The 144,179-nt window shown below is 37.7% G+C and overlaps 1 protein-coding gene across 4 annotated transcripts; it reads right to left on the minus strand.

Moving 5' to 3' along the window:
* Positions 1-12,251: 12,251 nt before the first annotated feature.
* Positions 12,252-113,650, minus strand: LOC126817645 (gonadotropin-releasing hormone receptor). 4 transcript variants are annotated; one of them, XM_050544745.2, is made up of 7 exons: positions 113,549-113,650; positions 112,452-113,109; positions 101,187-101,391; positions 79,953-80,057; positions 73,066-73,137; positions 65,079-65,367; positions 12,252-17,234 (listed from the first exon to the last, which is right to left on the minus strand). In XM_050544745.2, exons 2-7 carry the CDS (start codon positions 113,061-113,063, stop codon positions 16,946-16,948), a joined length of 1,572 nt encoding a protein of 523 aa, XP_050400702.1. In that variant the 5' UTR covers positions 113,064-113,109; positions 113,549-113,650; the 3' UTR covers positions 12,252-16,945. The 4 variants fall into 4 exon arrangements, with proteins under 4 accessions (XP_050400702.1, XP_050400701.1, XP_050400704.1 ...); XM_050544744.2 differs by lacking the exon at positions 113,549-113,650 and having other exon boundaries at positions 112,452-113,276; XM_050544748.2 differs by lacking the exon at positions 113,549-113,650 and having other exon boundaries at positions 17,004-17,234; positions 65,093-65,367; positions 112,452-113,276.
* Positions 113,651-144,179: the final 30,529 nt, after the last annotated feature.

Here is a 144,179-nt window from a genome sequence, read left to right on the forward strand (position 1 = left end):
ATTAAAAAATTAAACTTGTTAACATGTCAGCACGTTTAAAAAGTTCAGTTTTAAAAGATTCTTTTTAAAACAGCAACATTAGTAGTAGGCAATTCATTTCCCAAGTTAGCAGACAGGCGTAAACGAAAGTCCGGTCCTAGGTTATTCATTCCACACGTTAGTAGATAGGCGTAAACAAAGTTTTAGTGTTTTACTGTAGGAACAGCTAGTAACAGTAGTAGTAGGTAATTCATTCCACACGTTAGTAGATAGGCGTAAACAAAGTTTTAGTGTTTTACTGTAGGAACAGCTAGTAACATTAGTAGGTAATTCATTCCACACGTTAGTAGATAGGCGTAAACAAAGTTTTAGTGTTTTACTGTAGGAACAGCTAGTAACATTAGTAGGTAATTCATTCCACACGTTAGTAGATAGGCGTAAACAAAGTTTTAGTGTTTTACTATAGGAACAGCTAGTAACATTAGTAGTAGGTAATTCATTCCACACGTTAGTAGATAGGCGTAAACAAAGTTTTAGTGTTTTACTGTAGGAACAGCTAGTAACATTAGTTGTAGGTAATTCATTCCACACGTTAGTAGATAGGCGTAAACAAAGTTTTAGTGTTTTACTGTAGGAACAGCTAGTAACATTAGTAGGTAATTCATTCCACACGTTAGTAGATAGGCGTAAACAAAGTTTTAGTGTTTTACTGTTGGAACAACTAGTAACATTAGTAGTAGGTAATTCATTCCACACGTTAGTAGATAGGCGTAAACAAAGTTTTAGTGTTTTACTATAGGAACAGCTAGTAACATTAGTAGTAGGTAATTCATTCCACACGTTAGTAGATAGGCGTAAACAAAGTTTTAGTGTTTTACTGTAGGAACAGCTAGTAACATTAGTAGTAGGTAATTCATTCCACACGTTAGTAGATAGGCGTAAACAAAGTTTTAGTGTTTTACTGTAGGAACAGCTAGTAACATTAGTAGTAGGTAATTCATTCCACACGTTAGTAGATAGGCGTAAACAAAGTTTTAGTGTTTTACTGTAGGAACAGCTAGTAACATTAGTAGTAGGTAATTTATTCCACACGTTAGTAGATAGGCGTAAACAAAGTTTTAGTGTTTTACTGTAGGAACAGCTAGTAACATTAGTAGTAGGTAATTCATTCCACACGTTAGCAGATAGGCGTTAACAAAAGTCAGTTCACCAGTTTTAGTTTTTACTGTAGGAACATGAAGTAAGTTTTTATCAGTAGGGTGCAGTGTCTTGTATGGTTTCATGTTGTTCATGAAGATATTGTGGGGAGCAGCTATTATTTAAACAATTAAAAGTTAAAACGCCAATCTTAATATTAATTCGTTGATATAATGGTTGATTGCTTAATTAGAGACGATGTAATTTCAATTCGTCAAGCTCTAGCCCATACGGAAAATTAAACGAATGTCAACTAGATTATTTATGTTTTAAATTTTGCCATGTCTACAAAATTAGCTATGTATGTATGTTGGACGACGTGAAAAGTACAGGGCATTGATATGACGTGCAGAAGAGAATGATACGCATTATCACCTTCTTCCTATACCTCAACGCCCCAGCCGCAGACTAGCTTCCCAATGGCACGAGGGCAGATCTTACATACCTTGAGGTGGTAGCACAGAATGTGTCAGTGTGAACTGAAAGGGTGTGTGTTTCACTTTAGACACAGGCACGTATGGAGGAATGGCTCTAGGTTAATCTGCTAATGTGACATCCCTCTGTCCTGCCTCTGTTGGCACAAAGGTTTGTTGATAATGAGGGCCGGCCTAGTTGGAACCATCATTTGACTGAAGAACCGAAAACCGCAACTCATGTATGGACCAAATGATGAAAGAGTGACGGCGGGTATGTGGTTAAACATCTCCTGAATACAAATGAAAAGATTGTGAAACTGGTAAATCTTTAATAATTAGGGCAAGACTGTTCCCCAACCCCATTCAGATGTCCTGAATATAAAATATTGTTTAACAAAAAAATATTTAATGCAATATTCATCTATAATATTTTGGTCTGTGATTGCCGAACTCCTATAATACTCCACGGAACTTAAAGGAACATTAACACTCTTGCTGGTTTGACAGCCCCAGAAAATAAAAAATAGCCTTATTCTAAGTACTAGATGTGTTAGTGTCCTACCTGTTGTGTGAATTATCCATTAAATCCTATTTTACTTGTCCAGAGGGTTCAAAAATATTTTTAAATCCAAGTCACATTTGAAAAGCTTTACATCAGGCTTTTCAAAACATTTAGTTGAATTTTCCAATTTTTAAAATTAGGTGTGTTAAGATGAAATTTGTATCATCAATTAATTGGAATATTGTAAATAGTACAATTTGTTGACCAGAATAAAGATTGGGACATATTATTCAGTTACAACAAGAGTGGTATTCAGCCTTTAAATTAACCGTTTTATAATTGACGTTTGTAATTTAACTTTAAACTGACAGCGTGATTTATTGTTATTGAGCCCGGAAGACAACAATCTGTCAATGATGTATGGAAGTAGAGACAGTGGTATTATGTGTAATAGCTGATATCAATTCTACGACACGCTCTTCTACAAATCAGTTTTGATCATCGACGAAAGTACGGTTTGGCATTTCGCTTACACACTGCTGTGTAGCTTCATTCAACAAGGCTCGTTCAAATCGCACTCGGGTCCATCGAGTAGACGTCGGTGTGGACTGGTTTTAGAATTGTTCACTCACTGTGTCTTAAATATATAGTGAACATCAGGAGCCTTATGCACCCTTTAAATAACAAATAATGCAATGTTACAATCTTTGAGTATCGACTGTAGTTTACAGATGTAATAACCATATACAAATGATAAAATGATATTGAGACAAATGAGTATAAATACGAGATATAACGGTATTGATCAGAATCAATGTTCACGATTACTAACAGTATTCAGTCCAATTTTACCAGTATTCGGTTGAAGACGTCTTTGCTCTCGGTGCTTTGAAGTAGTAGTTTGTAGACAGTCCTTTACGGGTGTCTTCTGGGCGATGTCATAGTAATTCCCAAGCTGACAGAATTACACAGGGTCTTGATGATCCAAAATGAAGTTTTACTTGCTCTCGGTGCTTCTACTGCCTTGAAGTAGTAGTTTGTAGACAGTCCTTTACGGGTGTCTTCTGGGCGTTGTCATGGTAATTCCCAAGCTGACAGAATTACACAGGATCTTGATAATCCAAAACTGACAGGATGAATAATTCTTGAATCGGTATAATCCGACGTGTTAATAATCCACAAGTTAATAAACTTGGATTACAACAGAGAGATCATTTCTTTCAAAACAGTACAAAGAGTGCAACGGCTTAAACTGACAATCAATCGAGCACACAGACCATGTGCGTCAAATAAAAGCTCAGTGGCGTGCTGGAGCCTCCGAAGTAGGGTAGGCAGACCAAACTTAGAGAAATTAGTGGTGGTGGTGGTGGGACGCCATGACTTACCATACATTAACACCTGGGCCCTGTTTCACAAAAACTTAAACTAAAATCACTAAATCAAAATGAAATTTTAAATTTTATGCGTTTCACGAAGATCGATTGTAACTTAAAATGTAATTTTAACAATACCAATGAGGAGAGTATCATACGTTGTAACAATGTCTGCACATGGTTAGACAGTCGTAGAGAGATGAAATAAATAAGTGTATTGCTTATTATTCGTTTTGAAATATATTATTCGTTTTGAAATGTATCAGTCGCTTTCGTGACCTTGGCATTTGATTTACTCGCAGGCTTCAATGAAAATAATGCGTATCGATAAACTAAATCGCTTAAATTTCGTAGTTTTATGGCATTTTGGATAACAGATACTATTGACAATTGTCACAAATATGTGATATTTCTGACTCAAACGATTAATCTAGACTAAAGTATTGTCGAATTTTAAAAGTATTTAACAACTTTTAAACCAATACACGAAATAACCAATGTTCCGATGTCTAGATTTGAAATGTCAGTCCCATGGACACTTTTAATAATACTTTGAAAATGCCAAAGTGCCATACTCCTTATTGGATGATGCCTATCTATCTTACTAAATTAAAATGATTTTTTCCCCAATATAAAATACTCGTGGCTCCTATATAAATCATCATAACCCCAAAACCATAAATACTTTGCATATGGCGTGTCTAGTATGGCGGGGTTTCGATTCAACAGCTGTACGTGACAAGGAGTAGGTCACCCGTCCAACCTCGTGGGTTTTCTCCGGTTTCCTTCCACTACTAAAGACCTCTACGCGCAAGCGAATTATTCAAATAAATGACCTAGTTTGGGTCTAGTGGACGTTAAACCCCATCTCTCTCTCTCTCTCTCTCTCTCTCTCTCATTTTAAACAATCGTAGGCCTACAAAAATACTTTTTACAGACATTAGATATGAAATGAGTTTAGATTTTTTCTAAGGTTTTTTTTTGTCCTATTAAATTATTTGAAAATAGTATAATTTATACTTGAATCATATGGTTATATATAAAATAGTAACAAAGAGTTGTTAACTGGGGGTTTGAGGTGTTTTTTTTTTGTTCTTGGGGTTTTAATTTGGGGCGTCATCTCATTTCTTATTGCCTTACAATAAAATAAACGGGTGGGCCGCAGCTATATTTCCCATGCAATGAAAAGAAATTGGACGAAAATTCTTTTTGTAAATGATAGTATGTTTAAATTATATAACCCGGGCTATTGGCAATATTATCACTATTACAAATATATCTGTCGCAATCATTATAATATATAGCTCTAATCAATGTTTGTTAATGTAGTGCTTTTAAGTTAGGAGAGGGTGACGGCTGCCCTAAGTTAAAATTAATTTTAGTTAAAATTGTTCTGTGAAACGCCACTATTTTAAGTTAAGCTACAATTTTAACTTACAATATTATTTTAGTGGATTTTATCTAAAAGGCTTAAAATGGTTTTGTGAAACGCGTCTATCTTAAGTTAGAATGGAATTTTAGTTCAAGGCGATTTTAAGGAGATTTAAGTTTCTGTGAAAGGGGCCCGACGGGACTCTCATGTCCCATCATATAGTGAATACAATGTTGCAATGCATATGTGTATTATGGTCAGTATTTCATTATAAGTCAGTTTTAGGTAGGTCTAAGGTCGGGTTAAAGTAGTGCAGTCTTAGTTCAAATCTTTGTGCATGTTTGAAGACACAGAGAAAGTTGTAAGTAAGTAAAATGGTTGTGAATTTTTTTCATGACACTTTATCCAAATCAAAACCCTTTCATAAAGTTTATATAAAAAATAGGCAATATTTGCAATTACTGTCATATATTTTTCAGTGGTGCGTATCAGTCCCGTCGGGCAGATTGTACACCCATATTGGTCCTGGGACTCCGAAGAACCAATTTGTTTTTTTCCAAATTTATGTGACTTTTCCTTTGCGAATTGATTAATATGTCTGAATTTATCCTTTACAACATGACAAAGAGATTTTAAATTAAAACTGGTCTGTGAAATGATATATGTTTTCAGAAAATCTTGGTCGATGTGAGGTTTGTTCTAAGAAAAACATCCAATCTCGCCCTTAGAGTAAATGTGTTAAGTGTTATGTATTCTTATGTTGTAATAAATCAAGAATAATTTAAACTTTTTCGTCTTTTTTGTACTGAAAATAAATTACCCTTTTGCCGCCCGTCGGGACATTCAAGTCCCACCCCCACCCGCTTCAGCAAAATTTATAAACTTAAAAATATGTTTTTGGATACCCTAACCAAACCCAAATCATCTATAAAATATCATAAAACAAGAAATTATTATAAAATTTAACCACTTGGGCCCGAAAGGGTTAAGGGAATTTAAGTAGATTTGAACATGAACAAGACAATTAAGAATTAAACGACACAACCTCCAAAACGACAAGATGGTCAAGATTTGGACACCGTGGTACGGGTGTAAAAAGTTTACTTTAATTCTGGCCAAGGAAATTACTGCAGTGACAGAATAAATATCAATTGGGTCGTGGTATACGGTTAGCGCATTGGTCTTGAGTAAGCTAACAGCTAAAAACTTCCCCGTCGCCCGTGTTGCAATTTCCGATTTTCATTTTATTAAATTCATTTACCGAATTACATACAACCCAGACAGATTAATTGATTCTGACTATTACGGAACTATTAATCCAGCTGTGAAATCTATTCTAGAAGCCACAAGGGGAAATCACGGTCGGGTTAAGCTAGCCTGGTGCCCTTGGCTTAAAATGTTACAGGGACCTTTATTGCATCAACGTTAAAGGGGCATGGGTTAAGAGTTTAATAAAGAGTTGGTCATTCTTGCTATAATAATTCGAAAATAGATAATGTAAAGGGAATATGCTGAAAATTTCTTTCAAATTACTTCATTTTGAGCCAAATCATCACTGTTTGTAGTTTTGACAAGATGTGTACATAGTGGTAACCAGGGCACTGTTATATTCGAGAATTAGTCTCGCTTTCCCATTTTTAAATTAAATTTATAAATGGCAACCGTTCTAATCTAGTTAAAATCTCAAGTATATGATGTCATCGAAAGTTGATTATGGTCTTGTTGTGTTAATTAATGTCTAATTAATAATTGAGATAACATTTCAGGCCCAAAGAACTGCAATAGGCAGATTTAGTTCTTGCATAATGTATGTTTAATACAAATTCATTATCCGTCTCACACAAATACACTTTGTATGACAATATGGTTGATTGATTTATTTGTATGACAATATGGTTGATTGATTTATTTGTATGACAATATGGTTGATTGATTTATTTGGCACAACATAATAAATCAAATTATAAATTAATATTTCAAAAGTAATTTAGGTATCTTTTAAAACTGGGTTCCTGTCTGTAGCCTGGTCAGCATCCGGGCTGAGTTGAAATGGATTGGTTGTTGAGTTCCCGAAATACAATTTTCTCAAAATATTTTCCGCGTTGTTTTCTGCAGATATTTGCGCCAAACTCCCACAAATATAGGTTCAGGGCAAGCTGTTTCCAGGGGCGGATCATCAGAGCCAGCAAGCAAGGAGGATTAATCGATGATGCATGAACGTACATTGAGCGCGATTTGTTGTTAGTATCGCTGGATCTGTTTGGAACAAGGGAAGGACAGCAAGAAAAGGGGGCCACAATGTTGTCATTGGGAATATGACACTGACACGTGCATTCCATGCGCATATGGCCCATAGCCACACATACGCCTATACTCTGGAAGAGAATCTCGTTGGATTCGAAGGTTATCAGCTATTTCCGTTTTCTGCAGCAGGGTTGGCGGTTGTCTTATACGTCCAGCACGCCTCTTGAGAAACTTACGGCAAACTTTGCGTTTCCCAACTGTTTCAAGAACCCTCCAGAACCGTCCACTTATTTCACAGATTTCTAGAAGATTCTAAATGACGATTCTAAGCAGCTCGAGCGCCTTAAATGGTAATAAACTATAGATTTGGATAGATTACCATGACCAAAGCACAGCAAATGAAAAAAAAAGTGGTTTTATGGCACGTCAGCTCCAACCAGGCTATATTGCGCCAAACACAAAGAGTGGTGTGACTACGGATCATAGACAAGTTATTGTTCTCAACAAAAAAAACATGCTTCCCAATTGATCCCAACCAGTCATTTTACAGAGAGGCACAAGAACCATGTGGTACACGAGTCGTGTACTGATTATAAAATGTTAATTGTGTCTTAAATATTGGATATTAGGATTCTATAGTTCCACTGCAAGATAACAACATCAATATTGATTGAAATTGATCAATGTTGAATTCTAATTCGTGTTTTTCAAATATTATGAAAAATATTGTGTGAGAGACTTAGCTCCTTTAAATCAATGAATGTTCAAAAATAATGAAATGAAGATGAAATGAAATGGGGTTTAACGTCCTACTATTCTTCTCCGACTGGGCTAATGAAGACGGGCATACACCATACAGTGTGCTATGGGTGGACTTTTGCCCGGACAGCGACGCTAAGGCCTACTCTTGCAATAGATCTTTACGTTTTTCGCCCCATTCGAACCCCTAGACAGCTGTCATTGTCTGGCCCAGTTCAAAAATAAACAACCATAACAATGGAAATATTAATTTGAAAGATTGATAGTTATAACATCTAAAACTGCACCCAAAACGGCCAACGAAATTTTGAATCGAATATTCGAATACCTTAAAATATTCGAACAGTACAATCAGCATTCGATTTTAGCAATACTAAATAGTTACTTGGGTGACCGGATGTTTAACGCGTGTGCGTTGGGTCATAAGGTCAGTCATTGAGTCACGTGACGTGATTTCGATTCCTTGTTTGTACGTGACCAGGAATAGGATCGCCTGTCAAATTTCCTCCACTGCTAAAGACCCCTACGCATAAGCGAATTATTGAAATAACATTGAACCATGGACGTTAATCACGCCCCCCCTCCCTCCCCGACTGTTACGTAACACGAGCGATGAAAGAAACAATATATTATCACAAATGCACGGACCACTTCATCAAGATACATGTCCTCACAAGTAAATTAATTACGTTAATACAACTTTGAACCTGACTTACATATTCCAGACCCGGACTTATTCTCATTTGTGTGGTATTCATTGAAGGGGAAGTACTTGATCAAGACCAGGATTCGGCCCATTGCAATTTTAAAAAATCGAATTCACGCCAGACAGGAATTGTCAGAGTAATCCAACCTAGACAGTGGCTGTCAATTACTCTACGTAGTGTGGTCGACCCTTGACGCATCAAATTCAACAAACAGCTATAACTTAACCTCCATACATAGAAGCCGTCGTGGCTCAGTGTATAAGGCGTCAGTTCGCTAATCAGATCTCGAAAAATTCCGACGAGGTCCCACCTTGTTACAGATGAGGGCAAGTCACGACAGTGCTGAGGGACCCTGTGCAGACGTTGGAATGCACGTTAAAGATCCCTAGATTGTTGGAATTAAATAGAACACTGTCTAGCATAATATGCCCGTCTTTTGAGAGAGAGAGAAAGAGAGAGAGAGAGCTGGTGTTTAACGGCGACTCGACACAGACCAGGTAATTTCGGGACTAATACATGGTTCAATTTTATTTCAATAGTTCGCTTGTGCGTAGGGGTCTTTAGCAGTGGGAGGAAACCGGAGGACCCGGAGAAAACCCACGAGGTTGGACAGGCGACCCTACTCCTTGTCACGTACAACCGGGGATTCAGAGAAGCAAGACGTTGAACTCCATTTCATTGATTGACAGAAATGTAAGGTTCATAACTATATTTTCATTTCAACATTTTGTTTTAAATTGTGTTTATGTGGATTACATAAATTAGTTGACTGTTTTATTTGTTGACAGTCAGACAAAAAACGCCAAACTTGACATTCCAACCAATTAAAATCTAGGAAACCAGAATACAAGATGTATTGTATACTTCTTAGTCATTATAACCGATTTTTCTCGGTCGTTAGACATGATTCATTATTGTTTTGTTTTGGTATTGCAAATCACCATCCCCATTTTTCCTCCTGGGTTTTACATATTTATATTAAATAACAATACCGAGTTATTAGAAAGAAATTAATCATAAACACACCGATAATGTATCATTCAACGCTAAAACAACAAATTTGTCCATTTCCCTTAAACAGGCATTATGCAAGAGCTAAATCTGTCTATTGTAGGTCTTTCTTTAGGCTTGAAATGTTATCTAAATTATTAATTAGACATTGATTAACTTATCCAGACCACAATTAACCCTCGATGGCATCGCTAGTCTGTGATGTTTATTGGATTAGGTTGCGATTTGCTGTTCGACTTTCATTCATAATTTAATTACTAAATGGATAATCGAGACTATGTTTTATATACCGACTTTAGTAATGATGATCGAGACCAGGCCGAAAATTAAAATCTCGGTTCATAGTGGATCAATTTGACTGAAATTTTCAGCAAATTCCCTTTATAGTATCTAGTTTTTAAGTATTATAGTGGGAACTGCCAGCTCTTTATCTAATCCCCCATAATGTATCTTTAATTAAAGTTGCCATTTGAACGGAATATTCTGAAAATCTTGGATATATGGCATTTCTATTTAGCTATTAATACATAAAAGTACACGGAATTAGACGCTCACGGCTGGACCCCGGATGCATTCACTTCATCTGATATTTGTTGTTTTTGTCTTGTAATGTCTATATACTTTGTCTTATCCGCAGGGTGTCTGGTCGGTTTTGTTTAGCGTTTTGTTCTCTTGTATTTACTAATAATTATATATTGTGAACACAAGTCAGTCTCCATGTCCCTGTGACTATTGTTGTGAAATGAAATGGGGTTTAACGTCCTAGTGTTCGGCTCTGACTGGGCTAATGAAGACGGGAGAACGCCATACAGTGTGCTATGAGGGAAAATTTGCCTGGACAGCGGCACTACGGCCTACTCTTATATCGGATTCCAACTGTCAAGGGATCTTTTACGTAATTTCTGGGGCGTCAAAGTATCATGTATGTAATGCTCTGTATTAAATTCTATTAACACCAGTGGGCTGTTAATGGAAGGTCATCATGTTTATGGGCATTTAGAACCGCAAGCAATGCACCCACGTTCGTCCACAAAACCAACTCATCTTTCAGAGAACGTTCTTCCTTATCAATGCCAGTGAAAGAATCATTGTCGATATCCACCTCAAAATCTATACCAAGGCCACATGCCTCATGATCACTGTTTGGTGGCTGTTCTGATCAATCAGGTGTGAGTTTGTCTTGCTCTTCGTTATTTTCCATCATTACGCTGACGCATTAGAGGCTTCATCCCACTTCCTATTAAACTGGCCTTCTGAGGCTGATAGTAGTTTGGAAGCAGATTTCCAACGTCTGTTGTAACTTTGTCCCTTTTTCATGGATTCCGTTATTTTTAAGGAACTGTAAGTAGGGATATAACCTTTAGCAGTGTCTATAAATTTAGAGTCAATCGGATTATAACTTTAGCCTCTAGAGCATTCACAAAATTGTCAAAGTGATCAAGGGCCATAACTCTGGTAGTAATTATTGAAAATCAATAGGATTCTTCTACTCATGACCTTAAACACTGGGCAAATTGAAAGTCAATCACCTCTTAACTTTAATTTCCATGTGGTTGTATAAGAGTATTGCAGTCAAATTAGGGGTGTCTTGGGGGGGGGGGGTGAACTGAAAGCGGGGATCACGTGTCTAAGTGGGTAAGACTCTGGCTCGCTAGCCTTGAGGTCGGGTGTTCGATCCCTGTATTGGCCGAGAAAGTTCATTCAGATTTTCCGGCGTGGTTCCCCCTTTCAGTAATGCAGGACGGAGGGCCTGACAAGGACAGCTGTCTAGTCCTTCGGATGAGACGAAAAAACGAGGTCCCGTGTATATATTGGAATGCACGTAAAAGATCCCCTGGCAGTTGGAATTCGATATAAGAGTAGGCGATAGTGCCGCTGCCCGGGCAAAATTTCCCTCAGCACACTGTATGACGTATGCCCGTCTTCATTAGCCCAGTATAGGAGCAGAACAGTAGGACGTTAAACCCCATTTCATTTCATTTCATTACATGTGGGTGCATAAGAGTATTGCAGCCAAATTAGGGGGGGGGGCTGAACTGTAAGCGCTAGCCGCATAATACGGTGTTTCTTTCCGCAGTATTTTAATTTTCATATATACATAATCATATATAGGTTTATCTACTGCCATGTTACACCTGGAGGCCTCCACGGTAGATATATCCCTTTCTCTATATCTGATACAGCTTATCAATCAGCGACCTTGACTTTACATACAATTCATAAGAAATCAGATATCGTTAGCAGATGTCATTAAAGAAATTGTATTAATATACGGAAAGGAGGATTAACAGTGAGCGAAGGGGGAAAATTTGCTCAAACAGCAACACTACGGTCTACTCTTATATCGAACTCCAACTGTCAAGGGGTCTTTTACGTGCACGCCAATGTGTAAACGGGACTTCGGTTTTATGTCCCATACGATGACTAGACAGCATCGCGGACAACGGGGAACCACGCCGGAAAATCTGGATGAACTTTCTCGGCCAATGCTGGGATCGAAGTCTTACCCAGTTAGCCACCGCGACCCCCTTACTTGCAGAAGTATATCGGTTAATCAGAAAGCACACTGTCCATTAGCTGGTCTATTTTTAAACTGCTAAATGGAACAGCTAATTATTAGAGACAACGCGGCATCTATCTCGCGCCATTCAGTTATTTTGACAATATAACACCACTAACAAAAAGCATGAACAGTTTCCAGAACAATTTAATTAAGAAGCGTCCAATGATGCAATAATATACACAATGATTGAATTATATTAACATTACAAAACATAACGCATGAAACATGATACAGTAATAATAACATTTATCTATATAAAAAACGAGCGAAATTATTTAAATAAGTTATTTGTTCAAGAAACTAATCTAACCGCTGTAAAGTCCATACAGCGATTTTTCAAGTTGCTTGAAACCCCAAACCGGTCAATTTGTCAAACAATATTTACAGTAGCAAAATATAGGTAAGAGACTTTGAAGAATACCTGTATTTTATTGTATTTTAAGGCTTGTTTTATATGAAAATATATAATACCAATGCACGGGTATATGGCACCAGAAATGTAATTATCATTTCAAATTCTGTGTATTGTAAAGCAGGATTTGATTTGCTTTCTTGACAATGCTAATAAAGAGCGATTGGACCGAAGCCCAATCTGATTAAAATACACATCTATATTTCGTTTCGTTTTTTATACTTTCGATGGCTAACACTACATGAAAATCTGACCGGCTGTAGTGGAAGGTAGTGTCAGAGGTCATACAAGCGGTCTTATGACGTCAGACATTTGGTTAACGCCATAACCTAGCAGTTACAGACCGTTAATTCATTGGTTAATTCCTCACATCATCCAGAACGCGGGTTATAAAATAATTCTTCCAGATCCTAGTGTAGTACAGAAGTCATACGAAATTTTGAACTATAAAAAACGAAACGAAATAGGATCTGTGTTGTAATCAGATTGACAGAAGTCACGCATGTGTCATGCCGCTCTGATATAGAAGTTCTATCTCGTCATAATCATATGCCTGGTTCCACCACTGAATATCGGTTAGATATTTTGATTCTATTTTATGCGCACAGCTCTATTCCAGTCTAATTCTTATCACGCGTAGACATAAGATACATCAGCTGTAATTGCATGTCCGGATATTAGGTAAAGTGGACAATTAGGTAGCCAATATATTATGGACAACGGATATAGCCTAATCACTTCACCCATTCACAGTATCTTCATAGCGCAAACAAATTCTTGCTTTACGATACGTATGTGCGTATGAATACAATAACTACCGTATAATACAATAAATACAAATGGATCATGGAATTAAATATTTTTCAAGGCAGATGGCTGGATTTGTTTTTATGGTCAGATTTAACTTGAATTAGATAGGAAGGATGGTCGTACAATAAATGTAGAACGTTAAAATTTGAGCATTATTGATTTTAATAATATTATATTTTTCACAAAAAAATAAGCATAGGGGTTTACCCGTTGGCAATTAAGTTTGTAAAATTAGATAGTCAGCCCATTCGTTATCCGGCAATATCACAAGTTTCGTCCTCGACACAATATTAAATACAGGCCGTTTTGTAATTTAAAAAAAACCAATAGTCTAGAAGGTAGTATTAAAGGACATATTTTTGCTTATTAAATATTTAACGTATATAATTATTTATATATTTACGCATTCCGTTTTTTTTTTTTGTTTTTTTGTTATGCGTTCGTTTTTGGTTTTAATTTTCTTCTTTTTTTCAATTGCTCTGTTTTAAAGTCCCTACATCATCAAGCCATAAATAAATTATTTATATTTATACTATGAAGAACATGGAATAATATGTATAATAGATGCCACTGAAAGGCGTCGTTTGTCTAAATTTACGACATTATAATTCAAATATTTATACACCGATATCACTTTAAATTATCCAGTTTAACAAAAACAACAACTAGTCTTCTATCATAACAGCTTTATGCAAATTAGAAAAAAATATGAATTTCGTGTATTTACATTTTATATTAAATTATATTCAAGACTATAATTTATATATTTATACCCGAACCATTATTCAATGCATTCAGTTGAGCTGAAATTCAGTTCTAGAAATCAATACTAAAAAGTTTATTATAATACTAATTGAATCATAACAATAAAATTCTAAATAGTATATCATTATTTATTCTCTGTTGCGAGTTAATAAATGGGGTCGCTTACGACCACAAGCGCCTGTAACGCGGAAAATATTTCAAAAATAAAATCGAGCTATGACTAAGTGTAATATCTTAGGCCTGTTATGTCCATGTTCGTAAGCGAGATTATCAAATAACTGGTCTGATTCCGATTTCTAACTCAGGGGAAAATAACTCGGCTGAAACCGATTCTCTTTAAGTAGATATAATATAGAGAGGTGAGAAACGTGTTGGAATAATTGGGATCAAAGTTCCCTACTTTAGATTTCGTCAACCAGTTGCAATATCCACTAATTTTCGCTAGGTAGACAATCGAGTCTACGATGACGTATTAAAATTATCCACGTGACTTTCTCTGTTGACAAGTATGTGGGTAGCAACTAATGGATTTATTTTCTGATGCCCGATTTCTCGAAAACGACAATTATTGTCCTTCCAATAAATTGTATACAGCACAAAATATCGCGTAGTTATTTTTGAAAATATTTGAACTTTACAATGTGAATGGTACTTATTTAACCATATTTCTGATGGCAGAAAGTATTTAGATTACAAGTTAGCGTAAAATCAAAACAATTAAACTACAATGAAATTGTAATTTAATTCTAATTAGAGTTCATATCTGCCAAAACAGGTGCGAGTTCAAAACCCATAGCAATTCCATTTATTTACTGTTTACATTTTCTCGCCCTGTACTTACTATATACATTTAGTTCCAATTAGAGTTCATATCTGCGAAAACAGATGCGTGTCCCTCACATTTTCTCGCCCTGTTTGTACTCTATATATTATTATTAATGATCTGGTGATGAATATTAGGTTTGGAGTTGGCCATTGTTGATTACTTGAGTGGAGGTAGAATGTATGAGTGAATGATTCATATTTTATTTATTATTGAGATAATAATAATTTGAGCAGCTTTTGTAGGTGTTTTTATAACTCACCTTGCACAATTTGAGCAGCTTTTGTAGGTGTTTTTATAGCACACCTTGCACATTTTATAGACCAATTACAAATAACCCTGACCTATCTACTGATTAAAATTATTCTTTGTTAGCAGTAATCAGCTATCACCAGTACAATACAGATTTTATAGGAAGATTTTAAAAGCAAGGGATTCAAAGAAGAGTGGACCCGATGTTCAGCTAATGTTATCTACATTTCACTCACAGAACACAGTTTTTATTGGATACGAGGTTTTGACAAGTATCCTATTATTGTCATCAAGTACAATGACATGGTTTCACTATGAATTTCATATATATTGACCCCAAGTTTACTAAATGGCATTGTGCTTGATAACGATAAGAGGATACTTGTCGAAACGTCGTGCTTTTAGAATAAACCAGTGATTGTATCCCATAAAAACTGTGTTCTGTTAATGTGTTTCCCGGACGCTAAATGGCACTCAAAGATTACATGACATTCGCTTTCTAATTTGACACATCGAAATTGATAAGATAATGTATATTTAATGTTGAATTTAATAGGTTATTGCCCAGAACAGAGCCTAGTGTCATGAGAATAAAACAGAAGCCAATAAGTAGATGCAGCACGAATGAAGTTCCGTTTTCAGCAACTAACACAAATTACAACTGTCAACGCGACTCTCTTGTAGTCTACTGTCTTATAGAAATGACAATTTTGAAATACCTACTTGGAGGTTATTCATCGTGTACGTGTTGTTCTAGCCATGAGCACGGAATCCAGCCGAGCTTTCCAGACAGAATAATTGTCAGTTTTACATATACAGAACAACTTAGAGGAGTTTTCGATTTAACAACCAAATGAATGAAATATCTGCTAACCCCTTGTGGATCAATGCGGAGCAAAACACGTACCATTCATTACGTTCTGATCACATGCTGGTTGATGTCGTCTGTTATGAATGGCCTGATGTATTGAGGTTAAGTTATCAATTTATTGAGAAATAAACTAAACGTCCTTAACATGTGAAAACATGGCCAAACATTTCAAACGTTTTCTGACATGTTTGACCAAGTAACAGAGGGAATGGTGTGTTTGTAAATCTTGTAATATACAAGTGAAAGTACAATAATTCACACCACGATCGGCAGTGGTTCTAATTGCACTTTTAACATAGAACCTAATACCGTCAGTTCAAATGATCGAATATATAATATATATAACAATTAATATGAGTTATGCACATATTTACATATTGAGCAGTTTTAGTGTCTTATCATTAAGATCTGTGTCACACAGAACATGGTTAACACTCTCCAACATCTTGTCCGTTCATCCTGAAGACCAAGGGAAGTGCCGTAAGTCTGAACACATTTATTGAAGATCTGTTTAGCGATTGACTTGTCTAGATGTAGTTTGCTTGACACGAACGACATGCTTTTAGTTTTAGAACACTCCATAACACCTCGCATAACTAATAAAGTACGTTTTCTGTATAGATAAGTCTAGCAAGTTTTGATAAACGTTATATGCAAAGTAATGTACACTTTATGCACGAGTAAAAAGCAGCACGTGATTGAAAAATCAGGACCTCCGTTCTTCATTGTTGGAATAAAAACACAGTTTAAAGCTGGAACCTCTTCTGTAAATGAACACATTTAAAGTTTCTCGAACAGATGGGGCCTAGGTTATTCTTGTTGAAATGCACATTTATACTCATAACGTATACAGAAGCTTCTACCCAAGTATATAGTGTTCCTCGCGGTTCTAATAACTGTTAAACAGGCAGCAAGAACGGAGGTCACCATGTTTTCGTCTTCTCGGAGTCACGTGACAAATGCCGTTGACGCAAGTCTTATTTTGGTGCTGTCGGTTCAGCGAGGAGCGTCCGTAAACGCACAAATCACAATGACATGAACCGATGAGTCTTTTCTTAGAACTGTGAGCCTGTAAGGAACTAGCAGGTATGTCTTTGCTGCAGTTCGAATCTCTCCCGTGGAAGTCGTGCTCCGGGAGGTTTATTGAGGATTTTGGCGACCCGCTTCTTCTCCAAAGCCTGGAAATACATAGAATACATGTATTAGCATAAAAATCAACAAAGATTTAAAATGAACATGCAACAAATATACATGCGAGTCCAAAACATCAGAGCAAGTGGTAATTGCAACAAAGAATGTAAGTGAACATAAATTATAAAAGAATAACATTTGCATTATTAGCATTCAGAATACGTACCCCCTTCCGTATTTGCTGCGGTTTGTTTAACTAATACCCAAAGAGAAAGACCACTTGAATGGCGATATCAGGTTGGGAGGGATATACCTAATATAACCACTCCATGGGCGGTGCTCGTTTGTCAGTCCGGAACGTCCCGAAGTCATCCACAAAATTATAATCACAGTCTGAACAATGGCTAATTAAACACCTAAATGTAATCCACGCTGTCCCATTGATTGTCACCGAGTTAAACACCTTCTTTACCTGCGAGTGGTTCAGGTATTTTGGTCAGGTATTCCCACCCACTATGATTAGTACGAGTTTAACGTGTAGATGTTTTATCTGTGTTACAGGTAACGAATGTATCACTGCCGAGTGGGTCAGACATTGTGGTCAGGTATACCGGCCCACTTCACTCAAGAAATCGATGAATAATTCAAATATCTGATGTAGATGTATATTTTTGGAGGATTTTTGTATGTTTTAGGAAAGCTGTGTCGCAACCAAATGGTTTAGGCTTACATGTATGATCTTAGCGCTTTTTTCACGTTTAACAACGTCATTAACTGATAGGCCCATCTGAGAAGTAGGTACATAATCAACTTAAAAATATTCTTTATTAAATAGGGTATTTACGTCCGCTTCGAACTACAGTGGTGATATAGCAGACCATAACTGTTAACTCATCAGGTCCAGTCATTCCTATAATGAACCACAATAGAGGGAGAAATGGGGTTTAACCTCCACTTAAAATAAACTAAGTCGTTTTTGGACTAACATATGATTCAATTTGATCTCAATTTGTCTCTTGCGCGTAGTGGAAGAATACCAGCGGACCCGGAAATCACCTACAAGCCGAAATCACCCTACTTAACCCAATGGCAGACGTTTAGATATATTTCAAGTTTGGTCAACGGTCACGAGATGTAAACGGGGCTAGCGCTAATCCCAACCCTAACCCTAACCTAATCTACAATCGCGCCAACAATCACGTGCCCTAACCTTATTTACATCTCCGCGACCTTGACAAAAATTGAGTTGGCCTTAACATACAGTGTGCTATGAGGGAAATTCTGCCCGGGCAGCGGCACTATCGCCTACTCTTATATCGAATTCCATCTGCCAAGGGATCTTTTACGTGCATTCCAATGTATACACGGGACCTCGGTTTTTCGTCTCATCCGAATGACTAGACAGCTGTCCTTGTCAGGTCCTCCGTTCTGCACCACTGACAAGGGGAAACCACGTCGCAAAATCCAGATGAACTTTCTCGGCCAATGCAGGGATGGAACACCCGACCTCCAGGCTAGCGAGCGAGCGTCTTAACCACCTAGCCACCGTGGCTCCACGTCGTTATCAAAGAAATATGTCAGTATTACAACATGCAAAATAAAAGAATACGCAATTAAGAAACTAAAATAGCACCTGTGGCTGTTGGATTTCTGGTTCTCAGACATGCTTTTTCTCGAAAATATATGCCATTGCAAAACATAGAATTTACTTTCTTGAAAATATTGCAATCTGTTTTATATTCAAGTTGAATGGAGATTGCTTTAAATTGAACTAAGTGATGGAATCAGTTGTAAGCTGAAGCCGGAGAAGATGGCTTAAAATTTTATAGTTTACAATGCGTATCGCTGTTCATATCGATAATAATCCAGACCAGAAATCGAGCAACATAATCCTGAAATTCGGTTTATGACATCCATAAAACTGATTTCTACTTGAGTTATATGAGGAGTAACACGATAAATTTATGAGTGGCAAGATAATTCAACAGAGAGACGTAATGAGAGGCTATCTCTTTAACAATCTGTGTCTGCTGAATATAAAGTTCTATTGTATCCACTGATTGTGGCAATGGACCACTACATCTATACAATTACAATAAATACTAGCCCATGTTTATAAAATGGCTCAACGTCTCTGCCATTTGCATTTTTCGGACAATATCAAATGTATCCACGACTTAATCACCTCTAAAATACATGCACTCAAATTGTCTATTTAAACGTACATTATGCAAGAGCTTAGTCTCGATTATTCACTGTTTTCTTTTAATTATCAATGGCCGTTAAGCGGCATATAGGAATCTAATCCAGCCAACATCGGAGGCTAGCCTTGAAATCGAGAGTTTATTATTGTCTGGATAAGTTAATAAATGACTAATTGATAATTTAGATAACATTTCAGGTCTAAAGAAAGACTTGTAATAAGCAGATTTTGCTCTTGCATAATGCATGTTTAATTAGACATTAATTAACTTATCTAGACCATAAACACCTGGGGATTGGATGGCCGAATGGTTAGCACGTGCGCCCTGTATCATAAGGCCTGTCATTGAGTCAACTGGCGTGGTTTCGAATCCCCGGTTGTACGTGACAAGGAGTAGGGTCGCCTGTTCAACCTCGTGGGTTTTCTCCGGGTCCTCCGGTTTCCTCCCACTGCTAAAGCCCCCTTCGCACAAGCGAATTATTGAAATAAAATTAATACCATATGTTAGTCCCGAAATGACCTAGTCTGTATCGAGTGGACGTTAAACCCCATCTCTCTCTCTCTCTCTCTCTCTCTCTCTCTCTCTCTCCATAATCAACTCTCGATGCCATCGTTAGCCTGCGATATTTAGTGGATTTGAATACATTTTTGATGGATAATTTAACTTAAAAATGGATAATTCAGACTTTGTTTATTATCGTACCAAAGTTCGTAATGACAATCGAGGCTAGACTAAAGCTGAATCGCCAATATCTCTGTTCAGATATTAACCGAAATCTTCAACATGTTCTCTTTTCATTATCTATTTGTTAACTATTGTATCGAGAACTGTCAGCTATTTATCTAATCTGACTTAATAAGCCTTTAATTAGACGTTAAGCTACTTGTCTAATTCCCCATTAATATGCACCCAACGACACTAAAATACCATTTTTTACAGCGCATACCTAATTTTAAATCGTGGGCTTGTCCACCAAAATATCTTTTTTTAGAATAATGTAGTGGTCATCAAAATAGAGCCTGGTACATCATGTATTGAAAATATCCTTGAGTAGAATAACGAGTGAATTAATCAAATTCTGTGTGGCTATAAAATTACTTCTGTGGTAATAATGCAATGGGCATTAACTTACTTAGTCTTAATAACATAACGCTCAGGCAGATTGGAATTAACCTTCCAGAATCTAAGGTACACTGCCATCGACTATATATTAATCTTCAGCTATAAATATAGCTAACATAGGAAGCGAATTTATCGAGTCATAGGAAGCGAATTATTTAAATCATCGGAAGCTATAAAAGCACTTTTGTCGCAATAACAGCAGGCCAATAAAGTTTCTTAATTAAACACAATACAGACTTCTCGGGGACACCGTATCAATGTTTTTGTAAATACAGAACGGCTATTACTTTGCCAGACATCTTGTAAGTTTGAAATGAATCTCAAACATCGCCACTGTGATACGGTTAGTAATGTTAGATGTGAACGGAAAGCGAGCGTCCATTACGGTAGTTGTCGCTACCTTCATCCGCATGGCGTTCAATAGCAGAATGATCATCAATGGTCTAGGCAGGGTGATTTGTTATACATAACTAAATCGGTAGTCGTGCACTATTAATCGCTAGTTTCGATATTAAAGACTTTCAGATCTACTGAATATTAAAGATACATTAGTTTTATAACGAGCTGGCCATTCTTGCTATAATAATTCAAAAATAGATGATAAAAATAGAAAATGTTGAAAATTTCAGTCCAATTACTCTTGTTCTAAACGGAATTGTCACTGTTGGAAGTTTGGACTAGAAATAGGCATCAATTGTGTCTGCACCTTCTATGAGAATTGGAGATCGTTTGATTGACATACGATAACTCCACCCACATATTCTCGATTATCAAGGTAACATTCTCAATGGCTATGGTAGCCTCGCTTCGCAGGCCTTTCATTATCAGTTTCCGGTAGTGACATCAGCGACTTATTTAATTAATTTTAAATGGACGAGTGTTTAAATCCAAACTGTATCCAAGCCATTCGTGGGTTTACAGAGTTGATTTTTACGTAAATAAAGATCTAATTTATAATTTCTATAACACCTGAAGCCTAAAGGTAGATTTAGCTCTTGCATAATGTATGTTTAACAATAATCTAAATAATATCTCCAGTGTTCTCGGGTGATCTCAGATGTTTTGTGCTGTATTATGTAGCTAACATGAACGACGGTTTGGGTCTGAATTTTGGAAGCCAAATTCCTGTATGTTTAAGATAACCTTGGGTTCAAAATCCATTCGAGGAATCACCAGCAAGAAATAAGATATACAATCGGAACTGCAACGGGTGGCTTACGGATTTCATCTTAATATAAAAGTATAAATCTACTTAAATCAGAAGAATAACTCGACCGTACACTTACACGGTCTTAATATAACACAATAGACAGCTGGTGATTAGATACAGACAGATCATTGATACATTTGACGATTCAAAAGACTCGAATGAAGCTCGAACTGTCAACGTTTGGAATTGAGTTATACATCCCTTTCGATTGATGGCTAAATATTTTACCTATTCTAAATTATAAGGTTGTGGGGTTATTAACAGGGTCGTGGCGGGGAGAGAGAGAGAGAGAGAGAGAGAGAGAGAGAGAGAGAGAGTGAGAGAGAGAGAGTGAGAGAGAGACAAGGTCATTTCGGGACTAACATATGGTTCAATTTTATTTCAATAATTCGCTTGAGCGTATGGACCGGAGAAAACCCACGAGATTGGACAGATGACCCTACTCCTTGTCACGTACATACGGGGAATCGAAACCACGCCAGTTGACTCAATAACAGACTTTATGATACAGCGTGCACGTGCTAACCCTTCGGTTATGAACCCCCCGGAGGGTGTTCGACTGAAGGGAAAACACACAGAGTTCATAGCCAATGAATAGCTTTTGTGTATAAAGTTTTCCCGTCCTGCTTGAAAAGGCTGTTTTATTTTGGACAAATATCGTTACTCATGTTGTTCATATTGTTGGGGGCGACCCGACTCGAAACAAATGAAATGAAATGAAATGGGGTTTAACGTCCTACTGTTCTGCTCCTAACCTGGGCTACTGAAGATGGGCATACGCCATACAGTGTGCTATGAGGAAAATTTTGCCCGGGCAGCGGCACTACGGTCTACTCTTATATCGAATTCCAACTGCCAAGGGATCTTTTACGTGCACGCCAATATGTACACGGCACCTCGGTTTTCCGTCCCATCCGAACGACTTGACAGCTGTCTTTGTCAGGCCCTCCATCCTGCATCACTGACAAGGGGGGACCACGCCGGAAAATCTGGCAGAACTTTCTCGGCAAATGCAGGGATCGAACACCCGACCTCCAGGCTAGCGAGCCAGCGTCTTACCCACTTAGCCACGTGATCCCCCGCCTCGAAACAAGCACAGAGCTCCGCCAATTCAATCCCTTGGACAAATCCCGCATCGATTGACATCCTTTAATATTTGATATGATGTCATAATTCGGTCCTCAAACACTTCATCACTGCGCTTTTGGTTCAACATTATCAATTCTTAATATAATATAGCACGGACCTTCATACGTGAATGAATTAAATTTCTTTATATCTTATCGCTGTAAACTCAATAATGTCCAATGATGAATGAACGACGTTGCAATTACTAAGCGATCTTAACTTTCTTCTCGGTCCATTACCCTCGCGAGATCTATAAGTTCAGTAGGCCGATCAAAGTAGATTTCGGAATCAATAAAATAAAAAGTTAATCTAGAGTTCGATTGATAAATTTGTGCACGGAGCAATGTCTAAATTATCAAAATTTAAATGGATATTCATATGCGCACAGAAAAAAGGGGGAGAGAGAAATGGGGTTTAATGTCCACTAGACACAAACTAGATCATTTCGGGACTAACATACGGTTCTGTTTTATTTCAATAATTCGCTTGCGGGTAGGGGTCTTTAGCAGTGGGAGGAAACTGGAGGTTGGACATGCGACCCAACTCATAGAGTCAGCTGGCGTGGTTTCGTTTCTCCGGTTGTACGTGACAAGGAGTAGGGGCGCCTGGCCAACCTCGTGGGTTTTCTCCGGGTAATCCGCTTTCCTCCCACTGCTAAAGACCCCTACGCACAAGCGAATTGTTGAAATAAAATTAAACCATGTGTTGGTGCCAAATGACCTAGTTTTTTGTCGAGTGGACGTTAAAAGTCGCCTCTCTCTCTCTCTCTCTACTTATAAGTTTAAATTGACATGTTTTTTTAAAAATAAAACAAATATTCCCTTCATTTAATTCATCTGCTGTTTGTTTTTACTTCACGTGTGTTTATGGACGTGGTTATCGGCTTGACAGCTCAGCTTAGCTTAGCCAATGAAAATCTTGGTTAAATCTATTTTCGTGCGTCAACTTTGTGTCTTTACACAATAGAACCACATGTCGGTCAGATTCCTTAGTATTTGATTGGATGTAGAAAGATTCGTTGTATTACTAACCGTGTCATTCGATTAAATGCTGAGCAGGAAGATATCAGATTAATATAAAAATGCTGACATTACATTTTAATCTCAACCTTTTATTAATACGACACACACACACAGTTTTATACAGATGCACTATGTAATAATTAAATAAAGAGCTGTCCTTTCTTGCTATAATAGTCCGAAAATAGATAATGAAAAAATTAATATATTGAACATTTCTGTCAAATTACTTTATTCTGAGCGAAGTTGAGAGAGAGAGAGAGAGAGAGAGAGAGAATCTCGGCCAATGCAGGGGATGTTTATCACAAAAGACGATTTAATCTCATAAGGAGTAAAGAGGTCCACCACTAATACAAAACAGACATTATCACTAGCTGAGTATATCACTTTCGGAAAGGAAATAAAGATTATTAATTTTTAACGATATTGCATATTTATGTACAGTAATGATAGAAATCCCAAGGACTGGGCTGTTGGGATTACCTCAAGCTAAACGTGCGTTCCTTATCTTCTTCAAAACCATTAAAATCGGTGTGCGACTCATAAATTGGACGCTAAAAGATTTAAATCGCAGCAAGGGATTGACAGATATGTGTCAGAGCTTGCATACTATCTAAATTACACACCCACAACCTGACAGTATCTAAATTACACACCTACGGTCTGACTGTATAGTCACAGCACGTCAAATTGAATATTCATTGTTTTTATCACCAAGGCGCTACTGCCCTTTTGTAGAGTCAGTACAGGTGAATATTGAAATACTTGACAATATTGTTTATTAATGACCGTTGGTAATTGGCAACTAAGTAATGACTACCTATGTATTGTGAGCCAGTGGGGAGGCGAGTCAAGGTTCGAGAAAGGTCCTCGTGATTGTCTAGGTTTGTCAGTGGTGCGGGACGGAGTAGCGCCCTCTTGTCAGTGGTGCGGTACGGCGTGGTGTCCCCCTGTTTTTGGTGCAGGACGAAGTGGTGTTCCCTTGCCAGTGGTGCAGGACGGAGTGGTATCCCCTTGTCCGCGGTGGGGGACGTAACAGATTTCTTAGTAATTGGAATTGGATGAATAGTGGGGCTGATATGCCACATAGAAAACTGTATGGTAGATATCCGTCTTTTTTAGCCTAGTTGGTGCTGACCACGGGAATATGTCCCTCATAGAACACTGGATGGCGGTTGTCCGTCTTCATTAGCTCAGTTGGTGCTGACCAGGAGATGCCCCTCATAGAACACTGGATGGCGGTTGCCCGTCTTCATTAGGCCAGTTGGTGCTGACCAAGGGAATATGTACTTCATAGAACACTGGATGGTGGTTGCCCGTCTTCATTAGCCCAGTTGATGCTGACCAGAGGAATATGTCCCTCATAGAACACTGGATGGTGGTTGCCCGTCTTCATTAGCTCAGTTGGTGCTGACCAGGAGATGCCCCTCATAGAACACTGGATGGTGGTTGCCCGTCTTCATTAGCCTAGCCAGTGCAAAGGACGTAAACACCAGTTTTATTCCATGTCAACAAATAAGTATATATAGCAAATCCTCATACAACCTCCTACAACTTTATTTCCTTGTATCAAACATTCTATTCAAAAATAATCGATGCGAAAACAATCGCCTCAAAATACAAATCCAATAAAAGCCATAAGTGTCCAAATGTATAAAAACATGCTATATTTGGTCATTATAAAATATAACCAAATAGTTCAACAATAACTATAGACAATTCATCGTTCGCCTACACACTATCAAGTATATATACCACATCATTCGGCTTCAAGCAATACCAAAATAACACTTTTTAACAAATTTTGAGATATCAAGTTCGTCTGATTAAAACATTGATTTATATTAAATTCGACCCCAGGCTTATAAAATTCTTATCAAACATGTCAAATCAAATATCAGTTTGTATGCTTCAACATCCATTAAGAATATTTTGAAGTGAAACCAAAGAAACCCTAGCTTTAAATATCAACTTAAAAGATAACATTAGTAATATTTATATGTTGAACTAAAAATTGGTCAGAGATATTTAGCTTCAGCGCCCTTGTCGTCAATCAATAAGAGAGAGAGAGAGAGAGATGTGGCTTAACGTCAACCCGACACAAACGAGGTCATTTCGGGACTAATATATGGTTTAATTTTATTTCAAAAATTCGCTTGCACGTGGTGGTCTTTAGCGAAGGGGGGGGGGGACCATATTTAACGAAATGATCTAATATGTGGCAAGTGGGCGCTGAACCTTATTCCCCCCCCCCTCTATCTCTCTCTAATGCTGGGTTCCCTCTGTCATGCGATGTGTTACGATAGAATTGTCCCTATTGAGTCAAAGATCTGGTACGTGAAGATAAGTTTCGATACGATCAACACGATTGACACGGCTGACCTCAATATATGATAAGACCTGATAGGATCACCACGATTACTCTACGATTAAAACCATGATTTCAATCATAGCGAGAATCATGATAGAGGTAACCTAGCATTAATACTGTAATATAAAATCTTTCAGGATGAACATTAATTGGTTCATGTAACTACTGAATGTAACCTAATATCACCAAGTATTATGGAATAATAAGACTAGTCGATTTATAGTCCTACTTCTCTGTTCAACACATTGGTCCGATAATAAACTTCTTAGACCACAGAAGTCTTCTGAATAGCTACACTATCTCGTGATCTCGATAGCCAAACCAAATCGCCGATCACGAAATTAGATCAATCTTTTTTCTTAATTGTATTTTTTCTCAGCAACTAGCCGGAAGAATTCTTTGTGTTCCGAATTACAAAAGACGAGACTGCTTAGCTTAAATGTCAATGTCTTATAGCTTGGTCAGGAATATCTAATGATTTTTTTTTCTTGGACTTATGAATTACTTAATAGCCTGTAATTATACTCCTAACACTTATATTCGATATTATTAAGATTAAATGCCTAAAGGGGAAGTAACACACACAGAGATCGTGGCTCTGTGATTTATTACAATTCACCAAATTAGTCACGTTTCGTTATGAAATGTGGTTTAAGGTCCAATAATTCTGCACCAATCGGCCCAGTGAAGACGTGCATACACTATGTCATGTATGCAAGAAGGGTCTGGTTTTTTTTTCTAACGCTAGGATTCGCAATGTCGCCCAATCTGATTAAAACACGAAATGAAATGATGAAATGAAATGGGGTTTAACGTCCTACTGTTCTGCTCCTATACTGGGCTAATGAAGACGGGCATACGCCATACGGTGTGCTATGAGGGATCTTTACGTGCATTCCAATATATACACGAGACCTCGGTTTTTCGTCTCATCCGAAGGACTAGACAGCTGTCCTTGTCAGACCCTCCGTCCTGCGTCACCGACAAGGGGAAACCACGCCGGAAAATCTGGATGAACTTTCTCGGCCAATGCAGGGATCGAACACCCGACCTCCAGGCTAGCTGATTAAAACACAGATCTATATTTCTTTTGTTTTTTATACTTTCAGTGGCCTTCACTACATGAAGATCTGACCGGTTATAGGGGAAGATCGCTTCCGGGGTCATACGACCCTATGACGTCAGACATTTGATTAACCAATCAGCTTCCTTATCATAACTATTAACCTGGAGCTTCAGTACATGCTTGGATATAGTGGTCGTGATTAAAAAGCACGAATACATCCATTTCAGTCATAACATGTACAATTGATTTCCGACGAGATAACGATCGGCGAACACCTATAAAGGCAACATGATTTATCTTCTCTATTTTATGCATTTTATTACGTAATTTGTTGACATTCATTTAGGGGTGAGATTGTGGATGGCGCCCTAGATTTGGAACCACCCCCACTATTTACAGCTTCTAGAACCTCTACTGCAGACTACAAACATAATCTAGCCATTTTAATAAAGCCAAGAACATAATCTAGCTATGTTAATAAAGCCACCAACATGATTCATTAATTTCTTCTGTTGCCCAGGGTGTAACCAATCTGGTTAAAATACAGATCTATATTTCGTTTCCCCTTTATATATACTTTCGATGGCCTACACTATATGAAAATCTGACCAGTTCTAGAGGGAGGTCGCGTCAGGGGGTCATATGAACGGCTTTTGACCCTATGGCGTCGGATATGTCTACCGGAATACCCATACTTCCGTGCATTTTACGCCAAGAACTCGCCGTAACAGGCCGTTTCATTGGCTAATCCCTCACATCAATCAGAACACGGGTTATATAACAACTCTTCTAGATCCTAGTGTATAGTAAAGACAAGTAAAACGAAATTTTGAACTTTAAAAAGCGAAACGAAATAGGATGTGTTTTAATCACATTGCCATGTTCTCCGCCATGCACCCCTGGGAAACCACGCTCCAGGAAACTTTCTCGACCAAGACCGGGATTGAACCTAGGGTTTTCCGTAGTGAGTCAGCGTCTTACTCACTGAGACACCGTGGCTCCCAAGTCTACGAACTTGTATTTGTATTTCGTCAATAATTCTACATCAATATTTTGTTAGCAGGTGTGTTTGAAATTAATGTAAAAATGACAAATGAGCATCGACAGACATGGGAAGAGCTTGTGAATATTGGAACAATTATTTTAAATAAGCGTTTTACCTCTATTAGGGATGGGTTAATTGATTTGTGGTCTGTATGAGGCAATTCAGAAGAGAGAGAGAGAGAGAAAGAGAGAGAGAGAGAGAGAGAGAGATTTTAACGTCCACTCGACACAAACCAGGTCATTTCGGGACTAACATATGGTTCAGTTTTATTTCAATAATTCGCTAGCGCTTAGGGATCTTTATGATACAACGCGCACGCGCTAACCATTTGGCCATCCAATCCTGAACAATTATCAGGGAAGACCAGTTGGCATCATTTATTGGCAGGTCATCTACATGGGTCATACAATCTAACATTCCTTTCTCTAATAAATTCAATTTCTTGTATAGCGAATTCATTTATTCAGTTACGGCTTTATTACAATGTGTCGAGAATAATCTTGTTTATAATCCATTGTATCCGTGTTATGTTACTAAACTTTTTTTGTAATCTGTCAATCTCATTGTTTAAATCTATTTATTTCAGTAAAGTACTTAAAACATTTCAGAACACAATTTATGCTCTAAGAGGAGTTGAGTGTCTCAACGAAATGGCATAAAATTGGGTTGGGTTAGCGCCATTCTTTTCTGCACCGGCCGGAATAATGAAGAAGGGAGTGTCTGAACACCTGCCGTTAAGGTCTGTCACTGTCATGGAGTTAAGTATCATGGGTTCTGGCCCAGGCTTGTGTGCGGCAAGGAGTAGGATTGCAGCTCCGGGTTCTTTGGGTTTCGCCCTTTGCAATGGACCCAATAACAATACACGTTAGTCCCGAAATAACCAAGTATGTACTGAGTGACTACGACATATACCTAGTTTTAATTTTAGCAGGTTTTTATGGGTTATCCGCAAGAGGCTGATCATTCATGACATCATTACTTTTTCTCATCTTATTATCATGTAACTTTATATTATCACCTCTATTGTCATGTTTGAAAAATAAATAAATACTACACTACCGCACATTTCCACGACGATATCCCCCTTTTTCGACTTCTAAGGTAAGTCTACGCATCTATTCTGTTATTTAATTTAAACATGCATTATGCAAGAGCTAAATCTGCATATTGCAGGTCTTTCTTTAGGCCTTAAATGTTATCTAAATTATTAATTAGGCATTTATAAACAAAACAAGATCAAAATCAACTCTCGATGCCTTCGGATACTCCAGATTTTAACCAGATTAGCACGGTTCACCATTTAAAAATTTAATTTAATAATGGGAAAGCGAAGCTAAGTCTCGAATATACCAGTCCCCTGGTTAGCACACTGCACACATATTGTCAAAACTGCAAATGGTGATAACTTGGCTCAGAATAAAGTAATGTGAATGAAAGTTTTAATATTTTCATTTTGCATTATCTATTTTCGAACTATTATAGCAAGAATGGTAAGCTCTTTATCTAAATCTTACATAATGTATCTTTAAGTAATATTCCATAATATTGTACTATTGCTTCTTAGAACTGTGAGTGATTGTCCAATTAGGAAAGATTTTTGGCATATTTACACATTGTTCAAACTTTAAAACATGGGTAAGGTAACTCGGTAGACTACAGAACGAAATATAATGGCCACTAAGATAAACAAATCGAACAGGTAGCCAAAACAAACCTAAATGTTGTGTCGGCAGAACATGACAGACAAAACGTGTACGTGTCTATTAAATGTCTTGATATCCCGTAAAGAACTGAACGGGCTTGGTAGAAACGTTGCAATAAATTATACAAAAAAAAAAAACAAAAAAAACCTCAGTTCAGTTTAATTACTCTTAAAGTTAAAATTATTTTGTTCAATTATATTTTCAGAATATGAAGCTATGTAATATCAGAGAAAATCTTCCTCATAATATGCCCGTCTTCGTTAAGCCTAGCACACAACCCACCCTACGTTCGCCTGTTCAACCTCGTGGGTTTTCTCCGGGTCCTCCGGTTTCCTCCAACTGCTAAAGACCCCTACGCGCGAGAGAATTATTGAAATAAAATTAAACCATATTTTAATCCCGAATTGACCTGGATTGTGTCGAGTGGACGTTAAACCTCATTTCTCTCTCTCTCCACCGTACGTGCCAACACAGACAATCTACGCGTGGACACTTTAGTAAATCCGTGCGTGAGTGATACGCGTCACTTGCATGTGTTCTGCACCGTAGAAGATCTCAGACTGATCGTACAGATGTTTGGTCCTGCACATAAAATATTCACCCTGTTACTTGCGGATGGTCTGCGACCTACCAACCGCTACGGCGTGTCAAAACACGTACAGCGTGTTGTGAGATAGGTTTTAGCTTCGGTAGTACAGAAACGTAAGACGTTACCACCAATAGATTTGTTATAGAACAATATTATACATCTGCATAACCGCCTGCCCCTTACAAATTACAAAACCCTGGGATGTTCTCTCCAGTCTCTAGAAACTGCCATGGTGTTTACAGACTAGATTTGTTAAAATAAATATACAATTGATACATATGCGCTCTCAATGGATGTCCAAACCCATGCCATTCATCCAGGCAGGCGTTCTCAGTACAGCTCAACTTTCATCACAGCCGACACTAAGACGAGGACTCAAACATCTGAAGTGTGATAAACAAAGTCCAACATAATCCAATACTTTAATTTATTTTCTAAACAGAATACTAACTCTATCACTTCACATTAATAGCATCGTAATGGAAATTGAATGATAGACAATCGTCCATCAATCCATATCAAGCTGTTTATTAAGTTTCTGTACTGAGATTATTATCAGAGCACTGATAGCGTGTGGCATAAAACCACAAAAAAATCTCATCAAAGTCGACCAAATGATTACAACAGACCATGGAATCAATATGCTCAAATTATATAAAATAAAAAATAACACGGTTGTCAGACAGGATTCCTGGAAAAAAACCTAGAAACTTGGTCATGGAAGAGCTAATTAACCAAAGTCCAGACAACTTACTCGATTCGGTTAGACTGAAGTGCGCCCACACTCATTGTAACTTCAAGCAACACGAATTAAAGGCGTCCGATCAGAATATTTTCAAAGTCTCCAATAATGATTAGGCATGTGTTATTTAATGACCTTTCAGACGCCATATCAAATTAGGTTATGTCGGATGAAATACAGCCTGAACAGAACACCCACATGTGAAACATAAAGAAGGCAGACCAAATTAACAGGTAAAATCATTTATAGCAATAAGCGCAATAATTTCAAAATTTAATTATTGGAAACCAAAACTCTACTCCTGATCCGTGTTACCAGTGGTCTAGAGAGAGAAATGGGGTTTAACGTCCACTCGACACAAACTAGGTCACTTCGGGACTAACACATGCTTCAATTTTATTTCAAAAATTCGCTTGCGCGTAGGGGTCTTTAACAGTGGGAGGAAACCGGAGGAAAACCACGAGGTTGTCACGTACAACCGGGGATTCAAAACCACGCCAGTTGACTCAATGCCAGACCTTATGATACAGCGCGCACGTGGTAACCATTCGACCCCCCCCCCATCATTTATAGGAATAAGCGGAGTAATTTCAAAACTTGATTATTGGACCCAAAACTCCATCCCTAATCCGTGTTAACAGTTGTCTGTTGTATACGTCATGTAGATGTCGGATATATTCTCGTGTAGACCAGCTAATCTTTATTTGCATTTGTCGAATAATATCTCATTCATTTCGCGTTTTAATCCACGCTAAGGTGCACTCAAATGGATTATTAAACATATCCTTTGAATGGCATTTAGTAATTAGAACATAATCCAATAACACACTTTTATGGAATAACAATTACTATGGTTTATTTCACTGCGACGTTTCAACAAGATTTCACAAGTTGTTATCAATCATATTATGATGTAATTCATTTTGACTATCACGCGAATAGTTCCATCATGATGTAATTCATTGTGACTATCACGCGAATAGTTCCATCATGATGTAATTCATCGTGACCATCACGTGAATAGTTCCATCATGATGTAATTCATTGTGACTATCACGCGAATAGTTCCATCATGATGTAATTCATCGTGACCATCACGTGAATAGTTCCAACACGATGTAATTCATTGTGACTTTCATGCGAATAGTTCCAACACGATGTAATTCAATGTGACTTTCATGCGAATAGTTCGAACACGATGTAATTCAATGTGACTTTCATGCGAATAGTTCGAACACGATGTAATTCATTGTGACTTTCATGCGAATAGTTCCAACATGATGTAATTCATTGTGACTATGACGTGAATAGTTCCAACACGATGTAATTCATTGTGACTTTCATGCGAATAGTTCTAATGTAATTGATCGTGTATTAGTGATTGTAATTGCGTAGTTATAACCCATCGCCTAGTCATTTAAAAGCCTTTAAATAAATATCAAGGTTCATAAATAAGGGGCCATTGAGTTACCCCATTTTGTAACATTACCAAATCTATCATAGCAGATTATTTTTTGGGGTGTTTTTTTGTGAATCCTAAATGTTCGCGATTGGAGATTATTTTGTAATTACCACAGCCAAGTCATAATAGCACTGTGGGTTATGGGAACTTTCATCTAAACTAAGCATGGCATACTTGCAGTTAACTGGAATTTGGGTAAAATAAATTCCGTGTTTAAGTTAATGCAGCTGTTATATCTGTTAGGCATGGCGTAAAAGGTAAGTTAACTCCGGGTCCATTCTTGTTGAATTTTAAGCTGAAAGCAAAACTCAGACCAACAACAAAAATAACCTTAAAAACATATAGTTTATAACGGTAAATACACACAACAGTCTACGTGTGAGTCTAAATGGTTAAATTGAGGAATACCTCAGCCCTGGTCTTCTTACCAAATGAATAAATTATGTCTTAAAATGGGTTACGTTTGGCCCTACGCGAGATCAACTCCTTAATCACTTTTGATTTATCCATTCATGTCTAAATAATTTAATACAAGGGTTATCCCACCTTTTGAAGAACGATGGTTTGTCCTGATAATCAAATGAGTTTATCATCCAGCAAGAGTTCATTAAGGATACAATCGAGATCATATCTTCGTGTCTTAATTTTTCTGGGTGGTCAGAATTAGGTATAAAATATATTCTGTGAGTCCAAATTCTAATCATTTTCAACGGAACATATATTTAATCAGCGAGTTCATAGCATTTTTTTCGTGTTACCCAATATCAGATATTGTTGTTTTTTAAATCAATGAATGCTTTATCCTATCAATAAAACGTAAGGTCGTACGATTGTATATAAACAGTCCATATATGATAATTAAGGGGATGTCCTATCAAAGACAAAAAATCCATTTTGATTCACACGGAGACTTAATAGCTTAAAATATGAATATGTGAGCATATAAAATACAATAAAATAGACAAATGCACAACAGAAAAGCTGAACAAAAAGAAAACATAAAAAGAAGTAAATAATTATATAAAAATGAAATGGATCATTTTTATTTGAAAGTCACTTAATGCATTTCGAAACACCGTGTTAAAATGGAGAAAATAACATTTGATTTAATTTAAAAAACAAAAAAACACATTGCATACGTTATCTTGTTAGTAAGAGATAAAATAAAAGGCACATTGAATTTTAATTCGTGTATGTAACGTCGTGACATGTTTTTACAAACTTAAATTGTTATTATGGCGTCTTGACATGTTTTTACAAACTTAAATTGTTATTATGGCGTCTTGACATGTTTTTACAAACTTAAATTGTTATTATGAACTTGGATTGACTCAATGTTTTATCATAAATTTGAGTTGAGTCAGTGTGTTGTTATTACAATCTGAGTTGAGTCAATGTATTATTATCAATCTGAGTTGATTCAATGTGTTATTATAAATTTAAGTCAAAAATATGAGTTTATTCAATGTGTTATTATCAATCTGAGTTGATTCGATGTGTTATTATAAATTTGAGTTGATTCAATGTGTTATTATTGAGTTGATTCAATGTGTTATTATTGAGTTCATTTAATGTGTTATTGTAAATCGTTTTAATTCAATTCATAATCCAATTCATGTAATTCATTGTTCTATTGTTCAATGATGTCATTTGTGTTATTTTCAGATAGTATTATTTTAAAGAAGTGTTAATAATTTCAAATCTATGTGGATAAACTTGTTTTGTCAAGAAACTCGCGTACATTTTTAAAAAAACAATGTATTTCAGTGAAAAAATCACTTGCACGCACTCCACATAGTTATAATAGAATATGCCCCAAGCCCGTGTTTCTTTTTTATTGAATTATTAATTAAAATTATCATCAACCATGCCATTAATTTTATTGAATTATTAATTAAAATTACACTCCACCATGCCAGTAAGACTTACAACCCCGTAATATAAATCCCTTATGGTATATTGCACGATATTCAAACAATTTAACGATTAATTAACATTCTAGAGCTTCGTTTAAATATCTATACAAACATAAATATCACCCATTCAATTCAATTTGATTTATTTTTGACACGGAAGCCATATGATCAAGACGATCCTGAGTGCGAGACAGTTACCAGTAATTATATCCTCAAGCGTCATTTTATCGCCAGCATCGTCTCTTAGTGATCAATGTTAAACAACGTATATTTGAAACCCGTCTACATTCGAAGCAATTTAATCAAACCGAACTCAAGTGAGGGTCGTTAATACTGACTCTAGTGTCGGCGGGTATTCGTCGGTAATGCTAGGTTCGCAATATCACGATTCGTGCTACGATTGAAATCGTGGTTTTATTCGTGGTGATCCTATCAGGTCTTATCATATATTGAGGCCAGTCATAGTAATCGTGTTGAAAATTGTCCAAGCGTATCTGCACGTATCAGATCGTGGATCCAATAGGGACAAACCTATCGTAATCGTGGTTATGTTATCAGGTCTTATCATATATTGAGGTCAGCTGTAGCAATCGTGTTGAATGTATCGAAACGTATCTGCACGTAACAGATCGCGGACTCCATAGGACCAATCCAATCGTAACGCATCGCACGACAGTGGGAAACCTAGCATAATCTATACCAACATTCACCCGTTTAAAACAAACAATACCAAGTAATCCAACAAGTACCATGTCGTTTGAATGGCAGTTAGAAATTGACAAACATAAATAAAGTCAAATCACTCTATGGAATAATGACTTAGCTTCTGTTTCAACCAAGCTTCATTAATCTTTATGGGGCATTGTCCACTAGAGAAATCTAGTTGAACGTCGCCGTAATAAAACTTGAGTAATTGTTATTTCATAGGGTTATTTTTATTTATTTACACCAAGTATTGTTATTTAAACCTGTCTCAAACTGATGTCATTTAACCAAGCTTGAAGAGGTGCGCGCTAACCTCTCGAGTACCATTAGCACTATTAATCGAAGGCGACCGGACATAGAATTATACAAACAAATAACAATATTGCCATGGCTTGATTCACATGCTCTACAATAACTAGCACTATTAACCGAAAGCGATCGGACATAAGATTATAAATACAAACAATATTCTCATTCTAACCCCCTCCTCCTTCTTTCAAAATACGGGGTTTACCCCCTTCACCGCAGATAACCAAACACACAAATGTGAGATATCGGGGACACTACCGAACAGCTAGTAATCGAAAGCAATCGGACATAAGATTGTCAATACAAACAGATAACAATATTGCCTTGGCTTGATTCACATGCCCTACAATAACTACCGTTCGATTAAACGTGATGGGAGATGAAACGGGTCTTAACGTTGTACATTTCTGCATCAATACAAACAAATAACAACATTGCCCTTGATTGACATGCCCTATAATAACAATCGTCTGTAGAGATATATACAGGTTACAAAGCACTCTTAATTACATGTCACCGGAAAAGCTTCATAAATGATAACACTCTTAAGCAATGTCCGCCTTAACCATTCTACGCCAACAGGGTTAATAAGAGAGGGAGAGAGAGAGATGGTTTAACGTCCACTTGACACCAACCATGTCATTTCGTGACTAACATATGGTAAGTTTTATTTCAATAATTCAATACGGGGTCTGTAGCAGTGTGGGGAAACCAGAGTACCCGGAGAAAACCCACGAGGTTGGAAGCGACCCTACTCCTTTTCACGTACAACCGGGAAATCGAAACCACGCCAGTTGACTCAATAAAAACCTTATGTTGCAGCGCGCATGCGCTAACCATTCGGCCATCCAACCCACCAACATGGCTAATAAAGATGGGTATACGCTGTGCAGACTGTTACGAGGGTTCTGTTACGTGCACATATATATAAGTATACAGGGGACCTCGTTTTTAGGTCCACTCAAACTATCCTACACAGCTGAGACGGGAAAACCAGATTGTAAAACTCCTTGGAAAGTTTCTCGACCAATACCCAGATCGTTCCATGGACCGACAGGTTATAATGATAGATCATCGTACTCACTAATACAACATCGTACTCACTAATACAACATCGTACTCGCAGATACAACATCGTACTCACTGACCCATCGCGGAAATTGTTTTGATAAAGGTAATCAAGTAAATTAAACCTGTATTAAATTATAATAATACCTTTTTTGTGTGCATTTACAGCTTCCGTGTAATTTGAAATATTGAAAATGATGGAGGCATTTAGATGCCATGCGGTATTTAAAGTAGCTAAGTCTCTAACTCAATATCATCCAAAATCTTCAACATTGAAAACACGATTTATTTGTCAAATTAAATCAACATTCATGTTGTGATCTTACCCGGAAAAGATGGGCTTTTGATATCCAATATTTAAGACAAAATAAACATTTAACCATTGGTACACGAATCGTGTACCATAATGCGCTTCAGCCCCAGTTGTATCAAGAGACTCGAGGGACGAGTCTAAACACAGTGCACCAAATCAAACGGCGTATGTAGTCTGGAATATCCAGACGCTAGACATGTGCACTCCCTTGAGACTGCTGGCTTATTTCGCCGAACATAACTGATTTGAAATTGGAGTAAAAACGGAAACAATTGAATGTAAATCAGTTTATATACATTCATATTACAGTATTATATGCGTTGCGACCCACTTTTGTCAACTTCTAGGTCCCAAATGTTAGCGATTTAGCTCCTTTAATATCCTAATCAAATACTTAATATTTTAATCCCGGTGAGTGACAAGACACTGACTAGAAGGGATAAACGTCCGCTTCGGCAGATGTTAATATCGCAGAGAAAAATTATCCCCCTTTCCTACTCCTAAAGGCATTGTGTAACTTCTGTTTCGTGGTGTTTACGCTAGGCCAGTTATCATTATTCCACCAATGGCAACTTCACAATGTTTGGATGTTGCTTTTTAATTCTGAAAATCTCCTCGTGTACCCATCCACGTTTGGAAGCGGGATGAAACTGTCCACAACAACATTACATATTATTATCCTTAAATGAAATTTAAAAGTTCGAGCTGGCAGCCCCATTAATACCAGACCAGCTTAACTAGTGGCCGACGTATTTTAATCTGATTTGCTTTGGCACTTGCAACCGGGGAGTCGAAACAACGCCGCCATTTGACACAATGACAGACCATAGCCAATACAAGAAAACCTAACCTAATAAATAGCGGACTTAATGTCATCTAGTTTTCTTTAATTCACATCTTGGAAATAAGAGAACAAGGAAATTGCCGATGAAACAGACTGGGATCACTGTCAGTCAACATCATCACTAACAACACACTCCTCTACAGCCATTACTTCTACTTTCAATTCTCGGAACTTTTCTTAGATTTGGTCAACACGTGTCGTTTAAAAATAAGTTTTGAAGAATAAACCATATTTCAGAAGTGGCATACTTCATATTATAAAACGAATCTTTATAATGGTTTTATTTTTATATAAATTTTTTTCATTTGAATAATTAAACCTATTTCGGACGTGTCATACTTTATATCATAAAACGCTTTATATCTTAAAAGGTTTTATACTTATAAATATTATTTTTGGATTTGCCTACCACCCACATGATTTTACATTTTAAAACGCGACCGACGATTGTGATGAAAATACACTAATCGCCTTTGATTCCGTTTGCGAAAATAGTATCAACCCACTAACACAGTTCCGTTTTCTTCAGTTTGACTCTTGAGTTAATGGAAGTCTTTTACAGTGTATATACACATGATAATGGTGTTACTACTTACAGCTTGGGAATATTTAACCATTCACCTTGGAGCGGTGTTTCTGTTAAGATCTGAACTTGTTGATCGAAAGTGGAGGCATTGGGTAGACGGTTGTTCAAATGATAATTCATTAACGATAAAGGTTCAAAAATACATTTCGCAGTTCTCAAAATAAAATGGGGTTTCTAAACCAACCGGAACATTAAAAACGGGCGTATATCATTCTCAAGGTCGCCAACATCCTGTGAATATTGCAAATATGGAGTGTTCTCCCCTGGACATTCTGGCTTGCCGGTCACGTCTGTCAATAATTGTCAATTACATTATTAAATATTGCACCGAATACAAAATAAATATACAACATCCAGTTCTGCGAGAACACACGCTGGTTGTTATGAAGTTCCTTCTCGTGTTCTTTACATGTATATAGATAGAGAAACTAGCAATTCTGGGGCATGCATTCGTAGCATCACGTGCTTGTTCCGACAGCCAGCAAGAAGACCCTGTCCTTTATATGACTTCCAGTCTCAATTGATTAGATTAAAGATTGTCGCTTTTGTCCGGGTAAAGTATGTTCTGACAATATCCCAGACAAAGACCTGTCTATATAAAACCCAGACGTTATAAGGTAAAGTACTATGGCAGGTGCAGTTACACCTCTCCTCATTGCAAAAGGATTCGGTGAATCATTTCCCGCTGTCCTAAACACATAAGTCAACTACGATACATTAACGTTCGAGTCTATTTGTTGTTATGACGATGTTGTTACCTGCAGCATCGATGCACGATTTCTTAATTCAAATGTGGATAAACTATATCGAATTTGTTGCAAAATTCTTTTGACACCCATCAAGGTAAAGAAAAGTCAAGATTCGTTGATCGCCAAAGTCTGGTTGACCTTGTCACAAAACGGGCTGTATATTAGTCTATTTCAGCAATGTGGTATATCTCAGTGGTGTGTCAGTGGCTAATTTTGTACCAGGCAGAAAGTCCGTTGGTGCATACAAACCCAATATTTATATCGTTAGGTGTCTCCGGGTGTGTTTGTGTCCAGATGACCTGAACTCCATAACACATGACACAATTACACGAAATGCGAATTACTAAAAACTTTATTTCTGGAGACGTTTCGACGAGGATCTGTATCAAGCAAAGAATGACCGCTTAAACAATTTATTCTGAACACCTCGGGTCAATGACAGATCAATCCATGGGTAAAAAGGACCGTTAACCAGCAATTTGACATCAATAGATGGGCGACTATCTTTACCATGAAAATCCAATAACCAAACATTTATAGGCTTCACGATTAAATGTATATACTCAACGACCTTTTAAAATGCTGTATACGTATTCCTAAATGGATGAAACGAGGTTTATTATGTTTTTATTTCAAAGGATCAGTTATAAGGCTGTCTGAAGAGGTTGTCAGACGTTTGACAAGCTCTCCTGGATCTCACAATTTCCGTTTTTTATAAACTATATCTATTTAAAGTCTTCAGATCAAGTGATTGTTCTTTTGTTATAATTGACTTCAATCTATTTAACCTCAATAATCGGGGCAATGTCATTACTATAACCAGACGCGGTTCCATAACCAGAACTATTTTGACTTTTATATATAAACAATAGCTGGTGATTCATGCGCCGGATTCCAAAAGAGTTAATTGCCCCTAACGTCTGGAAGCTATTGACAATGCTAAGCCATCGATGTTTACTCGATTTTTAAAATATTTGCTAGATGAAAACAAATAAGGGAAAACATGTTATTGAAATTCTTCAAACATGAGTTTTCCAACCCGAAAAAAAGTTAGGTCTAAGATTTATTCATTGTTATTTAATGATAAACACACTGTGACGTATGTTGTATTTTTTTCGTCTGGTTTTAATCAATAATTGTTTCATAGAGAGTTAAGACACGGAGTGGATTTAGAACGTTAAACAGGAAAGATAAGAAAGGAATGAATAAGTAATGTTATAATATTGTAATTAGTGTTTGAATTTAAACATATCGATCGATCATTGATTGAATAATGTTGTAATCAATGAGGAGTCAATGAACTTGTCGAAGATTATATTTTATAGTTGTAAATTTATATAAGTAAAATCATTAAGAGGCATTTAGAGATTGGGAAACACGTTGACATAACACATTTTTTATTGGAAATAATCACTGGGAAACAAGCACTGGTTTTAATTTAAAGGCACACCGTTTCGATAAGCTCCCTCTTAACGTTATCAAGCACAATGACACAGTCAGTGACCTTGAGATCTGTACGATATTCATATTAAAAATCTATGTAACTGATCGTTTCTCTTAAAGAGAGCCAAGGTGGCTAAGTGAGTAAGACGCTGGCTAGCTAGCCTGGAGGTCGCGGGTTCGCTCCCGGTGTTGACCGAGAAAGTTCATCGGAATTTTCCGGCGTGTTTTCCCCTTGTCAGTGGTGCAGGATGAGACGAAAAATCTGAGGTCCCGTGTATACATTGGCGTGTATACGAAATTAAGAAGTGGGGTTACTGTCATGTGATACCAACTTTTAGTTTGCGATAAGAGGTGGTCATTGTTTCCTGAAGAATAGGCCTTGTTTTGCGATAAGATGGGAGGTTATTTCGCAAAACAAAACGTGTTCTTACTTTCTTCTGATTTCAGCGTTTCATTTTGCGATAAGGCCTGAGGTTATTTTTTCTGAAGTCGAAGCCTCATTTACCGATGAGTTTTTTCTTCTTCTTATAACAATAAGATTGGAGGTTATTTTCTTCTGAAATCCAAATTTCATTTATCGATAATTAAGGCGTGAGTTTAAATATAAGCAAACAAGTTGGTTGGTTCTGGCATTCAGTTTTCGGCCATCTTGAATATGATATAAAACACAAATGTATATGGAAAACAATCACTGGGTTTATTTCACACTACGTTTCAACAAGTTCCTCTTGTCGGTCTGAAGTAAGTAATGACAGTATAATAAAGGGAAGGCAACTGCCTTAATGGATACCACCGAATATCAAGACACATTCACCAGGGTGCTATCGGACACGAAGACGTACAGGAAACTGAGAAAGAACCCTACAGCCACACTGGAAAAGAAACTGCATGAACACCTCCAAGAATTAAATCAGCTTAATCAAATTTCTTCTCAACAGTTGTACCAATTACGTCTAATTCACTCACATCCTCCCTACTCTAGAGCTACGACGAAGACCCACAAAACGTCAATGAAAGCCCGTTTGTTCAGGAGACTTCGTCTTCTACAATTTAGCCCAGTTTCTCATCAAACTGTTATCACCGTTAGGGAAATCAGCTAGCTCGTTTGTCAGCAACTCAAAAGAATTTCGCGACAAAATCAGAAATATTCAAAATCCGGGCCAATTAGTTTCTTATGATGTAGTTGATCTTTTCTCGAATGTTTCAAGAGATGAGATGCTTACCATTCTAAGAGAGAAAATCAATCATTCATCCACCAAACTAGATACCAACCTTACAGCTAAGAGTATGTCATTAGTTAAGCACTGGTGTAGAGTCAACCTACTTCACATGGGGTGATGATGTATACGAACAGGTTCATGGTCTCCCAATGGGCTCCCAACTGTCTCCATGTTTAACAGAAATTTACGTGACATCGTTTGAAGTTAATGCCCTTAAAACATCACCAATCCAACCCGCATGCTGGTACAGAAAAGTCGACGACACGTTTGTAATGATTAATGCATCGGATGATCCAAATTCTTTACTTGAACAAGCAACACCCAAGAATTAAGTTCACGATGGAAAAGGGAGTAAACTCAACCATATCCTTCCTGGATGTTCTGGTGAAGAGAGAAGATGGAATCATTAAAACCAGTGTCTATAGGAAACCCACACAAACGGACCAGTACCTAAATTTTCATTCTAACCACCCCCTCGAAACAAAAAAGGGGATCATCGCCACCCTCACCCACCAGGCCCTCGACATTTGCAGTGATGACCACCTAGAAGAGGAGTTAAACCATATTAATAATGTTTTTATTAATCTAAATCAGTACCCCCCAGAGAGCTCGTTGAGAAACCCATCACGTCAACCATTAGCAACAGAAATAATGCCCGACCCCATAAAGAAGATCTCCCGATAGCCATTTCAGTACCATTTCAAGAAAATATCGCTTACAAGATAAGAAGGATCTTCAAAGAAGCCGGTATCAAAGCCTACTTCAAAACTGGTAAAACCATAAAAGATATTCTTGGTGCCAATGGAAAGACGGAATCCTCAACAGGTAAACAACCCAAGGGCTGTGTGTACCAAATCACGTGTTCCTGTTCGAAGAAATACATCGGTGAAACAAAATGCCCACTAGTTAAGAGGTTGAAACGACATCTATCGAGAAGCACATACATCAAATCCGCGGTATATGAACACCTGAAACTGAACAAACGCCACCAAGTCAACTATTCTGAAGTTCAAGTATTAAAAAAACATCTTCATAATAAGAAATCCAGAAAACTACAAGAAGCAATCCAAATCAAGAGATTTAAACCTGAACTGAATAGAGACGAGGGATTATTTCTCCCAAGGAGTTATGATATCTTAATTAATCCTTAGTTAATAACTTTCATGTCCATTTTGTAATGTTATTATTGATCTGCTTATTAGCCCTTAGATGGATTCATATCTTAATTAATCCCTAATATATCTTTTATGTTCATTCTGTAATGTTATTATTGTTCTTTTTATTAGCCATTTGATGGTTTCATATTAGTTATTGTTTTTGTTACCTTGTTGTATATAATTTGATTTCTTGCTATTATACTGTCATTACTTACTTGAGAACGACAAGAGGAACTTGTTGATACGTAGTGTGAAATAAACCCAGTGATTGTTTTCCATATAAATTTGTGTTTTATATCATATGTTCAATTATTAAATGCTGTATAAGGATTCCATCTTGAACATGTCATACGGATGCTTAATACACCCAGTTTAACCCTTCTTGGCTTGGGAAGGTATCTTTATTATTGAGTTCTTGGCCTAAATTGTACAGTTTCGGGTGTTCAACAAATACATACATGCAACACAAAATGCCTACAATTTAAAGTACATGCCCATGCCACGCGTGTAATAAACATTGAAAATATGATACACAAAATAACATGGTCTAAAATATACACAATAACTGATTCTAAAATATACGCTTAATAATACAGGTCTGGTTGTATATGGCACGGGGGTTGGGTGGCCGATTGGGTTAACGTGTGCGCGTTAGATCAGAAGGTATGTTATGGAGTCGTGGCGTAGTTTAGATTCCTCGCTTGTACGTGACAAGGAGTAGTTTCGCCTGTCCAACCTCGATGGTTTTCTCCGGGATCTCCGGTTTTCTCCCACTGCTGTAGACCCCTTCGCACATTACAATTATTTAATTAAAATTGAACCATTTGTCAAGTAGACGTTAAACCCCATTCCCCTTATTAAAGGGAATATATTGAACATTTATGTCCCATTTCTTCCTTATGAGCGAAGTTATGAATGTTTATAGAATAGAATAGTCTCGATTCTCATTGTTACGAAAACAAAACAATTCTCGAATATTCAAATCATTAAATGGCGGACGCGTTTCACAAACATCCGATGCTCTAGAGAGTTGATTTTGGGCTTGCCATTAATAAGACATTTAATTATTAACATGGCCATGTTAAAAATTTCTTATTAATAATTTATGTAACATTTGAAGTCAACATTAGACGTGAAATAGGCTGATTCAGCACCTACAATTAATTTTAATTATGACTTGGAGAATTATTAAAGATGTAATTTATGGAAATATTCTGTTATGTTTGCCGTCGATTGTCTAAATGCACGATGTGTCATTTCGGGGATTATCTAATGAACACAACATATGTATTTTATATTTTTAACTCAGAATATATATTTTATATTTAAACTTAAATTAGGTTGATGTACTTGAATGCATGCTCAATAGTACATTGTTTATGTTTGAAATTCGGACATCCGCGACACAACCACGAAACGCAATGTAATGAGGTTTTACACACTTTTCTAACTACTGTTTCTACTCTAAACGGATATTTCTTTAGCACGGTGTATTGTGGATTATAGGCCTTAAATACGGAATAAAGTTATTATTATTACTATTATTATTATATTACTACTACTGCTACCACTACTACTACCTCTACTACTACTACTACCGTTGCTGCTTCTACTACTACTGCTTCCACTTAACTATTACTACTACTACTACTACTACCACTACTACTACTACCTACTACTACTAATACTACTACTACTCTCACTACTACTACTACTTCGACTGCTGCTGCTACTACTACTACTTCGACTGCTGCTGCTACTACTACTGCTTCCACTTAACTACTACTACTACTGCTAGTTATCACTGCTGCTACTACAACTACTACTACTACTACGACTGCTACTACTACTACTGCTGCCACTTAACTACTACTACTGCTAGTTATCACTGCTACTACTACTACATCACTGCTATGTTATTCCCGAAATGACCTAGATTGTGTCGAGTGGAAGTTACCCCCCTATCTCCCTCTTTCTCTTTAAATTTCAACGATCATTAAGATCAGAAGGGAAACTATTATTGGATGTACCTGCCAATAATTTGAAATCATTTGGATCCAGAACTTTCGATACAGCGCATCAATTGTTTGGAATACACTTTCAGAAAATATCCGACAATGTGAATCTGTGTCAGTTTTTAAATCCAAAGTGAAAACTTTGTTATTTAGTCACTATCATTAACACTCCAAAGTGAGAACATTTTCTAGTGCATTCCCTAGTGGATTGAATAGTTGCGCGATACAAATATCATTATTATTATTATAAATATCCGACTTGCAAATAATTGATTTGCAACCGACTCTGACTAAATGAGGGAATTCGGTTAAAACTGAAATCTATGAATAAATATAAATTATATATTCATAGATCTTCAAAATGAATATATGACAAATGTAGCTGATGGATTTAAAATACTAATCTACAACAAGAAATAAAAACTATCTTTTGATGATAACTAAAATACATAAAGCAAAACTTCATAGCAACAGCCAATTTTATGCTTTTATGATAAGTGACCACTCTGGGCTCTCGGGGAAAACCAAAATTGTGGAAATGAAATGAAATGGGGTTTAACGTCCTACTGTTCTGTCCTACTGAGCTAATGAAGACGGGGAAAGATGGTAAAAACCTGCTGTATTACTTACATGAAAAGTCTTTTGTCAGTTAGACATAGGTGATGAGGCTTGTCGGCAGCTATCCATGCATTGGTCGAGAAAGTTCATAGGGATTTTCCGGCGTGGTTTCCCCTTGTCAGTGGTGCAAAACGGAACGCCAGACAAGAACAGTTGGTTGTCTAGTCGTTCGGATGGGACGAAAAACCGAGGACCCGTTAATATATTGGCGTTGCACATAAAAGTGGTGCAAAACGGAGAGCCAGACAAGGACAGCTGTCTAGTCTTTCGGATGCGACGTGGAGTTGCACGTAAAAGATCTCTTGTAGGGCATAGTTCCGCTGCCCGCACAACATTTACCTCATATGCCCGTCTTCATTAGCCCGGTCGGAGCAGAACAGTAGGACGTTAACCTCATTTCATTTCATTATATTTTTGTCGACAGCTTTTCGTGAACACTTATGACGAGTTACCGCTTTAGGCTATTGCGGAAACCAAGATGGCGTAGATTATTCATGTCTTCCTTACAATAAGAGGTTAAGAACACGTTGTTTGTCAGTTAGCTACGGCTAGGTCTATTTGTTAAGGCCAGCTCAATTTTTGTCAAGATCGCTAAAATGTAAATAAGGTTTTGGAATGTGAATTTTGGCGAGAACTGCGGGTTAAGTTTAGGGTAAGCATTGGGGCCAGGTCCCCGGTTAGGTTTAGTGTTGGGATTAGCGCTAGCCTCGTTTACATCTCGTGATATATATACGACATATTGAGCTGGCCTTTAAATTTAGCACTAACTAGTTAGCTACAGGTGGTCACGTGTGTCGGCAGCTTTCCGATGAAACTCTAAAATGTCTCGACCAGTATCAAACCAGGATGTCAGCTTAATAACTATATCACCCAGATTGGTCTTGAAATAATCTTTTAATCTTATATGATTAGTCTTAAAATATTCCTTGTAGGTTTTCAAGATCAGTTGGGGTTTTATCTCAATTCGCTACTTCGTATTCCAGATGAATATATAGAATAATCCAGGATTACGGATTACACCTACTCCATTTTTTTATCACACATATGCCTCCAGATCATAGACAAAACCAGTGTCAAATTCATCAGATATTTTTTATACGTAAAGAAACATATTATCAAATCTATATATTTTTTATGTTTTTACACTACAGTTTTAGAATTAATCAATTAATCGAAAAACAATTTGCCAAACGCAGAGACGTACAGGACTGACGGTAAACAAAACTTCGTCCACATGGTGTATCTATTGTGCATAATACGAAAAATTTCTAACAAATTGTTAATATTCCAAAATAAATGGGAACTGGTATCAGATTTTCTTGAAAGGATGTGCACATAGTACCTGATAATATCAACGTGACTTTAACATAGCAAAATAATTGAACGGTGCCTACATATTCACCTTTAAACTCATGTGAGTACATTCGTGCGGGAAGCAAAGTCTATTGAACTGGTATAGTTATTAGGATTTAAGACTCTTCAAGTGATAATGCAAGATGTGTTATTAATTCCCGCCACTGCATTTCTATGTATTCGAAGAAATGGGTATTTTTATTGGACTCTTTACGGGAAATATCGCGAAATCAGATATTTATGATAAAAGGATCGATATCATTGCGTTCACGTCGATTGATTTACAGAAAATGCTATTATGAGAGAGAGGGAGAGAGAGAGAGGGGGGGGGTTAAAGTCCACTCGACACAAAATAGGTCATTTCGGAACTAACATATGGCAATTGTATTTTAACATTTCCTTGCGCGTAGGGATCTTTAGCAATGAGAGGAAACCGGAGGTTGGATGAAACGAACAGACATCAGGCAGTTGAAAGTATTTCTCCATCGACTTTTAATTTAAAGTCCCGATGCGCCATTTTAGGGCTTTAGGAATCCCATGCAAACTATATTTTTATGAAAGTTGAATCTCTAATAGGAATACCAGTCCAAAATGGTTCAATTCTACCGTTCAGTATTTATAAAGTTATGCCCCCTTTCTGAAAATCTTTTGTATACAAGTATATCAAATGTGGTTTATGACGAATACGTTTCTGTACTAAGTAGACAGTTACTTTATGTACTTAAAGGAAAGTTAGCTTTGGTGCACTATCCATCTAAATGACAAGTATCGTTTTTTCTTAACGAGAGAGTTCTGTCATAAATCGTCATTTGCTATGATCATATGTTCGTAGCCAAGTTAATGTTCGCCTGGTAGCTGTGGTGATTCCATGATTACAGTGCTGGTTCATTAACCAGGTCGTCCCGCTGGTGGACGAAAAGGTTCCTCTGGGTTTTCCAGCCAGATTTCAAGTGTACAGGACGGAACAGAAATGCGTATTTCCGTTCGAATGAGACGAAAAATCGATGTCCAACCCATGTACACATTAGTTCCAGTTTGGTGCAGCAAAGTAGGGTCTGACATCTAGCCGTTCGGATGGGAGAGGAAATCGTGGTCCGCCTGTGACAAATGGAATTGGTTAAAGATGGGTTCCCGCGTACAAACTGGGTGATTTAATGGTATATATATGGACTAAAAACATATTCAAACTAATTAATTTGTCATAATTATGCTTCAAATCCTTCTCAAACATTGTAATTGCGAAGGAATACCCTGCTATAAAAATTCGATCAAACCAGGTCATGTTTACTTCACGTCTTGGAAATCAGAGGAGAATTCATTGCATACATAAGACGATGTTGTCTTTAATCGCTTACTATTTATTACAAATATCGAATCCTAATTAAATTCTCGGATTATCCACTACCCGCGCCTTTTCCGCCATTTTTATCCCAGAAAGTGTTGTACGTCTAACTCTTCATAAAGTTTTTCAACTTGTACATAAAGCGCTCAATGTTCGTGTGTGACCTTTGTCGTCACGCGTGCAGAAATGCTTAATCGTCGGGCTGTTGATTAGGGGAACCCTTACATTTTTGTCCTGTATACGCTCCATGAGTGTTTTTCGGGGAATCCAGTATTTTTCTAGTAAGATTAGATATCTCTACTTTCCATATATACCAAAATTGCCATACTTTTATTGGAAATAGCCACCCGATAAATACTTTTCTGGGAACCCATCTTTAAAGGGTAGACGAAATTGCCATCACTCATAGCACACGAGTCTTTATGAGCCCGATTAGTGTGTGGAAATAAACCAATTACTAGTGTAATTTATCTATAGTATCTAATACAATAAGACATTTTGCAAAACAAAGGAATGGGGCAAAGCTTAACATCGTGTCATCAACATTTTGAGAGTAAAATAAAACCGTTTATCGATCGAATCATCAACATTTTGAGGGTAACATAAAACCGTTTATTGATAACTTTTGACGGACATATAGATGAAATAAACACTATTCACTAGGCACTAAGGAGTTCTTCAAAGCATCTGTAAGAACCACGCGAGTGAGTATCGCATTAATATCCATATCCATAACAACATGTCCGATTATATTATACATTAATCTAGTGGTCTTGTTGTTGGACAACTCATAAGAAACACACAATGATCTTCTCCAATCATATAACAGAACCTTTGATCACAAATCATTCCTTTTTTTCCTAAACTCACCTTCCCATGGCGATGATTAATTTTTACAGTATGTATGATGTTTGGGGGCTAAGTATTCGTTATATGATTCACTTGGGATTAAATCATTGGTAAATCAGATTTCGGTAATAATATGGTCATCTTTAATTAAATAGACAGATATCTCCCTCTAGATACGTCGATGACTCATTAGCAACTAAACACATTTCTAGCCATATTATTTATAACGTATCAACTAAAGTGAATAAACACTTTATCCGATTACATGGTATCCTTCAAGATAAACACATCCGTTGGGGAAACCATTTTGTGCCCGAAACTCACTAGTTATAATAATAATAATTTTGTGTTTAAGAAACCTAAATATGTTTATTTGATTACTTGGTAGTTTAGCCAAAACGCATAATTTCCCCTGAGTACCGAAATATCTTTCCGTCCAACAAGTTGGCAGATGTCATAAATAATGTTTTAGTTTATTATTTTTTTCATCAATAACCAAAATTACATCGCATATGTTTCGAACTTTTATTAACGGGGGGAATTGGCTGGCCAAATTGTCCATAGGGTTCTGCTAAGCATCGCGCTACGGCCTCAACGGTTTATCACAACGACACAAACTAGATCATTTCTGGACTAACATATGGTTCAATTTAATTTTAATAATTCGCTTGCGTGTAGGTTTTTTTTTTAAGCAGTGGGAGGAAACCGGAGGAAACCGACGAGGTTGGACAAGCGAATCTACTAATACTACAATAAACGGTAGCGGGGGCATGTTTTTGGTAAATATTCATGGGATTGCGAGGTTCCCACTGTCGGGCGATACATCGTTATGATAGGAGTGTCCGTATTGGTTCCAAGATCTGGTAAACCTGATAGGATCACTATGATTAAAACCACTATTTCAATCGCAGCACGAATCGTGATAGTGGCAACCTAACATTACGAGGCGGAATGATAATAGGTTGGTCTCGATAAGATAGTTATATGTTTATAGTATATGCTACTTCAAGGTTATATATATTAAAGATACATTATGGGAGATTCGATAACAAGTTGGCAGTTCTCACTATAATAGTTCAAAACTGGACTATGTAAAGGCAATTTGCTGAAAATTTCTTTCAAATTTATCCACTATGAACCGAGAACTAAGCGACTGAAATTTCCGCCTAGCCTCGATCATTATTACTTAAGTCAGTACGATAAACAGCATTGTCTTGATTATCCATTTAATTGTTAAATCGTGAAGGAAAGTTATGCAGTAAATCTAGAGTTGATAATGGCCTGGATAGGTTAATTAATGTCTAAATAATAATTTATATAACATTTCATGACTAAAGAAAGACCTGTAATAGGCAGATTTAGCTCTTGCATAATGTATGTTTAATATGATTATTACAATGACGTCATTATTAATGTGACGTCATAATGTATGTTTAAATGTCAACCGCTAACCTCATCTAAACTTTTGTTACTATGTCTGATGGTAATAGCGTCAAATGCAACGAAAGTAAATCAGGGAATAAGTTGGGGCCTGACAAAGAAGCCAGATCTTACACTAAAGTCAATGGAGAAAGTTATGGTGGTCTGCATCCGAAAGGTGAAAGGGAGTTATCTTATCTTTATAATCTATTGGCCGTCTGGCAATTTAACGTAAACACAACGCCCCCTACTCTAAAAAATGAAATAAATCTAGTTTGTTTTCAAAGACTAAGGGTATTTTTTATCGCAAGTCTGCCAACAAAAAATGAGTAAAAATTTAAATTGATTTCGCACAAGAGAGATTTATCGTATCCGGTACCAAAAGGTTACATGCTTTACGATCGAGTTGCGATCGGGGTATTACGTCTGATGATAGCGCTGACATTGATGTACACGGACAAGTAATTTAACTTTCTAGTTACGATTTTATAACTTTTAACTATAATCAAAAATGCTTGGCATCTGTACACGAAATCGGTGTTAAATCTTGAATAAGGCAATAACATTGCATTACCCCGGCGGATAACAAACATCAATGAATGGCAAGGGCAAAGATTTGTAATACGAAGCCAATGAAAGAATCAATGAATGAATGAAATTAAGATATTGAATCTGTGGATGAATGAATGTCGACCCACAAAGACGACTAATATTTAAGACTATTAACCCGGGGTTACAGTACATGCTGGGATATAGTGTTCGTGATTATAAAGCACGAATGCATCCATGGCAAGTGTATAATTGTTTACAATCAAGCAGAGAAATGGTACATCTATGTTCAGTCCACCAGGCGCGGAGTTAAGGGGACGGGGAGAACAAACTGCTTTCCGGCGAGATAACGATCGACGAACACCTATAAAGGCAACAAGATTTATCTTCTCTATTTTATGCATTTTATTACGTAATTTGTTGACATTCATTTAGGGGTGAGATTGTGGATGGAGAGAGAGATAATTCGGTTTACAGCACACATTTCCAAGCTGGGAGAGAGAGAGAGGGGTGGGGGTAACGTCCTCTCAACACAAACTAGGTCAGTTCGGAACTAACTTATGGTTCAATTTTATTTCATTAATTCGCTTGCGCTTAGGGGTCTGAAGCAGTGGGAGGAAACCGGAGGACCCAGAGAAAACTCACGAGGCTGTCACGTACAACCAGTGAATCGAAACCACACCAGTTGACTCAATGGCAGACCTTATACAACGCGTTAACAACGAGACCCCCCCCCCCCCGCCCCTTAGAAGAGTAATGTCGATCAACACCGACAATGAAAATGAAATGAAATGGGGTTTAACGTCCTACTCCACCCAACTGTGCTAATGAAGACGGCATACGCCGCACAGTGTGTTATGGGGGAAATTTTGCCCGGGCAGCGGCGCTATGGCCTACTCCTATATCGAATTCCAACTGCCACGGGATCTTTTACGTGTACGCCAATGTGTACACAGGACCTCGATATTTCGTCCCATTCGAACGAGTAGACAGCTATCTTTGTCAGGCCCTCCGTCATTGCACCCACTGACAAAGAGAAACCACTACGGAAAATACCCATGAACTTTCTCCAGGATAGCGAGTCAGCATCTTACTCACTTAGCCACCGTGGCTCCCACCGACAACATACCTCTAGGTTAATGCTCCATCTTACAGTACACAGAAGTGAAATGAAATGGGTGTTAATATCCTGTGGGGGGGGGGGGGGGTGGCTGAATGGCTGAATGGTTAGCGTGCGCGCGCTGTATCATAAAGTCTGTCATTGAGTCGACTGGCGTGGTTTCGAATCCCCGGTTGTACGTGACAAGGAGTAGGGTCGCCTGTCCAACCTCGTGGGTTTTCTCCGGGTCCTCCGGGTCCTCCGGTTTCCTCCCACTGCTAAAGACCCCTATGCGCAAGCGAATTATTGAAATAAAATTAAACCATATGTTAGTCCCGAAATGACCTAGTTTGTGTCGCGTGGACGTTAAACCCCATTTCTCTCTCTCTCTCGCTCGCTCTGCCACACCAACTGGGCTAATGAAGACGGATCTCATTTCAGACAAAAACAACAAAAAAAACAAAAAAAATTATCCTTCCTATTACAAACAGGTAATCAGATAGCTACTGAAAGAACCACCATATTCTTAATATCTTTTTCAAGACAGAAACATGAAATGTACATCTATTTTTATAGCCCAAAATACCCTTTTCCGATTACAAAATGACCGACGCGGCTATTATCCAAGACCGGTTAAATACGTTTTGGTGAAACTAGAGTGGTTGTTTTTTGGGTTTTTTGTTTAATGCTAGACTTCCTCACTTCGTTATTATGATCCAATTAGATGTAGTTTAAGGTTACATATAGTTAAAGAAACATGAGTTATCCTTCTAGATAATTTAAACAAAGTCTGACGTATTTATAGCCCGACACGCTTTCGCTATTAACCGTAAAATATAGTATTTAAACATACGTGGTACTTAAAAATAACTCGCAATACCACTGACTTAATAGAACTAGACCGGTAAAGACATTTTAAAAAATGTTATTTTATCTGAATTGTTCAGGAGTGGTTTCAGTTTAGGTTTTGAAACCTTAAAGTTGTTTAAATATCACAAATGAACGCAGACGATATATAATATAATTTGGGATTACTGCCATATAAGTCTTCTAGTAGCCTACCCTAAAAGAATCTCTGTTTTTTTGTTACAAACGGAACAAATTGGTTTTAAATTATGATTAAAATAGGATGTTTTGTAGACGGATCTGTAATCAACAGAAAGGATCAAAAAATTACTGCCATCGAGATTCAAGGCCGGTTGACAACCCATCAAATATATTAGACGCTGTTTCAATTCGTGTTTACATATTCCATATTTGGACTAATCAAATAATGAATAATTCGCTAATTCCAGAAAACCCGGGCTATAAGAGACCAGACCACCCTCTGTCTTGTCAGACCCTATGGAACTATCCGGTGGGCTAGTACATAGCATTTATTATTTTTTTTATATAATATTGGATTATGTTGATACTCCGAGTAAACGTTTGCAAGGGACAAGGTATAGTCGTTTGTAAGGAACTAAAACCCGAGGTCCCTTGTAGACATTGGCGTGCACGTAAAAGAACCCTTGGCAGTTGGAATTCGATATAAGTGAAATGGGGATTAACGTCACACTGCTCCGATTGAGCTAATGAAGACGGGAATTCGAAATAAGAGTAGGCCGTAATGCCGCTGTCCTGGCATAGCACTAAGCATGGAGTAAGCCCGTCTTCATTAGCCTAGTCGGAGCACAAAACTAGGAAGTTAAACTCCATTTGATTTTATGATTTATCTGTTAGAGATCGCGGTGATTGTGCCAGTAAAGGCATCATGTGTTTCTATTAACACTATTCCCAAGGCGTCTTTGTTTTGACAGTGTTGTTAATCCGTACATGCCGCTTTTATTACATTGCGTGTTAGGTTTGAAGGACTCCATCGAGATCTTATAGCCCAATTATCAAGCTGCGAGAGAGAACAAAAATATCTTTTTTTCAGATAAATTGAATTTTGGTTAAAGGTCACCTTCGGGATTACGTCAGTCACGACTCCTGAAGTATTTCTGACAGAGCCAACATACCCGTTTTCAGGCTTCAAATTTGATATAACTTATTATTTAGACATGTGTTCACATGGTACGTCTATAACCCACTCTCTAGACCACCGGATGGTTAAGATTTAAATGGATTTATTGACATGACAAGCATATAATCAATTCTCCCTTGTTACAAATTGCGCTGAAACGCATTATGGTACACGATTCGTGTACCAATGACAAAATGTTTATTTTGTTTTAAATTCTGGATATCAGAAGTCCACCTTTTTTCGGTAAGATCACAACATCAATGTTGTTTTAAATTAACAAATAATTCATGTTTTCAATGTCAAAGACTTTGGATGATATTGAGTTAGAGATTTAGCTACTTTAATGCAAATCCCTGTTAGGTTGGCTGTTTTTTTTACTATACTGGGTTAGGGTGGGAATAATAATTCAAGTCTCAAATTATTACTTATAATTTCGATACGCGTGACATTAGACCGTAAATCTCAGTTGCTTAAATGTCAAAACGCAACGCCCCCTGCAATGCCGGAATACTCTTTTCCACAAAACGTCGGCGAAACACAGCAGGTAGTCTAGTTAAAGTCAAGACATCTACCGAACTATTTTTTTTTCAACCTGACATTTGTTTTTGATCTACTTCAATCAGTAAAAACAAGGCATTGATCTTCGTACTAACATTATAAAAGCTTATACAGCTTTCTCTTTGATGTTATAAATGAATAGTTGAACAGACAACACTACGGGAATGTATGATGGATGCCTTTGTTTTAAATCGTCGGAGAAACAAATGTTTACTGCATTGTTCAATGTTTGCTTAACCAAAACAATGTTCATTGAAGGAGTTATGTTTCAATCGAAATTTTACTTTAATTGCCACTATCTGTTTTACTATCACGGAAACTCAATGCACTAGACAAAATAGAATTTTTGATTATCACTCGGAGGGCATCGGTGGCGCAGTGAGTAAGGACATGAAATGAAATGGGGTTTAGCGTCCTACTGTTCTGCTCTGACCGGGCTAATGAAGACTGGCTTATGTCATACAATGTGCTATGATGGAAATTTTGCCGGACAGCGGCGCTCCGGACTTCTTCTATATCGAATTCCAATTGCCACGGAGTCTTTTACTGCACTCCAATGTGTACACGGGAACTCGTTTTTTCGCCCCATCCGAACGAGTAGACGGCTGTCCTTGTCAGGCCCTCCGTTCTGCACCACGGACAAGGAGTTCTTCTGAATTTCTCAGTGTCGTTGCACCTTTCAGTTGCACAAGGTGGATGGTCTAGTTAGTTGGGTAGGACCAATAACACAGGTCTAGGGTACACGTTCGAGTGCATGTAACAAAAAACCCTTGGCAGTTGGAATTTGATGACGAAATGGTTGTAGCGCTACTATCCAGCCCAGTTGTCCTCATAACATGGTGTATGTTTCTCTTAGCCCAGTCGGTCCTCATTTATAACGTACATATGCCCCTCTTAGTCCGGTTTGTCTTTATAACGTCGCGTATGTTCCTCTTATCCCAGTTGGTCCTCATATTGTGGCGTATGCCCCTCTTAGCCCGGTTTGTCCTCATAACTTGGCGTATGTCCCTCTTAGCCCGGTTGGTCCTCATAACGTGACACAGGCCCCTCTTGACCCGGTTGGTCCTCATAATGTGCCGTGTACCCCTCTTAACCCGGTTTGTTCTAATAACTTGGCGTATGTCCCTCTTAGCCTGGTTGGTCCTCATAACGTGACATAGGCCCCTCTTGACCCGGTTGGTCCTCATAATGTGCCGGGTACCCCTCTTAACCCGGTTTGTTCTCATAATGTGGCGTGTATCCCTCTTAGCCCGGTTGGTACAGAACATAGTGCCGTTTCATTTCATTTTCAAATCAAAAACAATCGATCGAATACATTCAGATCATACAAAGTAATTAGTCCATCCTCCATTCTATATCCATATCACATCAGATCGATGATAGACAAAATGATGATGATCTTTGGATTAAACATCTATAACATTCTATAGTTACAAACCGATTGATTATACCATTAAACAAACATCAAAGAAACGTTAAAATTATCTGGGTGATGAAATGCACACATCGCTGGTATGATTAATGTTTTAGAATCACCAGTAAATTGTTAGATGTGGATTGCAAACAAATGAGATAATAATGTTGGACGATTCACGATAAGCAAGATAACTGTGAAAGTCAACAAAACAAATATGCATTCGAGGAAAACTGCAATGAGTTAATGAAATTGAACCTCCTACTTGTCTGCTTCAACTAGGCTAATGACGACGGTAACGAGGGTAACCTCGCTTACCAGGCTACCACTTTAACCCTCTCTTGCCACACAAAATCATATTAACATTAAATACGTTGGGTATACCTACATTTTTATCTGATACTGGGTGCATTCGTTACGGCGCTGTATCATAAGGTCTGACCAACCTTGTGGATTTTTCTCCAGGTCCTCCGGTTTCCTCATACTGCTCAAGACCCCCTACGCACAAGCGCATTATGGAATTAAAATTGAACCATATGTTAGTCCCGAAAAGACCTAGTTTGTGTCGGGTGGACGTTAACCCCCATCTCTCTCTCTCTCTCTCTCTCTCTCTCTCTCTGACAGTTTGAATTCGATATGAGAGTAGGCCGTAGTCCCGCTGTTCGGACAAAATTTCCCTCATAGCACACTGTATGACGTATGGCCGTCTTCATTAGCCCTTTCGGAGCAGAAGAGTAGGATGTTAAACCGCATTTTATTTCATTTCATTTCTGGAAACCGCCCTTGAAAACCCGGGGCCTGTTTCACGAAATTTTAACTACGATAAAATCAAAATTTTAGTAATTTGATTGGATAATATTAGATTGATTTATTTTAGTGCTTAGCCAATCAAAATTGAAGTATCTACTAAAAATGGATTTTATCTTTAGTTAAGATTTCGAGAAACAGGGCCCTTGTGTTGTAATCTATTACAGCTTCAATGCCAGATGAACCACTGTGCCAAATCATATCGTTCTGGTTAACGTTTGGTCGGTTAATTGTCTGTCAAAAACGTTAAAAAAGATTGACGTTAACGATAAAACAGGAAATAGGACATTACTGTAGGTGTTTACACTATTATCCAATAATTTAGACAGATAAAAAACCGACAATATCGGCCAACACGTTACCTACAAATTATTTCAAATAAAATACATAGTACAATGGGTCTTTTATACATTATTAATGATTAGTATAGAACTGACTTTATATACATACTAAAATATATGAAAGAGATTTACAGATTGTGTGTGTCTGTCTGTGTGCGTGGGCAATAGAATACACAGTCTATTTGAGAATAAATTGTTACTATGGGTTCTTTAGTTTAATGGTTAATTATCAATGTTGGGTAACTACGTTCTTAGAGAATCATATCTTCACAACTGATAACGACCAAATGATTGGAAAAAACGATTAATTAAAAGGTTCCTTTTCTTTTAATTAAATTGAGATTTCACGGGAATATATACAAGATGAAAGATAAACGAATTTTACTTAATGGGGCTTAAACGCCTTTCTCTGGCACCGAGAGAGAGAGAGAGAGAGAGAGAGAGAGAGAGAAATGGGGTTTAACGTCCACTCGACACAAACTATGGTTTAATTTTATTTCAATAATTCGCTTGCGCGTAGGGGTCTTTAGCAGTGGGAGGAAACCGGAGGACCCGGTGAAAACCCACGAGGTTGGACAGGCGACCCTACTCTTTGTCACGTACAACCGGGGATTCGAAACCACGCCAGTCGACTCAATGACAGACTTTATGATACAGCGCGCGCACGCTAACCATTCAGCCATCCAATCCCCCCCTGGCGCCGAGAAATGGACTCAAATGGGTCGCAACGCATATAAAACATTCAATCGTTTTTGGTTTTACTGTAATTTATAATCAGTTATCTTCGGCGAAATACGCGAAGAGTGCAAATTGAATGGTAGTCTTTAGCGTCTGGTTATTCCAATCTACACCGGTAGTCTTCCCTTGTGGTATATGTTTCATCGAGTCGCTTTATGAGTCGCTTCATTACAAATGGCGCTCAAAAGCATTCTGACATGCAATTCGTGTGCCAAGTTTTCATTGTGTCTTAAATATTGGATTCAAAAAGCCCATCTTTTCACGGTGCGATAGTAACCTCAATGTTGATTTAAATTGACCAATAAGTTGTGTATGCAATGGGTGCCATTAGAATATTAGCACACGGGTCAGTCCGGGCCCGATGACAATGGTTCGCGATTCTTGTTTCGGGTTATGGAAACATTTATGATATCAACTTCCCGCTGCCAACCCACCCAACTTGGAATCGTTGATATCATTTCTTCTTTTTCTTATTCTACAAAATATTAAAAAAATATTTTTTTTTGTCACGAAATCGCCAGGCCCCTTTGGGATCCGGTCCCTCGCCGTGATCCGTCACTGACTACTAGGACTGTTACTACTACCATGCGACTACTTCCGACTACTACTACTTCTACTTCTACTGCTACTACTACGTGCCCGCCTTTTCTTGTTTTACTACCATACAAACAACCAGATCGCTAGCTATACGTCTCGAGGGTTAAACTCGACCAAGTTATATCGCTTTCCCTTTTGTCCAACCTCGTGGGTTTTCTCCGGGTCCTCCGGTTTCCTCCCACTGCTAAAGAACCCCTACGCGCAAGCGGATTATGTAAATAAAATTAAACCATGTTAGTCCCGAAATGACCTAGTTTGTGTCGAGTGGACGTTACCATCTCTCTCTCTCTCTCTCTCTCTCTCTCTCTCTCTAAATGCCCTTTAAAAATAAATTCCACCAAGTTATTTGTAATTCGAATCCTACCGATGTAACTTATACTTTTTCCAGATCACGTGATATTACTTCACATTTACCTCAGTCAGTCGTACCCTTGATGTACGATTAGATCAGCGACCTTGACGGAAATTGAGTTGGCCTTAACAAATAGATATATCCCTGGTTGGTTCTATTAATTAACCTCAATCCGCCGTACCCTTGTTGTGCTATTTACCCCAGTCTGCCGTGCCCTTGTTTAGTCTCGGTCACCCAGAACCTCCTCGTCTTCAACGATTCATAAATTATTGTCTGAATAATAGAGATTAGCCTTGTCGAGTTATTAATTTACCATAGTCCGTCGTATCCTTGTTGTACTATTATTTTTATCATGTAGTTATTCCAAGACTGGATAAAAATAGTATATTTATTTTCCCATCTGAACGAAGGAACCCTGGAATTGTATCTAATTGTTTTGACTATGAGAAAGGTATGATCACAATTTGGGTTTATTTGACAGGGTTTGTCTGAGAATGTTTGTCTATCTTGTCTGGCAGGTGTCTTGATATTACGAGATTCTGGTTGTCAAAATCTCTTAGTTTGATTCCATATTAATTGTCTGTAACAGGTAGCTAAGATCGAGAGCTGCCATTTTTATACCTCGTTGTTACAAAAATGAAATGAAATGGGTTTAACGTTCTACTGGTCTGTTCCGACTGGGCAACTGAAGATGGGCATAAGCCATACAGTGTGCAATGAGGGATATTTTGCCCGGGCAGTGGCACCATGACATAATCTTATGTCCAATTCCAAATGCCGAGGGATCTTTTATGTGCACGACAATGTGTGCACGGGGCCTCGTGTTTTGGTCGCATCCGAACGACTAGACAGCTGTTATTGCCAGGTCATCCGTCCTACACAAATGACACAGGAAACCAATCCGGAAAATCTGGACGAACTTTCTCGGCCAATGTTAAACCCCATCTCTCTCTCTCTCTCTCTCTCTCTCTCTCTCTCTCTCACACACACACACACACACACACCTTTATGCACCTCGGAGTTTCTTGTATGCTCACACTCATTCTTAAAGGACAATGTTGGTGCAGCCTATATTACATATGTGATAGAACTGGTTAAACACATTCCAAATATTATAATATTAGCACAGAGTTCATTGCTACGGTAGATGCGTAACGAACATTTGAATAAACGGGAAGTGACGCAAGCAAAAGGAAATCACGAGTAATCCTTACATATAAATGACTGACGTGGAGAACGGCAACAGATACACGGTAGAATTTCAGCTCACTGATAATTTCTTTGAAGACGAAAAGTTATAATATTAGCCCGTGAGAGGATATATGTTCGAAACTAACAATTCATAAAAAGAATTGACTGTTATTATTTTTTTGTCACAATTATTTCTGTCTGATACCAGATTGTCTTTTTTGTATGTCGTCTTTATAAGTTGCATAACCTTTTTCATTTAAAGGAGCTCGACTCCTTTGATTTATGTTTAAAAAGATGTTGAATTTGAATGGGTCAATATCTATGCGATTATAATTTCGTTTCGAAATATTAAGCGGAACTCGATTTAGTTACTAATATTATTTTCGTGTTTTAGCTTAAACCGTCAAAGATGAAAAACGAAATCAGTTAAATCGCAACCTTGGCTCCATTTGTAGAAGTACACTGATTAATAAACACATCACGAATCTAATCAAAACGTTAAACTTAATCATTTAGATACTTTTAGTTTTTGTCTTAAGCAATTCAAGGAGCTCTAGCTGTTAGTATAACTGAAAACCACTTTACATCCAACATCTCAATTGAACACAAAATGCTCAAAGACGTGTGCATGTTAGTAGCATCAAAAACGAAAAAAAAGAAAAAAATTAATAATGTAGATTATAATGTGTAGATGTCTTGTCAGAATCCATAAAAGCAATTAAACGAATACATTATGACAACAAAGGACAACATGAATTACCACCATAATGCAATTCTTTCGCATAAATAAATTCTGATTTAAATAAATAAATAAAGAAAAAACTATTTTAATAAATGTTCCCAACTTATGTCCATAAATCATATTAAAATTTGACATTTCCTCTAGAAATGCAGTTTTGCTGTTTTTGTTTGTTTATTGTACAGATGTGTAATGATAAATCATAACATTTTTAAAAGTTGACTATTTTGTGTATTTTAAATATGTATTTCCCTAGGCTAAATATGTCAATTATTCTTATTTAACTTCATAAATCATAACATTTAAAATTTGACATTTATGACAGAAATACAGTGTAACTGTTTTGTTTATTATTTCTTTCGTTTAACGATGTATTCCCCCTGAGGCTAAACAGGTCAATACTTTTAACGATGTATTCCCTGAGGCTAAATAGGTCAATATTTTTAACAATGTAATCCCCTGCGGCTAAACAGGTCAATACTTTTAACTTCAGAATGACATGACGCGTTAGCATGACGAATATTACAGAATTCATTCGATTAACAATTATAAAGATAAGCAATTACTGGTCGTGCCAGAATGTTAAATGTTGGTATTATTAGTCAGCGAGAAAATGCCAACATCCACTCCCAATGTGTTTTAGAGTAACGGCCTAATAAATTAATTAATGATTTAACAACATTCTTGGGTCAATCAGTGGTATAATTAAGCGGATGTGTAGTTCGATTGAAGAAAGTGTGTTAATAAGAACTAGTTTAATGTACAAGAAAAACGAGCAGAAAAGGTAAAAGACTTAACAGTAAATAAAATATATATAAAAAACGTATGCAATATGCTGTAATATATCAATATTGTAATTTAAGATTCGAAATGGTAAAAACCTACTGGATACACATCCCACCCCACCCATACAGTCAACAACAAGAAACTCACAAACAATAGCTTTGTGTCTCTGTAAATTACAGGTTTCTAATAAAAAATAAAACGGAACTAATATAGAAAAAACCTTAACCATTGATAGGATTATAAAAAAGGATTGGTTCGCGATTTTAGAACTGACACTAGTCATAAAGAAGATAAAGTACAGCCAGAAATGATGAGATTAACGTATGCATGGCAATGGGTATTTTAACTCAGACCTTCCATATCATGTAAATTATAAGAACTCGCGTGTCTGCCGAATTGAACGATAGCGGAGAATCTTACCAAATACTATGTGATTAAAAAAGGGTGCCATATTTCGTGTTACATGCAATTGTGGCATGGAAACCAACATAGGATTGGCGACAGAGCCCAGATTCGTAGCGCAACGCTTTTGGCAACCAGACCCTAAGTAGGTAATTTCGGGATTTCTTCTTTTATTTCAATATTTCATGTGTACGCCAATATCTTTAGAACTTTGACGCGACCCAACTCCTTGGCGGCCATAAATGTGGGGTCGAATTCACGACCTTCAATAGATGATATACAAAACAGCTAAACATAATAAGATGATACTTGTCCCAAGATCGTGCCTGATTCCCGTAAATATCATAAGGCCTGTCATTGAGTCAAGAGGCGTGGTTTCGGTTAGCGGTTGTTAGTGACAAGAAGTAGGGTCGCCTGTCCAAACTCGTGGGTTTTCTCCGCGTCCTCCGGTTTCCTCCTACTGTTAAAGACCCCTACGGGCAAGCGAATTATTGAAATAAAATTGAACCATATGTTAGTTCCGAAATGACCTAGTTTCTGTTAAGTGGACGTTACCCCCCCCCCCCCTAACCTATAGACATGTTATAGACAAGTTGTCGGATGTTCGACCGGCTTTTGATTAATATAGCGCGATGTTTAATACTCTCGTGTTTCAATCTTTTAACTTATTATTTATCTAACAAATACGTTTAAAAACAACTTGTTATTGCGATTTAATATACGCAATAAGGTGATTTTTGTTTATTGAATTTCAACAGACATGTTTTTTCACCCTTTTATAGCTTGATAATAATAAAAATATTATGAAACATACTAGCTTAGTTAAATTTATTTATAGGAGCGAACTTTAAACAAACAGAAAAGTGTCTACATTAGAAATCCTGGCTCCTGTTTACTGTTTGTCGTCTTTAAAACTTCCGTGACCCAGTCATGATAAAATAGCCAAACAGAATACTTAAATAGTATGTAAAGCTATATTTATAAAACCCTCCAGTCGGATATTAATCTAATAATCATGTTCTTTTATGGCCAGGTCACGTGTCGTCTTAAACATCTAAAAAAACAAGACCGGAAGCTTCCAAGACCAAAGTGTGATTGGGAGAGATTTATGTCCGCCTCTTTGTCACGACTTGCGGAAAGTTAGCCTACTTGCTTTACGTCAAATTAAAGTATTTTAAGCCTGGTGTATTAGTTTGATCATAGTGACGGGGAAGTTCTATATTAAAATATATTTTTGAAAGATCACAAGAAAGTCGACTATTTTTGTAATAATATAAGTTTTATTTTTGGATTAATCTGTCGTCGACAGTGGATTATTTTTTTTACAAATATAGATTCTTATTCCATAAAACAAATCATATCATTTCAAATAACTTTGTCGGTCATGTAGTATTTTGCAATTGGTTAGCTAACTTTGTTAAGTTCGAGGCCCGTCAGGCGAATCACGCCATTTCACCAGTCCAAGTTTGTTAAAACTACATTATCAGTGTACGACCAATCTTATAACTCAAGGTGAAGTCTCTCGAGCTCTGCAAAACGTAAACCGACAGGCTGTATGGGATACCAAGGTGATCAACATACTGAACTTAAACCCTACGATGCCGTGGTTTTAATTATTTATTTTGGTAAAATAAATATTCTCTATAAACATGTTTTAAAATAATAGATTAAAGATACATTCTTAGGAAAGTATTTATCGGGAAATTATTTCCAATAAAAATAAGGCAATTTTAGTATATATGGAAAGTATAGACGCCCAATCTAACATGAAGAAAACAATTTCACAATTTGCGGTCATAAACACTTCGCTTTTGTTATTCCGGATCACAATGAAGACCGCGGCTACTTTAGACCGTGTAATACCACGAGACCAATTGGATGTAATATGTTCTCCGCGACCCAACGTCTCTTCAAGTTAATATCTTCACTTTCAAGTATGCTGTAATTGCACGGCTTTGTCTGACATAATAACTCGATGAGCGACCTGAGTGAACTTGCCTCGTAAATAATTTTTCAGGCATGTCCTCGTGCAGTCGCCTTCCAGTATCATCTTCGTTTTGTCAGAAATAGTTTTAACAACATTCGAATGTTTTCGAGGCCATTTTAATTAAAGGGACAGCTCCAGAAAATAAAAAAATGCTTATTCTAAGTACTAGATGTGTTAGTGTCCTACCTGTTGTGTAAATTATCCATTAAATCCTATTTTACTTGTCCAGAGGGTTCAAAATATTTTTAAATCCAAGTAACATTTGAAAAGCTTTACGTCAGGCTTTTCAAATCATTTAGTTGAATTTTTCCAATTTTTTAAATTAGGTGTGTTAAGATGAAATTTGTATCATCAATTAATTGGAATATTGTAAAATAGTACAATTTGTTGACCAGAATAAAGATTGGGACATATTATTCAGTTACAACAAGAGTGGTATTGAGCCTTTAAGTTCCTAGTTCAGATTTACATGGCGAGAAATCGTGCTGTATTTCTTAATGTCGATTTCTCAATTTGGCTACATGTTTCCTTATAGAAACATTTCTTGTTTACGCGACTTTAAAAGTTCCAATTATTTTGAGCCAAAACAACCGTATTTAGATAACCAATCTAAATATAGTGCCATTGCTCTATGCTATATTTATTGATATAAAGATCTTTCCAAGCTTTACTTGTTTGTGAGTTTCTTGTTGTAAAACGAAAGTAAAATTTATTTTTAGATAAACGGTGTAATTTCGAAATGCCTTAAGTTGAACTAACCTGGGTGTATGCACCTTGCAAATCTGGAAGGCTCCATATATGAGTGGATTCAACATGGCATTGCTCATTCCCACGAAGAAGAAGCACATTAAAAACGTGTAAATCTCCGGATGAATTTCTTCTCGATCAGAAAACGTGAGACAGATGAAAATGACGTAATATGGCGTCCAGCAGATGATGAAAACGAGGACGATAACAATAGACATGCGTAGTGACTTCCTTTTTGCTTTTCGTAAAAGATTACTACGTGGTATCTCATTATAACTCGTCGTTCGTCCATTTCTCTCACCTGAAAGACAAAACAAAAACAAAAAATAAAATAAAATAAATAAAATCAAACTACATTTTATTCTATTTCATAATTAAACATACATTACATTATTCAAGAGCTAAATCTGTCTATTGCAGGTCTTTCATTAGGCCTGCAATGTTATGTAAATTATTAATTAGACATTTTATTAACAAAACAAGACCATAATCAACTCTCGATGACATCGGATACTAGAGATTTTAACTAGATTAGAACGGTTCGCCATTAAAAAATTTAATTTAAAAATTGGAAAATCAGGCTAAGTCTCGAATACACCAGTGCCGTGGTTACCCCAATTCACACATCTTGTCAAAACTACAAACAGTGATAACTTGGCTCAGAATGAAGTAATTTGAATGAACTTGTCAATATTTTCATTTTACATTATCTATTTTTGAACTATTATAGCAAGAATGGTCAGCTCTTGTATCTTTAAATACGAAAATAACAATGGTTGTAAACTTGCAAATTCCCGTTACAATGCATATTTTTAATAAGGGAGATCGAAACGGGGTCAGTGAGTTTACCGTTTGTTAGAAACACCTTTCACTTCCTCTTGTTTTTTAAGGCATTCTATACTGTATTCCCCCCTGGTAAACAATATTTATATAGAAATCTACTTGAAATGGTTAGAATTTACATACCCCGGGTAAAACCGTTCAATAGAGAAACAACAAAGACTGTACCGAAAGACACAGATTATCTGACTTACATTCGATAAGCTCAAAATTGTTTTCACAAACGATTCAGAAAATTACAGACCGTAAAATTCGTGACGTTTTTAATGACAGCAAAGGGATGAAAAGGGTGAGTTATAATCAGGAATTAGTTCTTTGAATCTGGGAAATGAGATTTCTACACTGAACGAATTTACCGCTTCACTTGAACAGATAAGAACTAGACCCTTTTCCACACCCGTTAACTCTGAGAGAGAGAGAGAGAGAGAGAGAGAGAGAGAGAGGTTAACGTCCACTCGACACATGGTTCAATTTTATTTCAATAATTTGCTTGCACGTAAGGGGTCTTTAATAGTGGGAGAAAATCGGAGGACCCGCAGAACACCCACGGGGTTGTACAGGCGACCTTAAACGTTGTTACGCACAACCGGGAAATCGAAACCACGCCAGTTGACTCAATGATAGCCATTATGATACAGCGCGTACGTGCTAACCATTCGCCCCCCCTCCCCCCACGTTAAGCCTTATTCCTGTTATAGTCCTTTAGGATACAACTAAGACATATTGACAGAGCACGTTAAGGAAAGAACCATTCGTAATTTATAACAATTACCCTTTTGATGTCAGAAATGATCGTATTTTCTGGTCGATTATCTTCCAAAATACTTGCTGTTAAAGCTACGTTAATTGGCCGATGGTATTTCGTTTGTCCATCTCATTAGCCCAGTATCGAAGCAGAACAGTGGGACGTTAAACCCCATTTCATTTCATTTCATTTTATTAGGGCATGATCAAACGTTGTTTTACTAACCACAAGGTCCCGGTCATCGAAAACTGGGGTGTTGGATGTCCGAATAGTTAGCGCGTGCGCGTTGCATCATATGTAGTAATATGAATGACGAGATTTGTGCAAAAGAACACATATGTAAATCAGTATTATAAAATAATATTATGGCCTTGATTAATTATTAGCTAATTAATTGTCAAAATATTAGCTATTAAAATGCAAATTAATTTTTTTATAAAATATTGTGAGAATAACAGGAAAGGAGGCCTAAGTTCAAGGATGGATTCTATGTCTAAAATCACGTGATCGGAAAGTTACCATTTCATGAAATGAAATGAAATGGAGTTTAACGTCCTACTGTTCTGCTCCTAACCTGGGCTAATGAAGACGGGCATACGCCATACAGTGTGCAATGAGGGAAATTTTGCCCGGACAGCGGCACTACGGCCTACTCGTATATCGAATTCCAACTGCCAAGGGATCTTTTACGTGCACGCCAATGTGTACACGGGACCTCGGTTTTTCGTCCCATTACCATTTCATATTTGGCATGGGTAACCAATCACATGATTAATTACATCATAATTAGCCAATAGAATAATTAATGGCTGTGAATTTGAGAGTATATAATTTATAGAATGGGCTTTTTAGGGTAGACATCATGAAGATTTGAGAGAGGAAACATCATGTAGAAATTTGTTAGGAGAGACCATTGAGGTTCAAGGGACAACATCTGGATCGATAGATAGAGATAATGACTTTATTATAACCCATGTTTGTAATTATGTAACCAGCTTGATATAAAACTGTAGAAACCTGTCGTTTGTTCCTGTCATCTTGTTTGTTAATACTATTTAAGATGCATTATATTCAATCACAATATGAAGTCATCATTAATGTGGAATGTCAGAATGACATTTAAAGATACGTCCTAACCAGTTAAATAATTACAAATGCAACCAGAGACAATACTAAACGATCAAGGATTGTTCCAAAATATGTAGTAAGAAACGATACATGGGTAATACGCCGTATGTGTTGACCGGTTTTTACCGTCGTCCGCTCTCCAAGTCTGACAGACAACCCATGATGCTACACATACGGTCCGTAATTGAGTCAAATGCCCAGACAACACATCATATTTGGCCCAGACACGGCCCATATCTGGCAACATCTGGCAAAATGATTGGGACGGATATGGCATGCCACAGCTGGGCCACATGTGGGCCAGAGATGGCACAACTGGCCCATACCTGGCCCAAATATGTCCCACACGTGAAAATCATGCCATGCCAGATGTGGGCCAAAGATGGCAACCTGAAAACATACGGTTAATCCCTGTCCTATCTGTTCTTAAAGTCAGAGGTTGGATAGGAGCTTTTACGCGTGACGTACTTCCGGTGTCTATTTTTAGCCTTGCCTTTTTCTATCCGTATCTTAACATGGTAAATGCTAGGGAAAGCGGGATTTTCCCTCTTTTTCTCTTTATAGAAAACGTATTCTTTAATGCCACTCTTGTTTTAAGTTGCGTGTAGCATTCGTAATAAATTACCGATTTCAAATCATGTCTAAGTTATTATTTTTTTGTTTTAATGACGATATACTGTGTTGTAGCAGACGATATATGTCAAGCTCGCACACGGCCCAGTTGACCGCAGTACGCAAAAGCATTACAAAGATGCATTGCCGTATGAAGCCGATTTATATGTTTTGTTTTAATTTTACTGCAAACAATTAATAGATAACATCTGTTTGGTTGTAAAATGCCATGAAATAGAGCATAAGAGTAAATTATAGAATGGGTAGTAATTAGAGATGGTGACCTGCGGTTCCACAAAAGAATTATTCAAGACGATATTAAAATTTAAGCACGACCGTAGCACATCTAATAAAAAAGAGAACAAATAATAATCACGATGTATAGAATGCACCGAGTCCAGTTACATATTTTCATTCAACAGTTGTTCTCTGAACCAAATACTGAATTAGAAATTGATAAAATGGACATAGATGTATCGTTCTTCTTCTTGGTTGCGGCAAGATAAACTGATTGGATTAAAATTTCACTGAGTGCCAAAAGCTGAGCCAAGACGATTTATGTGACTACAATTAACAGAAAAAAAACGGTTTTAAAAAATATTCACAGATTCAACTTGATCGTCGTTTTATTCTTTCTGTTAGTCATATCCCATCAATCAAGAGAAAAATTTATAAAAATGGCTGAAGTTTTACCCCGTGCACCAAACAACTATTTTATCATTGGTAAGAGCCGTCTAAACGCGGGGAAATTTACAATAGCTATTGGCTAACAGCACGCATGCATAAACAATCTTATTTGCATATTGCATACTATTTATAGTATTATTGCTGGAATTATTTTCAAGTCGACAGCCTCAAACAAAGACCAACATAGTACCGTGTTTTGTGTCGAGTACGTAGGGTCGTGGCATGCAGTGCTATAGCAGACGATATATCAACCTCGCAAAGAACTGTCCAGTCGGCAGTTGAATGTAAATAGGATAGACCATTTTTAAAAATCTTTTGTGTTAATAGTCCCGTAATTAATATATAACATCTGTTTGACCGTAAAATGCGTAATAAACTTCACTTAATTTTAGTTCGGGCGATTGAGCACGGATCAGTCATCCACTTGTTTCAATTGCAAACGGCCAATTACGGGTCTGGTAAACTTGCCGTATCTTTCCTATATCGAAGTTTTTGTAAATATCGCTTTCTGCCATCGGTCGGTAAACCTTAAGCGTATATAGAAATGGCATTCAGTTCCATTTTATGTAAAAGAAGCTTACTGTACGACGGTATTTTCACAAAAAAACACACACTGGCCTATGGGTTTCAGTCTAAGAATAAGGCCAATGTCTGCGCATGACCGAAAATGACGTCAAAATGGAAACCCGTAAAAGCTCCTATAGTCTAGTGGTTTATCGCGTACACTTGAAATTATAAGGTCTGTCAATGAGTCAAGTGGCATGGTTTTGAATGCTCGCTTGTACGTGATAGGAGTAAGGTCATCTGTCCAACCTCGTCGATTTTCTTGGAGTCCTTTCCTCCCACTGCTAAAGAACCCTACACACAAGCAAATTATTGAAATAGGGTTGAACCATATGTTAGTCCCAAAATGACCTAGTTTGTGTCAAATGGACGTTACAATCCATTTTTCTCTTTATCGCCCCTTCTTAAAGTCTATCCAGCCATGACTTTCTTCCCAATTCCATTTCGTACTCCAGATAGTAGAAATTAAGGATATCTTGCATGCAGCACAAACAACATACATTTACAACAAAAGCAAAATCTTCAATTATAAAATTTATTCATCCATATAACACAACACAGTTCTATGGATAACAATCACTATATTATATACACACGACGCTTCAACAAGAATTCACTGGTCGTTATAAGGCATATAAATTATCCATGTCAATATCATTCTCCCCTTGTTCCTGCAGCTGTCTCCTCCTCCTCTTCCCCTTGTTTTTGTTCTTCCTCCATTCAACCAGTTTTTTTACAATATTTTTGAAATTATTTTCCATTGCATCCTTGTGGTGAAGTTATTTATCACACCTGCAATAAATGCAAAAAAATGTACTTAAAAAAACATGTTTTTCCTTCTTATATCAAGCATGGCCTAGGGGTCTGTCAATGCAAGTACCAAAGTATTAAGTCAAATAATTCTTATTTGCCAAGGCAAAAGAATAGTTAAATGAACTTATTTAAATAATGAAATCACATAAATCTTATCTAATTTAATATTATTGTAGAGAAAGTAATAAAATGTACTTATCTTTTTTATCTTTTAACTAAGTTCTGTGGAAATAATGCACAGTTGTGTACCACTGCAATGTCTTCAGTTTCTTTTTAGTACTAAATTCTATTAAGTTGTTTTACACTGAATTTTACAATTTTAAATTCAGCCAATGACCAAACAGATTTCAAGATAGTAAATGGGCTGTTCATTATGCTTTGTTGAAAGATTTACATGGTTGACCTGCTAGCTTCAACAAATTGTATAATCTGAGTATAGAATCTGCTATAGTAATTAAAATCTAACTACATGTACTTTGTAGCATGATACCCAACACTCAGGCTGTGTTCGAATAAACTTTGTCTTTATTTCATTGACTTCTTTCAAGAATAATTTATTATTTTTGCTTTAAAGATTTACATTTACTGGCTTTTTGGGGAGGGTGGGTTGAGAAGATTCCATTCATATTATATACAGTACATTCAAAAAATATTATTTTAAGACTGTAATAAAATTAATATAGAACACAGGAAAATTCTACTGGAAACTAGATGTCATATTCTGAGCCGAAATTTATTGTGTTGATATTTTGAGGCATTTGGCCAGTTGGATGTGGGCCATCTCTGGCCCAGATATGGCAAACTTCTCGCATAATATTATTTTTTCATATGTTTTGAATATAAAACAAAAAATGTAAAACTTTTAAACAAACTGACAAGATATTCTTAGATACCAGTTACAAAAATAAGTTTAATTCATCAGTAGTGAGCCAATAGTTGCCAAGTGTTACCCAGACTATGGCCCACATGTGGCAACATCTGGCTGGATATGGGCCACATCTAGCCAGATGCTGCCAGATGTGGGCCATAGTAGGGCCAAAGCTGAGTGGCTGTCTGGGATGGCGTGTTTTCGATTCCCCGGTTGTACGTGACAATGAGTAGGGTCACCTGTCCAACATCGTAGGTTTTCTCCAGGTCCTCCGGTTTCCTCCCACTGCTAATGGCCCCAACGGGCAAGCGAATGATTGAAATAAAATTGAACCATGTGTTAGTCCCGACATTACCTAGCTTGTGCCGGGTGGACGTTAAACCCCATATCTCTCTCTCTCTCATCATTATGGTCTAAGAAATCCAACCTGCGCTGCAACATTATGTGTTCTACGTCATGTATTGAAAATATCCTTGAGTGGAATAACGGCTGCTGGATTAATCAAATTCTGTGTGGCTATAAAACTACTTCTGTAGTAATAATGCAATGGACATTAACTTACTTAGTCTTAATAACATAACGCTCAGGCAGATTGGGGTCATCTTTTCAATTCCTGAGTTCACCACAGTCGCTAATATACTGAGCTCTCTTCATAATTCACAGGCAGGGATTTGATCGAATCGTATGGGTAGCTATAAAACCTCTTCTGTATAGCAATAACAGCATGCCCATATAGGTACTTAATTAAATAGAATATAGACATATCGGGGACACCTTATCAATGTTTAAATACAGGACGGGTTTTAATTACATACACATTAACGAGTAGTAGAAGAGAAACAGACCTTTAGTTGTGAACCTTAAACAAAGGGCAATAAACCGGAGACTAATATCATTGTCAAAACGATGCGAGTTTTTCAACCTCTAATGGAAAACTGGAATTTTAACCACATGTCCTCTGCACGTGACGTCACATCGCACGGCGTCGATCATTTGCTCGATAGCGCGTACATTGTTTACATAAGATGTAGTAATGTAAACTGGTCCGGACAGAATGGTGCCTTTTACCCATTTTATATACCCATTTACAATAAATAAGAAATAATTTTTTTATCCAGATATACTTCAAGCACCTTTATTTATTTTTTCTAATACTTCAAAAAAATGTTCTAGAACTTTATTTGGGATCTTGAAAATGACACAAATGGGTCGCAAAGCATATAATAATGTAATATGAATGTATATAAACTGATTTACATTCAATCGTTTCTGTTTTTACTCCAATTTCAAATCAGTTATGTTCGGCGAAATACGCCAGAAGTCTCGATCGAATGGCAATATCTATCGTCTGGTTATTCCAGTCTACAACCATAGGATTTAATGCGCATGCTCTCCAGATAAGAATATGACGTCACCGTTTGACATGACTTCTGGAATATGTCTAGCCTCGTTCTTCAAGACCCTTGTTACAAATGGCGCTGAAACGCATTATAGTACACGATTCGTGTACCAATGTTAACATGTTTATTTTGTCTTAAATATTGGATATCAGAAGACCACCTTTTCGGGGTAAGATCACAACATCAATGTTGATTTAAATTGACAAATAATTCGTGTGGATGATATTGCGTTGCCTTTAAAGTGAGCCGATTAACTCGCACCGATGTCATCCCTCTCAGTGATTGTCCCTCACTAGTCAGGTCAAAATAATGTTTGTTTTTGCGACGGTCGAAGAAACATACCTGATTTTTTGCTTTGTTTGTTTGTTGTGTTTTGCTTGAAGGCCTGGGTCACTGTAACCACTTTTTTAGTATCTATACAAAGAAAGGAAGTCATGAATTACATACCCTGGTGACAACACTGTCATTATTTCTTTCATAGTTTTTGAGAGAAAAAAACCCTAAATACGCGTAAATAATTCCTGGACTAAATATATATAAAAGACTGTCTCACATTTTCATGATTTTTTAATATTTAATGTAAATAATTTATAGATTAAAACATACACGTCTTATTGTCTTCAGATTTGATTTATGTCTGTTTTAAAAATATAGACATTGTTTTAGATAATGTTCGTCTTTATAACACTTATAAATCATACAAGTCATGCAATATAAGTTATGCTTTATAATGTCAAGTTAAGCAGAGAAAGACGATAAATAACAGCCCATAACTGCAAATATTAATATTAATAAATAACAGATTTTAAATACAGAAATGAAATGAAATGGGGTTTAACGTCCTAACCTGGGCTAATGAAGACGGGCATACGTAATGAAGACGGGCATACGCAATACAGTGAGCTATGAGGGAGATTTTGCCCGGGCAGCGGCGCTACGGCCTACTCTTATATCGAATTCCAACTGCCATGGGATCTTTTACGTGCACGCCAATGTCTACACGGGACCTCGGTTTTTCGTCCCATCCGAACGACTAGACAGCTGGCCTTATCAGGTCCTGCATCATTGACAGATGTGACTTCATACTTTGATGTTGACGTACGGGCAATGTACCAAGCGTACATTATTTATACTAGTTGAAATATTGGACCCACGTGACGTATTTCATTGAAAACCCCTTCCAACCTGCCTCGCTGCACAGTGTTCCTAATGATGTTCACGTTCTATTGAATGTCCATGAAAAGCATGAGGGTTAACGTCCTCATGGACGCAAGTGTTCACGTCCACGCGACGATTACAAATAAAGTACATAATATAATAATAAAGTGCAAATTAATAAAATGCATAGCGACAGAGAGAAATGGGGTTGTAGCGGGAAGAAACCGGAGAAAACCTACGAGGTTGGTTGGACAGGCAACCCTACTCCTTGTCACGTACAAACGGGGATTAGAAACCACGCTGACTCAATGACAGACCGTGTGATCAAACGTACACGCCCCCCTCCCCCCCCCCCCCAAAAAAAAAAATAATAAATAAAAAATGAAATTATATAAATATGTGCACATAACACAAATTAATATATACATATGGATATGAATTTAAAGGATTTAAAATCTGTTAATTTATAAAAAAATTGAAATCTTCCAGTTTGACAATAAATACTGACACATTTTCTTCATGTGTTAGTTTTGTCGATCCATTAATGTTTTTTTGTGTAGGAGGTAAAATGATACGAGTTACGTCTGTAACAGACTTCCGCTAGTGGGCAAAAGTTCCCGCGACCACTAATGGTCGACATTAGAACCGGGACTAGTAATCGTCTCCGCTGAATTTATGAATGTAGTTAATCTTTTTTACAGTAATTCGCTCTTTCTTCTACCAAGCCCCCCATTTCAAGTTAAGTTTTATTGACTTTACGGTATAGAATTGAAGAAGAGGTGGAAGGGTTGTAAAGTAAATAGACATGAATTAGGTAAATATCTACTAAAATAACTTCAAAGATTATGTCTAGGTGGCCTCAATGGGGAAAAATCATCTGCGATGACTCCCGATTGTTCAACGTGGCTTGCGACGACCTGGAAGCTCGTCAACATCCCCGCGGCCGACACTGCCCAGTGGGATCTATGAAATGTGCTTTATGCAAAATCCAGCCAATCAGCGCCATAGAAAGAATGTACTTCTCAACCGTCGCTGAATATTCGCGAATGTGTCACCGAAAGGCCATGGAATGGTCGCTGAACATTCGCCGGGGATTCAAATATCCTCGGTGGTAATAATAATAATAAAAATAATGAAATTTATATTGCGCATCCATTCATCCCACTTGGGGATGTTCTAGGCACACGAAAGTGTTCACGTGGGTTAATTATAGTGACTAATTAACAGCCAGGTTTTTACACTTGAAGATAGACAATGTTTCACATTTTCGAATAGAAGGTGGCAGTGAATTCCATAGAATTGATGCATTATACTGAAAAGTCCTTGAACCAAATTGCTTCATCTTATTAACCGGTACATCTAACAATAATTTACTCTCGCAACTCAGTGACCTGTTTCGTTGGTAGTGTGTCAAGAGATTCTGAAGATATCTTGGTGCTGTTTTATTTAATATTTTGTATGTCAGAGTAAAAATTTTAAAGTTAATCCCCTCGCGGATTTTATTTAAGACGGGAGTGACGTAATTTTGATCTCGCTTTAGTCACAATGCGTGCAGTGCGATTTTGTATCCTTTTGCCTGGGTAGTGGAACTAGGGCCTACTCTTAATTAGAATTCCAACGATTGTTTCATGTGTACGACCACGTGTACACGGGACCTTGGTTTTTCATACCATCCAAGCGGCTAGGCGCAGTTCTTTGCCAATCCATCTGGCCTACACATTAGACATAGGGAAACGTCGTCTCCAAGCACCGCTATCGAAAATGTAACCTATTGGTTTGTGAGCCACCGATCCGCTGTGGCCCCCGAAGCTTTGAGTAGGATATTTCCACAAGTCGTTTTGTTTATCGCGGCTCTTTTAGGCCTCAAAGTAAAATGGATGTAATGCGCCATAACTTTTTCTTAAGAGAGAGAGAGAGAGAGGGGGGGGGGTAACGTCCACTCGACACAAACTAGGTCCTATCGGGTTCAATTTTATTTAACACTTCGCTTGCGCGTATTGGTCTTTAGCAGTGGGAGGAAACCAGAGGATCCAGAGAAAACCCACGTGGTTGGACATGCAATCCTACGCCTTGTCACGTACAACCGGGGAATCGAAACCACGCCAGCAGACCTTATGATACAGCGCGCACGTGCTAACCATTCGGCCATCCAACCCCAAGCCGCCTACACGTTATACAATAAATCTACTCAATGACATTTTTGGAGTCAACTTTAATTTACATTTCTGAAGAAAGAAGTTAAAGTTAGTCTTGTTTACAATAATACTTGAATTCATTGAAATAGCAGATGTACTCTTACCGCTGCAGGCATAAAATGGCAGGAGAAAATAAAATTAGAGGAAAGCAGTTTGTCACTGTCTGAAAGAAACACTTGCAATTTCTACAAAATATTCTGAACGTTGGCATTTCCACGAAATTCTTCCAGGAACTCACAAAATGGGTAAAAAGCTTATTTGGTGACTTCATCCAGAAAACAAGATTTAATATGTCACAATTGACCAACTTCAAACACTGCTTCCGTATTTTCTACTCAACTGGAGACGGTTTATGAGATTCTAGATCACGTCAATCAAAGTACGAAACGTGTCCATTGAATTTAGAGTAAAGCCATAGAAGCGAGAACAGAGGCTATAAATACGAAACTAAAGTACGAAATCATGTTCAGTTAAAACAAGTAGCTTTAATAGAACTAGATTAATTTCAGCCATAAAACATTTTACAAATTAGACGAATAAAAATAGTTTAGTTACAAAACCTATTAAAAGTCTCATCTTTTTTTTTATTTTGATGAAGTTAAACACGCGTTAATTCTTACCGTAAAAGATTACACCAATTAGAAGAAATAAAAAAAAACATCTCAGGGGAAAAACTAGATGATGATACTTTTGAAGGTAGATCTATGATTTTCCGTTTATTTGAGGAAAGTGTTGTACAATCTTGTCGAGCTGTAGCTACATTAATGAGTTTATACGACAAAGGGAAAACAAGATCTTTCATCTGTAATATCAATTCAATTCAGATAATTTATTTTTGAACAAAGGTTTAAAACAAAGTTATTGAAGCGATAACTTGTTTATTTCATATCAGATTTCGACATGAACGAAAATAAATGAAATATTTGATGTATCACTGTTAGTTACATTATTTGTATGATGATATACATCCTCAACATCATTTCAATTAGATTTATTTATTTACTTTAAAGTAACCAAGTATATAGAGAGAATTTAAAGGCGGCAAGTCTTTAACTCAATATCATTCACAGTCTTCGACATTGAAAACAGTATAAACAAAACCTATTTTAGGAAGGAGGGGTGGAGGCAGGGGTCTCCATTTACTTAAGTGCGCCAGGGACCCTGTGTATATTATATCCTTCTGTCTATTATGTTACGGAGACCGGAGAATGTCCATGGTGTTAATCATGTGTCCCTATGTCGTTACGTTTATAACGGTGTCTTCCCATAACGCCGACTCACCAGAGTTTGGAAAGTCGACCGCGGCACTCTTTGATGGGTTAAGAACGGATTAAAGGCGTTAATGAGGTACGGACCAGTCATTATTAATATAGTTCACTTAAATTCAACTCACTAACTATAGTTTTCTTAATCTATAGTTTACTTTACTTTGTTCAGATTATTAATATAGTTCACTTAAATTCAACTCACTCATTAATTAATAAAATAATATACGACAGTTCAACAAGAAGCTGACAAGTGATCGAAATTCAGTTCATTGTGATTATTTCTCAAAATAAGTATAAATACGTAAATAATCCCAAGACATTTCATATACATTTCTTTCTACGATGGCTAATGCACAGTTACAATCTAAGTTTCTTCCTACAGCAAGAGGTGGCAGTTACCTATGTGTTGTTGGTTTTAAGTATAGACTGAATAAGAGAAAGAATAACGACTTAGTTATATGGCAGTGCTGCGAAAAGAGCAAGGGATGTAGGGCTACAGCATCTACCATTAACGATATAGTTAGCAGAATAGACGTCGACCACAACCACCCAACAGCCTATCCGATATACAAGTAAGTTACTGTGTTATAAAAAGCATCTTTAAAATTACACTTGAATTCTGATTTTTTTTTAATTTCTGTCGTAAGCTTCTAATTTTATATTCTACTATTTATTCATTGTTATTATAAAATAAATCTTATTTTTTTATAGATCACAGAAATGATGCAGTGCTTAAAGGAAAAGGTCCAATCTACGACAAATCCGATTACACAACTTTACCAAGAAGAAATAAACGGTAAACGGAATGGTGAATGAACAGACGACAATAGAACCACCATCGCCAACATTTTACTCCAAGAAGAGCACCCTATATAGAGCCAGGAATAAGAAATTTCCCTAATTATCTAAACATCGACGTGACATTGTTGTGCCCGACCTTTTTCAACAGACAGATAGCGGAGAACAGTTTTTATTCATCAATGATGGTGACGATGAGAAAATTTTCGGATTTACCACAAGACAGAATCTTGAATCTTTGTGTGACGCGAATGTACTTTTTGGCGATGGAACATTTTATATATGCCCACGAATTTTTTAACAACTATACGCCATCCACGCACTGATCCAAGATCGTCCTGTTCCATTGGTAATTTTCTTTTTACCTGACAACAGAGAGTCGACATACCGGAGAGCTTTTGGTCTCTTGAAGCAAGTGGCAAGTGAAAACGGATTCAACCTTCAACCTTCCATTTTTCAGGTAAGAATATTTTTAATCAATGCACAATACACCGATTAATATCATATTCTACATCGTAATCTTGTAAATATAGATAATTTATATGTATCTTTCTTTTATTTGCAGATTGATGACGCATGAATCCAAATAATGGCCGAGGTACCAGATAATGAGAAATTTCAACAACTGGCCGACTATATGGTTACCCAATGGTTAGACGGTCAATTTACTCAAGTACAATGGAACCACAACCAAACCACGCGAAGAACCAACAATTCTTTAGAGGGGTGGCACGGGCGTCTAAAAAAATTTTAATTGGAAAAGCTCATCCGAATATTTTTGAAGTGATGGCATTTTTGAAAGAAGAGCAAAAGACGATCGAAATTCAGTTGTTGCAGTATTGGAGTGGCCAGCGACAACCACCTAAAAGGAAAAAATACACAGATATCAACAGAAAGATCGAAGATGCAAAAGGAGGATTGAATTTGTTAGAATTTTGGGACTATGTTGGACATTTTATGCGTGCCAAAAGTTAAAATTATTTGTAATGTTATGTGTTAAAGATTGTTATAAATTTTTGTAAAAAATAAATGCTCCCAAAATTATCGGCTTAATTAGTTTTATCCCCCAGCTTGGGTCTATTGTTCTTGGCCAGTCGACCCCTTAACACCGACCAAATTTTTTCCCTAAAACTCGATGAATCGGCGTTAGGGGAATAAACCTTTATAACAGGAGAGGGGTCTCGCGACACGTTAATTGATTAAAAACCGTATGAAGTAAATTGTCGCGTTAGACTAACCCCATGACCCAGTCTTTGTGCAGTTTGTAATGGTTATCAAGAAGCCATTATCCTAATACATGTTGAATAAACATATTTATCTCCACCCAACCTACTCTAATAGTATCCATTGTTTACTAGTCAATTGACCTAATGTTAATGAACTCAATTTTGGCTACCAGATAATTAGAACAATTTTTAAGCTTCGCCGTTCAGAAACACCGAGCTTTGTACAATTCTGTTGTGATGTTGAAAATTCTAATAAGTAATATTTTTTTTCAGCATGCCAAGATTGAACATTGTTTTTCTTTTCAAATGATGACACAACCGCTACGTTAGAAAATATTGCATGCCGCATTTCAAAGGTGGTTTACATGCTACAACATTTTTGAAAATCCCATATTTAAAGTCTGTTGGGGAAAGTTAACACCCCCGTCTGATATATCATGGTATATAACTTGACGCAAAGCTAGATAATCCCCTTCATAATTAAGCTTCCCGGTCAAAGTTGTTACCAACGCTTGTGGTGTACCACAAGGCTCAGTGTTAGGGCCATTTCTTTAAGTTTCGGGTTTATTATATGATAAACTTACCTGTGGTAGTAGATTTATCGTCACTGGCTGTTATACACATATATTTTTTCACGGAATCTTGAGATGATTTTGTTCTATAATGGTAACAACCATAACCGTCTCTCACTGAAAACAGAAAAATAAAGTTTACATTGTAGTTTGACATTCAAGGGATAGGGATCTGGTGCACCAATGTCTAAATAGCCCCAATATACAGAAGTCATTTTACGCCAACCACCTCCGGTGTAATGATTGAAATTTAGAGAGTTTTACTTTCTGCTTTTTTCTCAATTCAATCTCCTTATTTAAATACAAAACAACATATTCTGACACACATAAGTCCAAATGCAAAGTCATGTGTTTAAATAAAATTATTCAGGTTAAGTCTGTTATCAATCAAATAAGTCTGTGATCAATCAAATAATTTTGTATCTTACGCGCCAATAAAGCTTAACCTTCTTGACCTTGAGATTGTAGGTCTGACATTGCGTGTTTATTGTGACCACTTGGGGTTTTATTGCGGGAGATTAATCTACCTGTCGCAATCGTCGATTATATTAAGCTCCGTCATTGTCCCCTGAAAACAAAAGCGGGTAAAAGAAACCTCAATTAAAATCCCAATTGTTTTGTCTTCAAGAAGTTGTTTTTATATATAAGCGTTTTAACGGCATATCGGAATGAACTCAAATATAAACAGAGAACGGAGCAAGTTCTTGGGTCTGAAAGCCTCCCTTAAATGCGAATCACTACGGGTTGATTGATCCCTTTGACCTAAACATTTTAGTCCACAGCCCTATAGCCCATAGCTAGCTGGGGAAGGGGGGGCACATGGGTCGTTGGCTTCGTATTGCGTCCAATGGAAAGGTCAAAGGCACCATTGGGTTTTCCGATTTTTTTTCCAGGGGAGGCAGCTGTCCCTGTTGCCCCCCCCCCCCCAGCTAGCTACGGGCTTGGTTCTCTGATTAAGGGTTCTCCAATACGACTGATTAATCTGACTGACGACGATAGTCTTGTTTTACAAGACAGACATATTGTATATTTTATCATCTTGAAACAGTTCAGTTCATAATAACTGAATGAATTCTTTGAAAATAAGACCACAAGAAATCATTCGAACCATTCACGGATCTCTTTAGAGAAAGCTGTAGACGACATTGACATAGTGGTACCATTTCTCACTTATTTAAATGCTATGTATTCAATAGTTCCCTTCAGACTCTTTCAAATTGCTGAATACCAAAAAAAGACATTAACCGAAAGGGTTTATTTATGGCAATTTTGGTTTATTCCGACAGAGGTCGTTTGCTTTTCCTGTAGACATCAATAACAATTAAACTATTTTAATGATCACGTGCACAAAAAGAATAGTAACGGAAACTTTCTGGATTTTAGTTTTATGATCGGGTTGTTATTTCTTTCAATATTTGCTGGCTTTTTATAGCTCTAGTATCTGAAATAAAACTCGTAAAAAGGCAAGGGTGGACAGAATAAATTCTGGTAAAATCTGTCTGGGGATTATTTCTGTCATGGTATAAATTAAACTAGTCATATTTATGACTATTACTTATGGGCCGGTCACACAGGCTTCCGCGAGTTGATCACGTGTAATTTTGCTATAAATTTTGCAAATTTTTTCTACACGCGGTGAAAATCAACCAATTTGTCTCAGACATGCTGGACACGCGAATGACAAGTGGACCACACGCGCGCGTGTGCATCGCGTGTCCACCACGAGTCCTCCGTGTGTGAGCGCTTGTGGTCAGAAAATGGGGTCACACGCAGCGCGTGTGTATCACTTGTGCTCCACATGTGCTCCGCGTGTGAATCACGTGCCGATCACTTGTGCTCCGCTTGCCGCCCGCGTGTATAAAAGCCGCCGCGTCCGGTGTTCTTGATCACAACTGATGAAAAATGGCCCACACGCGATCTTTTTATAGCAGAAATAACTAGTGGTACAAACGAGATTGGGTCGTGGACGACACGCGAATCAGTCGTGGTTCAATCGCGATTCAACGCGAAAACACGCGAATGGCCCGCGGATGACTCGTGACACAATCCCTGAGGAAGCCTTTTACACGTGGAGCACACGCTATCACAGGTGGTAGGAACGCTGTAGACACGCGGATCACAAGTGGATGACAAGTGCTACACACGCAGTCACACGAAGAAATTTTGCGTTTGCCCGCGAGTGACCACTTGTCGTCCACTTGTGATCCGCGAGTGTACCACGTGTTATCGCGTTTGGCCCGCGTTTGTACAGCGTTTACACCACGTGTGCGACACGCGGTGGCCGTTGCGCCGAATTTTTGTGCTGCTCAAAAATAAAATCGGACTCCGTGCGCGTGTAAAATTTTTCGCGCGTGTGCGCACTTGTTATTCGCGAGTCCACCACGTTTCATTCACGTGTCATTCACTTGTGACCGCGCTTACTTCGCGTTTGACAGTTCTTCCTCGCGATACACTCGTGATCAACTCGCGGAAGCCTGTGTGACCGGCCCTTAAGTGAATGAGTTACCAGCGGAAGGTGTATCTAGATCACTCGGCAAACATCGGCAGATTCCGGTACACCATATCTAGCCTCGGCTGTAGGACGGTAAGTGATATGTACCTACATCTATACAATTGTGATGCGGCTACCGGTTTACTTATTTGGACAACGTGTCGCTTTTAGAAGAATTTCAAAGAGTGTGGAGAATTTTCATTCGAAATTTGTCCTTCGTTTAAAGAAAATCGGATAAACTTGGAAGAAAAACAGCTTTAGACTTTGAAAGCTTTGTATGATAAAACACTCTTCACAGGCGTCTTCCTGGGCGACGCTATTTGTAATCCGGGAACTTGAAAGTAGTTCCAATGGCGGAATTCTTCATACAGCTGTGGCTATTTGTAGGGTACTAGAGACTGCCGAGGTTTGCCAAGTGTATCTAGTGTACATTTTATAAATACAGAGCCAGGCTGCAACAATTTTGGTTGAGGAGGTACCTTTCACAAATTAAAGCCAATAAGTCCGAAATAAGCCAACCACCTAAGTGAATTTCAAATAAAACGTTCACCAGCGCCCTTTTCACAAAGTAAGGGGGTGGGGGTTGGGTGGTGGTGGTCTAGTGGTTTAACGCGTGTGTGAAATCATAAGGTCAAGTGGCGTGGTTTCGAATCCCCGCTTCTGCGTTAGGGGACAAGGAGTGGGGTCGCCTGACCAACCTCGTAGGTTTTCTACTGGTCTTCCGGTTCCCACCCCCTCTCTTAAAACCCGCTACGCGCAAGCGATTTGTTTAAATAAAATTGAACCATATGTTAGTCTCCCCCCCCCCCTCTCTCTCTCTCTCTCTGAAAGCAATCATTCTGGAAATAGCTTGCCTTCAAGATGAATTCCCAACAAAACGTTCGCCAGTGTCCCTTTCACAAAGCAGAGGAAATCATTCTGGAATTAACCAGGCACTACAATTTTCTAATATTCATCATCTAAATTATAAGCTGTGAGAACAACAGAACATTGACTCCCATTCATTTTACATATTTTACTAAGGTTGTTTCAATATTTGGTTTATGGCTAGAAATGTCCATGTTAGGTTTCCGCTGGGATTAACTAATTACCTCTTTTATTGCAACGGGAAATGGTGCTGTTGATTAATAGGATTTCATACAAAGATAAGTATCCAGTGTCTGGTTTCCGTGCACTTGTCGGAGCCACGGTGGTTAAGCGTATAAGACGCTCGCGTCCTAGCCTAGAGGCCGCGGATTCGCTCCAGGTGTCTGGTTTCCGTGCACTTGTCGGAGCTACGGTGGTTAAGTGAATAAGACGGGCGCTCCCAAAGCCTAGAGGCCGCGGATTCGCTCCAGGTGTTCGACGAGATAGTTTATCGGAATTTTCCGGTATGGTTTCCCATTGTCAGTGGTGCAGGATAGAGGGCCCGACAAGGACAACTGTCTAGTCGTTGGGATGGGACAAAAGATCGGGGTCCTGTGTACACATTGGCGTGGATGGAATTCGATGTAATTGAAGGCCGTAACGCCACTGTCTGGGCAATATTTCCCCCATAGCCTACCAGGGAGTTAGAGAAAAACAGATTGCATGCCCTTGCACCAAGTAGGCTAATGAGGATGGGCGTTGAGTTACACGTACGGTTTAAACAGTATTTATTTGACTCAATGACAGACCTTATGATACAACGCACACCCGCTAACCATTCGGCCATCCACCCCTCTGATCTAGCAAATAAAACTCTATTGTAAGATAAACACAGCAAGTGGAAACTATTTAGTCAGTGTTGGCCATCTAAATAAAAGGTGCAATCATTGTTTGATATCGAGAGTGAAGACGACAATCGTCCAGTTCTAGGTTCTCTGGTTCTAGAGGAAAGTTAGCATGAAGATCGTCTAGTTCTAGGTTCTAATGTTTTAGAGGAAAGTGCCAAAAGATATGATTATATCATTCGTTGTATTTGATAATATCGTGTGATTACTATAACAGCCTAGCAATGTGATATAATTAACAGCCTTCTTGGTACATATACAATTAGTTCAGATCAGTTTCAGCGCTGTCGGTGAATGATTGATTGTTATACCAACAAAAATAATAGAAGGATTAGAAAGCAATTGTGGATCATAATGCTGGATAAATCTGAGTAAATTTAACTAATTCTTTCTTCTAAAACTCGGGGTAGAAAACAAATACGTTGTGATGTTGGGGATTGAGTTAAGGGTGAAAGTATGATCAACACAACAGAGTTTTAATTGACAAAACGGTTTACAAAAGATCTTTTTTTAAATTAGTATTTCTAACCGAAAACAAATAAGACGGTTTAAAGCGTTTGGACAATCGAAACCAAACACGTTCTGATGTTGACAATTTAGTTAATGATGAAAGGATAATCAGCTCAATACTGATAACCTCATTTTAAAACCTAAACCTGCCAGATCTATCAGAAAAAAATAACGATTGCAATATCAGACGTAATTGATGAATTAACTTGATAAAGTCACGCCAATTTATGGGGTCTTGTTCAATTATTAACCGATTCAGTTCCTGTGTACGATGTATTGTTAAAATTTCAGAACTCAAATATATGGAACTACAAAACTTTGAACAGTGCAACAAAAACATTTGGCTTTTAAATTAGTCTTGTTCCTGGCGAAGTACGAAACGACATTTTTAACAAGGGTTCTCGAAGAACGGCAGAGTCTGATATAAACAACAAAAAGCGCACCTGATTAGAGTTTTTCTGACATACACGTCATTATTACCTGCGACAGGTAACAGTATTAAAAAAATAACAAGAACAATGTAGCATAATAACTATTTACTGATGGTGGCTTTACCGTCATTTAGAACTGATGTATTAAAGAAGCTAAATCGCTATTCTTTGGCAGCTAAAAACGGACACAAATGGGTAGCAACACATATCATAATGTAATATGAATCTATATAAACTGATTTACATTCAATCGTTTCTGTATTTACATTAATTTCTAATCAGTAATGTTTGGTGAAATACGCGAAGAGTCCAAATTGAATGGCAGTCTTTTGCGTCTGGCTATCCTAGTCTTAATATACACAGGTAGTATTCTCCTATGGGGTATGTTTTGCCTCGTTCATCGAGTCGCTTCATTATAAATGGCGCTCGAAAGAATCCTGGGGGGGCGCGATTCGTGTGTCCATTTGGATATCAGAAGCCCATCTTTTCACATCAATGTTGATTTAAACTGACCAATAAGTCGTCTTTACAATACCGAAGACTTTGAATAATATTGAGTTAGCGACTTGTCGCCTGTAAATATTGTGTGTTTTAAATGGAGAAGGGACATCCTCTGGGGATTAAACCCAGACAAACCATAAATGAAGAAAGCAATTGACTCCATTAGCTAATTATAATTCCACCTACCAGGTTGAAAGTTTCACACATTAAAATAATAATATCATTACTCTTGATTGATTGATTGATTGGTGGATTATAGACATGACTCGAAGACATACTGAGATGAACCGATGAAATATATGTACCAAAGTACAAGCTAATATTTTTTTTACCACTAAATACTTTACATAGCTTACATGGTTTCCTTTAAAGATCCAAATTTTAACCTGATTTATCACAGTAAATATCGGTTGTGGGATAACTTTCATATTCTTGGCCAAATTCTTTTTTTTTTCAGCGTATTTCGCTTCGGAAACCACTTTGCGTTTAAAAAGTTTTAGCATTATCCCATCCCTACTTATATGTTAACTGTTTTTATTTAAGGAGCCAAAGTTTAGCCGGATTTATCCCAGTAGATATCGCTTGTGGGATAACTTTCATATTCTACAGAGCGATATCTACGGTGGAGATATTACTTTACATTAATTTTATTTATATCAAAAGAATTATATTTATTTAATTGTGCGTGTAAGAAAGGGTTGGGTGATAAATAAAATCTCCTACTCGTCTTTTTTGATATCTAAAAATATCAACACTTGTCGATAAGACGAGAAGGAAATTCTCTATACATACAGCAGATACGCAGTACTTCACTGTTGCCAGTGTTTTGTTATCTCCGTCAGTTTGGATAAGTTGGGGAGCGGGACGCTATCTTTAAAAGTGCTTAGTGAAGCAAATTATGTGGATCATAAGGTCAGCTCAGAGATCTGGGCCCTGTTTCACGAAATTCTAACTTAAGATAAAATCCAAATTTTAGTAGATACTTCAATTTTGATTGGCTAAGCACTAAAATTAATCTAATATTTTTCAATCAAATTACTAAAATTTGGATTTTATCTTAGTTAACATTTCGTGAAACAGGCCCCAGGCCATCAGTTGTCAAAGCCTTTTCGGACTTAAAGTTAAGAATTTACTCAAAACTGTTCGTCGTATTTTAACTAAAATATAGCCGTCTATAAAACTGTTGTTGTTTTAATGTATCACATAAATAAGAAACTATGTGCAATTTTTTGTGTTTCTGGGTTAAAGCTATTTGATAAACATTGATTGAAAATTGAGTAATTTCCAAACTTAAGTCTGGGAATGCTTTGTGAACTCTGGTGTAGGGCTATTAAATAAAAATCTCTTCGATCACATTCCATATGTCAACACACACAAGGCCAGCATCTGTCACAGGTAACTATAAATTTTTGTCTGTTAAAGATACATTATGTAAGATTTAGATAAAGAGCTTACCATTCTTGCTATAATAGCTCAAAAATATATAATGGAAAATGAAAATATAGAAAATTTCATTCAAGTTAATGGCAACTGTTCTAGTCTAGTTAAAATCTCGAGTATCCAATGCCATTGAGAGTTGATTATTGTCTTGTTTTGTTAATAAATGTCTAATTAATAATTTAGATAACATTTCAGACCTAAAGAAAGACCTGCAATAGACAGATTTAGCTCTATTTAAAGATCCATTTACCTCTATCATAATGGATCTTTAAATAGAAGTGCCCTTGGTTGCCATGTCTGAATATCTTAGTAAGCTTATTAGCACAAAGTGATTAATTATTGACAAATGATCGATCATTGCCCGATTAATCGATAATATTACACTACACTGACAGGAAACAGGTCGGTCTTTGAAGTTCGTTCGGTATTTATATATAGTTCTTAAAGTGGCATTATGGAACATTAGATAAAGAGCTGACAGTTCCAGTTAAAATAATTACAAAATAGATAATGTAAATAGAATATTCTGAAAATGTCAGTCAAATTACTTCACTCTGGAGTCGGGAAATACTCATTTTCTTAACACTGTAGCCTCGATTGTCATTGTTACCGTTGTTCCGATATTAAACAAAGTCTCGATTATCCATTTTTACGGTTTATCATCAATGATCTTTAAAAACGGCAGATCGGATTCACTTCTAATGAAAATCGGACCCCTCAGATGGCATCGAGGGTTGATTATGGTCTGGATAAGTTATTTAGTGTCTAATTAATAATTTATATAAAATGAAATGAAATGAAATGGGGTTTAACGTCCTGCTGTTCTGCTCATATGCTGGGCTAATGAAGACGGGCATACGCCATACAGTGTGCTATGAGAGAAATTTTGCCCTGGCAGCGGCACTATCGCCTACTCTTATATCGAATTCCAACTGCCAAGGGATCTTTTACGTGCATTCCAATGTATACACGAGACCTCGGTTTTTCGTCTCATCCGAAGGACTAGACAGCTGTCCTTGTCAGGCCCTCCGAAAAGTTTACTGAAAGTAATTCACAAAAATTGACCATCGGTTTAGAGCCGAAATTCTTTATAATTATACATGGGATTGAAGCCTGGTGTGGATACATGTAGGAACTCTAGACCTATTTGATAATCATTATGCAGAGATATCTGTGTCGCACCGTGACTTCTCAAATCCTATCTACGAAACTATAAACAAGTATTATAAATTAAAATGATTTTAGAATTAGACTTAATCTGATTTTAAAATATATTGAACTTTAAAATATTTAACATTGATGAACAGAACTCAAGGGGTATAACACACTTTATTTCTTTCACTTTTATCAATAAAAGGACGAAACCGGGAAATCACAGCTAAAAAGCCAATCGTCTCTTACGCGTACTTAACGAAGCCTTCTGCTAGCCAATAAAAAGAAGCTTTTAGATCCATAGAAGAAGCTTTGTACTGCATTGATTACTGTTCTAATTTAATAAACTTCAATGCATATTTAATTTGAAACTCAGTTTCATATCTTTAATCCAATTGATAGATAAATGCACTATATTATTTATGAAAGGAGTTAATGTAATAAAGTCGCTATTCTTGAAAATTCGGTAAATAGATTTTGTATAATCTTGTTCCGTTCTAAATTGTATCTCCTTGTATCCTAATATTAAAATTGCTGTTCTGGAATGGAATACTAATTCGTTGATTTATCAGTGAGATTACAATTTTATCCTACGATGTTTTTATATATGGGAGCCGCGGTGACTCAGAGAGTAAAATGAAAACGAAATGAAACGGTGATTAACGTCCTACTGTTTTGCTCCGACTCAGCTAATGAAGACGGCCATACACCATTCAGTGTGCTATGACGAAAATGTTTGACCGGACAGCGGCACTACCCTACTCTTATATCGAATTCCAACTGTCAAGGGATCTTTTACATGCACGACAATGTATACACGGGGCTCGGTTTTTCGTCCCCTCCGAACGACTAGGTGTGGGGGGGGGGGGTGGATGGCCAAATGGTTAGCACGATGCGCGCTGTATCATAAAGCCTGCCATTGAGTCAACTGGCTTGGTTTCGAATCCCCGGTTGTACGTGACAAGGAGTAGGTTCGCCTGTCCAACCTCGTGGGTTTTCTCTTGGTCCTCTGGTTTCCTCCCACTGCTAAAGACACCTACGCGCAAGCGAATTATGGAAATAAAATTAAACCATTAATTAGTCCCGAAATGACCTAGTTTGTGTCGAGTGCATGTTAAACCCCATCCCGATGAAGTTTTTCGACCAATGCAGGGATCGAACAGTGAGTAAAACGTCGGCGAGCTTTCCCTTGTCAGTGGTGTTGGGCGGAGGTTCCTGAGAAGGAACAACTTACAGTCGCTCAGATTGAACGCAAAACCGAGAGATAGGGTTTAAAGTCCACTCGACACAAACTAGGTCATTTCGGGCCTAACATATGGTTCAATTTTATTTTCATAATTAGCGTGCGCGTAGGGGTCTTTAGCAGTGAGAGGAAACCGGAGGACCCGGAGAAAACCCACGAGGTCGTTACGATAGGATTGCCCCATTTAAGTCCACGATCTACTACGTTTCGATACGATCAACATCACTGGTACGACTGACCTCAATATATGATAAAACCTGATAGGATCACCACGCTTACTTCGAGTTTAAAACCACAATTTCAATCGTAGCGTGAATCGTGATAGCAACTATATTATACATTTTTATTTGGAATAAAATTTTAAATACCGTTGAGATTTTAATCTTGTACGACGTCACCGTTTCACTCGGTACAAGATTTGCTAGGTTTCTTATTTTTGTAGTTCCCAAAGGCTACCTTAGTCATTGACGTCTTTTGACAGACAAACGTAATATAAAAGACAATAAATAGACACGAGTAGACATAATATTATAACCCCGTCAGACTGGGGTGGCGTCCTTACGGCGACACTACGGAAAATGGTCGCAGAGCGCGTCAAAATCGTCATACGCGTGGTAAAAGCGTGAAGGAAACACCAGATACCGTGCTGTAGTCTCCATGGTCGCCAATGATCGCCGAGTCACGGCGTTTGTTTTAAGCATGTTCAAAACAAACGCCAAGGTAAGCGATCTGACCTGGAAAGCTGTAAGAACGCGTCTTTTTTCAAGTTTGTAAATTTTTGGGACATTTTCTCGTGTTGTGTTTACGTTTGCCGGCGACCTTGTGCATTTTCTGGTCGCTGTACGGTCGCAGCAGCCCAGTAAGGACGTCACCCGGGTCTGACGGGGGCATAAGCAAAAAGGAAATATGAAACCGAACGGCTGAACTTATCCATTTTCAAATAACTGGTGGTGGTATTGTTATATCGTTGTCCCTTTTCGTCCGTGTGTCCATTCGCATTTTGTTTGTGGGCCCTCTACAGGTCAAAATTTATTATCGATGTTACAAATATGGTTAGTATAAATACAAATTACAAAATCTAACACCAAATCACCGATGTAAACTACTTATAAACAGTTTGGCTGTTCAACAGATCTCCAGCAGAGTGTTTCATCAAAACACAAAACAAAAGTAACGCAACATCATCAATCAATATCAACTGTCATAAGATACGTTTTAAATAAAACCCAAAGAGCCATTTATATACATTTATATACATAACTGATGTGGTTCAATTTCACGTAGAGAGTCAAACTAGGTTCCGAGTCAGGCCACGATTCTTGATTAGATCATAGGATTGCAATAAAAACCAAAGAAGCAAAGGACCAATTATACACGTAACTGATGTAGCACTGTTCCATGAACAAGGCCATATGTTTACAATAAAATTATACTTTATATAAATGATGTGATTCAATTCCAGGAACAAGTCCAAACTGGGTTCAGTGTCATACCGCGATCCGTGTTTAGATATGCTTACAATAAATTATATTTTGTATAATAGATTCAATTCCAGGAACAAGGCCAAACTGGGTTCAACGTCATACCGCGATCCGCGTTTAGATATGTTTACATTAAAATTATATTTTATATAACTGATGTGATCAGAGTCAAACCGCGATCCGTGGCTAGATCATATGTTTGTCTTGTATTTAAAAATATAATCCGGATTAAAACAAAGCTGTTTGTAAATCGTATTATAAAACAATCAAAATACCCCTGGGAATCTTCAACAGTATTTCCTGAGATATGGCGTGATGTTTCAACCGGTTGATGTGGTAACTTATTGTGAATGGGTCGATACAGATAATAATACAGCACAATCAAAGCAGGAGTTAGAATGTTTATATATCAATACCCTCCTATTTTACAAAAACGGTTAAAATTACGCCCATGATAAGATTTAGGGACTGGCACTTAAAGTGTTCAAATCCAGAGCATGACGCCAGTTGCGTGGTAAATTATGGCCCTAAAGAAGGTAGTTATTTTTCGCAGCAATTAAGCGCCTGATTGTTTTTTCTATAATGGCTAAGGGAAGTAGGACCATTGACAATATAAATATATTAAAGGTCTGAATAGAATTTAAGACAAGAATATGAATCATTTTATGATTATTGTATGTGCACGCCACCCTGATTCGCGGCTGAATGTCCCGTTTCTTGAGCAGATGCCATCAATGACACGTGGAAACTGTGTTTGGGGAATTCCTAAGCCTTCTTTTACAATTCAAAGATGTAAACCCGGGATCCTTATTGGTAAGTCGATCGTCCAAATTCCAAAACTGACGGAAACAATACTGTTACATATAATTTCACTTATCTACTAAAATACGAAGCGTCGACTTGCATAGTTACCAGCTCGCGGTATGTGCACAATTTGCTCTCAAGGCCATTAAACACTCTGTTCCTTGACGTAAAGGTGAATAATGTGACGAACTTCTTTAAATTCAATAACTAATAAGGAGAGAAAGGCCGATCTTAATCAACGAGGGCTATCTGATCAGTAGGCTATTTAAAGACCTAATGATGCAATTTGTTTTGTTCCTGCAGGCGATTACGTGTACTGGTGGATGCGCCACTCACCTGGATGTGGCAATATGGCTGGACTGCGTTGAAGGTGACGTCTTTTCAAGTCAGATACATGGAGGTGTCATAATAATGGGAAATGTTTTGCAGTTTTGCTTCGAATTTCGAATTCCATGTTATCGCAAGCAGATTACACTAAATTGTTTGGACGGTGTGTATCATCGTAACCATGTCTATAAACGTTCGTACAAGTTTCCGTGCAACTTAAAAAATATAACAATGTACTGTTATAGTGCTCCTATCATAGAAATATAAATATATATTTCTATGGCTCCTATGTATGTTTCATGACGTAGGTGAAGATTGTATGACGTAGAAAGGCTTTATAACGCCATCTTCAAAGATTTAAAGAGACTCGGTCATCTAGCTCTAACCTGGCCTCGAATTCACAAAGCATTCTCAGACTTAAATTAAGAATTTACTTAAAATTGTTCTTCTTATTTTAACTAAAATATAGCCCTTTATAAAACTTTTATTGTTTTAATGTATCAAATACATCAATAAGAAACTATGTGTAAAGTTTTGTGTTTCTGGAGCAAAGATATTTCTCATAAACAGTGATTGAAAGTAAATTCTTAACTAAAACCGTCTTCATTCAGGTTAAGGGCAGAACAGTAGGACTTTAAACCCCATTTCATTTCATTTCTTAACTAAAGTCTGAGAATGTTTTGTGAACTCGGGACCAGGAGATCCAGCTCTAACACAATTGGTCAACTTCAACAGTATCGAGTCCATGACATGAAGAATGCTGGATGGAGATTTTGGATCATTTTATTCCGGACTTCTGCTAATTGTATACAGGTCACAATTCTATGGAATACAATTACTGCTTTTTACTGAGCGACGTTTCGACTAGGCTTCTCTAGCTATGATAATGACTAGAGAAGCCTAGTCGAAACGTCGCTCAGTAAAAAGCAGTAATTGTATTCCATAGAATAGTGACCTCTATCCTCTAGTTCAATTACTAAATGCCATTGGTTTATTTTATCGGGCCTACAATGCTAAGATGTGTAACTCATTGTAAATGTACGAGGTACTCGATGCTAAGATGCATAGCTCATCGTCGATATCTGCAAGTTAATGACCGACTATTTAATCTGGGCTACAATGTACGAGGTACTCGATGCTAAGATGCATAGCTCATCGTCGATATGTGCAAGTTAATGACCGACTATTTAATCTGGGCTACAATTTACGAGGTACTCGATGCTAAGATGCATAGCTCATCGTCGATATGTGCAAGTTAATGACCGACTATTTCATCTGGGCTACAGAGAGAGAGAGAGAGAAATGGGGTTTAACGTCCACTCGACACAAACTAGGTCATTTCGGGACTAACATATGGTTTAATTTTATTTCAATAATTCGCTTGCGCGCAGGGGTCTTTAGCAGTGGGAGGAAACCGGAGGACCCGGAGAAAACCCACGAGGTTGGACAGGCGAACCTACTCCTTGTCACGCACAACCTGGGATTCGAAACCGCGCCAGTCGACTCAATGACAGACTTTATGATACAGCGCGCGCAATCTGGGCTACAATGATAAGATGTGCGACTAATCGTCTATGTGTGCAAGTTTATGAGGCGCTCGTTTCTCAGGTGCGCAGTTCATCGTCGATATAAGCACGTTCATGACGTATTCGATAAGAACATATGCAATACATCGTCAATATGAACAAGTTTATGACGAATTCAATATGAACAAGTTTTTGAGGTGGTCGGTGCTACGTCATTTTCTCCGTCTATCTGTAAAATCTGGACTTCAGATTTATATATATCAATATATAACGTTTGTTTACCATGTTAAAGAGGACCCCGTTTTTATTATCCCGGTCGGAGCAGGACAGTAGGACGTTAAGTTTCATTTAAATTCATTTGTAAAAGATGACAGTGATGTTTAACATTACGCCAAATGAATATGTGAATTTTCTATTAAAAAAATGCACGTTTTAATTGGAATAGTTTTCACTAATCTCGTAATTTATGGATTGTGCGAGATACATAGTCAGATTTTCGTCAAAGGGGCGTGGTTATCTTTCCCCTGAGTCTAGGTTCATCGCCTGTAAAATGAAATGAGGTTTAAAGGCCTACTTTTCTGCACCAACTGGGAAAATGAAGACGCCACGGTCTACTCATATCTAATTCCAACTGACAAGGGATTTTTCACGTACACGCAGATGTGTATAATGGATCTCTAATTTTTGCGCTATCCGAGCTACTATGCATTGCCCCCCGCCAAGCCCTCCGTCCAGCACCACTGACAGAGGGGAACCGGACAATCCCGATTATTTTTCTCGACCTACGCAGGGATCGAACACGGACGGAACTTCCGTCTTACTCATTGAGCCACCGATGCTTCCTCTATCGCTCGTGATTAGTGGATTACATCAGAGAGCGTATGAGGTCATTTTCGTCGTTAATTTCAATTTTAGCTGCTATGAAGCAAGGTAATTATAGGAATGAAGCACTCATGACTAGTAAATCTAATAAACCCTAGCTAACACGAAGCGTATAAACATGGCCAGGCTGAATTGTTACTCCAAATAGCCTCACTGATGGCTATTAAGAAGGCAGGAAACGCTGGGTCAAAAAACTTTATAAAAACTTATTTCACAGGAAATAAAGTGCATGGTTTCCTTTACTGGATACCTTATGATGAATGTTCATTAGACTTAAGCTATTGGGCGAGAGAGAGAGAGAGAGAGAGAAGGAGGGGGGAGAGGGGGTTCCACTTGACACAAACTAGGTGATCACAGGATGATCATATGATACAGTTGTCTTGCTCGTAGCGTTAGGAAAATGGGGGACCTGGAGAAAACCCACGAGGTTGGGGAGGTGACCATATTTCTCGTCAAAAACAAACATGGGATCAAACTGACTCAATGACACACCATGCGATCTAAAGCATGCGCGCATTAGATGACAAGATCACCGAACCCGCTATTGATTAGCAGTTAGAAATGGTTAGGATTGTCATATATTGTCCTTTATTTTGCGGTTGTCTTAAGGAGTTATATAAGTTCTGGGGGGTTGGATGGCCGAATGGTTAGCACGCGCGCGCTGTATCATACGGTCTGTCATTGAGTCAACTGGCGGGGTTTCGATTCCCCGGTTGTACGTGACAAGGAGTAGGGTCGCCTGTCCAATCTCGTGGGTTTTCTCCGGGTCCTACGGTTTCCTCCCACTGCTAAAGACCCCTACGCGCAAGCGAATGATTGAAATAAAATTGAACCATGTGTTAGTCCCGAAATGACCTAGTTTGTGTCGAGTGGACGTTGAACCCCATTTCTCTCTCTATATATATATAAGTTCTCTGTGGTCTACTGTATTGAAGTCGTTACCTAAAAATAGGTGACAGCTAGATTTGGGATAATTAGGTATCTTGCAGACTAAAATCGGTCAATGACGTCATAGTCTGGTAATCCAAACATGGTTTTCCATACTACAAAAACTGGACACCCTTCACCCACCCTTCCTCCTTGGTTCCCATATGTTTAAATCCTGGGCAGTTCCTGTGCGGGTGACGAATCAGGTAAAGGAATTACCTGGCCAATTCCCTAGGGCTCAGTCTATGACTCATGTACATGTCCTCCTCATAAGGAAGAGCGCGATTAGGGCTCCTTTAGATCATCATACAGCGATTCTAGAGAGACGTGCGATTAGCTACATCCGGGATAGACATCATAATTATTGACCGTGTTTGATGTTTAAATATTTGCGCTTTATGGTTGTTGTAGAAACTATTATTGTACCATATAAAGATGGTTTGAATTTACAAAGGTCTTTGAAGATTTTATATGCAACTCAACGTAAAGTTCAACTGTGGCAAAGGGTAGTTTGAATTTACAAAGTTCTTTGACACAAGGTAGTGTAACATGTACTATTTGCTGCCCCACCGCGTGATGTGGTGTCAGATACACCTTTGTTTGAAGTTGTGACACAGGATCCAAAGAGTGGAACGGCTATATCTATTTTTGGTTGCCGTAACTAAAAGGGTTCGTTAACACGTGTGGGTGTCATATCTGTATTTTAGATTCCGTGATACAGGATACGTGTCATCCCAGGTTAGGGCGAGAAAACCTTCCGAGTTTTTCAATCCGGTTCTCGCTTTCAAAACGCGGTGTCGGCGCTACTTAAACGGAATTAAAGTCTAACCATTGGAATGGGGCAAAAAGAAAAACCATTCAACGCCCCATATAGAATTCGTAAAATGTACCTAGACAGTTAAAATTCAAAGTAGGTGCAATTTCTCCTCCATACCAATATGAAATGAAATGAAATGGGGTTTAACGTCCTACTGTTCTGCTCCTATACTGGGCTAATGAAGACGGGCATACGCCATACCCTGTGCTATGAGGGAAATTTTGCCCGGGCAGCGGCACTATCGCCTACTCTTATATCGAATTCCAACTGACAAGAGATCTTTACGTGCATTCTAATGTATACACGGGACCTCGGTTTTTCGTCTCATCCGAAGGACTAGACAGCTGTCCGTGTCAGGCCCTCCGTTCTGCATCACTGACAAGGGGAAACCACGTCGGAAAATCAGGATGAACTTTCTCAGCCAATGCAGGGATCGAACACCCGACCTCCAGGCTAGCGAGCCAGCGTCTTAACCACCTAGCTATCGTGGCTCCAGAAATGAAAAGAAATAACGTCTGTTAGTCACAAAACGACCCCAATATCTACGATCATATTTTAACCAATCTGATTCAAATACAGATCTGTATTTCGTTTAGTTTTACTTTCGATGGCCGGTTGTAGTGGGCGGTCGCGTCAGGGATCACAAGAGCGGCTTTTGAATCTATGACGTCAGATATTTGATTCACCATTCAGCGTTGATGTTTCTAGTGGAATGCCCGCAGTTCCGTGTACAAAACACCAAGCATTCGCCATAACAGACCGTTTCATTGGCTAATTCGTCATATCAAACAGAACGCGGGTAATATAACAACTCTCCCAGATCCTAGTGTAGAAAAGAAATGAAAAACGAAATTGTGAACTATAAAAATCGAAACGAAATAGGATCTGTGTTTTGATCAGATTTTATTTTAACGTACATGTAAACATCAAATATCTCGATTATACAACAGGGGATTCACGGTGACTAAGTGGGTAAGACGCTGGCTAGCTAGCCTGGAGGTCGGGTGTTCGATCCCTGCATTTGCCGAGAAAGTTCATCCAGATTTTCCGGCTTGGTTCCTCCTTGTCAGTGATGCAGGACGGATGGCCTGACAAGGACAGCTGTCTAGTCGTTCGTATGGGACGAAAAACCGAGGTCCCGTGTACACATTGGCGTGCACATAAAAGATCCCTAGACAGTTGGAATTCGATATTTGAGTAGGTCGTAATGCCGCTGTCCGGGCAAAATTTCCCTCATAGCACACTGTATGCCCGTCTTCATTAGCCCAGGTTAGGATCAGACTAGTAGGACATTAAACCCCATTTCATTTCATTTCATTTCAAAGCGATTATACAACATCCGCTGTCGTCTATGAATAATTAGTCATGCATATATATATTGTTTTGCACTAGACTATAAATGAATTTGATAAATATAAGGCTAATAACATCACGCGCTGTATAAATTATCATGTTAATGGAGGCTAAGTATATGAATAATAAACAAACGCAAATATAAAAATGTTTTAAGTCTGGATATTTAGTAAGTCGATCAGTTCTGCAGCTGGAGCCTGCCCCCCCCCCCCCCCCACACACATCCAACCCCCAACCCCCAACACCCACCCAACATACACACACAACACAATATAAAAACTACTTCTAAATAGGCTTAATTCGGGGTTTTACGTAGGGGAAATCGTGTCCAGCGTCTTGTATCTCTATGTTCAACGACTAAATATGTTTAACCCACATGAAACCGACCGGGATAGAAATGAAATGGGGTTTAACGTCCTACTTTTCTGCCCCAACTGGTCTAATGACGAAGAGCTTACGTCATACAGTGTGTTGTATAGATATTAGCTAAAGAATTCGGTTAGTTAAAGGCATTACATTTTGTATTGGTGTTAGAAAAAGTTTTAAATACGTTTTTTAGGTAAAATATATCAGAATTCTAAAACGTTGAATTAACTCTAGCTTACTACCATAACATAAATCACCATGTGTCGTGTACTGATAAGAACAGTGTTTATTGGAGCAGTTAATCGCCAATAACTTTTATTGTTAATTTATTCATTTATATATTTATATACTGCTATCTTACATAACATTATTTTATTGTAATATTGATCTGAAATGAGTTTACATAATATTACTAAAATTCCGATCAAGGGCGGTTCGATCCCGAGCAAAGTTCATCGGGTTTTCCAGCGTGGTTTCATCTTGTCAGTGATGCAGGACGGGGGTCTGACAAGGACAACATCAGTCTAGTCGTTCGGATGGGACGAAAAACAGGTCCCGTGTCCACAGATAAGATATCCCTTGACAGTTGGAATATAAGAGTAGGCCGTAGTGCCGTTGTCTGGGCACAGTTTCCCTCATAGCACACTGTATGGCATATGCCCGTCTTCATAAGCCCAGTTGGAGCAGAACAGTAGGACGTTCAACCCCATTTCATTTCTAATGATACGCCCTGCAGGGATACGCCCCGCAATACCAATGGCATTGTTGCCTTCTCTCCACCAATAACCACTGTCAAGGACTGGGCCTGTACAAGCCAATGACATTCGACCGGAAACAACACAGGAACTTGCTCGGACAATATCCGGGTTGAATCAGGACCCCCTGGTTTGTGACCCAATGACCAACTCGGTGAGCCCTCCAGCAATAAATAAAATACCTATTTATTTGTGCGTGTGTCTTTGATTTCAACCCGCAGCAATTTTTATGGTTTGCATTTTCTTTTGAAGTGGCCACGGGGGTTCTTATTTAAACAATTGACTGATGTAATAAGTCTATTAGTAGAACCGTTTGATCGGAGTTAAAATTAACCATATTGATTAGACTTGATCATTCCTGTTAATTTACGTTGCGAGATAGATAACTTACTAATTGAACGAAATTTGCGTTCGAAGATTAACATCCGAGAGATATAAAAAATTGGTAAATGAAATTAAATGAAATCGAGTTTAACGTCCTACTGTTCTGCTCCGACTGGGCTATTGAAGACGGGCATACATTGTGCTATGAGGGAAATTTTGCCCGGCCAGCGGCACTATGGCCTACTCTTATATTGAATTCCAACTACCATGAGATCTTTTACGTGCACGTCAATGTATACACGGGTCCTCGGTTTACGTCACATCCGAACGACTAGACAGCTGTCCTTGTTAGGTCCTCCGTAATGCATCACTGAGAGGGGGAAACCACACAGTAAAATGACGTGGTAAATGAAATTGGGTTTAACGCTTTCATTTTCTACATCAAACGATATAATGCAGATGAAGTAGAACATTCAGTGTAGTATGATTGGCAGCTAGCACGTTCTTCATCGAATTACAACTGTCCGGGGTTCTTTTGCGTGCTCGTTAACATGCACAAGGGACGTTGGTTTTCTGTCTAATCCGAAGAACTAGACGCTGTCCCTTTACCACTGACAACAGACAATTGAACTCGGATCCTCTTGGTTAGTGGGCTTGGGTTACCAAATGGTTAACGCGTGCGCGTTGGACCATAAGGTCAAGTGGCGTGGTGTAGAGTTCCCACTTGTACGTGACAAGGAGTAGGGTCGCCTATCCAACCTCGTGGGTTTTCTCCGGATCCTCCGGTTTTCCTCCACTGCTAAAGACCCTTGCACGATAGCCAATTGTTAAAAAAAATTGGACCATATGTTAGTACCGAAATTGCCTAGTTTGTGTCGAGTGGACGTTACACCCCATTTTTCTCTCTATGCTCTAGGCTAATGAGCCAGTGCCTTACCCGCTGCGAAATCCTGGCTCACTAACAGGAGTAGCATACAACAATACATTGTCTCAATTATATATCAAAAGCCAAAATGTTGAGAGAGAAAAAAAGCAATCGCAAAATAAATAGGAAAATCATCACTCAGTATATGATTGTTCACCCAGCTAACATCGTTTTGTTGTACTTTTGAGTTGAGTACATTTGTCTTTCTATTCACTAATTACCAACAATTTATTTTATCTACGTGTATATATCGTGCCAAAATTGACGAGAAAAGCTTCTGGCAGACACTGAACACCTTATCAATAGCATCAATGGCGTATTCCCACAACACTCTAGCACGGTTACATTCTGTGTGTTACGGTTATGAAATCAGTTTATCTGTCCTACTGCCCATAATTAATATAAAAAAAATACGGTTATCATATAGATCTACAATTGTTAATGACATAACAAGTAATAAAACCGTTATGCTTTCTGATATTCCTCTAAAAACATTGCTCTAATACATACTCAGTGTTTACGTAGATATCGCGATATGAACAAGTTAGAGAAAACGCTAACCACAGTGTGACCGTATTTTGTTTCATCACAGACTTGAATAATTATGCTACATTCCGTTTTTTGTGACCTTTCCTATTGTTATTGAATTGTGGATAGTTCATATAGATTCAACAACAAGCTCTAACGATGTCTAAGGTTGAATTGTACGCGACAACGTTTTAAAATATCATAAAAAGATATAGCACGTACACAAAGGTTAAGAGCTACGGTAAAAAATCCTCGTGATCAATTAAGACTGTTACAATTTCTTTTACAAATTTTGAAACGTAGAAGTATAATGTTTTAAGTACATGCCCCTGAATAGCATATATCACGGGATGTTCTGATATACAAAATGAATGGTTCAGAGGGGCATACACTCAAATTGTAATTCATCCCATCTTCTCAGCTAATGAAGACGGACATATGCCATACAGTTGATTATGGGGGCAATTATGCAGTGTTTAATGAACTCCTAAAGTTAATCATGCAAAAGAATACACGTGACCACGGTTTATTGTTCCATTCGAACGACTAGACGTTGTTCAGTGCCAGATTATCCCTCGTGCACCACTGACAAAGTAAATCCAGAAGAGCCTTCTCGCCCAACACCCGTGAAGGCGAACCAGAGACCTCCTTGTTGGCGATCCAGCATGGAAACTCGGTGAATAGATCATTAGTAATATTATTTCTAACTTACCAGTGAATTCTTTAGATTTTCTTGATATCGTACTAAAAATAAGCCCATAAGCTGTACCTATAATCACGAGCGGTATCATAAACATTAATAGCAGAGATGATATGGAGTACACCTGTCTTTGCCACATTTTAGCGTAAGACCCCATCGTAACACACTGGTAGAATTCCTGTTTAAATGGACCTCGTCTAACGTTAAATATAACAGCCTGAAACAAATAAATACACAAATAAACAATCGATTATAACACGTTGTCTAATTAATTAAAGGAAAACAGTTTATGTTCACTTGTTGTTTGTTTTGGGGTTTTGTTTTTTTTTTTTTTTATTTTGTTTTTGTTGGGGATTTTTTTGTTTGTTTTTTTTGTAGTGTTTTGTTTGGGTTTGTATGGTTCGTTAACAAATTAAAGACATTTACAGATGGCCCGATGGTGTTGAGTGGACTACAAAACTATCTCGAAATTGCTTCGATTGATCCACAATCTGCCCCCACCTCCTAACTCTTAAATGTATCGTCAAGGATCGCGTGTTTAATCATAATTAACTTATACGAGCTGACGATACATAAAGTAACAAATGATATTTCAATTAGCCTCCACGACCCAATCGTTCTGATAAATATACATTTCTGAAGAAATGTGTCGAATCTACTCCCACGTAAACAAAAACAACAATTTAATCCCTATCGCGTGTTTTGGACAATTCAGATTTACAAAGGATTAGGTGCAGCTGGAGCATTGAATAAAAAAAAAACATATTTTAGTCTGTGACCTTCCTGTGATAGAAAGACAACTGTGATGTACTATTTCTTCTTGAAGTGGCATTTAGTAATTGAACAGTAACACACTAACAACTATTAATGGAATAACAATTACTGATTTATTGACATGCAACTATCGACATTGATACTCTCGTCTTGATCAAACATATGATGCCCTATATTTGACTTTCTATATACCGTAGAGAGAGAGAGAGAGAGAGATGGAGAGAGTGAGAGAGAGAGGGGGGATAACGGCCATTCGACACAAACTAGGTTATTTCGGGACTAACATATGGTTCAATTTGGTTTCAATAATTCGCTTCCGCTAGGAGTCTTTAGCAGTGGGAGGAAACCGGAGGATCCGGAGAAAACCCACGAGGTTGGACAGGCAACCCTACTCCTTGTCACGTACAACCACGCCAGTTGACTCAATGACAGACCTTATGATACAGCGCACACGCACTAACCGTTCGGCTATCCGACCACCCACATTAATCGTGAGTCCAATGATATCTTGAATGTGGTATAATTATTTTTATGATATCTATTTTCTTGGTGTGATTGGTTGAAACCAGATACTGCTGGGTGTCAAACCACGCCTCCGTACCCCAAGTACCAGGCTTGAGTCTACGATTATTTTAAAAGTGGTATTCGAATTAGATGTAAAAATATCTTAGTGCGACTGGGCCAAACCAGATACGGTGTCGAACGCCACACCTTCCCCCAAGTTCACCGTAGAGCACCTGCCGTTACTAAATATGATCAAGTTACTTATAGAGACTGAATTAAATAATATGAAACCGACCTAGTGATTATTTTATATAATATGATAAAATTCATATTAATAATATCTATTATAACAGGTCTTTAACCTCAAACATTATGACAATGGATAAACCACCTGTTATTTCCTGCACCCAAGTCGAGTTTTTTTATCTATTGAGTGAGGATTTTAAATATCTATTAATGTCTACTCTGGCATTATCGTTTGATCCAGTAGCTACACAGATGTTTCGGTTTATCCAGTCCCTGTTATTCTTGTAAGAGAGTGTTGTTGTTATCCCTCTCCTTTCCGGGGGGTGGGGGGTGGGGGGTGGATGGCCGAATGGTTAGCACGCGCGCGCTGTATCATACGGTCTGCCATTAAGTCAACTGGCGGGGTTTCGATTCCCCTGTTGTACGTGACAAGGAGTAAGGTTGCCTGTCCAACCTCGTGGGTTTTCTCCGGTTCCTCCGGTTTCCTCCGGTTTCCTCCCACTGCTAAAGACCCCTACGCGCAAGCGAATTATTGAAATAAAATGAAACCATATGTTAGTCCCGAAATGACCTAGTTTGTGTCGAGTGGACGTTAAACCCCATTTCTCTCTCTCCCCCTCGCCTTTCCTAATATATGTGTTCTCAGCGAGATTGGAGAGCTACGCGATGGCTCAGTGTGTAAGAAGCAGGCTCGCTAGTCTGGAGGAGGCCGCGGGTTCGATCCTGGTGTTGGGCGAGAAAGTTTATCGGGATTTTAGGGCTTGGTTTCCGCTTGTCAATGATGCAGGAAGGAGGGCCTGGCAAGGACAATTGTCTAGTTGTTCGGATGGTATGAAAAACCGAGGTCTTGTGTACACATTGGCGTACAGGTAAAAGATAACTTGACAGTTGGAATTCGATATAAGAGTAGGCCGTAGCGTCGCTGTCTGGGCAAAATGTCCCTCATAGCACACTGTATGGCGTGTGCCCGATTTCATTAGCCCAGTCGGAGTAGAACAGTAGGACGTTAACCCCTATTTCATTTCAGTGAGATTGATAATGCCTCTTGCAAATTTACATGGCGTTATCATTTCATTTATTAACTGACTTTCTTAAAATAGTTGATGAAAAGACCTGTTTACAAAACGTTTTATTTAAAAAGTTTGAAATTAACCTTTTAAAACGCATGCTGACATGCAATATCTATGCTACTGTATTTATTTTCTTCACTCAGGCTATTTTAATGTCTTTGTTTTATCGCATGGAAAGAGTATCTATTTTTTTTTTACAGGTACAAATTAATGCAAAACGCCATTGCGGCATAAAACGCAATATTTTAATCAAACGATAACTAAATGTAATATTTATCATGCTTCACCTGTATAATTATAATATCATGCGACACGCAATAACAACATCGCTTTAATTTGTATAACATTTAAACTCGTTACTTTTTAAATGTTTTAAGCAAAATCTATTGGGATTTCTGTGCTTTTTGTTACTCGATGACGTCATAAGAACTACAGTAGAACGTACAGTGAACTACATACAAAGAGGCAGTGTTTAACGTCCACTCGACTAAACAAGCTCATTTTGGGACTAACACATGATGTAAATTTACTTCAATAATATCCTTGTGCGTAAGGATCTTCAGCAGTGGCAGAAAAAGGATGACCCGGATAAAACCCCTCGATTGAAGGAGCGACCCTACTACTTTTTGCTTTGTAAACAATATTTTATTTGAAACGGATGAAAACGGGCCAGGGAACGAGGCATAGCCTATATATTACCCCTCTCCTCATACAAGGAATATATAACATATAACATAAGAAAACATATAAAGTAGATAAGTTATATACACACTATTTATAACAAATGAAAGAAGAGAGAGAGAAATGGGGTTTAACGTCCACTCGACACAAACTAGGTCATTTCGGGACTAACACATGGTTCAATTTTATTTCAATAATCCGCTTGCGCCTAGGGGTCTTTAGCAGTGGGAGGAAACCGGAGGACCCGGAGAAAACCCACGAGGTTGGACAGGCGACTCTACTCCTTGTCACGTACAACCGGGGAATAGAAACTCCGCCAGTTGACTCAATGACAGACCGTATGATACAGCACAGCGCGCACGTTCTAACCATTCGGCCATCAAACCCCCCAACAAATGAAAGAAGATGTGCTAGTTAATAACATAATTTAAATTTGATATTGAAACGTCTGGTGACATCAAAGCATTCATGTATTATTTTAAAAAAATGTTATTGGTATGCCAAATAGGAGTGGTTTAATTGATTGTGTTTTTTCGTGCATCTGAATAAAATGGGCACTACTTGATTCAATGATACCCGTTAGAACACTCGGCTTCTCTTAGGAAGCATAAATTTTCATCGACTGGATAAAAAAAAAATATATTTTAATGTTTCACATTTTACGTCATGTCTTAAAATGATTCCCAATCTTATCGCGTAGCCATAAATAGAGATTTTTGTTTCGGCAGATAACCCACCCACTAAATAAAAAAGAAGTTTCAAAAAGCTCAAAATAAATTCAAGTTTTATTTAAGCTCTTTCCTTTACGTCATCGTTACATTAAAATTTAAAATAATTATCGGGCTGATTCATTCGTACAATGATTTCGAAAAGTAAAAGATGTCGCCATATTTTGCAATATTAATTACAGAAGATACATATCTTTACCAGCGATAAAAGCCTCGTACACAATAAAAAATATCTAAAAAAGATGAATGCTAAATTGGTAAATATCTCAGATTCTTCATATATAGATGTTTGAAATATGAATAACTTTTTTTTGAACTCCTACGTAATCTTTTCTTGTGTATCCCAAGACGGAAAGGAAATGAAATGAAATTGGGTTTAACGGTCTACTTTCCTGCCATGTATAAAACGAGAGAGAGGGAGGGGGGGGGGGTTTAACGTCCACTCGACACAAACTACATGTAGGTCATTTCGGGACTAACATATGGTTCAATTTTATTTCATTACTTCGCTTGCGCGTAGGGGTTGGATAGGCGACCATACTTCTTGTCACGTACAACCGGGGAATCGAAACAACGCCATTTAACTCAATGACAGGCCTTATGATACAACGCGCACGCCATCCAACCCTCCACGCCATGTATATGTGTGATGTATCAGTGTTTTCAGCTACGCGTTATCGCATGCCAAGTGTCGTGGGATCTTGTGCGTGCACGCAACATGATTACGTAAGAGTACACGGTTGACTTGAAAACAGATCAACGATATATAATTATTTAATTATTTTCTCTAAACAATGGAGTCGCCTACAATTAATGAAAATGTAAATATATCCACGTCATCAACCTCTTCCCGGATCACGATGGCTAACTGGATCAGTTGTTCCATCTTATATATTTTAACTCATCAGTCTCATTTGGCACACCTCACCAAACTTCAGTACCCTACATCTACCCTCGTCTGTATGACGAATTCCCAGGTTAGAAATGGCGGCGCCCATGAAGACGAACGTGAAGAGTGTTTTATGACGGCTGTGAAGAATGTTTTATGACGGCTGTGAAGAGTGTTTTATGACGGCTGTGAAGAGTATTTATGACACCTGTGAAGAGTGTTTTATGACACCTGTGAAGAGTGTTTTATGACGGCTGTGGAGAGTGTTTTATGACACCCGTGAAGAGTGTTTTATGACGTCTGTGAAGAGTGTTTTATGACGCCCGTGAAGAGTATTTTCATCTCAAGAAACTGTATGTTGTTTGTTATGTACTTCCGATAATAAACGCTTACATTGCTTGACTAGATTTAAAGCTACGACGTGAACCAGAGTCTGCCGAGGTTTACCGAATGTCATCAGCCTATCAGTCATTCAGCAAACGTATAGACACGTATTTTATAGTCAAATGACCTAGATTCGATTCCCCGGTTGCACGTGAAAAGGAGTAGGGTCGACTATCCAAGCTCTTGGATTTTCTCCGGGTTCTCCGGTTTCCTTCCACTGCCAAAGAACCCTACGCGCAAGAGAAACATTAAAATAAAACTGAAAAATATGACCTAGTTTATACAGGTGGACGTTAAACCCCCTCCCTTTCTCTCTTCCTCGCTCTCTCCCTGGGCATTGGGTCATCGGGGTATTGAGCGAACGTTAAATCCCATCTCTCTCTCGAACAGATGGAATTCGAAATAAGAGTAGGCAGTAACATACTTCAATACCCCCTTCAGTGCCGAAAATTGGTACGTCAAATATCATTCCATTTCATTTGTCCTGTTATTGTTCATATTACAATTTACCGCCCAATACATAATTTGAGATATGATTGACTCGTTGATTTAAATTAAGCTAATTTTATCCTAGTCGAAAACAAATCGTAATCAGTCCGTCGTCGTAACCTAGACTACGGTATGATAATAATATACTAGATACGTTTACTCGACATGAAGGACAATAACAGTATCCAGGGTAAGTTGTATCTGATCTTACGATTTGATGCGCACGCTTAGACTCGTTGGTCTTCGTTTTTAACGTCCGCTTCCATCGAATGGAATATCGCAAGTTGTCGTATTTTATTATACTTAGCACATGCGCAGGGATCTTTTCTATGGGAAGAAACCCGCGTACATGGAGTAAACCACTACCACGAGGTTGAGAAGACATCCCTATCACAAAACCAGATAAGACTCACACCAGAGGTGACCGGCCAGCTAGACCACTAGACTACCCATACTTAAAATATTCGGCCTTTCATTTACATATCAATGCTAACATCCAGAATAGGCTACCTAAAGCAATCAAGTCGTAAACAACGAAAACATGTAAATCAAATCCAAAATATCAAGAACAATCAAGCTGTGTGCAATGAGAACAGTCCATAAAATATCCAGAATGTCAAAGAAAGTTATTTAAATAATAAACAATTAAACTCATTCAACGCCAACACCTTAAATCCAGAATATCAAGAACATTTAGGCTGTCAACTATAAGAACCGTCCACAAGAAAAACTATCATAAACTAGCAAACTCTGTCAACCATCCACAATAATTAGTCAATTGCCTACAATACCAAAACTAAAATCAAGAAATTCAAAGAAAACAATGCTACCAACACCATAAAACGGAAATATCATTAGATGCCAAACCTTAAAGCCAGAATTGCCAAGAAAAAACACCAGCAGCTGCCAACACTGAAAACCGTTCACAAGAAAACACCAAAGCTAAAAGAAAGAATCCACGGACAACCAAAATCTCAACCCCAAGAATAGTCAATATCATAAAATGTCATACAATCAAAAGCCAGAATGTAAATGAAAAACAAAACCGGCTGTCATCTATGAGAACCGGTCACAAGAAAATGTCAAAACTAAAATCCAGAATTGCAAGGAAAAAAACCCCAACTCATATCAGCAGTTGTGAACACTGAAAACCATTCACAAGAAAATGTCAAATTCAAGAATTTTAAGGATAATGAAGTTGTCAACACTGAGAACCGTTCAAAAGAAAATGCAAATATCATAAAATGCCAAAACTAAACTTTTTCAGAATGTTTAAGAAAAAAAAGCAGCAGTCAACACTGAGAAAGTTCACAAGAAAATATCAGAGCTATCATGAATCCAAGGATAATTAAGTTATCCACAAGAAAAGGTCAATATCATAAGTCAAAACTAAAAGCCAGAATATCAAAGAAAATGATTCTGTCAATATTAAAAAGCGTCCACGGGTAAAAATCAATATGATAAATGATCAGAATTAAAATCTGTCATTTCCATAACTTCTGAGACAACAGGTAGCTGTGACTTCATCTCTTTGATGTTCATTTTATTTCAATTCTCATCCTAACTCTAATGGCAATTTCTTTAACGACGACACGCAGCAACAGTATGAACTGACTATCATTTGTCGTTTTATGTCAATAAATTAACAACTTTACCAGGAAGAATATGCTAACACCATCTCTTGGATAACAGAATTTATTAATAAGCTGTCAATACGTTATTATGGCACATATTTTATATTTTTATATCTCTGTGATAGTAATTCGGATAGGACGAAAAACCGAGGTCCCATATAAATGTTGGTTTGCGCGTTAAAGAACCCTTAACCCTTGTGCGTATACAAGGGGTATTTCGGGACCCCACGATAAAATCCTTAACATTTGTGTGGAACGGGTTCATAATTGTCTAGCGAGAATTGTATACGTTGTCAGCGACTTATCGTCGGGTATAATGCTGCAAATAGAACGAAAGTGAAGCAGTGGCAACATTCACCATTTGACAAGAAACTAAGATTATTACATTATCGGAAACAAGTGTTTCTCCCCTTTCATTTAAACATTTTGCTGGTTACAAGTGTCTAATATGTTCTGCGCTCAGTGCAAGCTTTGTATTTGGAATCTTTCTTACTGATGATATTGTGTTGACCACTCTAGTAATCTAGATCTGAAAACAAATCTAGGTACTCTACAAATCGCGTCAAAAGACGATTCTACATGCAAATGCAGATTTTTATGCTTTCAAAGAATACCTTATAATTCATATCTTCATTATTAATACCTCAAATATTTTTTGTTACTTTGAGTCTTTATATCAAGCTGTAGTTTGACCGTATTTGAACAAGATTATACATCCAAAAACCAATTATGTCTGGGGCCTTAGATTTCCCCTTGTTGCCGACAATGTTATTCGTGTGACGTTTCCGCACAATCATTCATTCATTATCCAGGTAAAAACCTAAAAGGTAATATACGAGATCTAGCTTGTAAACAAAATAATCACTCGTACACTTAAAGATCATGTGATAATAATCTACTAATGGTACCTTTAACAAAGTCAAATCGTGCTGATCCTACCTTTAACAAAGTCAAATCGTGCTGATCGTATCTTTAACAAAGTCAAATCGTGCTGATCGTACCTTCTCCTTCGCTGCTCCCATTAATTGGAACTCTTTACCACAAAGTGTAAAAAACAGTGACAATATAGAATCTTTTAAAAGGCACTTAAAAACAGAACTATTCCGACAGTCATTTTGTTAATGACTTTAATGATTCTGTCATTTGCGCCAATGAGCAGAGTTTTGGTTGGAATTCCAGCCCTATATAAGATGATTATTATTATTATTATTATTAAATTGATAATCTTATTTTAAAATCAGTCAAATCAAAATGGCGTGGCCTTTTAAAAATGAAAACTCAAAGATGGCTTTCAAAAGTTAAATAAGCTGGATCGTATTTCTTAAACACGCTGTTAATAATTTCGTTTTACAATTTAATTAACAACGCCATTGCTGTTCGCTGAAGAATCGCCGTCTTCACTAGCCCAGTCGGAGCTAAAATGTGGGAGGATAAATCCTATTTCGTGTCGTTTTTTATAGTTCAAAATTTTGTTTTACATGTCTTCACAACACTAGAATCTGGAAAAGTTATAATATATAAGCCGCGTTCTGGTTAATGCGATGTATTAGCCAATGAAACGGTTTGTTACGGCGAGTTCTTGGCGTGCGATGCACGGAACTGTTGTAAAACCACTAAAAACGTCAACGCTAGTTGAATAATCAATGTCTGACGTTATAGGGTCAAAGGTGCTCGTATGAACTATGACGCGACCCCCACTACAACCGATCAGATCTGCATGTAGTGTAGGCCATCCAAAACGAAACGAAATATAGATTTGGATTTTAATCAGATTGCTCCATTTCATAGGTCTCATTAACAGCGGGACGGGGGAGGGGGATTTTGCCCGGACAGCTTCATTTCAGTCTACTGTTCATCGAATTCTAGTCGCCAAGGAATATTTTAAGTGCACTACCAATATTTTACAGGAACTCGATGGACTATCCACTAGACAGGCTCTCCTTGTCAGTTCCTACCCGCAAGTGTCACCCTTTAAAGGTCTGAACCAGGTTTGAATGTCCCAAAGCCCCTAACCCGGAACCAAACATTCATCGCGGTCCTTGGTTTAATCTAATTTCTAAAGGGTACGAAAAGACAAAGTGTCCACAAAATGAAATCCAAAATCGATATAATAGCTAGAGGACGTACAAGCATTAATATTGTTATTTAAGAACAGACTTTGGCATAATTGGCATTTCGTGAAGACTTTTAAAATATTTAAAGTTCAATACCGAGCCCAGAAGCACATTTAATATTTTGCATAAATGTTTTAATTCTAAAATAGTCAAATAGTGTTTGACGAACTAATGTTAATCTTGATAAATTGCTCTTGCTTTAGCAATTTTGCTTTTCGCAGGCTTTATGCTTCATGAGTGTTTTTTAAACATACATTATGCAAGAGCTAAATCTGCCTATTGCAGGTCTTTCTTTAGGCCTGAAATGTTATCTAAACTATTAATTAGATATTAATTTAAAACTTATCCAGACCATAATCTACTCTCGATGTCAACTCTAGCCTGCGATATTTATTGGATTATGATCCGATTTGCTAATTATTTTTCATTCATGATTTAATCATGAAATGGATAATCGAGACTATGTTTTTTTATCGTACCGACTTTAGTAATGATGATCGAAGCTAGGCCGAAATTTCAATCGCTTTATTCTCGATTCATAGTTGATCAATTTGACTTTAAATTTTCAGCAAAATTCCCTTTACATTATCTAGTTTTTAACTATTATGGTGAGAACTGCCAGTTCTTTACCTAATCTCCCATAACGTATCTTTAGTATCTTAAATTATTTACATTTTATTACTTATCTACAGCATATTTATTTTTAGTTTTCTTCAAAATATTAATTTAAGTTGAACTTTAAATATTTCAATAAAATGTTATCTTTAACTTTAAATATCTGTACAAATGTTAACTTTTGATACTACAACTGAATGTTAACCTTCGATATTCCAACAAAATGTTAACTTTTGATACTACAACTGAATGTTAATCTTCGATATTTCAACTGAATGTTAACTTTCGATATTCCAACAAAATGTTAACTTTCGATATTTCTATAAAATGTTAACTTTTGATATTACAACTGAATGTTAACCTTCGATATTCCAACAAAATGTTAACTTTCGATATTTCTATAAAATGTTAACTTTTGATATTACAACTGAATGTTAACCTTCGATATTCCAACAAAATGTTAACTTTCGATATTTCTATAAAATAGTCTCTGAATGACTTTTAGTAATTGGATAGAATAAAACAACTTTCTATATTTTTTCAACAAAATATCAAATTTCAATATTTCAAATAAAACATATCATTTAAAAAAAATATCAACTTTCAATATTTCAATAAAAAAATATCAACTTTCAATATTTCAATAAAAAAATATCAACTTTCAATATTTCAAAACAGGGTTAACTTTCGATCTTTCAACAACCAGTGATTTTTTGTTAAACTGATATCGCCCCGGGGCTGGATTAACCATAAACAAAATAAGCTACATTGTCTCAACTGATAATGATGTTTATAAAACCATAGAACTCTAACCATGCGTGTTTGACACGATAAGCTTTGATTTATTTTGAAAAATAATAAAACAAAAATTTATTGTTTATTATTGTTTATATTTTGAATTGTTTATATATGGTGAGGGAGGGGGCAACTCCCTTTTCTATTAGCTTTGGGCCTCTATGGTCCTTCTTCTGTCCCTAATGCGTTCCAAAATCCTTAATCAATTAAAGTAAGGGGCAAGCATTCGATCCATGGACTTAATAATCAAAATATAGACAAACATTCGATGGATGGACTTAATAATTAAAGTAAGGAACAAACATTCGACCAACGGACTTAATAATTAAAGTAAGAGACAAACATTCGACCAACCTGAGGAATGCTGAATAAGGCACTGAAAAACCAGGCAAGAATAATCATAGTCCGAACTCGTGTTGGGGCACTTTTCCTCCTCATAGGATCCAAAATAGCAACACAACGATCCAAACCTATAGCCACAGTAATATAAGTGGAGAGGTATAGAGAAAAAACTTGAACATATTTGACGATTTTACACATAGCTACTCCTCCATACCACTGAACGGTGGCTGCCCATATTCCTTCACCGGACAAACAGAAAAACGTGATAAGAAGATCAGCGATGGCCAGATTAACAATTAGTGTATTAATTGTTGATTTCCGATGTCGCATACGATACATCTGTATCAATGTTGCAGTATTCCCAAAAAATGAAATCACAAACATCGTTCCAAACACAACAGATTTGGTCATACTGATATCATCAAATTGAGGTGGGGGTTCATCATACATATCAAATGGCGTTGTCTGACCACCGAGGTTCACTCCAGAGATATTCACTGCCATTTCGCTGTTATTGTGATCGCCGTGCACCATGCTCGTATTATAAACAATTGAATCGGCTACATGTATCTGTAAATCTCCGTGGTGTAACTTTTCTTGCAAGGACTCCGAATGCCGTTCCATATTTTTTTAGTCCGCTTCCATTAAAGCCATTATGATCGGCACGGTTCTGGAAAGAAAAGAAAAAGTAAGGTCTATAAAAGTATTACAAAAGCAGCTATAAATCTCTGTCTTGTTCTGACGTAACGTTTCGTGTTTCATTGATGGAGTGTAACGTAATATGAAGACCGTCTCTACACAACAACCGGAACTTTGTTAGAGAACAATAGCGAGACTACCCAGTCGCACGCTAGTTGGACTAGCTCTAACTGTATTATATATAGCAGTTGCTTGTCACACTTCGACTTGCTTTACTTTATGACAAAAGGGCGGTGCAGCTTGCTTAGTTTGTATATACTCTAAACAAGTCGCGCACACCACACGTTAAATATCAATAATTCTTACACTCACTCCGCTGTGGTACCGCTCATCCCTACACGAAACAATAAACATATAAAAGTAATCATTTGATTATGAATTGTTTTTTTTTAGTTAGAAAACCGAAAAACCTTTATAAGAGTGTGTATCGCCTTCCATTTGTAATTATTGAGTGACGCTCACCCTATTCGATAGCAATGATACTGATATACTAACCCCGTCGTGGTATCGCTTATCAGTTATTACCTGCATCAACTGTATTACCGCTGTGTATAGCTAAGCTACGAGATGGAAATGTCGCGTGCAGTCAGCACGGCGTAAAAGTTTAGGAGTCTACCTTTCACAGTATTGAAAATTGTTAACTTGCTGACACGCGCTCAGTTTTCATATTTCAGTAATTTTTACACGCTGAATTCACGGCATTCCTACTCGCCATTCATGAAACAATAATCGTAATGCAACACGAAATGAGGCGTAACGCCATACCTTTCCACAGCAACTCGGCACATGAAGGCGGCCCTAACGCATATACTATTCTATGAGGAAAATTTGCGCAGTGTCCAGCCATACTCCTCGCGATGTTTCGTTTGATTAGACCCAACCCCTCTCAAGCACTGCCGTACTCACCGCAAATTTCGGTCCCAAAATAGGGAGGGGGCGGGGATGGATGGTCGAATGGTTAGCACGTGAGTGATGTATCATTGAGTAAACCGGCGTGGTTTCCATTCCCTGGTTGTACATGACAAGGAGTAGGGTCGCCTGTCCAACCTCGTGGGTTTTCTCCAGGTCCTCCAGGTTTCCTCCCATAGCGAATGACCCATACGCGCAAGCGCATTATTGAAATAAAAAATGAACAATATGTTAGTCCAGAAATGACCTAGTTTGTATCGAGTTGACGTTACCCCTCCCTCTCTCTCTCTCGCTGTCTGTCTCTCTCTCTCGCTCTCTCTCTCTCTCTCTCTGTTCTTCTTCGACTTCGACTTCAAACTGTCAATGGTTTTTTTTTACTTGTACCACGACGTGCACCACTAACATGGAAGAAAGTTGTAATAGCAAACTTCTGGGATATTTCACCACCAATAGCGAAATCGATCCCGGAACTTCCTGATGAGTGAGTGAGCCTCGCTAACCACGTGCGATGTATACTAGTGATTTCAACTTAAAGGGACAATAACGCTCTTGCTGGCTTGAAAGCTCCAGAAAATAAATAATATCTCTATCTAAGTACTAGATGTTCAAGTGTCCTACCTGTTGTGTAAATTATCCATTACATCCTATTTTACTTGTCCAGAGGGTTCGAAAATATTTTTAAATCGAAGTTTCATTTGAAAAGGTTTACGTTAGACGTTTCAAACCATTATGTTGAATTTTTCAAAATTTTTAAATAAGGTGTGTTAAGATGAAATTTGTATCATCAATTAATTGAAATATTCTAAAATAGTACAATTTGTTGACCAGAATAAAGATTGGGACATATTATTCAGTTACAACAAGAGTGGTATTGAGCCTTTGAAGACTTAAATATTAGTGTAGTAAAGACAATTAAAACCAAATTTTGAACTATAAAAAACGAAAAGAATTAGGATCTGTGTTTGAATCAGATTGGTTATTTTATATATGGCTTTAATCATTTATTTGTACTGTTCCGTACAAGTGTACTGTTAACCCCCTGTACCACCCGAACCCAGAGCTCCACTCCCACTCCATACATAACGGCGTTCCGTCTATTATTTTAAAGTTACTTCACAAGATATTATTTTAATGGTGTACATTGATCGATACAATTAGACACACAGAATCTCAGTCGTTACGGGATCCGTCGTGGATCAGTGAGTAAGACTCTGGAATATTAACCAGAATGTCTCGGATTCACTCCAGGAGTTGGCCGAGACAGTTCCTCGAAGTTTCCCAGTGCAGTTTTCCCATGCCAGTAGTGTAGGATAGAGGACTTGACAAGGGGCAGTGTCTAGTTCTTGGGATGGTACGCAAAAACCGAGGTCTCCCATACACTGAGATGTGCACGTAGATGTTCCCTTGCTAGTAGGCCGTAGTGTCGCTGTCCGGGCAAAATTATATTCGTTGTTCATTGTCATGGAAAGTGGGCCTTATATCGTGCGTTGTCTAAAGCTCGTTTCCATATATGCGTTTCCGCCGGCGAAAAAGTCGGTCTAATGCATGTAAACGGGGAAAACGTGAGCGGAAACGAAGCAAACAGGAGTTGGCCGAGACAGTTCCTCGAAGTTTCCCAGTGCAGTTTTCCCATGCCAGTAGTGTAGGATAGAGGACTTGACAAGGGGCAGTGTCTAGTTCTTGGGATGGTACGCAAAAACCGAGGTCTACCATACACTGAGATGTGCACGTAGATGTTCCCTTGCTAGTAGGCCGTAGTGTCGCTGTCCGGGCAAAATTATATTCGTTGTTCATTGTCATGGAAAGTGGGCCTTATATCGTGCGTTGTCTAAAGCTCGTTTCCATATATGCGTTTCCGCCGGCGAAAAAGTCGGTCTAATGCATGTAAACGGGGGAAACGTGAGCGGAAACGAAGCAAACATGCGCACACGGGCTTAAGTGTCAAATTGTGAATCGATGCTATATCAATACATCATTTTTAATGTGAAAGACATTAATGAGCGTCATAATAATATTATTTAGGAATTAAGGTGGGTATATGGTCGCCACAGCTGATTTATTAAACAAGGAATCAATATATTATAGCCTACAGCATCGACACATATACATAGTTGCAAACATCCGTGAACATTTATGGCTGAGACTTTCGGCATCGCTAAGGTAAACGCCAGACGTACAGGGCGGTAGTGTAAACATTAACAGACCTGACTATATACTGTACCTGTCTATGGCCTAGTTTTATCCAGTGTATCATTTAACTTGTTTATGATGTTATATTAAATGGTTATGTTTGTAATTGTTGTGGGAGTCTCGGTGGGTAAGTGGGTAAGGCGCTGGCTCGCTAGCCTGGAGAACCCGCGTTCCATCCTTGCTTTGGCCGAGAAAGTTCACCGGGATGGTGCAGGATGAACAGCTGTCTAAATGTGTATGCAATGGCGTGCACGTAAAAAGATCCGCTGGCAGTTGGAATTCGATATAAGAGTAGGCCACCGTGCCACTGACCGGGCAAAATGTACCTCATTGTACACAGTATGGCGTATGTCTGTCTTCATTAGCTCAGTCGGAGCAGAACAGTAGGACGTTAAACCCCCTTTTCATGTCATTTGTATGTGTTGCATTTTAAAGGGACCATCCCGAATTTAACAGAATCTCAAAAATAAAAGTCCATGTACGTATGACATTTAATCGCAAAAATATAGAGCAATGGTGTATTGACCTTGTCTCAACATTTCAGCTCAAAATCCGGACCCGTAACCCTTACAAGGTTTCGGGTCAACTTTTCTTTGGGCGACCTGATAATCTATTGCCGTTCCTTTAGGGGTCCTTGATAAAGTGCTGTACTTAATAACGAAAGGTAAATTTCACCTGCACGTTATTTTTATAACAAAAAGTCTGGTTTTATCTAGGCACCGTATAATACAGCTTGGGACACCGGTCTTCATTTCCAGATGAAGACTGACGGGTTTAAATTGTTTGAAAACGTATCATGTATATAGAGTTAGTTGTTCGGTCCTAAGGTAGAGGATTTTAAGGGTTTTTAACTCAAAATTAAAAAGTTTTATTCCACAAAATTTAATCGAGATTGCCGCTTTAAATTAAATGTATATTATGGCCTATGTGTGTACGTAATATCCCGTGTATTGTATTTTGAATTTAATGTAGATTATGGTTTATGTATTGTATATTGAATTTGATGTATATTATGGCTTATGTTTCCACGTAATATCCCATGTATTGTATTTTGAATTTGATGTGTATTATGGATTATGTTTGTACTTTAAATGACAAATATTGTATTTTGAATTTGATGTATTATGTTTTATGTTTGTGCTGACTATCGCATATAGTTATTGTATTTTAAATTTTAGGTGCAGAGAAATAGGACGCTAAGCTCCCCCCCCCACTCCATTTCTTTTCATTTCATCATACGACATAAAAAATTTAGTGAGATTTAAATAAACTACGCTGAACAAAGCATAAGCCGGGTTTATAATCGATCTAACGACAATATCGAATATTAATCACCGAAGAAGCGTCTTTGCGTGACTTTCCACAATAAACTATCTTGTAAATTATAGATGTAGGTTTTAAATATGGTATTAAAATGTCGGCAGCCCACGTAGCAGACATGGGTGTTAATCAGTTAATTGGTTAAGATTACCTGAATCTACCCTGTAGCCGGAACACGATAAAAGTGAATTGACAAACACCAAATGATCGGATAAAGATTCCAATCTTGACAACTGTATGACATATGATATAACCCGGGGTGTGTCACTAGTAATTATTGGGTGAGTGGGCGTGTGTGGGGGGAGGGGGGCAGTTAGTTCAAACACGTGCGCTTTAGATCATAAGTTCTGTCACTGAGACAAGTAACGTGTTTTCTACCCCAAGCGCGTACGTGACAAGGTCTACTGGTTTATATCCCCTCCCTCTCTCTCTCTTTCTCTCCCTCTCTCTCTCTCGCGGGTTCGATCCTGATGTTGGCCGAGACAGTTCGTCGTGATTTTCCGGCGTGGTTTCCCCTTGTCAGTAGAGAAGGGTGGAGGGCCTGGCAATGGCAGTTGTCTAGTCGTTCGGACGGGACGAAAAACCGAGGTCACGTGTGCACATTGGTGTGCATGTAAAAGATCCCTTAGCAGTTGCAATTCGATATAAGAGTAGTCCGTAACGCCGTTGTCCGAGCAAAATTTCCCTTATAGCACACTGTATGGTGTATGCCCGTCTTCATTATCCCAGTCGGAGCAGGACAATAGGACGTTAAACCCCATTTCATTTATAAATTAATGGTTATATTTTTTATAAATTAATCACAGTATTATTACTTTAAGCTATCTGAACTTCCTGGCATGAATGTGTGGGAGTGATAAAAAAAAAGACAATTTATAAAATCTGCTCGCTGTCTGTCATTTTCTTTTAAAGTTTGCTATTCCTAACCGTCTAAACGGATTAGCTTAAATTTTCCGAATTAATCTAGCACAGGCCATTACGATTGAATTATGTTCTGAGGAAATGTTTGGTTTCAAATTATTAACAAGAGTATTAGATCCAGTGGGAAGACTCGGATGAAACCCACGTATAAGATCAGGATCAAGGCCAGGGCTCTGTTTCTCGAAATATTAACTAAACCTAAAATCCAAATTTTAGTAGATACTTCAATGTTAATTGGCTAAACACTAAAATCAATCTAATATTATCCAATCAAATTACTAAAATTTGGATTTGATCTTAGTTAAAATTTCGTGAAACAGGCCCCCGGCCAATGGAATCAGTAACAGACCTGCTGACCTAACGCGCACGCTTATGCACTCTCTTATATATATATATATATACAGTGAAACCTCGCTATTAAAGCCTAGCTCACAAACCCGCCGTACGTGCTATTACGGACAGTGTACGGGGAACAATTTAGTAAACTAGTGCCTGAAACTTACGCATCACTTACGTGTGTTCTGCACCGTAGAAGATCGCAGACTGCCCGTAAAGACGTTTGGTTCCTACAACCCATGCATTTCTAAACACGTACGGCGGGTTGTGTTCCAGACTTAAGACTAAGAGCACCTGTGGAACCGTGTCTTGATTTGGTCTTGTGAGGTGGTCTCAGTACTGAGTGAGCATGCTTAAAGATACATTATGTAAGATTTAGATATAATAGTTCGAAAATAGATAATGTCAAAAGAATAATTTGAAAATTTCATTCAAATTCCTCTATTAGCCTTTGAAGGTTTGACAAGACGTGTGCAATAATTTCAACCACCGTACTGGTTGTTCGAAGCTCCCCCATTTTTAGCTTAAATCCCTGTTCTAATCTATTTAATATCGGAGAAATCCGAAGCGATCGAGAGTTGATTATGGCCTGGATAAGTTAAGTAATGTCTAATTAATAATTTAGTTAACATTTCAGGCCTAAAGAAAGGCCTGCAATAGGCAGATTTAGCTCTTGTATAATGTATGTTTAAGGACATTTTAAAGATAACAGGCACAGTGTTATGTAAATGATATAGACTTTATTACTCTAAGATGAGATAATAATAATGTAAATAATTTCAGTTTATCGCCATTTTAACGGCATATTATAAATATATCAGACAATGATTGGAGATTTCACATCAAAACAATGACATATGATTGCGTTGTAGTGTTCAATACAAACGATTATTTATGTTTTTGGAATAGGGTCTGGTCGCTATAGTCGCTACTCATCTTCTTCTTCTTGGGGAGACTCTTCGAAAAAGTCGAAGGCTCCGTCAACACGAAACTTGGCCTGCTTGTTCTTTGAACAATTCTGCATCGATTTGATGGATGGGATTTTTTAATTTTCTGGTCCAAGGTTCGACCGTAGTTTGATGTTTCCCACACCTATTTCAATGTCAAGCAATCTTCTTTATTGTATTATTACCATAATTATGGTCAACGCCCCTATTTAATAGAGGAGGGGGTGGGGGTGGATGGTTGAATGGAGAGGTGAGAGAGAGAGAGAGAGAGAGAGAGAAATGGGGTTTAACGTCCACTCGACACAAACTAGGTCATTTCGGGACTAACATATGGTTTAATTTTATTTCAATAATTCGCTTGCGCGTAGGGGTCTTTAGCAGTGGAAGGAAACCGAAGGACGTTATATAAACCCCATTTTATCCTGTTTAATTTATGTGATATAGGGAGGCAAATGGAACAGCCAGAGATCGGTAATCGCATTTAAAGTACAATTCCCGCGCTATAACTAATTATTTTTTAAAAAATTCAATTGATATGCACATTTTACATCATTATGTTGGAGTATTAGGTAGTATGTGGTTATATTGTAGTGGTATTGGGGTGGTATTGGGTAGTATTGGGTAGTATTAGGTAAATCGTCCCTCCCTAGAGGGGGGTTGGGGATAGGGGGTGAGTAGGGGGTAATATTGTTATTATACAGTTGTAAGTGTTATCCATCCGGGCCTAGGTAGTAAAACTAGTGAAGACTGCAGGGAAATAATTGTCAATACAGCTTCTTGACGCTCCGAAAATGTGGACAACGCCCATTGTAGAAATATTCTGTATCATAAACTATGGCTAGGATGACATTATGAATTTGCTCCCCCTCCTCTTCTAGGTACCAATGTTATTGTGGTTCTGGACAGATACACAGCTGCCCAACCTGGACAATCGGATTAAAGTACAGATCTATATTTCGTTTCGTTTTTTTTATACTTTTGATGGTCTACACTACATGAAGATCTGAGAAGTTGTAGTGGAAGTTCGCGTCAGGGGTCGTACGAGCGGCTTTTGACCCTATGCCGTCAGACATCTGATTAATCAATCAGCGTTGACGTTTCTAATTCTAACAGACGGTTTAATTGGCTAATCCCGCACGCCATCCAGAACGCGGTTTATATAACAACTTTTTCAGATCCTAATGTAGTACAGACCAATAAAACGAAATTTTGAACCATTAGAAAACCGAAACGAAATAGGATCTGTGTTTTAATATAATTAGATAATTAGAATGTTTATAACAAGAGATATTGTCAAACATAAAGACTGAATAATGAGAAGAATTACAATAATAACCTGTTTCTTTCACGTAGCATCGTGTTACCATATACTAATCGTATATACACAGGTGGTTACAGTCATTATTCTAGGGTAAGGGGTGAATGACCGAGTCATAGTATTGATCCCACACGTGGCAAGGAGAGAGAGAGAAATGGGGTTTAACGTCCTCTCGACACAAAAAGGTCATTTCGGGACTAACATATGGTTTATTTTTATTTCAATAATTCGCTTGCGCGTAGGGGTCTTTAGCAGTGGGAGGAAACCGGAACGTGGCAAGGAGTCGGAGTGGTTTTTGTCCACTTCTAAAGGCCCATACTAGCAAGATAGTAGTTGACCAACGATCACCTATGAAATGAGGTTTGATGTCTTACTGGGCTAATGAAAAAGGGCACACGCCATACAATGACTAATCTTATTTCGAATTCCAACTGTCTTTTGTCAGGCCCTCTGTCCTGCACCAGTGACAAGGAGGGAACCACGCCGGAAAATTCAGATCGAACACGGGACGTCTATGTTAGCGAGCCAGCGTCTTACTCACTTAGAGGAAGTCACGGTGGCTCAGTGAGTAAGACACTGGCTCGCTAGCCTGGAGGTCGAGGGTTCGATCCCGGTGTCCATGGCCGAGAAAGTTCATTGGGATTTCCAGGCGTGTTAACCCTTTGCCAGTGATGCAGGACGGAGGGGCTGACGAAAAACCGAGGTACCGTGTACACATTGACGTGCACGTAAAAGATCCCTTGGCAGTTTAAATTCGAGTTAGGAATAGGCCGTATCGCCGCTGTTCGGGCACAATTTCCCTCATAACACACTGTATGGTGTATGCCTGTCTTCATTAGTCTAGCCGGAGCAGAACAGTAGGACGTTAAACCCCATTTCAATTCAATTCAATTCAATTCAGTCGACATTCTTGTTAATGCGAAGTCGCCAAAAAACGACGTGACTTGAGGAATACTCGATTGAAAGTTCCGGAATTAAATACTCCCAATCCTAAAAATAGTGACAATCGATTTTGGTCGCAGACGGCATAAGAAAATATCTCAACCAACCATGACAGCTGAAACATATTTGGTGTGTTTAATTACGTTACGATTCTAATCACACCACCGGAACTGACAGAAATGAGGCCAGGACTGCATTCCGTGTCACTCCGGGCCTCCTGGACAGTCAATCGAGCATTTCCTTGGTCATTTAACTTTTCACGAAACATGGCGCAAGGGTGGTAACTCTCACGACGTTTTGAATCGACCGTGACCCCAAAGGTTGTGATTTTAGAAGATTCAATGTATATTAGTCAATTCAACAATTACACAAAAAGGACTATATTGCAAGGAAGACAGCTACTAGACAATTGTCATATTGATTTAATATTTAATATTAAAGGGTAAGATATATATGGTACTAAAATGCATTGAAAATGAAATGAAAAGAAGTTTAGCGTCCGACTTCTACCGGCTAATGAGAACGTTATGTGAAAGTTGTCAAGCCATACGTGCAAGGTTCTGATGTTCCCGGCTAATCAAGACATCATGTGTCAATTAGAGAAAGTTGTCTAGTCATACCAACTTACTAGTATTACTTCAGTCTGTCACTTTCTATTAACGGTGGGGGTTGGGTGGCCGAATGGTTAGCACGTTCGCCCTACATCATACGGTCTATCATTGCGTCAAACCAAGGGGTTTCGATTCCCTGGTTGTACGTGACAAGGAGTGGGGTCGCCTGTCCAACCTCGTGGGTTTTCTCCGGGTTCTCCGGTTTCCTCCCACTGCTAAAGACCCCTACGCGTGTGACGGACAATGGCAGAGAGCCTGATGTATGTCAGTATGATTTATTTAACACACCATAATAAATGAAAATATACTCTTAAAAAAAAGTAGGGGATATTCAGAAACAAAACAAAACTGCGGAAATGCAGTCCATGACAGGGTTGCAAACTGCGAACTTCTTAAAATTGAAACCGAAATCAGAGCAAATTGGATACCTGCCATAATCAGTTGATCACCAGGAGCGTTAACTGGTTTTCTGCTCACCTAAGGCTGAGAGCCAGCCAGAATGGTTTTTAGTATCGCTGGATCTGCTTGGAACAAGGGAAAGGCAGCAGGAAAAGAGGATACAGTGGTGTCATAAGGGCAATGGGAATATGATAACATTGTCGCAAGCATTTCCATGGGTATTTGAGGCAACTCTTTCGAAATTCGAGGGCACTTTTGTAGAAATGAGGGCACTTTTGTAGAAATGAGGGCACTTTTGCAGAAATGAGGGCACTTTTTTAGAAGAGAAGGCCCTCTTTAGGAAGGTAGGGCACATAACCACACAAGCCACTATATCCCGGTAGGAAATCTCATTGGGTTCGAGCATTAGCAAACATTTCCGGTTTCTTTTGTGTTTTGTATTTATGTTGGGAGGGTTGTCTAGCCTGCCTATCGGCCCAGCACGCCTCTGCAGAGAAGTCAGCAATGATTGTGTCTCTCCTTTCTGGTTTATTATTGATGGAACTCAGACCCTGACTTCACGATAGTTTCAATATTGATGTAACTCAGACTCTTGACTTCACGTTAGTTTCAATAAATAATGAATCTAACGTAGTTATTAATATAAATATCACGACTTATCTTTAAGGAAGCCAGAACAGCAGGGTATATGTTTTGGCTTTTATTATTGTGTAATAACCAAAGACTTGATATATTGGAGACCAAGCAGGTCTCGACATGAAGCTATCTGTACTTCAAACTAACACGCAATGTCGTTTATCAACGTCTGGTCAACATAATACTTCGATCATTATGAGACTAACAAACCTTCAATTATAATAATAAGACTGGATAACCTGCTCTAAATAACGTCAGGCTGGTTCCTACGTCACTGCGCTATTCTGACTTCAATATAACATGCAAGTCAGAAAAGGAGTGACGTAGGAGCGAGTCTGACGTATTAGAGCAGGTTATCCAGTTTATTGTAGTAATAACTGTGGTCTGTGGAGAGGGGATTTACGGCGATGTGTCTGTCCAGACAAGCCTACGTGACGCCCTAGGGCGAAAGTTTCAGTGATGCTCCCCACACATGCAGACTGTAACTGCTTTGTCCAGTGCCTGTGCTCAGTTGACTTCTTATGATTAAAGCAATTTTCAAATACAATTTTTTTATACTTTTAATACTTTATTTAAATAACTTTTTATTAAATCAACTTGTATATAAACTTTTTATGTCATTTCCCCATCACCTCTCCATTAGATCGATTTGCTATCTCCGCCTCCAAGGAGACTAGTCCATAAATATTCAATGGGAATTTCTGGTATGCACTTAGATAATTTGCCGCCTCCAAGAAACGTCCCCGCCCCCGAGCATATGCCCTCCCCAGCCCCCCCCCCCCATGTGAGGGCCCTGTCTATTTTCGGCACGGGTAGTTTATAAAACTGAAATAGGATTTAACTTCCTACTGTTTTGCTCCAACTGGGCTAATGAAGATGGGCATACGCTATATAGTGTGGTAAGAGGGGAATTTTGCGGGCAAATAGTGTTACGGCCTAATCTTATATCGAATTCCAACTGACAAGCGATCTTTTACGTGCACGCCAATGCGTACACTGGTTTTTCTTCCCCACCTAACTACTATATATACCTTGTCCCTTGCCAGGCCCTCCTTCCTACCACAACGACAAAGGGGGAAATATGCAGCAAAAATCCCGAAGAAGTGTCTCGACCAACGTCTTACCCACTTAGCCAACGCGGCTCTCTGTAATTTATAGAACAAATTGGGTAGATTATAATAAATGAAATGAGAACTTCCTACTTTTCTGTGCCAATAAAGACGAGCATGCGCCATACAGTGTACTATGTGGGGGAAATATTGACAGGACAATTTAATAAGAACTGTCAAGGGATATTTTACGTGAACGCTAACGTGTACACGAGACCTCGGTTTTTGCGTCCGATCCGAACGACTAATTTATTGAAAATATAGTTTGGTTATATATAAGATAATATGGTTATACTGTTTTTTGTTGTATTGTTTTGTTGTTTTTTGTTGTTTATTAAGTATAACTGTGCGATACAATCAATTCACGAGTCAGACAAATACAACAACACCCATACATTTGTATTAGATATGCATTGATAAAATATGTACCCAAGTTTCAAAGAAAAAGGAAGGTTGGATGGCCGAATGGGAAGCACGTGCACGCTGTATTATAAGGCTTGTCATTGAGTCAACTGGCGTGGTTTCGAATCCCCGGTTTTCTCCGGGTCCTCCGGTTTCCTCCCTTTACGAAAGACCCCCTACGCGCAAGCGAATTATTGTAATAAAATTGAACCATATGTTAGTCCCGAAATGACCTAGTTTGTGTCGAGTGGACGTTAAACCCCATTCCTCTCTTTCTCTCTATAAATCAGTTCGCGCGTCTGACAAATACAAACCTACCCATGCGGTTAAACTGTATAGGAGACCAAACGAACCAACCGATTTTAAGTCTATTTGATTTTGTTATGGTATAAATAGTTTTTTATATAATATAAGCAGACCTTTATATCATTCAACTACCTGTTATGTACGTCACTTCAATAACTATAACAGAGAGCGAGAAACTTATATAACATACGAAATCTGACCTAGAAAACTGTATACACTGTCTTGAATATTGTTAAAACTTATTTTGGATAGGGTGGGCAACCATAAATAAATATCTCCCTATATTGTAGCAATGTAAATCTTGGGTAATAAATAAACTGTTTAATACTGGTAAACATAAAATATCATATAAACAGAACAGCACGCCCGACAGGCAGAGTGACTGCCCTGGAAACGGGATAAAATCTAGAATCTTGAATCAAACACAGACCAGCACGTCCGACAGGCAGGGTGACTGTCCTGGAAACGCGATAAAATCTAGAATCTTGAATCAAACACAGAACAGCACGCCCGACAGGCAGGGTGACTGCCCTGGAAACGGGATAAAACCTAGAATCTTGAATCAAACACAGAACAGCACGTCCGACATACTGATAAAACATACTGAATGTACAATTCGGTATTTAAAGAAGCTAGTATCTAAGGATTAAATTAAATATACACAGTTAACGAACGTAGGTAACAATAAAATATTAAAGACAATATTTACAAATTATAGAAAAAATAAGGATTAAGCTTATCATACAGTCTAAACTATTAATGAGTTGGCTGTCCACCATCGGTTACCAAAGATTAATGGCTTCACGTATAATCGGTATTAAAAGAAATCTATTGAAATTTAAATAAGTTATTAAAACAACACATTGGACATTAAATGAATGAATGAATTAATAAAGGAACGAATGAATAAAGGAACGAATTATATCCCCATTACAATATCACCAAATATTTCGACAATTAAACCACAATAAGTATATACTTTCTCACATTTCTAGTCCCTAAATAAACGATCGTGTTTTATTTAACAAGTTATAAACATTTACCATCAATAAAAAAATAGACTGTGTTGGCGTGCGGTGCACGGAACTGTGGGTAAACCACAAGAAACGTCAACGCGCTGATTGATTATTCAATGTCTGACGTCAAAGGGTCAAAAGCCGCTCGTATGACCCCTGACGCTACCTTCCACTAGAAAGTATATATAAAAATTTTTTTTAAAAATTTCTTATTTGGTTCAAATTATATACTCGTTTAAAAAATCCATGTTCAAATGATGTGTCTGTAGGAGATGCAATAATTGTGCCATCAGGCAATCCTCTTATATTCTAATCTAAGCATGGACAGTCACATTAGTCAAATTTTGTCGAAAATGCTATTTTCAGCTCAGGAACATTGGCCAAATAAGACACTTAATTAGCCAGGAAACAGGTGCTACACTTGTATGTTATTTGGTATTCTCAAGGATTGACTACTGTAATAGCTTGTTAGCCGAAACATCTAGTGCCAATATTAAAAAAAACTTCAACTTATGCAAAATACCGTAGCTTGAATTGTTACCAGATCAACAATATACTCTCAAATTACACCTGTTCTGAAATCACTCCATTGGCTGCCAATAAATGAAAGAATCATCGTCAAAAGACTGCCCTTGACTTATTAGTGGGTGAACGGCTTAGCTCCAAAATACTTATCCAACCTTATGCAAATACATGTTCCCTTGCGTAACCTCCGGTCAAACAGACTTCATCAGTTGTGTTGCCCAAGGTAGAAGCTAAAATCATTCGGATACAGATTGGTCTCAGTTAATGCACCTAACAGTGGAACAACCTACCAGAAATCATTAAATCATCTCCAACTCTCTCTTGTTTTAAATCAAGACTTAAAACACATCTTTTTTGATAAATGTTATCAAGATTAATCGAATTAATTTAACTGTATGCGCTGTGAGCATGCCTCAGTTCATGAGTTACTAGCGCTATATAAATGTACATATTATTATTATTATTAATATTATTATTATTATTATGTAAGATTAGATCGCAATCAGATTATTGCTGTTGTTAAGGAGAAAGAAAACCAGCTATACGCTCAAATTCTATCGAGGTAATTCTTGAGCGAAACATGATCGTCTCATGTAAAATCTGCTAGGTGTCAACGTTTATAAAATTAATGTTACAATATCAAAAGTGTTAGCATTTATTACGCAAAATTAAAGGTAATATATACATAGTTCTCCAATGACTTTTATCATCGACCGTTCAAAGGGTCGTCATTGTGGTGGACATTTTATAGTAACATTGATAAATCCAAACTAAGATATGATCCTAAGAAATGTTGTTATGGAGAGAGATAATCCACAGCCTACTCTGAAATGCTATCTGGGGAATTCTTTTTCTTTGGGCTAGAACCAAAGAAGAGGTTTTGAATTACTATTTTCAGCCTATTTTTGGTAAATATTCATGGTGCGGAGGCGAACAGATAACAGCGTTAAGAGATTGGCTATGGTAATACGTACCATGGATAGTTCAATGTTTTTCGTACTTGGTTTATCTCAAAATATCAAACACATTTTGAAGCAAATACATGGCCATTTGCTGCGCTGTCTGTAGTGAAAAGTGACAGAATAAACATTGAAGTCAATGGGGATTTAATTTTGGCCGATTATGTATAAAAATATAAACACTGGTCCATTCGGCTCAGAGTTAACACACCCTGTACCTCCCAGCTACATCCCCGCTACCGTCATTCTGCACACGGGGTTGACATCGCACATAGACGCACATGGCTGTTACATTATTTTATTTTTCAAACCGCTGTTGGATTTTGTCGACACTGCTAGAGGAGCGTTTAGTTCTAATAGCTTCCCATTATCAAAAGTTTAACATCCTTTAGTCTATCATTCTGGCTTTCCATCTCCATCGTTTCAACTGTTTTTATTTGAGTTTGACAGTAAACCATTACGTGGATTACAGTTACGATCAAAGGAAGTTTAATTTTAGAAGCGTTTTTATAGTTGTTATTAAATGAATTAGTGTTATTTTTACTCTTTGTAGCATGATCCACTTTCTGAACATCTTTTAAATACATCAATAGGGAAGTGGTGGGAGTAGAAGCTATTTCATAATCCTCCCATTCGCTCTTTGTCGATTTGTCGTGGTGACCCAGTCAATATGGTGGTAGATAGCCGAATGGTTAGCGAGTACGCGTTGTATCATAAGGTTTCGATTCCCGGTTGTACGTGACATGGGGTAGGGCCGCCTTCCAAACTCGTGGGTTTTCTCCGGTTACTCCGCCCCCCCCCCCCTTGCTAAAGACGCGGAAGCGAATTATTGAAATTAAATTGAACCATACGTTAGTCCCGAATTATGGAAATAAAATTAAACCATATGTTAGACCTGAAATGAAATAGTTTGTGTCGAGTGGACTTTAAACCCCAATTCTCTCTGTTGACCCGGTAGTTGCCACCTGGCATTGGTCATGCATAGCAGGAAGTCTGATAAACAGTGCCCAATCCTTAAATTCGTATGCAACGCAAAATCATGGCCCCGAATACACGTTGACGTGCACGTAAAACAACAAATTGCCACTTGGAATTCGAAAGGATTACGCTGTCCCGCCAAACATTCTCCGTCTTCATGTGGTTAAGAGAAGTAGGACCATAAACCTAATTTATCTATTTCTCTTCTGTAGTGCGTCCATTGTGATCGTGTCGAAAGAACGTTATTCCTGACTTATATAATATTTCGTCTGTCAGATTTAATTACAATATTCACTATTATCCCATTACATGATTTTCCTTAATTATATTGCTGTCTAGTCATTCGGATGGGACGAAAAACCGAGGTGCCCTGTACACGTTGGCGTGCACGTAAAAGATCCCTTGGCAGTTGGAATTCGATATAAGAGTAGGCCGTAGTGACGTTGTCTGGGCAAAATTTCACTCATAGTACACTGTATGGCGTATGCCCGTCTTCATTAGCCCAGTTTAGGAGCAGAACAGTAGGACGTTAAACCCCATTTCATTTATATTGCTATTTTACTTTTACATGTTTAATTAAATCCCCGATTATGGCCTCGTAACACTATTATAGTGATAGCAAGAGGTCATTTTCGTACGTATGATTTATTTACATCAGGAACATAAATATAAAACAGCTACATAAATAATACCAGGAAATAAACTACACTAGGAACATAAACAATAGAATTAACATGATACATGAATAGTTTAAGATAACCATTTCGCTCTTCTGACAAGGCAGCGACTGAACTCGGATGGGTCCATACCCCGAGTCAAGTGACTTGGCTACGATAATAAACATTTTGTCAAAACGTCTAACACACATATCTGGCACAGAAGAAAGTAATTTCTGATATTTTAAATATATTCATTTTGTATTATCTATTTTTGAACTATTATAGCAAGAACCGCCAGCTCTTTATTTTATTCTTACATAATGTATATTTAAAGGAGAACTAAATATTCAAATTATAATTAGAGCCTTCATTTCCTTCTTCCAACCCTCATTAGCCCAGTCGGTGCAGGGGGTTGGATGGCTGAATGGTTAGCACGTGCGCGCCGTATCATAAAGCCTGCCATTGAGTCTACTGGCCTGGTTTCGAATCCCCGGTTGTACGTGACAAGGAGTAGGGTCGCCTGTCCAATCTCGTCGGTTTTCTCCGGGTCCTCCGGTTTCCTCCCACTGCTAAAGACCCCTACGCGTAAGCGAATTATTGAAATAAAATTAAACCATATGTTTGTCCCGAAATGACCTAATTTGTGTCGAGTGGACGTTAAACCCCATTTCTCTTTCTCTCTCTCATTAGCCCAGTCGGTGCAGAGCAGTAGTACGCTAAACCCCATTTCATTTCATTTATATATTCCCTTGATTTACATAAACTCAAATATACTAAATGGAATAGCGTGTAAAGTATCTTAAAGACATCCATGGTAATTTCCATTTATCGATGAGTTTGCTCAGACAATGGCGCCTCCGCTTAGTCGTCTTGGAAATACCGCCGTTTATTTTACATTTACGCCAACGTGTATAAGTGTGGAACGTGTTTGTGTTTTTTTTTTGTCCCATCAGAGTGACTAGACACAAAAACAAGAACCGGCTTTGAATAATCACACCGGGATTTGAACCTGCGTCATTCTAGTAGCTCGCTCGATTACACCCGGGACCGAAAACCATTTTTGATATATTTAACGATTTCTTTTCTTTGGAATCTTAAAATTTCCAGTCAATTATTTTCAGTGATATATGTGAACAGTTGAAACAAAATGGCAGTTGTTCGATTATACCCGCGCCCCAAATTTGATATATTTACCGAAGGTTTTCTTTGGAACCTTTCTAATGAATTATTTTCGATGACATTCGGGAACTCTTCAAATAAAATGGCAATCGTTAACGCCTGCTCAGTCCATTCTACACGTTGGTTTATTAATATTTTGTCATTTGTAAATCAGCCATTACTTATTACTTCCGAATTGTCCCGTTGATTAGTTTTTTCTTTGTTAATTACAAATGGCACCCGACTCTTGTGATTATTTTAAAATGTTCATTGAGTCTTAAATATTGCATATTGTGATCCTATAGTTTCACGGCAAGATAAAAACATAAATATTGATTGACATGGGCCAATGTTTAATTTTAAATCGTGATTTAAATCTTGGATATTATGGGAAATATTGCGTCAGACCTTCAGTTCCTTTAAATTAGATGCAAAAATCTTCGATTAAATTAAATACTCTGAATAAAGTGTGAACTACATTGTAGAAGGTGACAGAGGTCTTCTGTATGTATCATCTAGCAAATGTAACGAATCTATGGTTAGTCGAACAAAAATGCAGTTTTTCTATGTGATTTGCGTTGTATTTTAGAATTGTCCTAAACCGGTAAATTAAATTAAATGGGAGTTAAGGCCCATTTAATCTGCCCCTACGACAAGACACCGTTTCCCGTCATTCAGTAGTTAGCTTACAGAATGGGCTGTTCAAAACTGTGGCGTACGTTGACGGAATTTTCATAATTGTACCAAAACTGGGATTTAACGTCCTACCATTTTTAACCAACTGTTCTTATGAGGGCAGTCATAAGACTAACAATGTGTGAGAATTTATCCCACCCGAACGACTACATATCGTTTATAATCATTTAGTAGTTGGCTTAAATCTGAGTTAGCCTGGAAATCAAGGTATATCTGAGGACTGACTAATCATAAAAGGCCCGATATCTTGAACCTTAACGATTGTCTATATCAAACCGACGGTCATTGCCCTTTAATTAAAAATCTTGTCTATTTCTGATTACATGGGTAAGTTATCAATATGTATGTATATATTCGATTGTAGCTAACCATAGTGGTCGAAAATCCAATGATCTAATTAATTTAATTAGCGGAAATGACATTTATGTCTATCAACAATGATTATCTCGCTTGAAATCTGGACCAACCTATCTAGAGTTACCGCCCCCCTTGGGAATTGTTACTTGTGAAAGGGAATAATTGTACACTACACACAAACGATAAGATACTGGTCAATAGAACCTTATAAATCTTTTCCTATTCAATCTTATAATTAACTCGGTGAAACTCAATAACGTTTTACGTAAAATACCATTCCGATATACCAAACCATAAATATATATTGACAAGGACAATAAAAGCCTACATCAGGATTAATAATACATTTGAGGTAACGTTAATCGCAAATCGGTAAATTTTTTAGCATACTTGACAAATCTGTAATTACGTCAAAGGGGCATTGTGGCGAGAGAGAGAGAGAGAGAGAGAGAGAGAGAGAGAAATGGGGTTTAACGTTCACTCGACACAAACTAGGTCATTTCGGGACTAACATATGGTTTTATTTTATTTCAATAATTCGCTTGCGCGTAGGGGTCTTTAGCAGTGGGAGGAAACCGGAGGACCCGGAGAAAACCCAAGAGGTTGGACAGGCCATTGTGGCGAGAGATGGTATCTTATCGTTCTGGTCTTTACGGACCTTCTGATACAGTGATGCAGAACGGAGGGCCTGACAAGGACAGCTGTCTAGCCCTTCGGATGAGACGAAAAACCGAGGTCCCGTGTATACATTAGAATGCACATAAAAGATCCCTTGGCAGTTGGAATTCGATATAAGAGTAGGCGATAGTGCCGCTGCCCGGGCAAAATTTCCCTCATAGCACACTGTATGGCGCATGCCCGTCTTCATTGGCTCAGTATAGGAGCAGAACAGTAGGACGTTAAACCCCATTTCATTTCATTTCATTTACCTTCTGATAACAGTGTTTGAATATCTAATTTCATATTCAATTTTATAAAGGATCTTTGTTATGGGGGGGGCGGGGCTATGTTTTGTATCTCTTTCGGTAACTCTGATGGTCCGAATTTTCCAAATGGAGTTTAAGGCATTGTGAACACCCGCTTTCTGTTGCTCCGGTTTTATTTTCCTGTTCGTCCTCTGGATTAAGTATGCGGATTTCGGTCTATAGATCTTGTAAAAGCGTGAGCAACTAAACGAACGTTAGATCATCGCCTCAAGGGGCAACAATCGAAGGTCAGTACCAATTAATGTCTCGACAGTAGCAGGTCACCCGCGAAACAACCCACGGTTATCTGTTACAGTTACTACTACTACTACTAGATAAGGTTAGCGCCCGCTTAAATCAAGGGTGATATCGTACACTAATACACCTCATAGAAGTGGGTCGAAAAAACAATATAGACCTGACAAAATGTTCCCCGTGGCGCATGCACAGTGTGGTTCGTACAGCAAAGTAAAACGTTCAACTCTATTTCCTTTTTTCTACATATTTCCATTTTATTCCCCTTTTGTTAAAGGCTAAAAGTCATCTATTTTGAATCTTGTTTGACAATAACACTTTCAGATAACAATGAGTATAGATTATTGATGAATGTGGTTGGCTGTTCATGATGATACTTTTTATACAAAGTCAGCATTAAGGTCACGAATAAGATAAAGATAACTGCATGAAAAAACGCCCACTCATTAACTATTATGTCTCGGAAGAAACATAAACAGCCGCTTGTCCAAAAGGACATTTTTTTTCATACGGACCCAATCCTTTATCAAAGAAACTATAATCTCTACCATGACTAAAAGCTTTTCAGGACATATAATATCAGTAGAAAAGAGAGTCCTGGAATGCTGACAATCACCAGGATTCGTCCTACCCCATCCCAAGAGCTTTTCAGGACACAGAATATTACCACTGGAGCAGAGAGTCCTAGAATGCCGACAATCAGCAGGAATCGTCCCATCCCATCCCAAAGCTTCAAACAAATTTTTGAAAATCAATCAACAGGTAAATCAGCCTACAGTCTAAATGCTTCGCACCAACTGGTAGGTTCCGACTATCACGATTCGCGCTACGAGTGAAATCGTGGTTTTAATCGTGGATTAATCGTGGTAGCAATCGTGTTGATCGTAACGTATCTGCACCTACAAGATCGCTTTCGCTGAACACAAATAGGGATACTCGTATAGTCGTAATGCAAGTTTCCTGGACGTTTCAAAGAATCCGACAAAAAATGTAGCCTCTATTGCGTTGATACGAAGTGTGGACTGTCTGACGAATGGACGGAAGATTGATCTCAAAACATGTCCAGATATATAAAATCTGTGATGATATACGTGATTTATAATTTGTCAAATACATATGTTTTATCTGTCTTGTCTTTTGTCAAAATATTAGCTATATAATGGTATGAGTTTGTTTGAAACAGAAATCAAATTGTTTATGAAATATTGTGAGAATAACAGGACATGGGGTCTATGATCTAGATCACGTATGAGACGAATATTCCTACTGTCCATTCCAGGGTAGTACTCACGTCATTAAGCAACAGGGCCAATCATTATAATTAATTACGTCATATTTGACACATTAGATAATTGAAAGTCTAAACCCAAGGGTAGAAAATCATCAGAGCTCTGGGCGATAGTCATACATCATGTAGACGACAGCCGTTAGATTCTTAGAGAGGAAAATGTAGCCAGTTCTATCAGCAGTTTGGATGGGAGGAGGATTGGGAGAATGACTTTTATTGTAATCTATGCTTGTAACCTATGTATTCAGTGTTTGATATAAAATGTAGAAAGGAACTGTTGTATTGGTGTACCTGATAGACAAACTTCTTAACTATTGAGATAGTAAGAAGAAAATAATTCTTAGCCATAGAAGAGAATTACAGATATAACCAGAGACAACAATAGACGACCACAAGGCTATTAAAATATGTACCAGAAGAGAGTCGGCTGTGATGAGTTCTCGCGTGTATTTTTCACATCTAACCAGAGACACATAGCACTGCATAATACTACATATGACGTCATTTTTGCCTTTTATGGATATATTTCTTACTTCAGCAACGGGTGAAACACCCAATATTTAGCAAGCTCGGTTCACACTTTTCTAAAGCATCACCTGTGGAGAGTCTTTTAATTGACCCGGACAACTGGGGCCCAGTGTATATATTTGTAATATACTTAAAAGAACTATTTGCTGAAACAGCGAAAGGATTTACCCAACACGTTAAATGGCACCGGTTGATGTCTAGTTAAGGATATTGTATGTTAAGAACTTTTCAATTCAGCAGACCTGTGTCAACACTGAATGCAATTGAAATCGTTTTTGGACTGGTTTAAAGATTTAACTACTACATTTTGTCGACCAGCACATTTAAGTATACCACGTCCCTTATTGGCGCCAAGAATACTAGTACTGCCCAATCATAGAGATAGATAATACAAAGCTGAACAAATCTATATCAACAATTAATTCAGATATAAGAATTCAAAAATTCATTCTAAAGTACTAATTATGTAATTCATCATTACATGAGGATGCTGCTCCATGCGACAGACTAAAATAAATTAATGGGTATATAAACCCAATCGTCGGTATAGACATCGTCATGTCCATTATTATTGATGGTGTCATCGCACGAAGACACGTAAGAGCGACTGCTGATTTTTTTAAAATTAATTACACTTCTACATGTGGTGACAGACATTGGCTATAATCTAATTTGAAGGCCCCCGTGCTATGTAACAGGGTAATTCAGATCAAAGGAAAGAGCTAAATTAATGAATCTTTATGTAAAATCCGAATAGGAAGAATGGACAAAAAGATCAACCAATACATATCAATCTGGTTAAAACACAGATCCTAATTTCATTTCGTTTTTATAGTTCAAAATTTCGTTTTACTTGTCTTTACTACACTTGGATCTGGAAGAGTTGTTATTTAACTCGTGTTCTGAATGGTGCCAGAGATAAGCCAATGAAACGGTCTGTTACGGCGAGCTTTAGGCGTGTTTTTCACGGAACTGTGGGTAATCCACTAGTAACATCAATGCTGATTGGTTAATCAAATGTCTGACGTCATAGGGTCATAAGTCGGTCTTTTGGCCCCTGACTTGACCAATCGCTATAACTTGTCAGATCTTCATATAGTGTAGGCCATCGAAAGTATAAAAAACGAAACGAAGATCTGTATTTTAATCAGATTGCAATACATATAAGTTTATGCGTTATGCCAGGTTTCCACTGTCGTGCGATCGTTACGATAGGATCATCCTGATCCAGTCCACGATCTGGTACGTGTAGATATGCTTGATTCGCATCTATCTGGTCGGTTTCTAGTTAAATGTTGTTAATGCTAGGTTCTCACTGTCGTGCGATGCTTTACGACAGGAGTCTCCCTATTGAGTCCAAGATATTAAAAACAAACGCCAAGGCTCTGCGATCTAACCTGGAAAGTTGTAATGCCCCCGTCCGACCGGGGTGGCGTCCTTACGGCGCTGCAGCGACATTTCTCGCGTTCTGTTTACGTTTGGTGTCGACCTTTTACATTTTCTGGTCGCTGTACGGTCGCAGCAGCGCAGTAAGGACGCCACCCGGTCTGACGGCGGGGGCATTAGGGTCTACTCATTTGTGTGCTTGTCCCGAAATAACCTAACAAATGGACACGAATTTTCATTTTGATTGCTCAATATCCGATCTGGATACGTTAAGAAATTTTCATTTGGCAACTCCTGAGCCATGTAGTTCATCAGGACGCGCTAAAACTTCGTTTCAATCGGGAAACGGATTACTAATGAGTAGATGCTGAATTAGAATCAAATTCCTATTCATGTATCCTTCCCAACATTTGTCACACATCCAAACAATCATGTAGATAAGAACTCACGTGATTAAGGTATCAGACATGTTGTAATACAGAAGTTAATGATCAACTTTCCTGGTGATTAACCAGCTACATATAGATGACATTTTCCTTGCAGAATAATTAATATAAGAACATGGACCAAGGTCACTGACTAATTGATGATACTTCTCACAAGAGATGCTGTCATTTATCCTAAACAGCCTGATGATTAACGCATTGTATACAGATGACATTTTCCTTGGAGAATAACTAATATCAGAACTTAGATCAAGGCAACTGACAAATTGGTGAAACATCTTACGGCTGGCCGCCGGGTTCATTCACTTGATTTGATATTTGTTTACTTTTTGCAATGTCTATATTCTGTCTTGTCCGCAGGTTTATCTTGTAGATTTTTGTTTTGCGTGTAGCGCGGTCCCCCTGCACTTACTACTAAAGGAGAAGCTGTCGTTTTGTTTTTCAAGACAGTTTTCTCACTCATCAACATCCCTTAGGCGCTCGTCGTGGAATAAAATCTAGAAATCAATAACGAGTAACTAATATACATTATCTTCCCCTGTCACGCCTCTTAAAAACAACCAAAATACCCCAAAAACACAAACAGGTGGAAGTCGCCCCCCCCCCCCAAAAAAAAAGGCAGAGGTACGAAAACAAACAAGAAAGACATGAGATGACAGAAGACCGAGATCCCGTATACACAATGGCGTGCACGTAAATGATCCCCTGGCAGTTGGAATTTGATATAAGAATAGACCGTAGCGGAGCTGTCCGGGCACAATGTCCCTCATAGCACACTGTATGGCGTATGCCCGCCTTCATTAGTCCAGTCGGAACAGAACAGTAGTACATTAAACTTCATTTCATTTTCCTACTGTTCTGTCCCGGATGGGCTAATGAAGACGGAGAACCGACAAAAATGAAAAAAGCATTACTAGGTTATTGCCTAATTGACTGACTGATTTTATTACGTCAGTCGACACTAAAGGAAATGACTGTATTGATTTGATCTTTGTCGAAACCCAGATATTTTTATTCAGATTTAACGTAAGAACTGTGGTGGCTCATTGGGTAAGACCCCTGCTCGCTAACCAGCAGGTGCCATATCGTAAACATAGTATAAGCTTGAAATGATTAATTTTAATATTTCGGATATATATAAAGAGAGAAACAGAGGAAGGGAGAGGTCATTTCGGGACTAACACATGGTTCAATTTTATTCAATAATTTGCTTGCGCGTAGGGGTCTTTAGTAGTGGGAGGAAACCGGACGACATAGTGAAAACCCACGCGGTTGAACAGGCGACCCTACCCCTTGTCACGTACAACCGGGGAATCGGAACCACGACAGTTGATTCAATGATAGAGCTTATGATACAGCGCGCACGACCTAATCATTCGGCCACCCCCCCCCCCCACCGTTTCGAATATAACAACAACCGATATGTTATAATTAGTCAACAAAACAACACAGACTTTTTGTAAAGGTTAATGAGCCAAGATAGAAAAGAAAACAAGAAAAGGCTAACCTTTCCCTTTAAGTTGAATGTTTGTTGAGTAATGAGACGATGCAAGCTAAATAGTCTTACCAGTGAGGATTGACATTTCCTATTAAGGATAATATTCCCCTGTTTTTTATGTATAATACACGTAACTTTATAATAATATATTTATGGATAATACTTCCCTGTTCTTTATGTATCATGCATGTAATACATCTATTTCACACACATACAGAAGGACAGATGCGATGATAATAATAATAATAATGGTAGTAATACTAAACATACAAATTACAATAATTTACAGTTTCATAAATACATATGTTTAATTAAATTGAGTTTTTTTGTACATAAATACTCTATAATCTCGTTTATTTGTTCTTTCTCAAAAACTACATGAGAATGTTTCATAAATAACATATCATTTATAGCCGCAGCAGTTTGCAGATCATTAACTTAAATATTTGTTAGTGGCGATAATTATTGTTATCCTAATTATAATTTCAGTCTCATTGAACAGAAAACATTCTTACACATTTCATGTTTTTCACAAATAAAATTAATATTATCACTCGCATTTGATTGGCTACCATTTAGTGCAAATAGTCCACATATGTGTGTGCATTTGTTTTTACTGTTTAAAACAGATACAATAAATTTTACAAACCGTAAAATAGGTAAATCTTTATAAGTTCTATATGGAATATTAAACATGTCTTACACTTCTGCGCCAGTCACATTTCTCAGTAGATTTGTTAGTTAGGTTCCAAAGTTGACACCCATAAAATGGCAAACAAAAAGTCAGGCGATACGTTTCAAGTCAGTAGCTTGAAGCGTATATATGGTATTAGTGTCAGTGGCCTGTGGCACGAAGTAACAGTATATTGTCGCATACATAATATATTATGTCAACGCTTGGGCGATATAATATATTATGTCAACGCTTGGAACTAGGATGGAGGTGACTAGGCATGAACTTGCAACGATAGATTTAATTGGCGCTTTGATAACCAATGAATGCTTTGGAGACATATTTTGGCGGTATTTTCCATCATGGAATCGGTAAGTTTCGATTGTTTTTTTCTTTTCTGTTTTTTCTCTCTTTTCTGTGTCCTAACCCTAACCCTAACCCTAATCCGAAAGAAAAGTGCCCTTTTTTGAAATTCTGACATCACAGGTGCCCTTTTTCTGATAAGGATGCCCTCTTTTATTTACAGGGACACTTTATATTGTTAAGGGGGTGGACCGGTCCCCATGGTCCAACCCCTGGATCCGCTCTGATGACGCGTACATTCCACTGAGTCTACAGGTCTAATATGCTAACACGCTTGGAGCGTCAACACAATATATTATGTCGCCCAAGCGTTGACATAATATATTATGTATGCGACAATATACTGTTACTTCGTGCCACAAGCCACTGACACTAATACCATATATACGCTTCAAGCTACTGACTTGAAACGTGCAGGGTGAAAAAGTTCAATCTGTTTAAAATACAGATCTATATTTCGTTTCGTTTCTTTATACTTTCGATGGCCTACATTACATGAAGATCTGACAAGTTGTACTAGTAGGTCGTGTCATGACACGCCGTAATAGACTGTTTCATTGGCTTATCCCTCACTTCAACCAAATCGGAATTAATATAACCACTCTTCTAGATCCTAGTGTAGTAAAGACAAGTAAATCGAAATTTTGAATTATAAAACACGAAACGAAATAGGATCTGGGTGTTAATCAGATGGACAAAAAAGTTTTAAATAGCTTGTACTTAATCCATGTAGAGCCTTATTTTTAATTTGATCACTAAAGATTGGATTACCTTAATGTAATTCTGAAGTGGAGATATTAATATGTTTATCACCAAATTTAATTGAATAAGTGCTCGTATCAGTTTTATTATTATGTATAAATATTAGAAGCTTATTTTTGTCGGGGTTAAATTTGACATCATATTGATTAGAGCAATGTTAGGTAATTCTTGTTAGAGTAATCAAGGGAATGCCATATGTATATACCAGGGCTCCTATATAAACATGCCCAATGTGACAACCAAATTTATCGTTTTTCAGGCGCACTAATAACTCATCTAGATATAAACTAAATAATATGGGAGATAGAACCCCTCCCTGTTTCACTCCATTCGAAACAGAGAATGGTTCATCTGTGAAATTACCCCATGTGATCCTGATTTTTTGATTATTATACAAATTTCAGAGAAATCCACCAATTACACAACATATATTTACTTGTAATAATAATCGAAACAGCTTAATGTAGTTCAACCGATCAAATGCCTGACTGGCATCAAGCAGACCAACAAATACGTCAAACTTCCGGTTATGATAATACTCAAAAGTTTCATTCAATACAAAGTTACAATGAGTGGTCGAGTGTTCACTCTTAAAACTTTATTGTAATTGCGAGGAGTTAAATATATGAAGATAACTATCCAATAGTATCAAATCAATTAATTTACCAATAATACCACTCAGTGATATTCCTCTGTAGTTACTAGAGCTATTTAAGTATTGTCTACGATTTTGAGATATGGATGTAAGTAATAGTTGACAAACAGAATGATACTGGACAATATCCACGTTTAATCATGTCGGTTTTTAACATTGATAAATGGACATGATATGTATTTGAGGTGTATAACATGGTCACTACTTAAACCAATATAACCGGGGGGGGGGGGGTGTGGATGGATGAATGGTTAGCACGTGCGCGCTGTACCATAAAGTCTGTCATTGAGTCAACTGACGTGGTTTCGGTTCCCCGGTTGTACGTGACAAGGAGTATGGTCGCCTGTCCAACCTCGTGGGTTTTCTCCGGGTCCCCCGGTTTCCTCCCACTGCTAAAGATCCCTACGCGCAAGCGAATTATGGAAATAAAATTGAACGATATGTTAGTCCCGAAATGACCTCGCTTGAGTCGAGTGGATGTTAAACCCCATTTCGCTCTCTCTCTCTCTCTCTTGACCAATATAACCATCAATTTTACTAGGTTTCAGTTTGTGTACAGCTTCAGAAACATTATATTTAGAGATATTATGTTTAGCATTTGTCTGACAAACGCGCACAATGTTAGAATCATGATGTCTTGTTATTTATTCGGATGTGGACTTTAAAGTTGCAATTTCATATTTGTACGTTATATTTTAAAAATTTATTAAAATAAGGCCTTAGAATAGATGGTATCTATAAACAGTCCTACCTTGTTAAAGAATAATCCTATTAATCCTATAATTCACTATTGCCAGTTGAGAAATAGGCAAAAATATCATTTTCTTCTTCAAATTCAAACATTTGAAGATAGCTACTCCATGGTGGAGAATAGAAAACAAGGAAGGTAATTGGGAGATAATTGTGTTATTATTTCCGGTGTAAATGAGTTTTAAGTGTGAGAATGACACATATGATCGTATAATAGTGAGTTGTCAAGCTATTGAGCAAAAGACATAGAAATAATTATGTTTTGACTGTCTTAGAAAATATGAAATTGTAACTTTAAAGTATCGGTTTAATACGTTTTTTTAGTAACACTAATATATTAACTTACCATCATAATGAAAGAGCGTAATTGATCTAACATTTACTAGCAAGTGTTTATGACGTTAAAACACAAAAAAGTAATAAATTCACAATTAATGACTATTTATAAGTTTCCAGTTTTTTTATTATATTTTGGTGTGACACATATTCCTTATATAATGAAATGAAATAGGATTGTGTGTCCTACTCTTCTGATCAATCGAATTCCGAGGGTTAATAGGTTTAGTACCTTATGAATTTGTACATGTCACTCTTTAGTTCCAATCCAAGAGAGTATAAGGTTTACCTGTCAAATGGGAGCCGGATGATGGCGGCCCAAAATCGGATTTGCTCACAAAGATTTCTAGTCGTGGCCCAGTTCCTCGAACCGTATAGAAAGATCATTCCCTTATATATCAATGTTTAGGGTGCTGGGTGGCCGAATGGTTTGTGTGTGCTCGCTTTATCATAAGGCCGGTCATTGAGTCAATTGGCGTGGTTTCGATTCCCCGGTTGTATTTGACAAGGAGTAGAGTGGCCTGTCCAACCTCGTGGGTTTTCTCCGGGTCCTCCAGTTTCCCACCACTGTTAAAGATCCCTACGCGCAAGCGACTTATTGAAATAAAATTGAACCATATGTTAGTCCAGAAATGACCTAGTTTGTGTCGAGTGGTCGTGAAAACTCTCTCCCCCTCTCCCTATCTCTCAGATTTAACATAGATCGGTTGTTGTTTAACTCCAGTAAAATAGTAAACACTTCACTTTCAAACAAGATTAAAAATGTTGTTTTAAATGTCATATTTGCTATTTTCTTTTAGTAGAAAAAGAAAAACGACATTTATCTCTTAAAGTTCAATTATGCCTAATAATAACAATTCTATAGAATATCACAGCTTGGTTGGTTACAGATATAAATTTCCGATTAAATAAATATTTGTATTAGGTAACTGCTCTAGAACACTTGAGTGTGGCATTCAGGGCTTTTGTTTCTCGAAGAAGTAAAGATGCTAAGAGCCACTAGAGAAAATCATTGCCTTTATTTAATGAGCAAAAACATTGGTTTGTGTAAACATCCCCGAAGGACATAACTCTCAGAAACTGAAAATAATAGTGCAATTAAAATCCATTATGACATTTTTTTATAGTGAAAACTGTATAAACAAACACCTGGTTTCTTTAAAAATTGTGGTTAGTTTTTATTGGAAATAATTCAGATCGGTTATAATTCTATTGATATTGATGTAGATGTTGATGACATTTATTAATGTTCCTTTTTATAACCACCGTTTGTTATCGTATATAGGTTTTCCCGCGCTTGATAATTTGTAATTCATATACAGCTGACATAAATAATTTATATAGAGGAGCAGGTTGGGGGTGAACGTACGGTTTTTGTAAAAAAAAAAAAAAAAAAAAAATAAGAAAATAAAAAAAGGTTTATTTTTAAAAATAGGTTAATGTTGTTGTTTTTTTTTTCTAGTTTATTTTTCTGATATTATTTATTCAAGATACAACATATGGGATCTGAAATCAAGATAAATTCATGTACAGAATATACTTGCGAATATTTAAATTTGAAATTCGAGGCAAATTAACTAAAAATTATACAGAAATTTAAAAACATTGTTTAAAATTATAATCATGAATTTTATATCGGTTAAAAATTCAAATGAAAATATATGTTGTCAATGTTGGATATATCGTAATTTAGGTACGAATATTAAAATATTACGAAGGTGGTATTGTTAGCGATACTATTATTTGATGTTGATAGTAATGGAAGGAAAGAGTTTGGCTACGATAGGTATCAACAATCAAGATACCACAATTAACATCATTAAGACACTGCTGGACCACCCGATTAGATTTTATTACATACTTCGAGAAGGTATTTGTTGAGTAATAAAACCTTCTAGTAGTTTATCGAGGGCTGGCCGTCCTTACCGCACGGTACAAATAAAACCTTCTAGTAGTTTATCGAGGTTCGGGTGCTTCCGGAGTCCAAAATGGCCGTTTATATAAATGAGAATTTTGGGGATAACTAACCCGAACCTTAACCCTAACCCTTTTTAAAAGACTGAACTTGGGTCTAATTTACAAATAAAACCTTCTAATAGTTTATCGAGGTTCGGGTCCAAAATGGCCGTTTATATAAATGAGAATTTTGGGGATAACTAACCCGAACCTTAACCCTAACCCTTTTTAAAAGACTGAACTTGGGTCTAATTTACAAATAAAACCTTCTAGTAGTTTATCGAGGTTCGGGTGCTTCCGGAGTCCAAAATGGCCGTTTTATATAAATGAGAATTTTGGGGATAACTAACCCGAACCTTAACCCTAACCCTTTTTAAAAGACTGAACTTGGGTCTAATTTAGTTTTTATTTCTCTTAAAAGGGTTAGGGTTAGGGTTCGGGTTAGTATTCCCCTAAATACTCATTTGTATAAAGCGGCCATTTTGG

This window comes from Patella vulgata, chromosome 4, assembly GCF_932274485.2.
Source record: "Patella vulgata chromosome 4, xgPatVulg1.2, whole genome shotgun sequence".
Classification (NCBI taxonomy): domain Eukaryota; kingdom Metazoa; phylum Mollusca; class Gastropoda; family Patellidae; genus Patella; species Patella vulgata.

Coding starts and splice junctions, on each gene's coding strand:
- LOC126817645 (XM_050544745.2), bottom strand. CDS start 113,063: ATGGAACGGCATTCGGAGTCCTTGCAAGAAAAGTTACACCACGGAGAT. Junction 80,058..101,186: donor AAAATCTAAAGAATTCACTG/GTAAGTTAGAAA, acceptor TTCTGTTTTCAG/TGAGAGACGGTTATGGTTGT. Junction 17,235..65,078: donor TGCAAGGTGCATACACCCAG/GTTAGTTCAACT, acceptor ATGTATTTCCAG/GCTTTGGAGAAGAAGCGGGT.